This window comes from Doryrhamphus excisus, chromosome 3 (assembly GCF_030265055.1).
Source record: "Doryrhamphus excisus isolate RoL2022-K1 chromosome 3, RoL_Dexc_1.0, whole genome shotgun sequence".
Classification (NCBI taxonomy): Eukaryota; Metazoa; Chordata; class Actinopteri; order Syngnathiformes; family Syngnathidae; genus Doryrhamphus; species Doryrhamphus excisus.
The window spans coordinates 29,298,295-29,429,203 of record NC_080468.1 but is presented as its reverse complement, the minus strand read 5'-3'; the positions used below and the strand labels follow the sequence as shown (position 1 = coordinate 29,429,203).

Below are 130,909 nucleotides of genomic sequence, written 5' to 3'. Positions count from 1 at the left end.
TCAGCATGCGCTGCCATTGAATGCCTCATGCACGACAGCAGAGCGCGCCGTGGCGCCTGTAGGCCCTCCGAGCACCTCTTTTTTTTTAATGGCGGAGATTCGCAATCAATCTGCTCTCCTTTTATTCGCAGCACGGTCCGTCTTTCGCTTTTGTAAGCGTTAACGATTTGTGTGGAGTCCGAGAATGTTCAGCAATGGACTTTTCTCCAGGAGGTGATGGATGCAACCATCTTTGTGACGCCTCAGATCAATGAAAATCAAAAGATGCTTCCTCAGCTAAGGCAACATGAAGCGCTTTGTTACTGCGAAGAACCCCAGCGTGTTTGTGTTTAGACCCAAATTTCCTTGGGTGGCCTGCACTCACATGCATCCTGCAGTTGGGAGAGGACATTGACCCCCCCCCAAACACCACCCCCTCACCCGCAGATGTTTTCCTTTCAGGTCCAGCACACTTATCATGTGACCTGAAAAGGCAAATAAAACAAATCTTCCCTCCTACATGAGTGATCCAACATTTCAGATGCTGAGTGACGCTTGTATAAGTGCGTACATACTGAGACGTAGGGTAAAATGCAGTGTTATCGACCCATATTGTGATTTACATCATAAATATTCACCCTACCTTTATTTTGGCTACCTATTTAGATTCGTTGACCATCAAAACATTCATTCATTCATTCATTTTCTACCGCTCGCGGGGGTGCTGGAGCCTATCCCAGCTGTCTTCGGGCGTACGGCGGGGTACACCCTAGACTGGTCGCCAGCCAATCACAGGGCACATATAGACAAACAACCATTCACACTCACATTCATACCTATGGACAATTTGGAGTGGCCAATTAACCTAGCATGTTTTTGGAATGTGGGAGGAAACCGGAGTACCCGGAGAAAACCCACGCATGCACGGGGAGAACATGCAAACTCCACACAGAGATGCCCGAGGGTGGGATTGAACCCTGGTCTCCTAGCTGTGAGGTCTGCACGCTAACCCCTAGACCACCGTGCCGCCCCCATCAAAACATACCATTAGCAATTGGATTCATAATGATATCAATATTAGTTCAGTAGTTATTCACAAACATGGCTTTTTCCGTCATGGCTGTTTTCTTCTGCCGCAAACTCCATCGCTTCTGATACAATAAAACACTGCAAATGTCTTGGCTACATACGTATATGTAATGGTGTTTGCTGCATGTTTATAGCTTCGTGTTGTCTTCCTACGATGGCAATTCCAAAAGGTACCCTATTTTTTCATAGATCGTAGTATCCGGAATTAGAAACTTAGATTTTTGTAAAATCTGTTGGAAACTTGTCATATTTTTTTTTCTATGTGCTCTGACCATTTATCTTGTGGAGTTCTATGCACAAATGTTGAATCTTATTGTTAAAGATGTTAAAGATGTAATGTTAAAGAATCACTCCGGTTTCTTCCCCAATTCCAAAATCATGCTAGGTTATTTGGCCACTCCAAATTGTCCATAGGTATGAATGTGGGTGGGAATGGTTGTTTGTCTATATGTGCCCTGTGATTGGCTGGCTCGCCCGAAGAATGGTTGTTTGTCTATATGTGTCCTGTGATTGGCTGGCCACCAGTCCAGGGTGTACCCCGCCTCTCGCCCGAAGACAGCTGGGATAGGCTCCAGCACCCCCGCGACCCTCGTTAGGATAAGCGGTAGAAAATAAATGAATGAATGAATGTTAAAGAATCCTTTTTAATAAATCCTAGATCCAGACAGCGACCCCCAAAATTTAAGCAATTCCTCCATATCCTACAATTCCTGAAAATTTCATCCAAATCTATGCAGAAATGTTCAAGTTATTTTGAACACAAACAAACAGATAAACGCCTGCAAAAACACAAAAACATAACCTGGGTGCTGTGTATGCATGTGAATGCTTAAAGCTGAACCAAAATGAAGAATGAATATTGAAATAACCTAGATATGCGTTCATCCCGAAGACAGCTGGGATAGGCTCTAGCACCCCCCGCAACCCTTGTGAGGATAAGCGGTAGAGACACGAATGAATGAAAGTTAGCACGATATCAAATAGTATCAGCATGTTCTACTGCTGATTACTAAAGAATGGAAACCGGTAGAAAGAAAGTTGAAAAGAAAGACGAAATAATGGAATCTAATGTTTCCTTTGGTAGGTTCCTTGGCTGTGTTCGAAACCGTATACTGACTACTACATACTTCCATGCCCATACTATCCACACTCCATACTGCATACCCAATCCATCAGACAGTATGCAAAGCGTTTACACTACAGCGTACTACATGAGAACCCACAATGCATTGCGCTCCTACCCGAGCCTAAATCGACAGGCATTAAATACATCACTTTGAGATGTTTTTTTTTTTAAATCAGGCGAGAAAGTGGCTGTTTAGATCCCGAGTATGCCATTTATTTGTCCAAATACCAATTTAGTTTGGATGAAGTCTGCAAAATTTAAGCTAGCTAATGAGCAACGCACTTTAAGTGCGAAGCCATAGTAAACCATAGTGATAAATCAGTGCTTTTACTTTGAAAACAAGAAGCGAACCAACTGGCAGTATATCCTGCTTGACACCGCCGTTTGGACCGATGTGGTCCCGGTGACGTCACGCCGTGTTGCATCCTGGGTAATTTGGGTTTGAGTAGTAATCTGATGATACATAGTAAACATTACTGGCGAATGCAGTATGCATCCAGGAACTTCTCGCATGCTCAAAAAATTTGTATGAGTAGTAGGTAAGTATGCGGTTTCGAACACAGCCCGTGTTTCTATAGCCATAGAACACAATATTCTGTGTGCTTCAATCAAAACGGAGTTAAAGTGACCTGTAGTGAAGTGGTTGTCTTTGTCAAAATGTCTGGGATTGAACGAGTTAACGGTGAAGCCGCAAAATAGGTACCAAGATGTGGCGAGGGACAACCGTACACCGTACACGGTTCCCGAATCTATCTTCCAGCTCTAAAATACCATTCTATGGCTGTTAGCGTTGTTGTCGCTCTCCCTGATAAGATGTCACTCACTGACATCTGGGGACGCTGATAGCGCCACCCCCACCTCCCGCCCTGTCCCTTGTGTTTGCGTGCGTCTGACGTATAGCCGCCATGTTTGCCTCTGGTCATCAGTGTCTCTTTGTGATGCTGTGATTAGATGATTGTAGCTGCAGTGGCTACGTGACGCTGTGTTTGGTTGTGGTCATCTGTGTTTGCAAGGCGGCAAACAAAGGAGCGCCCGGGGACGCTTGTGACCTTACACACTCAACCGCCATCACCGACTGAAATGTCCAATGTATGGAGGTCATGACCAAATACCCTGACTTACGTCACAAAGGCTAGTTACATATATGGAAGACCTGGGTTCAAATGCGTGGATTTTCCTCCCACATTTTCCTCCCAAAAACATGCATGTTATGTTCATCGGCGACTCCAAATTATATCATATTATATTCTATCATATTGTATCTTGCCTCTCGCCTGAAGTCAGCTGGGATAGGCTCTAGCATACCCCAACCGAAGCGATGCTAATGAGGATAAGCGGCATAGAAAACGGTTGGATGGCTTTACATTCCTTGACCATGAAAAAAATGGTCCTAACTTGTAATGTTAAGGAATCCTTTCAAAAATTCCTGGATCCGGATAACCCCCAAAATGTAATTAGTTCTTCCATAGTTTATTGCCAACTTTCATCCAAATCCATTCAGGACTTTTCAAGGTACTCTAACGCTAGCAAAAACAGCCTCCACACTGCACCAATCCTACTACTTTTCGGAACCCTTCTTTAGTGGTAGGGTACCGCAAAAGGGGTGGAGCTAGGCCCATTGTTAGGGAATGGGGAAGAGGAAAGCATAGTGGAGCGCTTGGTGGAAAGGTGATTTTTAGGACAGCGTTCATCAGCGTGAAAACGCTTTCTTCCCGTGGAAATGGTCAGCTTCCGATGGGATGTTTGGCCCGGCGACCGTCAAGACGAGCTCGTGTTGGGTTTGTGCAACCTTGACAGAGGCGAGCTGAGAGCCTGCGAGCGCTGTGCTATCTTTAGCTTTTGTTCAAGCTTTTAGCGCTCGCCGGCCTCCTCCTTCTCTTCCTCCTACTCTGCCCACTCACTGCTGCATGCACATGCAAACGTGCACACGTATGCATGCACGCTTGCACAAGACCGACACACACTCTGGCGTACAGACGTACGGAACATGCACGCCGCGTGGCTGTTACCGGGCAGATTACAGCCGGCAACCTACTTCTGGAATGAAAACACGAGCCCCGTGTTTGTTTTGCAGCACTGAGCAAAAAATAGTGACTCCTCCTGTGCCCTCATTCCCGTCTGGAGGAGCAGCCATCACACTGTAGCGCCCATGTTGAAAAACTTACATAACTGCCTTCATGCACCAACACCCCCATGTACAAAACATTTCACAGCAACTAAGCAAACATTCCCCAAATAGCCTAGTCCAGGGATGGCCCACGTCTTCCAACGAGGGCCACATTGTGAAAAATGTGACAAGCAGAGCTGAAAAGCTGACAAATATTTGTCATTTTTGACACTTTTTTAATATAACCAATATGTCAACTTTTTTCTCTTAATGATGACTTTATTCCCCAAATATTGTGAATTTATTCTCATAGCATTATAACTTTCCCCCAACCTAATTTTCCAAAAATGACAACTTTATTGTCATCATATAGCATATTTCTACTTTAATATTTGAACTTTATTAAAGTCAAAAACCTGAACTTTATATATCACCGCAGGCGAGCCCCCGGTGGTCGGGCCTTCACCCGCGGGGCCCCGGCCGGGCCCAGCCCGATGAAGCCACACGGGATCTCCCCCCTGTAGATCCACCACCTGCGGGGGGGAAGCGTTAGGGTACGGTGCATTGCGTTTTGGGTGGCCTTTGAGGGCGGGCGCCCGGGCGACCTGGTCTTTGGCAGCCAAATCTGGTTCTGGGGACATGGAATGGACCCTGGAATATCACTTCTCTGGTGGGGAAGGAGTCCAAACTTGTTTGAGGTTGAGACATTCCAACTAGATACAATCGGACTCACTTCGACCCACAGTTTGGGTTCCGGAACCAAACTCCTCCAGAGGGGCTGGACCTTGTTCTACTCTGGAGTTGCTGCAGGGGAGAGGCGGCGAACTGGTGCGGGCTTATTAATAGCCCCCGGCTTGGTGCCTCAGTGTTAGTTGGGGAAACACCGATGACTGTCGTTTGTGCGTATGCACCAAACCACAGTTCAGAGTACCTGGCCTTCTTGGAGTCTATCACCTGGTGACTGTGTCCTTCCACTGGGAGACTTCAATGCCCAGGTGGCCGATGACAGTGTGACCTGGAGGGGCGTGATGCTGAGGAACGGCCTCCCCTGATCCCCTGATCTGATCTGCCCCATGCAGCCTGATGTTTGGCCATAACTAACACCACGGTCTACCATAGAGATACGTATCCATAAGTGCACTAGACACCAGGTCACAGGTCTTGGTTTTTTTTCTATTTCTTCATTTGATGATTTTTTCCCCCAAACAATTTCAACTTTTTTCTTGGAAATTTCTTTTTGTAAATAATTATGACTTTTTCCCAGTTTGCTCTGCTAATGTTTTAACATTCCCCCGACCTAATTTTCAAAAAATGCCAACTTTTTAGTTGTCAGAATGTTACAGCTTATATATTTGAACATTATACAATGAAAATATTCCTCTTAATACAAGGACTTTATTCTTGTTGGATAACAACTTGAAAAAAAATTCATGTTTTCTCCCAATACTTTTACACCAATGTAATTTTCCTAATTAAATTACAAATTTAATATTTTGACTTTATTCTCTTCAGTCTCTATTGTGACATTTTTCTCATTAGAATGCCGCTTGTTTCTCTTAACATTTTGACTTTATTCTGTGTTTTTTTTTCTTTTTAAATTGAATATTTTCCTATAATATTATAACTATTTCCCCGACCTAATTTTCCAAAAAGTACAAATTTACAAAGTAATATTACATATTTTTTATTAAAAAACATTCAATATTTCAACTTAATGCAACTAAAATGACATTCTTTTTCATAATAATATGACAGTTGTTCTTGTAAAGTTATGACTTTTTCTTGTCTTGTTGGATTATAGTAAATATTTAGACTTTATTCAACCAACTCCCCCCCCCCACACACTTTTTTTTGTTTTCTTGTTACGATGGGTGGGTCCATGGGGCATTTTCCTGCTTTGAGTTTCAGATTCAGTCTGTTCAGTATCGTATAGGCTTAGTCCAGCCACTTTGCTAATGATCATTAATGGCATTAAAGGAGGGTCAGACATCAGCTTCCCAGCGGCCCAAATAATGGGATCACCCTGCTCATTCATTCATTCATTTTCTACCACTTATCCTTACTAAAAGATAGATATGGCAAGAATTCAATAGTGTTGACTTGGTTTGCTGCTTTGATGCTCAGTTGGTGAATATTTCAACACATTTCTAGGATATTTCAGCACTCACTCTACATTTCAGTTGAGCTGAAACGTAGCACTCACACGCAATTTCGACTGAAATTGCTTCATGAGGATAATCCAGCGCTTTGGAGATATTGTCTACTCCTCCTATCCTGTGCTTTTTACCACGTGAAGACCCTTGTTTAAAAACGCAATTTGACCAAAGGCCGATTTGTCCTTTCATCCCAGCCCAGCAGAGTTCTGTGTTCTGTGTTCCGTGTTCCGTGTTCCCTACAAGCACAGTTTTTCTAAAGACTTTGTGTTCTTGGACGAAACAACTTTAATGGTACTTTGTAAGACCTCCTGCACCATCACGTGATATTGCATTAAGACCCTCGCTTAAAACCGCAATTTGACCAAAGGCCTATTTGTCCTTTCATCCCAGCCCAGCAGAGTTCTGTGTTCCATGTTCCGTGTTCTGTGTACCTGTAATTGTTTCTGCCGCCGCTTGCTCCTGCACTGCAGCGTCTGAAGCTGTCAGGGGAGTTCACGTCATGTTTGCCCCGAGCTCCGACTGCCAGGCAACCGCCTCCTGTGTCCTCCCGGGTTCACCTTCCTTCCCGAGCTGCCGTCTCATGACACCGGATGACAGTGATGAGAAACTATTGCTTGTGCTGCACGGCCAAAAGAGATTAGATGCTGCTGCTGCTGCTGCTGCTAAATAATGAAGGCCAGGAGCATCGTTGTCATATTTCCAGCCCGGGCAGGACTTCATCGAGGTTACAATTGAAGCATCATTTCCCCAAAAAGTGTTGCGCGACCTTGATAGAATGACAAAGTCGCTGTAGCCTGAGGCCTTATTTTTTCCCCTTCACACTCTCTGGTTTAATAAGTTCCTAATGAAAGAGTGTTATTGTCACTCTCCTCTGCACAGTCACAGATCATTGGAGGCAACAGAAGGAGGATTTAAATAAGGGCCATGGGGACACAATGCAGGCATCTCCATTTACCTTCCACCCTTCCCCGCTGTTCTTAAAGCATGCAGCTACGCGGTCTGGAATGAGATGCTTTCCTGGAGAGAGCCACTGACTCTTTACAGTACTCCATTCATCTTTGTGTTCTGATAAAAAAAACCTGCCGGCCAAGAACTTCAACAGTACTTGCAGGTCTGAAAACGTTGACAATAAGGTACGCAAAAGGACAGTAATAATAAGGAACAAACCTACCTAACCCTAACCACTACTCATTAGTTCCTCAGTAACTAGTCGAAATCTCTGTGCCAAACATGGTCACTAGGCTGTCATGATAACAAATGTTGCTGAATGACAATTGTCCTACACATTGTCCTAAAGATCAACTGGTCAATCACGATGAAAGGGTTGCCGACCCCTAGTTTATATTGTGGGTGACCCCCATTTGTAGTGTGTTTATTAGAATGAAGCTTTGCCAACTCTCTGTCAGTCGGTTACTGACTGAGCTGTAAGTTGGCTTTGGTTCTCGTCAGCAAATCAACTAACTAGCATGATGTCGTCGCTAAGTAACAGCAATGTTAGCAACAAAGCTAATATTATTTGGTATATGTTTTGTATGAACAGATTCCTTGAGGTTTTGGCACCCAGAATATTTTGTCAACAAATCAGGTGTGAAATCATCTCTGCCGTCGGGGCGAGCACTAAGAGCATATCAGACCTGTCCTCGTCCACTTGGTGGTGCCCGACAATGCCCTCAGTTTATGTGGTCGCTAACAGAATTAGTGACATGCAGCAGGAACATGCTGCACAAACTAGGTCATCATGTTTTTGCAGCCGCAGAGCTTCAACTAATTGAGTGCCAAGGGTACAAATATCACATTTCATCACAAGACCCCTGTGTGAATGTTTCTCTGAGTGCACTCTGCCAGGTGGAAGAGGTGGGCTGAGTCCGCCAAGTCCATAAACTGTGCTATCTTTCATGAAATAAGATAAGAAAAAAAATGACAAAACAAAAGGAATGCTGAGGCAGAGCACAGCTCTGTTTGTGGGGAACAAAAAGGCCAGTATGATCGCCTAAATTGGGTGATCAAGCCCCAAATACCAGATCTGATCCGCATGGGTTCCTCTTCAGAACCTCTCTCAGGACTCCAAACCTCACTGGATGGACTGAAGTTTGACGTTACCGGTTAATCACACTTTTTTTGCTGTAGCCCAGGGGTCGGGAACCTTTTTGGCTAAGAGAGCCATGAAGGCCAGATATTTTAAAATGTGTATCTGTGAGAGCCATATACATTTTTTTAAACATTGAATGCAATAAAATGTGTGCATTTTTATGTAAGACCAACAGTTTTAGATATAATGGGCTCTAATTATGTAGACCAGGCACACTACCCCACGCCAAGGGGGTGTGGCCAGCACACTTTCGTGAACAGCGCAGTGTCTAATAATAAATCAAATACTTGTTGCCATTAATGCAACTTCTGCTGCTGCATGGTTTTGAACCGTATTCAGTACACGTATTTCATTCTTTTGGCCATCTTCACCAGAAGGCTTGGTTCTGCAGCTTTAGTTATTTGACTAAAGGAGGAAAGTTTACACTTACATGTTTTTTTGACATCTCAATGACCGAGGTAGACTACCGCATTACCCAGTAATAATCAAGTTTTGGTGTTTGACCTGGAAAATATCATCAGGAAAGATGGATATGGTTGGCCGTATTGCAGCAGAATATAGATGGACGAATTAAAATGCATAAGAAAGTTGTTGATTTTGAATATTATTTTTAACAGTCATTTCTGTGATGGTTTACTTTAAAATGTTAGCAAAAATGCATTTTTATTGTGGTAAGAAATGCTTGAGAGCCAGATACAGTCATCAAAAGAGCCCTACCTGGCTCCCGAGCCATAGGTTCCCTACCTCTGCTGTAGCCTATAATTACCCCAGTTTTAGTGGACTTGTTTCACTCAGAAAAACCTTGCATGGTTGGTGTTATCCCAGCTGACCTCCACCCCCCCCCCCCCCATGCGTTTGATATCCTTCAAAGTGAATCAAATGTGACGGGGTCCAGTGTAGCTGGTCCTGCATCCGGGCGAGATCTGACGCCAGCCTCTCCCCTCAACAAGGCTTTGTGTACTCCCAACAAACTGGGATAGACTCGGGGGGCTCAAGCGTGTCTTAGTTGCGTCCAAAGAAAATACGCGGCCAGATGTTTCGAAACAAGGTGACGTGGGGCATCACTTCATCAGACAAAGCATGAGGTCATCCGTGAAGTCATGTTTCCCCCCCGACAGCAGCAGACACAAGTATAGCACTAAAGTTTTAATCAGGTTTTAATCAAGTTTCAAAGTGGTTCCCCGGGGTGATGAATCATGCCTATTTGGAGTGTTTATGGACATGAATAAATGCATGTCCTGTCTTTGAGGCTAAGATGATCTAAGCCATATGTTTGGGGAGCGGGGGGTCAAGGAGAAGTCATGCTAAGGCTCCTGCAAGGAAAATCCTCACCACCGCAGCCTGAAGAGCCAAAGTCTCTCCCAATCCCTTCCCACCCCCTTCCATCAGGTGGGCTTCACTCTTGAATGGTGGCCAAGTGGCAGCTTTATGACCTGTAAGGGATACTCCCACAAACATTGTTCCTCTTCAAACCTCTGCAGTCTTTTGCTCCTTCACTCCAGCACGGAAGACCTTTACACTGGACCGACACACCACCGCAACAGCCCAAAAGCTCAGGGTGGTTGTGAAATTTGAGCAGCGGCGACACGAGGACAGTGAGCATAAAAGTGAAAGGTCAGCAGCGGAAGGAGAGCTCATGACTCCACTATTGATTGCCGACGCTAATCTCTCCCTGCCCCCCCCGCTAACTTCCGCTACATTGAACACAAAAGCAATCTGACCCCTCATCACCCTTTGGGGACTGATGAAGCCAGGTTGCCATGGTGATAGGACATTATGTTTCAGGGTTAGCTCGGATGCATTGACAGCAACACCGTGTGCTTTTTATCCAGGAAGAACATAGCAGTCGTTTTTACTGGGGACACCTCATTCAGTGACTTTTTTTGATGTTTTATTTGCGGAGGTTGACAGGATTTGTCCTAAGCTACACCTTGAATCAGTGATGAAGCCTTTGGTCTATGACTTCCCAACTTCTGCCTTCAAGATACTCAAAGCGCTTTGACACTGATACCACACTGACCTACTGGAGCAATTGGGGATTCGGTATCTTGGTATCATGGTTATGGGAGGACTGCAAATCGAGTCAGCAACTTTCAGATTGGGATACGATCAGTCTACCAACTTATCAGTGCAGCTCAGGGAGAACTACAAAGGACAGCCAAGACAACGTTGGTGGAACATGGTGGAGTTATGAGATAACTTTAAGGGTTTGTGTGGGAGAAGCATGGTCCTCCCAAAGACTTTGTGTCCTTGAGTGACGTGTTGAACCACCACTGACCATCATGGCGCATTGCAAGACTTAATGCACCATTACACAGTTAACAAGATGACATCATTATGAATGTTGGGGTAACGCGTGCCTATCAGGGTCTATGGTGGAGAAGCACTGAGGTCTTCCAAAGACTTTGTGTCCTTGAACCAAACAACCTTAATGATACCTTGTAAGACTTCCTGGACCATCAGAGAGTTAATGAATAAGGGGATGTCCTTGCTGATATTGTAGTCCCTACAAGTGTCTATGGAGGAGAAGCACAGTTTTTCCAAAGACTTCGTGTCCCTGGACCAAACAACCTTAATGGTACTTTGTAAGACCTCCTGCACCATCAGAGAGTTAATGAATAAGGGGACGTCCTTACGAATATTGGAGTCCCTATAAGGGTCTGTGGTGGAGATGCACGGTTTTTCCAAAGACTTTGTGTCCCTGGACCAAACAACCTTCCTGGTACTTTGTAAGACCTCCTGCACCACCAGAGAGTCAATGAATAAGATGACATCCTTATCAAGTCCCTACAAGGGTCTATGGTGGAGAAGCACGGTTTTTCCAAAGACTTTGTGTCCTTGGACCAAACAACCTTAATGGTACTTTGTAAGACCTCCTGCACCATCAGAGAGTTAATGAATAAGGGGACGTCCTTACGAATATTGGAGTCTCTATAAGGGTCTATGGGGGAGAAGCACGGTTTTCCAAAGACTTTGTGTCCTTGGACCAAACAACCTTCCTGGTACTTTGTAAGACACCCTGCACCCGGCATCAGAGTGTGGATGAACTAGATGTTGGGGGTAACAAATGGCTATAAAGGTTTGTGGTGGAGAACCAGACCACATTGCTTTTAAAGCCCAGAGGTGAGCCTGTCTCTGGTTTATGTCCCATAATTCAAGGGTTGCATCTGACTTTGTGGGACTCCATAGGTCAAACCTCGGCATGTGAACCATCCCCGGTCTCCAGAAAGAGATAAGAAACAATAGGGGGTCTAAAAGAGAAAATATGCAAGCAAAGGAGACAATGTGCATGCAGCTTCCTCCAGTTTGTCCTCCACAGGGGGGGATGATTGCTATGCAGGAAGTCAGTCATGTGAGCAATGTGAGGTGAGAACACACTCTCGAACTTAGGCTGCATATCAGTTATAGGCCCTAAATGGGAATTGGGCATGAAGACTTACAGAGGAAATTCTTAGAAAGGTTGACGCCTCCGCACACCCCCGCTGTCTCTCTGCTGCGGCACCACAATGCTAATGAAGCCAGGAGGCCAGCCGGCTGCTGTGCAGGGACAATTTAGCATCCTTGAGGACATTTTTTTTTGCTTTGTTTTAATGAGCTCACAGGTGTGGATGGGGGCGAGGTCACACAAATCCGAGTGATGCTCTGGCGTTTGTTCTCTTGCGCAAGGACGCTAGATCGTTTGAAATCATATGGCCTGACACAGGCCCCGCAGAAGAAGATGGATGGATTTAACTGTTTTATAAATATATATTTTGCATAATTCCACTCATTTTCAACATTAACAGTAAAACACAAAATTTGCACATTTTTTTGATCAGACGAGGTTCTTCAGCTGATCCTTCCATCTGAGTGAATGAGACTGAGTGCACTGTGTTGGGGCTTAACTATACATATTATTAGTGGTCAAATTAACTTTGATGCTTTGTTTATTTAATATTTTTTTGTCAATGGGACCCAAAAGGGGCGGGAAATTTGGGAAATCTGACCATGCAAAAATAATTAAAAAATACATTTTTACTACTAATCTTATCTATAACATTGACTATATTTAAAATAACTAATTATGTATTTTTCTAAGGAAAAACCGTGACATCATTAAATGAATTTAGTCAAATTTAGTAGAAAAAAATATATATCCTTTTTTATAGCAGCTTTTGGGAGTATGTAGACTTTTTGGTCCTCCAGGAACCTGAAAGGGTGGGGAATTTGGCCCAGAGGTCTGGTTGACCTAGGAACAAATCCTAAATTTGAAGTGTATGATTTTTCATGAAAAAAAAAATCTTAGGAAAAATCATGCCATATGGAGTAATAATATAACCAAACTATGAGCAAAAAAAACAAGTAAAAGTGCACTAAATATGCTTCTTCCCATTTATTCCTATTTGAAACAGATGCACTCGATCCTTCAGGAGAAGCTATGATAGACGTCTGATCACCTTCTGGTAAGCTTGGATGTTCAGACTAGGGGTGTGAATCTCAGCACTGAGGACGATTCGATACACATCTCAATGCACTGCCAGCGATACCATACTTTAACCATACATGGAATTTTCTGGCGATACGTTGCGATACGATGTACGATAATCATTTAGTTCAAATCAGTGCAATCCAATATGATATGGTGCAATTTCTTGCGATATGATGCAATTCAACATGATGCAAATAAGCAAAGGGAAAATGGAATTCAGTATGGTCCTACAAAAAGGATTTGGCTTTAATCCTTCTCGGCACTTGGCAGTAAATTCAACTAAACTTTGTCTTTTTTACTATGCACCACTTCTTGCCAATTCTTTTTGCCATCTTAAAACAGCAACAACTTTTCAAAAACAACTTTCCTCACACTTTCACATCGGCGATGCAATCACAATAGCAGTGGTTCAGTGGTGGAGTAAAACAATTAAACAATAATTACTGCTGAAAAAAAAATACAGTACAGCAACAATAAAGTTAATAATAATAATAATAATAATACATTTTATTTAAAAGCGCCTTTCAGGACACCCAAGGTCGCTGTACAGGAGATAAAAACACCAATATAAAATACAAGATAAAAGACAACAAACAATAAATAAGAGCATACAATAAATCGGGAGAGGGGGGACCATGTGAAGCTGTTAAAGGGAATAGGCAAGTTTGAACAGATGGGTTTTGAGTTTAGATTTGAAGATGGGAAGGGTGGCAGAGTTACGGAGGTCTGGTGGCAGAGAGTTCCAGAGTTGGGGAGCAGAGCGGCTGAAAGCTCTGCTCCCCATAGTGCTAAGACGTGCAGAGGGAACAGTGAGATGGAGGGACGCGGAAGATCTGAGGGAACGGGATGGCTTAAGAATGTGGATGAGGTCAGAGAGGTAAGGGGGAGGGGGGGCAAGGTTATGGATGGACTTGTAGGTGTACAGAAGGATTTTGTAATTAATTCTTAATAGTGACATTCAACAGTGCAATCAATGTCTGTTTATATTCCTGTCTGTAAACCATACTGCTAATATGAATGAGCTAGCAGCTAGGCTAATACAGGAGTGAGGAGCAGAAAGTGGAAAACAACTTATACCCTTTTAAAATTGTTTCCAAATTCAGGAAGAAGACAACTGCGCTGCTGTTCTAATGTCACCTGCTGTGCTGAACACTCCTTCAGGGTAGAGGCGGGGGGGACACTTGTTGCAGGGACGGACAAATAGCTGGACAATTCGGAAAGCAGCGTAAGATTCACTGACCTGATTTGCTTGGTTCTTCCCCGGTGTCAGACCACGAAGTAGACGGGGAGGTGGCCCCTTTTTAACGGGGGTCTGCGTGTTTGTCTTGCGGCTTCTTAACGCGGCATTCTTTGCAAATGACGTTGCGGGGGGGTTAAATATAGAAACTTCCATGCTGTTTTACTTACTAGCCAAACAATGACGGTGCATTCATTGCGCCTGGGGAACAGCATATGGTCGAAGTTTAACCTTAATAAAACGGCGCTTGCATTGTATTTTACCGATACCCTCAAACGCATCACGATTCATCTAGATTTCACCAGTCAATTGCATCCATACCAGGTGAATGAGCCAATGCGCTCGCATCAATCGATTGATAGATGATATTCCACACCCTTAGTACAGTACATAATCCTCCATCTTGGCAGTCAACTTCATTCATTTGCTGGATTTTCCTCTTTCAGCTCCCACGCGGCCCCACCCCTTCAGGAAGAAGAGAATACTGCAATTTATGATACAAACACCACTGCACACCGAAGACGTCAGACCGTGTAGTGCTTTGATTTATTCATTCACCCTTGTTACAAAAAGATACAATTTCTAGTACTAGTACTAGTACTAGTAGTAGTGGTACTAGTAGTGTGCGGCCATGTACGTGTCAATTGATTAGTTTCAAAAAATAGTGTGACCCACAACAAGACAAAGCGTATCCAGGCATTCTTGCAGCTCCGAGCTCGACTTGTTTGGTCTGTGCGAGCCAACAATGGTCTGTTGCGTTTCCTGCCACGTGAACATCATACATGTATGACTGCCAGGTTCAATGACGGCAGACGTTGAGTGTTATCGGACCGTGCAGGGATTAGCAGGGATGTAGGAGGAAAAAGTACTTATGGAAGACTAAAGATTAGCTTTATTTGTCAACACTGCTTGGGACTTTCCTGTGATCCTTCATTGTGCCGAGCCTGGGACTTTGGAGGCCAGGTGGGATTGTGCTTCCTTAAGGTGGACCGGGCGGGTCTTCATCTCCTCCTGCTCCTGCTGTGCTTGACCAGCTTCTTCCTCTTCAGGATCATGTCATAGAGTTTCTCCAGGCCTTGCTGCACCCCCTGACCGTCCACGGCGCTGCAGCTGTGCACGTGGTGCAGCGTGCACGCGCTCAGTTCGTGCACGGCCAGCAGCTTCTCCACTTGGCCCGCCGGGAGCGCCGCGTCCAGGTCCTGCTTGTTGGCCAGGATCAGCACAGGCACGCCCTGGTTCTCTGAGCTGCGGCTGATCTTGTGTAGTTCAACCTTGGCCTCCTCCATGCGCTCCGTCTCAGAGGCGTCCACCACAAAGACCAGCCCGTCCGTGCGTCGCGTGTACGACTTCCAAAGAGGACGCAGCTTCTCCTGGCCGCCCACATCCCACACCTGGAAGGTGACGGCCCGGGAGCCGCCCACCGCCACCTTGACCTTCTCCGTGTTGAAGCCCTTGGTGGGGATGGTCTCCACAAACTCCTTCAGCTTTAGCCTGTAGAGCAGGGAGGTCTTCCCGGCAGAGTCCAGCCCGATCACCACCACGTGCACGCGCTGGAAGCTGGGCAGGAAGGAGCCGGTGGGCGACATGTCGCTCACCCGGTTACCCATAATTCCACGGCTGAGGCGCTGCTTTAGAAGCTCAGCATTGGGCCGTCAACCTGGGGAGGGGGGACCCACAAACCTTATCAAAACAAACAATGGCTGCTCAAAGGCACACAAACACTTCAAAGTACACACTGAGATCAGATAGTGACGATAAGTGACATTGAATGCATCCAATCAAAGACGTCACATTAGGAGACCAAGGCGCCTTAATGACGTATTCAGGCGCTGCGTCGCTTTACCAAACATAATCCTCCTAAAAGTGTTCAATCTGAGCTGCTTCAGATTAACGGCAGAAATAAATGCATGCAGATGATGCCGATGCTCTAATCCGGTTGTTGACATCGTCATTCCCCATCAAAAGCTGCCTGCTCGCGTACAAACACATTGGCGTGCACAAAGGTGAATTAACGTGCCCGTTATCTCGCTTGAAGCGTTAATTCGGGCTGCAACGGCAACTCCAGCTCCAGCTCACTTGCGTGCATTTCTGAGCGTGAAAATGAAGTGCGAAAAAAGAAGTCTGCCACGACTGCAGCACGTACCTTGGAGGAGGTCGTCTTCAGGCCCGCGAACGCATCACGAAAGCAACCTTACTTCAGAATGGAGTTTGGGTTTCTTTTCCCTCCTAAAAGGCGTCCATGTTCTACGTCGTCGTCAAAAACATGCGCGTCCTCTCTCGGTGCTCGTCCGGCGACACTGAGGCGCAGAAGACCCTCAGAGCCCTGATGACGTCACAGCCAACGAGACCGCCCCCCTTCAATTGTACGCCGTCGACGCGCGCTTTATTGCATCTTTTCTTCTACTGACTGCCTTCCGTGCATCACCAAGCGACAAAGTTGTTCAAACGATTTCGGATTTTACCTTTGACTCGTTTGCAACCTTGACGAGGCAGCGCCTCTGTGTGTCCATTCCCTGGAACTGCAGCTCCAATTTCCTTTACTATCATTATAATAATACCGGTAATGTCTATAACTGCAGACGAATTACATTATACGTCAATGCAACATTGTTGAGACGTCGGAGTCTTTTTAGAAGGCTTTCTAGGCGGAAGTGTGTCCTATCACGTGCAGCCATCTCTTTATTTTATCTTTACGACGAACAGAAAAGAGACTTATGTGTTCATGTTTTGCCAAAGGATTGTACATGACGGTCAAAATGTAATCCCTCTCAATACTTCCGTTAAGTATTTATTATTTATAAATGACATTTTTGCCAAGCTTTTAAAATATGCCTTTTAACATTGCTAGAGCCCACTAGACATGACATAACACCCCTATAGTCACCTTTATGCTTTATGCTCGATATAGTTGACATAAGACAAAACAAGACTATGTAGCCTGTTAGCATGGGGGGGGGGTCCCTTTGTGTTTTTAAACTTCCTGTCCCTTCACTGGAACATTTCTGACACCTAGTGACCAGGGTAAAGTACTACATGTCATCACAAGTCATTTTATGTTTGAAAAAGTTTCATTCAGACAAAAGATACACAAAACTGCAGTACAAACGTTTTCCAGTGAGGGCCACATAGTCATTTGGGAGAATAAAGTAATACATTTAGGAGAATAAAAATGTCCATATGTGGGTGGGAATGGTTGTCTATATGTGCCCTGTGATTGACTGGCGACCAGTCCAGGGTGGACCCCGCCTCTCGCCAGAAGACAGTTGGGATAGGCTCCAGCATACCCCCACCCTCGTGAGAATAAGCGGCATAGAAAACGGATGGATGGAATTTAGGAGAAAGAATACCATCCGTCCATCACATTCATACCTATGGACATTGAAGTGGCCAATGAAGCTAGCCTGTTTTTGGAAACGGGGGCGGGGGACACCCGGAGAAAAGCCACGCACGCACGGGGAGAACATGCCATATTTTCTATGAAAAAAATGAAATATATGGCAGTGCAAATGTAAATATGTATTTTCACGCAAAGTCAATATGATAAATTCTGATACTGCACTTGGTATCGGCGCTGTCGATATTTGGATCGAACCTAGTCCGGGACTGCGTCAACAATCTGTCCGCCGGTGCCGGTTCAGCTTTGCTTTCCAGAACGGCGGCACGGTTTCTGTCCACGCACCGGTCCGGTGAGTTCAACACAAATCTATTCAAACTGCCAGCGAAAACAACCAGCGTGTGAAATTGCTTCCAATGCCCGTCTTGTGATATCGAAGCGCCGGTGCTTGCAGTTTGACAGCTATCTTGCATGCCGTGCATTCAAGTAAGTAATATTTCATGTTGTCATAGTCGTTTTAACAGAACGACGAGGTAGCCGTCTATTGTGCCATTAAATGACCCTCTTGGTCAAACAGTGACAGCTGCTTTTCCTCGCCCACAAGCGAATGGCGAAGAGCGGATGGAATGCTACAGTAATCGGCTAACAGATGTAGTGTTGCTTTTCTGTTTCCTTCGGTTTTTAACGTCACAGTGACACCAGGACGAGTCGATGGTCGTCCACCGAAGCTAATAAGCAGTGTGTTGGGGTTCGCGGCGGTTAGCTTGTGCTCGCGAGGCACCTGTATTGCCGACGTTAGCATGCTAGCCTCTGCTAGCTTGTTTATATTAGCATGTTAGCTCGGGGTTTGCTATCTGAGCCCCGAAGCGCGAAGCAGCTTGAACATGAGCCGGGCCCGTTAGCGTCATGCGAAGCGGGAGTTAGTTTATCGGTTTACCGGCTTCTCAGCCGTGGAGGTTGTTGAATGAACGCAGGGTGGATTAGCGTTTAGTGTCGACTTCGTGTATGAAAAATGGAGTGAGACGACAGCCGTCACGTGTGTACTTAGCAGGGTGATGACATAATCGATCATGCTAGCTGCATGGAGACTTTGACAACGAGCCTTTGTTTGCCTGCAGACGGCTGAGTGATTCGGGTTAAAGCTGTCATCAGGTGAGTAACTGGACCTGCTGTGTCAGGTTACCATGAGGGGTCTCCATGGCGATGGAGGAAGTGCTCCATGTTCTGGTAGTGTTGCATTGTGTGCTGTCAGGTGCTTGTGACATCACTAACACCACATTGTGGCCTTTCAAAGCACCCTGTTGTTTGTCCATAAAATTAGGGACACACCTACTTGGCACACAGGTGCAGAGTGCACAGTCCAAGAAGGTGGGACTGCTGAGTTGTCAATCATGGTGGAGTGTCTTTCTGCTTTGAAGATGCTAAACCTATTCACTTTCTCCACCTGCAGACTGAAGGATGAACAACAGCAGCTGCTATGGCCTGCAGCCGCGGTCCTGCTAACCCCGAGACGCTGGAAGGGTTCCATGAGGTCAACCTGGCCTCGCCCACCACCCCTGACCTGCAGGTAGGTAAAAGGTCAACTCTTGACTGACCATCCAAGTCCAATTCTTCTTCCTTTATTTTGCCGCAGAACCAAGTAGAGCAGCGCCCCACCGCCTGCCACAACACCCCGCCATCCTCCCTCTACCGCACACATGCCTTACGACCGCCCCCCCCTGGCCTCCACTCCTCCCTGCGAGCTGACCAGCTCCCCACACAGCCCGTCTACTCCACGCCGCGACACAGCCACAATGGAAGGTAGGGCATCTGGCGTGAGAGAAGCACTAAGGCATGTTCATGTTGTGTTGGCAGTAATGTAGCGACCGCTTTCGTTTCCACGGTGACGCCGCACAGTGTGCAGGGCTCGGAGGCGGAGGCGGAGGTGGCCGATGGCAACTTCCCGTCTGGGGAGGATGGCGAGGAGTGCGGCCTGTCACACCTCCGCAGCCCGTCAGTCATGGAGGTGCGGGAGAAAGGATATGAGCGTCTGAAGGAGGAGCTGGCCAAGGCCCAGAGGGTAGGATGCTGTCCTGTCAACCTGTCAATCAACCTGCACATGTGTTTGTGTGTGTGTGTGTGTGTGCGCGTGTGCAGGCCTTTTCATTGTTTATTTGATTGTATTATCGGTTTCGTTGTCATTGACAATACGCATCATGATGTTTCTCACTGATTCTTTGGTTTCTTCATGTCTTTGTTGTCATGTTATGATTTGACCATGGTTGGCTTGCGTGTGCGTGTGCAAGGAGCTGCTGTTGAAGGATGAGGAGTGTGAGAGGTTGTCAAAAGTGCGAGATCAGCTCGGCCAGGAGCTGGAGGAACTCACCGCCAGCCTCTTCCAGGTCCGTGCGCACTCCTGCCGTCCCCTCTACTTCCTGTTTGCTCAGAGGCATCGTGTCACTGGTCGACTGACTTGAGTCACATGACCTTGTCGTACACGGATTGTCTCCTACTGCTCCTCCTCATGGTTGCTGGCTGTGTCCTAGTTGCACTTTCTTTTTTCAATATTTGCCCATCGAGTTACCGTGAGCGTGCACATGCGTTTCAGGAGGCCCACAAGATGGTGAGAGAGGCCAACGTGAAACAGGCCAATGCTGAGAAGCAGCTTAAAGAAGCTCTGGGCAAGGTGAGAGCTTCATCGCATTGCATTGCTGAAGTCTTTGAAGACCAGGGGATCACGTGATGAGCTTTGGCGGCTTCTTCCTCAGATTGACGTTCTCCAGGCGGAGGTCCAGGCCCTGAAGACGCTCGTTCTCTCCTCCCCAACGTCGCCTGTCGGCGAGCTGCCGTCTGTGGGCGTGGCTGGGAAGACCCCCTTCAAGAAGGGCCACAGTAGGAACAAGAGCACCTCCTCCGCCATCTTGGGAACTCAACCGGACCCGTCGGCCACACAGCCCATCGTACGAGAGTGTCGAGAGGTCGGCGAGCGAATCCTCAGGTCTGGAAGTTTCTTTAGTCACACGACTCGTCTCTGAGATGGTGGTTGGTGGTGCATGTGCAGGCGGACCATCAGCTTTTCACAGAGTTCAAGGCCTGGAAGGAGGAGCCCACGCTGGACCGCAGCTGCTGCTTTCTGGAGCGAGTGTATCGTGAGGACATATACCCCTGCCTCACCTTCAGCAAGAGCGAGGTGCTGACACACCCGCAAACGTCTTTGATGGTAAAGTCCCTCCTGACCGTCCCTCCCTCTGCTCAGCTGGGCTCGTCCATCCTGGAAGCTGTGGAACTGAACACGCTCAGTGTGGAGCCGGTCGGATTCCAGCCGCTGCCCGTAGTCAAAGCCTCGGCCGTGGAGTGTGGCGGACCAAAGTGAGAGAACACGCACACACACTCGGACCCTCACCTCCTCTCCATAATTCTTTCACTCCATCTTGCCTCACTTTCCTCCCCCAGCGGGCCAAGGTCTGAGCTCATCACGTAAGTGTGACAGTGTCTCTGTAGCTCCTCCCACCGGTTTTATGCCTTGCCCCCTTTTTATGCTCATCCTTCCTTCAGGATTAGTACAGACCATGAAGTTGAACCATCATCCATCTTTCTCCTTCCTGCCACCCAGACCGTTGTACTGCGCTAGAATGTGTAAACAAGCGTGCGTGTGTATCTAACAGGAAGTGCGCCTTGAGTGGTCAGACCAAAACCTGCAAGCACAGAATCAAGTTTGGAGACTCGTCCAACTATTACTTCGTGTCGCCGTACTGCCGATACAGAGTGAGTAATACCACCCCTGCTGGACGAAAGCGGCACTGCATGCTGGATGAATGACATCTGTGTGTCTCCTCAGATCACGGTGGTGTGTAATTTCTTCACCTACATTCGTTACATCCACCAAGGGCTGGTCAAGCAGCAGGACGGTATGTATGAAACGCTCCTCTGCGTATATTTACAGTAACTGCAATCCAAGATGGCGCTGACAGAGGATGATGTTGGGGTGTTCAGCCGAGCAGATGTTCTGGGAGGTGATGCAGCTGCGCAGGGAAATGTCCTTGGCCAAGCTGGGCTACTACAAAGACCAACTGTGACTGACGGACGGCTAACTCCAACACAAAGCCCTGCCTCCTCCGCTGTGGTGTGTACGACACCGAGCCTGTGGGTCGTCATTGTCGCTTCTGACCTTTTGTTCAAAGCCGAAACACTCCTGAATGAAAACCTCAACCACCTTCTCCTGCAAACCTAACAGACACAAAGAATAGCTTCCTCCACCAATTATTCCTACGATATCAGTAAGGGTGGCTGTTGGTCTGTTTACAATCCATTCCCGTCATTCCTATTGTTGTCACACCCAAGTACAAGTTCACGTGTGCAATGACATCGTTTAGCAAAGGTGGGGAATTATGCTCATTGCTTTATTTGCAAGGAAATCAAAGACTACATTCCTCACTAAACACCCAATCCGCTCTGAAGGACATTTGTAGCTTCTTCATCCTTAGTTCAACCCGTGTGTGTGTGTGTGTGTGTGTGTGTGTGTGTGTGTGTGTGTGTGTGTGTGTGTGTGTGTTGCTGTGTAAGCTATTCAACAGCAATGTCACTCTCTCACTTTGTTTTAGTGCCTTTTCTCTCTCTCTCTGAAATAAACAAATAAGAAAAGACAGTGCAGTACAGTACACTAGTACCTTCGGAAAGTGTCCTGCCTCATGCTCCACTGGGATTGGAGCATTTATGGTGTGCATGTGGACTGCTGTGGGAGTCAACGGTAGCACGTACTCGCACCCTAATACTGCAATCACAAATCTAGTGGGTGCTGAGAGCCCCTCACCCTTCTAAAAGCCTCGCAGGTATCTCCGTCTTGTTTAGGACGTGTCCTGCATCTTCCCCGACACCTGCTACCGGTTGGACGTGTCCTGAACGCCTCCCCAGGGAGCCAGCGCTTCTCTTGGATGACAGAGCTCAGTTTCTCTTGCCTTGTTAGCCATAGTTGTCATGAACTAGTTAGTCTGGTGTAACAGACCCACCTCCAGGTCTACAACGGCCTTGTTAGCCATAAGTCCCATACGTTGTTGATACGCAACACTGCTGCTGTTTCTAACCAAGCGTCCTCTCAGCTTGTGATGCTCGGCACCAGCTAGGGATGTCTTTCTGGAGAACATGATGGAACTTGGACCAGTTGAGGAGGAAACACGTCAGAACCTCGTCCGCTCATCACATTTATTTTTAAGACATTTCTTAGCAAGAAGATAAGATATGCATTTATTTGTCCCTCAGTGGGGAAATTTGCAGAAGAAGCACTCCCCCCCCCCCCCCCCACACACTCCTCGTGTGGACTGGAGACATGCTTGCTGCACTCTCCTCCACTAGCCTAGCGAGGCCACACCCCCCACGCCATCCCAGGCAGGATGAGTGCGATAATGACGGAGGAGAAGAGGTTGACTGCGTTATTGTCCAGGATTGTTTTCCCACTTATCCACCGCGTGGTGGGTGACTCATAACTCACCACCTTCCCGATTCTTGAGTCGAAGCCTGAGGAGGAACATGAAGTAACGTCAAGTTAACGTCCCTCTGAGGTGCTGGACTGCTACTGGGCTTTGAACATGCCGGCTACCTGAGTACTGCATGCTGGCCCCCAAGAAGGAGTCCAGGATGGAGCCCAGCAAACCTGCCACACCGGCGTACACCACGAGCGGCCACTGGGGGTCCGCCAGGTGAAGGTCGCTGACGAATATCAGCTGGCTGGCGAAGTAAGCCACACCCACAACCAGCCCACCCAGGAAGCTGGCCACCAGTCCGACATTAGTGACCCCTCCATTCGTTCCTGGAGAGCAGAAGCAGATGTGAAAACCACTTCTGCTGCGATCCAAGACGGGTAGGTTCAAGTCTCACCTGCTGGCACCTCCTGCCAGGTGGTGATAAGTCTCGGCCGAGATTGGCTGAGGATGGGCCCCACCTCCGAGGCCCAGGTGTCCCCTGTGCTACAAGCCAGCGCCCCCAGCAGAGACAAGCACATCCAGGAGGCCGTGTACTGTCGCCCAAAATCAATGGGCATCTCACCTGGACCCGCCTGGAGGGAGACAGTCACATGAACGACTGCGACAGACAATTTTCCATGTCACTGACCTCAATCATGTAGAGCAGCGCCAGCTCTGTGGGAACGCCACCATTACAGAAGACCTGGACCCAGTTCCTCTGCCCCCCTGAGGTGACACAGCATGAGAGGTTTGTACACACATGCACATCCACACGCATCATCTCAGCCACCTTCTTTGTACTCGGCGTCTATTTTCTTCTTCTGCGCTCCCCCCCAGCGGGTCAGTTTGGAGGATGTGAAGAAGAAAACCAGCAGGGAAGAGAAGAAGCTGAAGTTGGCCATGGTCAACACAAAACCGACCAACATGGCTGCCAACACACACAGCAGATGTCACACAACAAGGAGGAGGAGGAGGAGAAGCTGCTTCCTGGTCACACGCACCACCCAGCGCCCCGGATCGGTCCAGGCTGCATCTCTTCAGAGCTCGGATTGTCAGCACCAGGGGGACCAGGATGGAGAACAACCATCGCCATGGTGACACGGGCTGCAACGTCCCTGCACACACACACACACACACACCATGTGACAGTCACTTGACAGAATTGCCATCTTTCATGATGGCATTCATTAAGCACATGATGAGTGGAAAAAGCAAGCAGCACGAAGAAGAGGAAGATATGAGCAGAAAGCTGAGGATCATGTGGTTCAACCGCCACCCATCACGCTCCTTAAGTACTGACTTTCAAACCACACGCTAGTCAATAGGACCACGGGGCTGATCTGGTTGGAACCACACAGGAGAGCCAAACTGGGCCAAATTTGATGATGTAGACAATCTTGGCCAACATTCACCCGAGTAGGCGCTGATGGTGAGCGACAGCATCCAGAAGAAGAGGGACAGGGCCAAAGTGGCACACAGCAGGATCATGTCTGTCATCATCTTCAGACTGCCCGTCATCTTCTCGGCCTCAACTGCAAAGTTCGTGTGCCAAAACAGCTGCAGACAAGACACATTTGATCACTACTGCAAATTAACCTAAGCGCAACTTCCATGCAAATCCCCTTGCTAACGAAGAATGACAGAAAAGTCAACTCACTGGTCTGCTCAGCAGTCATAACAGCAGCCTATAATAGTCCACGTCCTTGATGGTCACCATAAACATGAACTACATACATGACGAAAAACGCCCGGGAGAAATTGAGCTGGCTAACTTTCTTTCTGACTCGTCGACAGAGAACACCTCACCGGAAGTTCAGGGGCGTACTTCCGGCAACAAACTAAGGGACCCACCCAAATGTAATCTTATTCTTCCTTTATTCTCGAGTATCAGACTGCGTCTAGACAGTCACGCTTACGCCTTTAATTGATGAAACGATCAATAAACTGTACTGCAACTGTATAAGAATCTAGCCTGCTGTAGTGTTGGCTGCATAATGTGACTGGGAGCACGTCGGATGTCTGCTATCCTCCTGACACGAAACACAAGGACACCGGATGTGTATGGGACTCCAGCGTCTACAGTGTACATGTAGACATGGTAAGACATACCCCTACCAGCACATAAGTAACAAAGTATTGACACAATGCAACAATGATTTTGGTAATGACATTGTTCGATGGACACCGATCTACATCATCATCACTGCCTTGTTATGAATTCAACTAACACCCAGAGAAACCGATTATGTAGGCATCGCACACAATATAACAGCGGTTATATTGCTCGCCGCCACCATGACGGCCAAACCACCGTCGGGCATAATACGGAAGTCACTGGTGGATCAGCTATCCATTAAGTTTAGTGTCCTTGTGAAGGAGTCATTCAGCTTTTCTTCTACTCGCTCACTCCCTCCAATCCAGCATGCAAGCGTCACTGCCCTCTGCAGGCCACATGATGAATAACAGTTCACGTGGACAGTACTAGTACTAGTACAAAAAGTACTAGTACAAGACTACTTAATGGAATTGAATGATCAAGATTTCCTTTTATGCGCAGTTGTTACACATATTATATAATAACAATTTAAAAATAATTTGAATATTTTCTCACCTTCATGATGTTGTCGAAAATGTAGTACTTTCTCTCTAGAAAAGATGAAGAAAATGTGTTTGTTTTACTTTTCAGGCAGGTCTAGGGCAACACAGAAGGAACAAAAAGTGGAGCTATGAGGATACTCTTCTTGTGGAACCCTCTTCCAGTCCAGGCCAGGAAGGACTGCTCCAGTCTTTGCTGCTCCATTTGTGCGCCATAGGTGTGTGTGTGTGTGTGTGTGTGTGGTGGGGGACCATGTCAACAAGGTCTTGCGCTGACTTTTTATTAAATGTCACTCTGTCTGAAAGCAAAGCAAGCTTTATTTTCAGACACGTCCGTCGATCTGATACGCAAACAACTTGGGGGTGAAATATGGTTTTATGCTAAAGTGCATTTGGAGTGCAGCAACTGTAGCGTGTGATGCACTCCCTCACCACGGCCTTATGCGTGTAACTGTGACACGCACTTATGCTGCATGGCCACAAATTAAATTCCTAAGGAGAAGAACTTCTTCAGTCAGTATTCTTTGAAAAGCAGCACATGGGTGTCAGTTTGACTCCATGAAAGATGAGAACCACATCATCAATTAGCGGCCTTTGCTTATCTTTCTTTTCTTTTGTGGAAAACTTGTTTGTCAAGTTTGTCAGTTGGGCTTTACCATGCGTCAAGTAGAAATACTTTACACAAATGATGTTAATGACAAAAAAAATTGTCTTGGTTGATGCCTGAGATGTGAATTTTTCTTGTAGACGGTCTACTGTATTTGGAGATGATGATGTTTCTAACAGAACGTAATCAGTGACAAGATTAGATTTTCATCTGAGCGGTTCCAGAAAATAAAATTTGTACAGAGACAGAAATGCTGCTATCATATGGATATCAGCTGCTCATTTGTGGCTTAATACATCATGCATGCAGTCACAACAAGTCACGACCAGTCACGACCTGTCACGACAAGTCACCGTCATCTTAATGTTGTCTAGTCTAGTCTTGTCCGGCCAAACACAGCAGAGTGGATGTAAAGTCAGCCTACCTGTTGTTGTTTTAAGGAACAATCATTCAGTGGGGGTACACATTACCCTAGATAAGCAGACATGACACATGTCAGAGCTATGGATGCAACACCTAGTCAATATCCACGACAGGCATTGGATGGATCGTCCAACTTACAGGAAGGATGATGCTGTGGCTAAATCTCTCCTCTCCTCTGTTTCAAGCACGTTGGCATTGTTGCCGACTCCTCAGTAAGGCAAGTAGCTGGCTGTGATAGAAGCTGCTGAGTGACGTCGCCGTTTAATTTACATACCATTTGCATAGAACATTTGTTTAGAATGACAAATAAACTTGATTCTTAGTTTGTTCATTTCAAACTGATCGTCACTTCATAAAAATAGATTTTTTTTTTTAGATTTGAACTCAAATAATTCATAATAGTAATAAATAGAGCCAACCTCGCCTCCACCTTTTATCTTGCAGTGAGGACTAGTTATTGATTATACTCAACATAAATCATATCTCATCCCATCCTTTCAACAGCGGAAACATACAATAATAAATCAACCAACAATAACCAATAACATAATAATAATAATAATGAAGAAGAAATAATAAAGAAATAATGAAGAAATAAATACAAATAGGGGGCCACATCCGGCCCGCCAAGTGTTTGAATACGGCCCGCCCAATCTTTCAAAAGTATTTAATTTAAACTCAACATACAACCTGGCATCATGGCCTGAGCCAACCTTTTGATGGTTGTATCAATTTCGTTGTTTGACATGGTCTGTTGTTTACAAAGTGCTCCTGAAAAAAGACACAAGCACATAATAATAAAAATTAAAATAATAATTATTATATTATTATTATGACTATTATGATTATTATATTTATTATATTAATGCTAATTATTATATTAATTATATATAATAATATTGTTATATTTGCATATTTTACATAATAATAATATAATAATTATTATTTTAATTTTATTTTAATTATTATAATATTTTATTATTTTTAAAATATTTAAATATAAATATAAAATAATAAATAATAATAGCAGATTGCATGACAATTTTACAGATACAATAATACCAGGTGGACTGTTACGTGTAAAATATATAGTCTGCCCCCCTCCCCGGAAATTTTGTTATATCAATGCGGCCCGCGAGTCAAAAAGTTTGCCCACCCCTGGTCTAGCCAAATGCTTTTGTTCCTTTCCGCTTGCCGTACTGTTTACAGCAAGCCAAGCCAATATGGCGGCTGACTGCTCGCCAGATGGCGGTTATTCACTTTAAACTTATTCAGAACGCGAATCAGTATTCCTGTGAATAATTATGTGCTTATATGGTACAAAACTGCGTAAAAGTGTCTTTTTTTTTTTTTTAGAAAAAAACATGGCTAACGAGCTCGTTGTCTGAGCGTGATCCATGGCGGAGGCGGACGAGCTGCGGCCTGTCCCCCGGGAGAGAGCCATCCTGGAGAGCTTCTTCACGCAGCTGGGCATGTTCTCCTTCGACAGGGCCAAGGACTACGTGGACAAAGAGAAGGACAGCAGCAAGAGCTCCGGCACCATCTGGGCCGCGCTACTAGCCGCGCTGGCTCATCTGGTGGCGGCGGAGAAGGCCTATCATAACATGACCTTTCTGGGACAGAAAATTGGTAATGGACTCGGTGGCGCGGCCGATAAAGTTCTTATTGGTTTCAAAGTTGGCTCATCGCTTTCTGTCCACTGTCCCTCTGTGTAGGTGGTCAGTCATTCTTCAGTCGCAAGGACTCGATCCGCACCATCTACACGTCTCTGTACAACGAGCTGAGGAAAGTGGTGACATCAGGACGCCACAGCCAGCAAGGTTCCGCCTCTTACCTGGAGGAGCTGCTGTCTCACCTGTCGGAGCAGCTGTGTTATTTCACGCAGGCCCGTGTGGAGATGGCAGACCTGTACGAGAAGATGCACGTATTGGCCGGCCATAAGAATGTCAACTGCGAGGATCTGGTGACCGCACTTGAGCTCGTCCTGCACAAGTACAGCTCCAAGTGAGTTAGCGAAAAGCAGCACACGCACCTTGAAGATGACATGCAATGCAGCAACATGATGAATGAAGCCAGGAGAAAAGAATATAATGAGGTTGGGGGAAGAAAAGAGCATTATCCTGTTCGTGCACACATGATTAATGACGCTCTCCTCCAGGTTCCACCACCCCATCCTGGGCCGAGTGGAAGAGAGCTTCCAGACGGAGGTGGACGTGGTGACCCAGTTACTGCGCTGCCAGGCCCAAGTGTCGGAGTGGCACTTCTTACCCGCCTTGCTCAATCTGCACGGTGCCACCACCAAACTGGGCACCTGGGGTCAACTGTTCCAGCGGCAGAGGGATACTCGCAAGCATCTGTTTGGAGGTCAGTCCCAAAAGGCCGTGCAGCCGCCGCACCTCTACGCATGGCTGCAGCGCTTTCAGGCGGCGCTGCTCGCCAAGTTCAGCTTCTACTTCCATGAAGCGCTGAGTCGGCAGACGGCACCCGCCGACATGCGCGCCCTGACTGCCCGAACCGCCCCCGACTACCACGGCAAGATTTGCTCCTTTGTGCGCAAACACGATGCCAGCAACGTGTCTCTGGTGTTCGACAACCGCGGCTCTGTGAGCTTCCAGGGTCACGGCTACCACCACCCGCACTCGTACCGAGAGGCGCCCAAGGGCGTCGAGCAGTTCCCCGCCGTCGTTTCGCTTCCGTCAGGCGAGCGGCCGCTCACGCACTGGCCCAACGTTATCATGATGATGGGGGACCGTGCGGCCGAGCTCAACACTTTGGACAAAGTGGTCCACTTCTATGACGACAAGGTCCAAAGCACATACTACCTGACCCGGCCCGAGCCCCATTTCACTCTGGTGGTCATTTTTGACGGCAGGAAGTCCGAGAAAGACATGCACATCGCCACCTTCCTGCACGAGATCTCTGCCTCGCTGAGGAACTCCAAACCCTTCAGCACCCTCAAGCCGGGCACAAAGGGCTGAGCGGACCCCAAAGAAAGTCAAAAGTCAAAAAGCAATGTTTTTTCTCCTGCAAAGACGTTTTATTGTCAATTTTAACAAATCCATGTGTTTTAGTTTCTTGCCTTGTAATAATGTGTATGTACCGTACTGCGTTGTCACATTGGTTCATTCAATCATAAATGGAATAAATGTACTAAAGCAAAGAAAGATGCTGCCGCATGGTTTGCAAATGGTAAATGGACAGCATTTGTATAGCGCTTTTTTTATCCAGAGCGCTTTACAATATATGCCCGTCATTCACCCATTCACACGCTGATTCACACACTAATGGTATGTTCACCAGGAGCCGCCGGTGAGATTGAACATACTCTTCCCTTTTCCATGACTGCACTCATTGGCTGCCTGCTCTGGATCTTTAAGACACACAGAAGAGGAAGATGTCTGCGTAAGTATTATTATTATGTTCCTCTCCACGCAGCACCAGCCAATGCCAGGGTGACCAAAGTGTAGCACAGGAGCCTATCGTGTCCCGTGGCGCCATTTTTTATTGTAGAAATCAAATTAAACAAAGGAAAAAGCAAAAAGTCCCGATGTTGATGAATGCTACTAATACGAAGCAAAGTGGTTAAATGAATTTAGAAATATTTTACAAGATACAGATATGGGTCAAAGTGACCACATTTTGGACACCCCTGGTGCACATGAAAATGGCATCCAGAGGTGATTGTTTTTTTCTGGCGATGAAGAGGTCAGGGTTGTGTTAAAAAGACAGTCTTTGCTCATTCATGAGTGTTTATTGGTAATAAATACGACACATCGATACCATCCATTTGGCTATACGAGCTTGTGTGGAGGAAGCTCAGGTTCAAACATCAACACCAACACACTAAAACTTGTCCTTTCACATTCAAAGAAGACCCCCCACCCCACTCCACCCCCCCCAAGCCGAAATGCACCAACATGTGATGATGCTACATGCCGAGGACACATCCTATACACAAGTGCAAAGGTCACTACAGGTTAATGTGAGAATTCTAACAACGCTTAGGATTGATTTCATTCAGAGTGCTGCAGCGCTTCTTCTGGACATGCGTGTGGATTCACCCCCTCCCAAAAAAAAGTTTCAAAAAGGCACTTTCACATTGGCACACACGCACACACACGCGCACACGCACACCAGCCACATTCACTGTGCTGTTCAAGTGTTTCGGGGCGTTTTCTACACAGACCCCACCCTGTCACCCCCTGTGAGTTTAAGGTTAACTTGTGAGTTTAGTGTAGCGAGCAGGTAAACCTTTCAACATGCGCACACGCACACGCACACGCACACTAAATGGCATGCTTTTCCAACTTGCACTTGCGTGTTGCGGCACTCAAGGCAGGCATGAATAATCTATCGTCTATCGCTATTTTAGTAGCTCTGCACGTACAAGGCAGGCAGGCAGTACACACACGCACGCACAGACCTCTAAAATGTTCCCTCCAAGCGTGGCACCCTGTATGAAGCTCTTCCCCTTGCCCAAACTCTGCAAAAAGGCTGTTAAAGTTTTGTGAGCGGCCATGTCGGCTCGGCTAACATTCATTTGATGAACAGTCGTTAAAACATTCAATCAGTAGCTGGACCTTTGTGTCCCTGAGCGCCCGCTAGGAGGCGCCAGTGAGAATAGCAGCTGAACTGAGTAGAAAATAAAGAAAGTAGCATCGTGGTCCTGGACCTGGTTGTTGCCAGGGCAACAGTCCAACATTCACATGACTAGAACTACATCTTAGGTCTCTTGTCACACGTCAGTCACTTTGCTAAATGCTTCTGTACAAGAGGAAGAAGAGAACACAGCAACCTGACAACACACACATATTATTATTACTATTATTATTAGCATATATTAATTGTAGGACCATGTTTAAACCCTCACTCGTGCTAAAGGCTACCGTCAAACATTCAGCAGTACCCTGATCTCCTCTACTGGCCCACCTTTGGCCCGGGCCGGCCTGATTCGGCCTTTCGGTCGGCCTGGTTTGGCTCACATGGTGCAGGATTTGTCAAGTGGTGGGGGCAGAGGTGGAGTGCTGCTCTTGGGTGGGACTGCAGGTTTGGGCCTCAGAGCAGGAGGCCTCAGTGGGACCCCCATGCGAGCAGCTGCCACAGGCTTGAAGGAACCCAGGGCGTCGGGGGAAGGATTGGATGGCCTGGGTGGTCCGGCCGGAGGTCCTGGGAGTGGGCTGATGGGACTCAGAGGACTGAGGGGGCTCGGGGTTCCGGGCGTCCCTGGAGTGCCAGGGGTTCCCGGTGTGCTGGGGGTGCTATGAGGGCTCGGGGACTCGGATGAGCATGTGGTGACAGGACCATTCTTCACCTGCTCCAGCGTATCCAGAACCACATCCGGTGCCGGTCGGCATCCTTGTCGTTCCAGGTGCCGAAAGTCCCCCAAGGCCACCGTCACAGTCTCCTCGATGTCCTGCAGGATATTCACGAGATCAAAGCGTGCAGTTTTCCCTGTGTGTTGTGAAGTACCCATATCCCACCAGAACCTTACTGAGCCAAAGGGGGTGTACCTGAGCCAGCGTGTTGGGGTCCAGTGCTCGGGATCGATGGGAGTCAGCAAAGCCGTGCTGGCCGCTGCTGGACCGTCGTATGGGCGTGTCCTCGGGCCTCCGCAGCGAGTCGTGGCGGTTCACCGTCACAGTGACAGCAGCTGAGCGGCGCCTGCGTTCGGGGCTGTCGAGGGGTGGAGTCAAGCCCTGGCTCCTCCCTAGCAGCAGCTCTCTGGGACTGAAGTGCCCGGTCACCGGTGGGGAGCTTCTCTCCATGGCCGCCCCGTTACCGTGGCAGTCGTTAGAGCGGCCCAGAGGGCGGCGAAACAAACCATCACTTCGTTTTCTTCTGTGGCTGTGATGAGGAACGTCTTGATTAGCACATCGTTGCTAGTTACATATCTGCTAAGAAGTGCGCACACACCTGTTGTACGACTCTGGCGCTCGTATGTCGGTGGGTGAGCACAAGTCTCGAGTGGATCTCTTGTCGTCGGTGCTGCTGCTTCCGCCATCGCTGTCGGCTTTTTGACTGTGTGTGTCTGACACGGCGTCGCCCCTGTGCATGCATGAGCACACACACGTCAACAGAGATGAAGTCACTGAGCAGCAATCATCAATTAAGTGATCAATATAGAATGATTAGTGAGGGGGAAGTTCATGAAAGGCCAATCTAGACGAGTAAAGGGAATCGGTCAAGATCTGTTGTTCCTGTCTGAAAGTTGGCTTCGTGCAGGTGTGTATATCCCATGATGGTGTCAGCGCGGCGTGCACTCGCCTGTCCTTGACCACGATGTACTGATGCGGCACCAGACCATGGTTGCCATTGTGGCGCCCCTCCCACCAGTCATGCGATGCCCGCTGGTAGAGCTGCAGTGACGCTCCCTTCTTGAAGGACAGCTCCCGGCCAGAGCGACCCACGTAGTCAAACCTCGCCACCGCATCCACAGCCTCGCCCTCTGCAAAGGGGAGGGAGGGGAGAGTCTTTCATTCCCACAAAGAGAAAGGGAGGGATGTCGCCATGGCTGCAGTTGCCACGGCAACAGCGCTCCACCAGCCATCTGAGGTAGTGTTGAGTGGGTGGACCGTGCAAAGGTCAGAGTTCATGTGTACCCTCGTCGCTGGTCTGCGTCTCGGTGCCAGCATCCGGTTCTGTCTCTTCCAGCGCCCCCGGCTCACTGAATGGACTCTCACTGCAGGGAGGAGCAAGGAAAATGTGGGCGGAACAAGAAGCAAAGGAGTCTGTGAGTGACACATGCAGCACCAGTGCAGGTTGCTGTGGTAACAGCACCTACATGCGTCGCACTGCAAAACGTCCTCCACGTTTGGTCTCGGCTACTAGCTGATCTCGAAAGTCAAAGTGGAGTAATCAGACAAGGCCTCACCAGTACTGCTCCCCAGTCATACACGTCTCATAAACTGGTCCCGGCAGCTCCTTGGTGTCCGGAAAGATGTTGTCATGATGCAGGATTACGGTCTTGACCACCTCGTTGACGTGAGCCTGACAGGCCACCTGATCCAGAGTGTCCGGTGTGGGAAGGAGGGTGGGCCCGAACACAATGGCCAAATTCCCAGCATCCATCATGTTCTCGTCACTGTACTTGGACAAGCTAGCGGAGCAAAGGCACTGACGTCAAACATCAATGATGCACATACTTGGATTAACAAGGCAAAAGATGCGAGAACCCTCAGAGGACCAGGATGTGAAAGATTTTCAGCACAATGAAGTCAATGAAGGTGCATGTGCTAATAAACAGCTACTGTAGCTTTGCTCGCCATTTTGTCATCTTGTCACACTTTGCGTGTAGGTCGGTGGGATTGGTGGTTGGTTTGGAGAGTGGATACTATGTTTTTTTTTTTTTGTCCCGTCCAGCCATTGGGGCAGATAGTATTGTTGATCTAAATGCCCTTACATGCTAGACAGATTTGCTCTGTGCCAGGAAAGGTGTTGGCTACAACTTCCCTGTACCATGAAATTTTATTTGCCGTTATTTGATGTCTTTGTTATGCCATTTGGGACGACCGGACCGGAGCAAGAAGAAGAACAGAAAAGAAGAAGAGAGAAGAGAAAGGTGGGGTCGGGGGGGGTGGGGGGGGGCAGTAGAGGGAGAGACAAAAACAGCAGCAACAAGAATTCCCAAAACAACAACAGTGACAAACAGAACAGTTAAATGTCAATGATGGCTAAGGGTCACACTGGAGATGATATCAGTGAAATGAAACAGTCCAACTTACCAGTAGCAATAGTAACAATGAGGACATGACCCATGATAGTAAACACAATTGCAACCATACAGTTACAGTAATTAAAATCTCATTGCTTGACATCATTATTACTGTAATAATAGCATACCAATACTATATAAACATCAGGGATAAGAGAGTAGATTGTATAGAGAAGCACCCAGAGAGTGGATACTAACTGATTGAGGAAGGCAAAGAGATAGCGCATCACCACCAACGTGGCCCTTGGGACGCCCAGCAGGATCTTTTGGATGCACTGGGCTCTCTCGTAGAGGTTGTCCATGCCTGCAAACAAGAGGACGCTCAGGCCATGTCAACACCAACACAACCTTCCAACAAAGGCGACACTCACGGACGCAGGCGATGAGGTCGTTGAACCTGTCGCTGGGGAAGAGCGGGTTTTCCAGACCTCGGAAGTAGAGCTTCAGGACACCAGCTACCGAGTTGATGTCGTGGTTACTTTCCTCATCGATCAGCGGGTCATTACCTGGAGGGGAGAGCAGACTGAGTCAAGAAGATCCAGGTTTGCCTACTACCGCTTGCTGGGCTGCTGCCAACCTCTCTCAAAGGAGTTCTTAATGTCGTTGACCTCCACCTGGGAGCCAGACACCCGGAATATGCCTTGATGCTGAAGACCTGTTGAGACCGGGACAACCATAATCTTCTAATCTTCAGCCTCACCACAGGTGGTCTGTTATGTTGTGATGCAACTCACCGTGCAGGTTGATGTAGCGGATGCAGCTCTCCACCAGCAGAGGTATGGCTTTGGTTGAGTCCTGTCAACACAGTCCGTTAGCCACGTCATTGTGCTATGTTACCACCTTCAGGCTCAACGTTACCTGGTGCTTGCTGTGCGAGTTCTTCCGCCCACGACTGCAAGAAGAAAGGCGAAGTTGAGAGGGTGGTGGGGGGGTGGTGGTCAAATGATGAGGAAGAAGGATCTTACCTGGTGGTGAGCAGCTCTGCTTTGTAGCCTGCCAGACAAAGATATGTTTATTTTGAGTTGAAATGTCAGCAAAAAAAGCCTGCTGTGGTGTAGTGGTTAGTGTTCTGGACTTTGGAGCAGACGCCTCTGGTCCGAATCTCCACTAGTAAGCATCATCGGTATTCGTCAGGGAGGGCATTCGGAATTTAAAGGGCTCAAGCCAAAAATCCTTATGTGGATCAAAATAAGATCCGCTGTGGCGACTCCGTAATCAGGAACAAGCCGAAAGAAACAAACATGTCATCAAAAAAACCCTCCATACCACTTTTGGGAACTCTTTCTCCAAAAGGATGGAGCTTCACACATGACACAACATTCATTTGTGGATAGAGAATGGTCAGTTTCAGAATTAGATTTTTTTTAAGCGTAGGATTCCCACTCTAAAGCGTACCGAAGAGTACTGGAAACAGGCATTTAGAAGAATTTTCTGTAGGTCTCACCTTCTGCTAAGGCTTTCTTTAGGATGTCATGTTTGGCTTGGAGCTTGGAGATCAGGTTGCTCCCCTCGAGGTACTCACGGAATTTCTGAACGACAAAAGCACTGAACCTCAGTTTGTCCAATGGTGGTCTTTGGTTGGGAATGCTGCACTAAACCTCACAGTGAAGTAGAAGAGTTCCGTCTCCTGTTGGTTAGCTCGTCTCTTGGCCAGACTGGGTTTGTTCAGGTAACTGTCCGAGACGCTGGACTTGACAGACTCGGAGGACGGACTGTGGGTGAAACTCTGGGAGACATCATAGTCGTCCAGTACTGTCATGTCCTGCAGGGTGGTCAGCGTGGCTCCCCAGGTCTTCTTCACCTGGAAATAGAACCAAAAACGAATATGTTAATTAGATATAGTACCAGGCCCTGGATCAAATCAGGATCAGTACTCTGACCTCTTCATTCTCTATTTTTAGTGATGCCAGGCGCGTCTGCAGCTGCGTCAGGCGGAGCATCAGCTCCGCCTGGACCTGTGGCTGAGAGGCGATCTGTGTCACCTGACAGGAAGTACCAACACAAACACCGCAATCAGATCCCAGCATCCACTGAAGAAAAAGTAAAGCACTTCTACTGACAGCGTCACCCATGTGGGCCTGGAAGCTGAAGCGGGACGGTGGGCAGAAAGCAGTTGGGTATAGGCCCAACAGACGCTGGCGGTCACGGGCAGGATCAAGACCCTCCACGGCACCCTCTAGCACCTCCAGACCTGCCCTCCTGGAGGCCTCCAGGCTTAGTTCTGCTGACAGGTAGGTCCTCAGAGCCCGGCTCAGACTGGAGTGGTACCCTAGGTCACAGCACTGGGGGCAAAAATAGTACAATGTAACCGTACAAAGTGTACCGGAGTGGTTCTCATTCTACAGCTGGAGATAAGATCAGCTCACGTCAATGATGTCAGGCAGATCGTGGATGTAGTACTTGAACACGGAGGCGTTGGTGGCCTCCAGAGTCAGCAGGTACTCGTTCCTCGCTTTAAGCGTCTTCAGTTTGTTCTCAGAATACTTGGCCTTCCTCTGGGGTGGGGGAGCAAACACACACAAAATATGTCAAAGTGCTTAAAAGTTGCTTGAGGACGTCGGGCCTACCTTCTCTCGCATCTTCTCCATTTTGCGGGCGGCGTTGCGTCGCTGGTGGCGCTCCTCTATACGCAGTCCAAACACAGGCTCCACCCCTCCGCCCGTCCCAGACACGCCCTTCACCCGCCCCTCCTGACGCTCTGCCTCCCGCAGTTTGCTTTCCGCACTGATGGTCTCCACGTGATACATGTGATAGGTCTTCATCACCTAGGCAACCACAGCCAGCAGACACGCTCACACTTTCATGAAGAAGGAGAGATGTGGTGCTAACTATCCTCTCTGCTGGTGTATTGCATGGAAGATGGACTAGAGCTGTCCTATCCAGTCTTTGAGCATGAACTGAGCATGTCAGTCCAGTTGTGATCCGTGCCCTGACAATCCAATGACATTCCTGTAACTTCATGAACTCCCAAGATGGGGGATTTGGCAACCATGCGGTGAGCTCGTACCAAATCTCATCTTTAGATCATTCTTTCTCTTGTGGATGCTTTCACACTTGACTCTCCGCTTCAAACAAACTAAAGTCTGTGCTGGAATGCTTCTTGGGCCGATAAGAAGTTCCAATGAAAGTCGGTATACTCACGGTGTAGAGCTCATTGAGAAGCTTCATGAGATCCTCCTGAAGCTGGAAGATGATCTCCTTGCTCTAAACATGGAGACACACGTGAAAGTGGATTAGGTTAGCACAAAGCTAAAGCTGTGACGAAGACATTGTCACATGGGGTGGAAATCAGGCTGGCACTCCCCCATGGAGGACAAGGGTGGCACGCATGAACATGAGAGAGATGAATAATGAAGAGGCACTCGGCTGTTGAATTAGCAAGAAAGTCAAACTGAGCTCTGGAAAATAGCTTGACTTTTCATGACGACAACATTCTGTCAACATTCTGCTTGCATGAACACACACGGGACGTGCAGTTCCAAGTTTAGCACAGAATTTAAATAAAAGATGCCAAATGTATTTTTAATACAGCGGTGCACTGTTGCCATGACGAGCACTGTGGTCCAGTTTGCAGGTAGGAAGTTAAAAATCTGATGTCTTGCCCCACCACACTCTACGTTGGAGGCGAGCGTACCCTCTTGAGGAGGCGGGCCGAGTCCTCGCTGATGTGTGTGAGGCGACTGATGACATTGTTCACATAGAGGTCACTGAGGGTCGCGTGGTCCTTGCTCTCCCTCCTCACCTGAAGACAGACATGACATTTACATGTTGCATTTGAGGGACGGTAGAAGTAATGCACCACGATTCCCCCCTACTTCCCAGTCTTGAATGCAGCTCACCTGGTTGAGTAGCAGGTACCAGCAGTTGACCGGTGACAGAAGGTTTTGGTCCTTTCTGCAAGAGGCACACATGATGCATTTTTGCTCCAATCGGAGAGCCAGGCCTGTTGAAGGGGTGGAGTTTCTTAGCACAGGGCCTTACTTGTACTGCTGGTGGTCTTTGGTGCTGCGGGTCTTGGCCATGAACCTCTCAGCGAGCTTCTCCAGGTTTCTGGAGTATTCCGTCTCGATCTCGGCCTTCTTCCTGAAGAAGTCCTGAAGGTCCTGAAGGAGCTGAACGCGCATTTCCGTCTGCTGCTCCAGACAGCGCTGCTGCTCCACCAACTGGGCCCGTACATCTGCACGTAGGGGTGCAACGGTACATGTATTCAGGTTTTTACAAATGGGGCCTTGGCTTCCGTTCAATTGGGTACAGATTTTCCACATGGCACACATTATAAGTGAGCGAGAGGACTTGTACATTCAGCGTTACGATGCACCTCTACGAGCCAGGGTAGTGTCCCTTAAATCAGATGAAAATGACAACTCAGACATACGTATGGCACAGAGGCGCAGATGGATGAAAACAGCCTATGGCTAGCAATAACACCAAGAGAATCCAGTCCTTAGTCTCCCATTTTTCAACACTTGGTAAACAGACAAAGACAGATCGTTCAAACTCGGGTCGGGCGACATATCATGAAATACACTTGTCTGAAATGGTACAGCACGTGTATTTATTGGTAAGAACGTGTCTGGGTGCGCTAATTGTTTGGAGTACCTCAGGGCTCTGTTTTGGGTCCGATTTTGTTTTTGTTATATGTTCTCCCTCTAGGAAAGATTATGCAGGATTTTGATGATGTCTCCTACCATCTGTTTGCTGACGACATTCAGCTGTACTGTTCTTTTAAGGCTTCGGAGATACAAAAATTGAACTCTTTAATGAATTGTTTAGTGCAAATAAAACAATGGCTCGGCGCTAATTCCCTTCAACTTAATTCTGATAAAACTGAGGTGCTGGTGATTGCCCCTGATGAAGCTATTCCAGGGATCAAACAGTATTTGAGTGTTCACAGCCTGTCTTGTAAGTCAAGCCTCAGAAATCTTGGAGTAATTTTTGACAAGGAAATGTCATTACAGCACCACTCAAAGCAGCTCACTCGGAATTGTTTCTTTCAGCTAAGAAAAATCTCGAAACTTCGAACAATGGTATCTAAAGGTGAGCTCGAGATGATAATCCATGCCTTTGTGTCTTCTCGTTTAGACTACTGCAATAGTTTGTTTTCTTGTCTAAACAAAAAAGAGTTGTCTCGTCTGCAACAGGTTCAAAATTCTGCTGCGCGGTTATTGACTCGATGCAACAGAAGGGCTCACATCAGGCCGATTCTGAAAGCTCTCCATTGGCTCCCGGTCTCATTCCGTGTGAATTTTAAAATCCTGGTGCTCACTTTTAGAGCCTTGCAAGGCCAGGCCCCTGTCTACATACGAGACTTGTTGCGTCCCTATACCCCCTCTCGGAGGCTGAGATCGTTCAATCAATCGATCGATCAATCAATCGATCGATCAAAATTTACTCATGGTCCCTCGTAGTCGTTTTAGGACCCGAGGAGACCTATCTTTTCAGGTTGTTGCGCCGAGGCTCTGGAATGACCTTCCACCCTCCCTACGTTCGCTTGACTCTGTCGATGCATTTAAGAGTAACCTTAAAACTCACTTGTTTTGCAGGCATACCCAGCTCAGTAGATTTAGGGTACTATGACCATCATATATTTATGTCTATTTTATTGTATACTGTTTTTATGTACTGTTTTATGTCTATTTTTATTGTACATTGTTTTATTGTATTTTTTATGTGTATTTTAACTCTGTGTTTTGCCTTTTGTGAAGCACTTTGTGACTTCTGTCTGAGAAAGGTGCTATATAAATAAAACTTACTTACTTACTTACTTACTTACTAATGGATGTCAGCCTCTGCACACATTGCTACTGCATCTCCACCCAACTGCCATGCCTGTGCTTGTCATGAAGGAAGATGTAGCCACCCATGCCATCCCAACTGGACAGTATATGGAGATGGTTTGAAAACATGGAAGTCATGGAAGTCTGTTCCGTGTGTGTGGAGTATGTGTATTTACGGCAAAATAAATAGAGGTGCTTCTGGAATTATTTCACTCAGAACCTGCACGTGGTCACGGACAGTGTAAAGCCTTCCTAAAACACAACCTGGTAAAAATATAGTCAACCAGCCTGAGTCACCCATGCAAACACACAAGCTAACCCTGCTAGCTTCCACTCATGCTCTGACAGAGGAGATTCAGACATATACTTCCACACACCAATGTTCCTTGTCCACATCTTATATATCTTATGGCATCTTGCATCTTGTCAACCACTCTTGTTTACGATCATTTATACGTGTAGAAGTCATTTTCTTATCATTGGAAGAGTCGATACCGCTAAAAATATCGCTAGTTTTGATTGAGGAGCGCCATGTCAATAAAACATGGCTGACGTAGTTTCACCACCCTCAGGAAACCAGCACAGCACCTTCATCGTCTTAATCCCTTCTAATTCCTGACCAAGCCCGTCCATCTTCCCTTAAAGAGTCACCTTGTAACACACCTCATTACCACACGCACACACACACACAGCAGTCCTCCAGTTGGCGCTGTAATGTTGGCAACACGCTTGGCTGGTCGAGCTACATCCGTCTCCAGCAGCAGGGAGGGGAAGAGAGCGAGGACAGAATACACAATCAGCCCATGTTTCACACACACACACACACACACACACACACACACACACACACACACACACTCCTGGGGGAGCCTCTCTGATACCTGTTGTCTAGGCAACCACTCAGTGTGTGTGCCATGTGAAGGTGAAGGCGAGGGATTGCGATCTGCCGCATCGACACTCGCACAGTGAGGACGCCCAACGACACTCTGACCTCTAAACCCCCCCCCCAGTGTCAGTGTCCTGACGTGAGGACGGTCCTGGGCAGGTCCCCCGTCACTACACAGTCCTCTTGAGGACGGCTAAACAAACACACTCTGCAATCTCATTTCCATTTCACGGATGCGCCAACAATCTGCCACACTTTCCTTTTAATGAGCGTCTGACGAGCGCGATGCCGAGCAGCAGAACACTGGCCTCTGATTGGCTGTCAGGTGTCCTAAACAGTCCTCCACGTCCCGGTGGCTGGGACTTGAATCGCACCACAAAGTTGGTGTGAAGCCTCTGCTGGGCGCCAAGTAACCATAGCAACAGGAGGGATGCTGCGTGGAGGCCAGTGCTTGTCAAATATTTTCTGTCATGCCCCCATTGGGGGACAGAAATGTTTTCACGCCCCGATTTGAAATACTATTGAAAAACTGATGATATCCATTTGTTTCTCTGTACTGGAAAGACTGAAAGAATGCAGGAAAATGGAGAGCAGTGATGAGTACCACAAATTCTTATGTGTTGGCAGGTCTACACTAATATATCCTGCCAGCCTCTCACCCCCCCCCATTTGATGTAGGTACAGTCCACGGCCTGGCAATGAAATACGCACACAATACTCTGTGTGGATAGATAGAACATTCTACTATCGAGAAGCGTTCTCCTCCCGGAGGAGTCTCTCCAACGTCTCTGGCTCTTCTGCGAAACCTCCCAGGGGAGGCGTTCAGGTGGCGTCCTGACCAGATGCCCGAGCCACCTTATCTGGTTCCTCTCACTGTGGAGCAGCAGCCTTCCACCCCAACTTTCTCCAAAGGACAGAGCTTCTCACCCTATCTGTAAGGGAGAGCCCAGCCACCCTACAAAGAAAGCTCATTTGGGCCGCTCGTACCCGCCATCTTGTCCTGTTAGTCACGACCCAAAGCTCATGAGCACAGGTGAGGGCTACCACCTCGCGTTCCATCTTTCCCTCACTCGTGGACAACACCCCAAGGTGCTTCAACCTCTCCACTTGGGGCAGGATGTCATCCCTGACCCAGACATGACACTCCAGAAATGTAAAAATCTAGGAAATGAAATGAGAGAAATTTGATCTGTTCTTTATTAGAAAAATCCCGTAAGAAAATAACAGCTCTCTTTTCAAGTATTATTGGACAAATAAATATCTACAAAATGGGAAATTTAATGGCACAATAGAAACCAAAACATTTTCATCACTTCACAAAATAAAGAAAACAAGGACAGCAAGGCCAGGACAGGACATAGGACATGTCCTGGTGAAACAAGATGTTTGGTCACACAAGTTATCGTCCTTCATCACCTAGTTAGTTTATCATAGTAGCACTTTGCAGCCATTCCGTTCCTCATGTCTTTATGCTCTCGCTATGTTTGATTGGGTGAAAATGTCCATCTTCCCGCTGGGACGTCCATCAGAGAAAGTTTGTGTGTGAAGACAATCAAGTGGAACTCCACAGAAAACGATAACGATAGCACGTGTTTGATGTCACAAATAAAAACCTGGAAGCTAAAGGCTCCCCAGAGCTTGTTAAGCCGCTAATGCTGGCTAATGTTTGGCTCCGTCCACTTTCCACCTGGGAAGCTGGAGGAGAGGTGACGAGAGGAATACCTCTGTTACCGTGGCAACCAGGTCCAAGGACACAGGGACGCGGTACTGCTGGGTCATCAAGACCAGACACTGATGCTGATGTCGATATTCTACCATTCTGGCAGCTTCGCTTATAGCCGTCAAACACCAGAGAGATTGGTGCCGTCGGAACAGCACTCAGAGGGGTCAAAGTTCAAGAGCATTCCTGCCTTTAGATGCAGGAAGCACTAACTTGAGCGACTTGAGTGAGTTAATGTTAGACTGGCTAAGATGGATCCAGAATGAGACACAAAGGCGCATGATGGCGCTGCTGGTGCCAGAGAGGCGTGTGAAGTCAACATGGCGGCCATCTGTGGCGTTATGTTCATGATCATACATCACATTCTGGACCCCCAAAGGTGTCCGCTCAGCACTCTGCTTCATCTCTTGTCCACCTTCTCAGGAACGCCTCACCTCAGCTGGCTGGCCCCGCCCCCCCATTGCTGTGTGTATACATTACATGCCACCACGGGCCTCCACCAATCAGCAGCAGGGAGAGGGAGGCAGACTTGAGAGGCACATAGTTACAAGAGCTTTATGGGGGGGGGGTAGGTTATGCGAGCGGTCATTTCAATGCAGGGCATCCCCGCCCAGTGTGGCACGTGCGTGCACACACACATTCACACCAGTCTGTCCATGCATTGTGCTCGTGTGTGGGGGGGCGGGGGATGATGGCGGTTGTGTTAAGAGTTGTGAATGAAGCTCCAAAGAAGATGAAGATGATGATGGCAGCATGGGGGGGGGGGTGAACATGTAAGATGTCAGGTCTGATTTTATTGAGTGAAAGATCTCATGTTGCAGGGGGGGTGCTAAGCATGGTGTTCCTCATGACCCTGAACCCTAGACACCCCCCCCCCCCCACCACCACCACCACCATACCTTCCTGCAGCACTCGGGTGTGCATGCGTGTGTGTGTGTGTGTGTGCGTGTGATGCAGCTTACCTTTGACTTGACTCTCGTAGTCAGCGAGGATCTCTTTGTCCTTCTTGTTCTTGTTGGAGTTGGACATCTCGCCTCAGATCACGTGACCACCCTGGACCGTCCAAACACTTTTAAAGGTTCCAGGCTGCTTCTTCTCCCTCCAGCATGCTCGCTACATCCGCCACTGCCGCAGCAGACCCTCGCTGTGGACCCCCCCGCACCTCCACGCTGACGAGGAGGAGGAGGTAGTTGAGGGCAGGGGAGGGGGAGCAATTAGCCGCGACGACGTGTGACGTCACGATTAGCACAAATGAGCAAAATCGCGTGAACGCGCCAACCTGCCGGCAAGCCCACAGGCAGCCGTGCACACGCACATATGCATGATGTGCACGCTACCTCTGCCTTGGTCACCTTCAAGGCGGGAAATGAGGGCGGGGCAGACCCACGTCTCACTGACAGCTCAGGTGACCAATCAGCGGAACTTGGAACGGTGTCGTCTATAGGCTAACTACTGCGGATAAAAAGCACCCGTTTCTTTATTTATCACGTTTAAATGTATCTAGAAACGATTTATTGCTAATATCTAAGTCAAATGAATGCTAGTTCACCAACATACAAGTCAATCGATGGTTGTTTGTCTCCATCTAGCGGTCAAGTGCGTTAGCTGACGTCCGCACGTGTACATGTATATTTGAAGAGCTTGCAACCATTCATTCATTCATTCATTTTCTACCGCTTTTTCCTCACGAGGGTCGCGGGGGGTGCTGGAGCCTATCCCAGCTGTCTTCGGGCGTAAGGCGGGGTACACCCTGGACTGGTGGCCAGCCAATCACAGGGCACATATAGACAAACAACCATTCACACTCACATTCATACCTATGGACAATTTGGAGTCACCAATTAACCTAGCATGTTTTTGGAATGTGGGAGGAAACCGGAGTACCCGGAGAAAACCCACGCACGCATGCACGGGTAGAACATGCAAACTCCACACAGAGATGCCCGAGGGTGGAATTGAACCCTGGTCTCCTAGCTGTGAGGTCTGCGCGCTAACCCCTAGACCACCGTGCCGCCCAGCTTGCAACCAAAAGGCGCTAAATCCAATTTTCACGAAGTTGCATGTTTTTCATGAGTTTAATAGACCTCTGTCATGTGTATCCAAATCACATATTTTGGTCTTGAAATCATTTTTAAAAATATGAAAAAAAGTGATATGAAATTTATGCTTTCAACCAAAAGGCGCTATTTCCATTTCAGATTTCAACCAAAAGGAGCTAAGTCCCTTTCTTTATTCTTTATTCTGATTGGCCCAAGTTTCCCATCTATTGATAATCTGACCAATCAGAGAGAACAATACAATTGGCACTGCACATACAGAAAGCCAGTATCAGTGCGCATCCTGTTTTGTTTGTGTACATTAAGTACACGTATGATAGTTACAGTATGTTATGCAATTCAGGAGAACACAAATTGTGTTTTTACAGTATTCTGTAACATGGAAGTTTTTTTTTTACGCCATAAAAGGCATGTCTCTACCTTGACACCTCCAACTTTCATGAGAAACATTATTTTACTTGTACTAAAAAACATACAATGTAAAGAGTTTGTAATGAGATGATTTTTGTCACTGTCACCTTCATGGTGCAGTCAAATATGAGCACCGCTTTTAATAAAATGTTTATTATTGTCTGCAAATTGTTATTTTTCATGTGTCGCTCTACTGCAGCCTACAGGTTGAATGCACCTGCAATGTATGACATGTCTTGTACCATTGTCTTGTATAATTGGGTATGTTGAGTTGTGTTAAAGCTGATCATCATGGAATGTGGATGATGTTAACGTGTGCTATAATATCTTAACAACATTTTATCAGTAACAGTGTACTAGTGGTAGGTTATAACATTTTGTTTCTGTAATGTGTGAAGGTGAACGAGTGCATGCGTGTGTGTGTGGGGGGGGGGGCGTATTGTATGTTGAGAATGGCTTCTGTGTTGTAATTATTTTATTAGCATAGCACATTAAAGCACCTTACATTCTTTTACAACAATGCCATAGAAGAAGTTAAAGGTGACTTCAAATTTATTTCAGCCAAAAGGCGCTAAATCCATCATTTCAGCCAAAAGGCGCTAAATCCGAAAAAAAATAATTAAAAAAATATATAAAATACATGGTGTGTGCAGGATTTTTATAGCATGCATTTTTATGACCTATATTGATAGCTCTTTCATTTGCAATATAGACTTGATGACCAAATAGATTGATATGTACGTAATTAAAAATCATTGATTTTCTCGAAATCAGTCAAAATGGATTTAGCGCCTTTTGGTTGCAAGCTCTTCATTTGTACATGTTTGTGAGCGTGCATGTGTGCTCAAGCGAAACACACTGCTGTATTTGCACGACGCAGCCTCCATCCATTTTCTGTACCGCTTATCCTCCATACAAATATATCTGCGGTGTACACAGCATATGTATATTTGTCAAAGAAATGTCAGCATTTTCATCATTTCAATGCACACAAGTGTTGCATACTGTATTTATTTCCTTATGAAATCATCGTTGATATTTATTGTGAGAAATGATTAACATGATCAGTGTATGGTTAATTATTAAAGGGGACCTATTTATGCTCATTTTGGCCCTTTGCGTTGAGTTGTGGACTCTTCGAGCAGTTCCACACCATGGCCAGCACACAAAGCTTTCTGGTTCTTCCAGAATATGCACCTATTCAGCTGGATTTCTTTTATTGCACGACGACCCGCCTCCAGGCATGCCCACTCTGCTGTGGTTGGTCACACCCCCAAGTGCTCAGAAGGACTTGTGCCGGAAGTTGTATCATTTGTGGGCTTTAAACATCCAGCCATACGTATGTGTTAGATCCCAATCCCATCCGGAAGTTTCTCAAGAAAAGAGGGGACTTCAACATGTCTCCCAATGGTAAATAGCTTTGACATTTTAGCGTTAGGTTTAGGGTTAGTAGAAAAACATCATGGGTCCCCTTTAACTGTATAGTCAAAGGTAAATTGAGCAAGAAGGGTGTTTCAAACTGGTAGCCGTTTGTAATTAGTGTAGGTCTCGTTTCAAACGAGTTGGTGACGGCTGGGGGTTGACACCTTATAGCAGGGGTGCTCACACTTTTTCAGCATGCGAGCTACTTTTAAAATGACCGAGTCAAAATGATCTACCCACTACAAAAATGCAAAACATCTATTTATTTTCAAATGTATTGAGGATTATTTGTACGTACAATGTATGTTGATGTACCTTACATAACCAAATGAGCCAATATTGCAAAACACACATAATTAACTATTAACATTTTTTGTAATTACCTGAGTTTACTTTGATGACTTGCACTGAATTGAACCAGCCAGGGATGCATAGTCCGGACAGTAGCTGCTGATAGCCAGCCTCAAGCACACTTCCAAATGTTTATCAGTCATGGATAATATCCGTATCATAATATCCGTATAATATTCCATATCCGTATGGAAGTGATATGTTTTTTGCCTTTTTACTTGGTCCAGTTTTTGCCTTTTTACTTGGTCCAGCTCCTTCACTCATTTTAGTGGCCATAAACTTTAGCGAGGGCTTAAAATCTGACGCTTTTGTCTGACTGGTTGTCCTGTATGTCAATCAAGTAACGGGGATGGATGATAGGCTGACATCGTAAGTTCTGCTGCACTTAGAGACGTTGTTTGATTTGATTGGTCGCCCGAAGGGCAACATTCAGTTGTCATCTGAATGGCTGCCCTGTATATCAATCAAGTGACGGCATTGACGCTGGGATGATATTTTTTTAATGTCACGCCGCGATCGACCAGCGATCGACCAGTACCACCTCCGTGATCGACCGGTAGATTGCGATCGATTTGACGTTAATTGAGTACCCGATTTATTTTACTGAGTGACTCATAAGAAATCAAGTCAGTCAACTGAATGGAGTTTCCCCAACACTACGCTCGAGGGCCACGTTTGACGTCATCACTAAGCGTCCCACTTGTGGCTGTATTTGTGTGCGGCATGAACTTTGCTAACTTGTCTTTTGGTGCTATTTAAACAGCGGGAGAAGCCATCCCTTTAGCTGCTAGTTTAAGCTAATTTTATCGACGTTAACGTCCTCGAGCCCGGGACAAGAAAAGAAAGAAGCAATGGTATAAAGATTAGTTGTGTTATTTTATTACCCTTACGAGTTCAGTGCCGTGGAGTCATGTGATTTAATGCAAGAAATCAGTGACTGTCATGAGTGGCGTTGCCCAATGATACAGCTAACAGGAAGACGCTGCCAATGCGCCACCGCTATCTTGACTGGGAGCATGAGATGAGAAAGAGCTTTGTATTCGTGTGAATTGAACAAAACTCGCCAGGCCGAGGCTGACTTGGACTCTGTATTGGTATTGGCCTGACTGAGGTAGCCCCCCTGCAGCCAGCGTGAACTTCTTTTCTTTCGTCAATCAGGCCCACTTCCCGCTATTGGTCCCCCCCCTCACAGTTTGGAATGATGATTGTTGAACATTTCATGAATTTGCCTACTTTGTGTAGTATATAGTTCCTATAGAATGGCCATTCAGTTATTCAAACCTTATTGGTGTAATGGTGTAAATACTAACCAACATATGTTCTTCAGCAAAATCCAGTGCATTTTCTGTTCTTCCTCCCCCCTGGACCTAACCTTCTGTATATCTCCTAGTCCAATTCTTCCATTGCTTACACAAGGCTTAAAGTTTGGACTTTGACCTTTGGGGACTGTTGACATCACCACCACCAACTAAAGGAGGCGCTAAACCGAAGGAAAATTCTGCCAAGGTCCAAAATCCACCACAGAAGTCTTATGCACGTGTTCCTGTGCCAAGGTGTGTGCGGTCCCTCTAAAGAGACAACTTCCAAAGCTGCTATGTAAGTGTCAATAACAACCTGACTTACATCCTTAATCACTACAATGTCCCACAGGTGACCTCATGACCTCCCTCAGGACATGTTGGAGTACAAATGAAAGTGACTGCTGCCTTGTAGTACCCTGTCATATCAACACGAACGATGACTAGCTTGATTTTCCCCTGGAACTGCTGTATTTTAAAACTTAGCTTGACAATTGGACTGATTGACAAAAATGAACGCCGTATTTTAATTTAAGTGTTATAGCAACACGTTTATGGAGGTTTTGTCTGCAGTTTTAAACCGTTGAAAGCACGAGAGCCATCTTTGACACAAGCACCGCTAACTTGGTGACATCATCCCAACGTGTCACATGACTGCATGTGGTTGGTGTGCGGGGGGAGAAGTAGGGTAAATAATTAACCTTTGCTTAGACTTGGACTTCATTTGTCGTCGTTGCACAAAAAACACAGCAGGGAAATTTGGCAACGAAATGTCGTGGCTTCTGGATTACACTAAAGACAGAAAAAACCCGAGCTAAATAATGTGTAGTCGAGGATCTTCGTCTTTCTCTTTGGGCTTTTCCATTCAGCGGGTCGCCGTAGCAAACCAATCTCCTCTATCCAACCCTATCTGCAGCTGTCTCTCTCACACCAACTACCCTCATGTCCTCCTTCACTACATCCATAAACCTCCCAGGGCTTGACAATAACGTTGTACCGATGGCCCGGGGAAAGTTAAAACAAAATTGGGGCAAATAAATCCAATCAGTGATATTCCCGTCGGGCAAGTGCACTTTGTCATGCCGTACTGCCAAGAGTTTTTTTAAAGCGGTTCTTGTTGGGTGTTGGTAAAACACGGACTGCGTAATTCCGCTGGTAATTTGCAAACCAATCCTTGCAAATCTTGAAATGGACCAATCAGAATCGTTTATTTAGTCCGCGGTCCGTAGTCCACAGTCCGCGTTTTACCCACACCCGTTCTTGTTCGCGATCAACCAATCAGCGATCGTTTGACTACGAAAACATCTATCATGGCGTCCCTGCCAACATGGGACGCCTTCAACAACTTATGAAGGAAAAGAGCAAAAAGTGATGAAGCAGTGCCTCCTAAACAAGTATTTTATTAGCGGCAGCAAATCAAATGATGGCAAAGGTGAGTGAATCACGTTGCTGTGACAATTTGAAGTGGTCACAATGAAACACCACCCATTAGATCCAATACCAAGTGCTGATTTTGCACAAGCTACAAAATCTAGCGCTTCCATTTCTCTGTGTATTTTTCTCACCTTTGCTTCACAAATTATTGTTTGACCATTGAGCTTTTTTTTCTGGATTAAAAACACTTTACTAGTACACAAATGTGTCTATTCAATAATGTTTCATTGTGGTGCACAACTTATAAATATCACTGCTTACTACGACTACCATGTGTAAGGTAGTATGGCAAGCCATGTTAACATACATCTCCACAAATTTTCAGACATTCCTCCAAATACAATGCATCAGTACTATTATCTGATGAATTATCAGCATATATTGATATATGATATCATTATGGCAGTCTTTTCATTTTACATGGGGCAAGTTCGGGCAAGTACTTCTCACCTTAAGGATTCCCCATGGGCAAGTCATTTTTGTTTTTAATGTAGAGCCCTGACTCCTCTTTGGTCTTCCTCTACGCCTCCTATCTGGCACCGTCCTTCTATCAATATATTCGCTATCTCTCCTCTGGACATGTCCCAACCATCTCAGTCTGGCCTCTCTGACTTTATCTCCAAGGCTTCTAACATGTAATGTCCCTCTGATGTACTCCTTTCTGATCCTATCCATCCTGGTCACTCCCAATGAGAACCTCAGCATCCTCATCTCTGCTACCTCCAGTTCTTCTTCCTGTCTCTAGACCAAACAACATGGCTGGTCTCACCACAGTTTGTATACCTTTCCTTTCCTTTTAGCTGAAACTCTTCTATCACACCTGACACTTTTTTCCACCCGTTCCATCCTGCCTGCACGCGCTTCTTCACCTCCCTTTCACAGTCTCCATTCTTCTGGACTGTTGACCCCAGGCTCTTAAAATTGTCTACCTTCTTTATCTCTTCTTCCTGTAACCTCACTCTTCCACTTGGGTTCCTCTCATTCACACACATACTATACTCTGTTTTGCTGCGGCTAATCTTCATTCCTCTCCTTTCCTGGGCATACTTCACGACCATATCCAAGTGGATTCAGAAAGGCAAGGGGTACCATCGATCAGGTTAACAGGACGGTCTTCTAGTCCAGTGTTTTGATGTTAAAGCCCACCATATGATGTGGAAGGAGGTCTTATTGATTCATATTTGGAGGTTAGAGGCAGAATGGGGTGTGTGAATGTTGGGTTTTTAGTAAAGAAGATACAGGAGGTGCCATTGAGGGATGGGTTCTTGAGTGGGGATCTCGGTTCTCAGTGGGAAAGACAAAAGTAGTATTCACAGAAAGGATGAGGGGTTCAGGTAACTACGAAAGTGGTCCAGTCATTCAAGTATTTGGGTATCGGGAAACGACTTCCCTTTGCAGTGCTAGTGGATGAAGTAGTTGACAGAGGCAAAAACATCTTGAGACAAGATGTTTCAAGATTCATTGACTTTGGACCTGACTGAGGAAAGTGGATGCAATACAGTTTTAGGCTTTGTTTGGGCTGTAGTGCTTTTAAATCTGCTCTAGTGGCGGCCTTGTTGGTAGAAATGAATGAGATGCTGTTTCATTTAAGAAGGGCTCCGACAGCCTTGGCTTCCCGGGCAAGCCTGAAGGGACACTTGGACAGTCATTCCACAAAAACTGTCAGGAGAGAGGAGAAAAAAAGCAAAGAGGGTTGAGATGTGCAAGTAAAAGGTAGATATTGGAGAGGTGTTAATGTCTCTACAGTTGATTTTCCAGCTCTACCCCCTATGGTGTTTTGAGGAGGCTGAGGTTGGGCTGTGCCTGTAAGTCCAATCAGATGAAGAGGATAGACAAACATGAGGTCCGTCAAAACATACAAGCAAGTCTGTAGGACAGGGGTCGGGAACCTTTTTGGCTAAGAGAGCCATGAAGGCCAGATATTTTAAAATGTGTATCTGTGAGAGCCATATACATTTTTTTAAACATTGAATGCAATAAAATGTGTGCATTTTTATGTAAGACCAACAGTTTTAGATATAATGGGCTCTAATTATGTAGACCAGGCACACTACCCCACTCCAATGGGGTGTGGCCAGCACACTTTCGTGAGCAGCGCAGTGTCCAATAATAAATCAAATACTTGCTGCCATTAATGCAACTTCTGCTGCTGCATGGTTTTGCACCGTACTCCGTACACATATTTCATTCTTTTGGCCATCTTCGTCAGAAGGCTTGGTTCTGCAGCTTTAGCTAGGTGACTATTTGACTAAAGGAGGAAAGTTTGCATTGACATGTTGACATCTCAATGACCGAGGTAGACTACCGCATTACCCAGTAATAATCGAGTTTTGGTGTTTGACCTGGAAAATATCATCAGGAAAGATAGATATGGTTGGCCGTATTGCAGCAGAATATAGATGGACGAATTAAAATGCATAAGAAAGTTGTTGATTATTTTTAACAGTCATTTCTGTGATGTTTACTTTAAAATGTTAGCAAAAATACATTTTTATTGAAGAAACGCTTGAGAGCCAGATACAGTCATCAAAAGAGCCCTACCTGGCTCCCGAGCCATAGGTTCCCTACCTCTGCTGTAGGAGTTGCTTTCTTATTCCAGACTTCAATATTGCAGTCAGCTGTAGAATTGGTGATCATTTGTCCATTATTACAAGTATACATTCAGAGGCCATTCAGAGGCCAGACATCCTCCAAGTTCATCTATGACTTTTTGGAATAAACTTAATAGCTTACACGTACTATACAATACTTTCTTTGATTGACATTGTCAAAAGGATGTTGTTTTCTAAAATCAAATGCAGCCAGGACACACAGTGGACAAGTGGTTAGCATGTAGGCCACACAGTCAGGAGATGGGAAGACATGGGTTGCAGTCTCCTTACTCTTAATTCTTTTTTCTCCTCAATGTGAATGATGCAGACGAGCGTCTGCCATGTCCCAGGCTGCCCCACCGCTACTATCTGTCAGGCCCACCCGGGGCCTCGTGGATGAGGCATTCAAGGTGCTAGTGGAGAATCTGTCACCAGGAGCGCCAGTCACCCTGCACTCCCTCCACCAGTCGGAGGACAAACACTACTGGGAGGCGTACGGCCACTACATCAGCACCTCCACCGGAGTGGTGTCTGGTAACAACTATAATGTGCCCCAATCAAACATGGCTGCCATCCATCAGGGAGCTGACAGCAGTGGTGTTTTTGTCTGTCTAGTCACGGATGACTTGAGCTTAGGAGGAACTTACCGAGGAAAAGAAGCCATGGGTTTGCTGTGGAGCATGCGGCCTGTCCCTGGCAGCCGTACGGGCCTGAGGTATACAATAAAAAATGACTCCCTGTGATGTCATGTCCTGTCCTGCTAAGATTCCAGTGTCTTCCTGACAGGTTGCGCAAGATGAACATCTGCAGCCCCATGCTGGTCTCCATCTCCGTCTACAGCGGCCATGTTAGCCACGACTTCAGCCAGCGACCTCCTCTGGCTGCCGTGCTCACAGAAAGGTGGTACATGGCGCCTGGGGTCCGCAGGCTGGACATCAAGGACAGAGGAGTACGAGGGACTCTCTTCATCCCTTCAGGTCCTCACTGGCCTTGCTCATCAAAGAGGCAGAAAGACTGAAGGAGGAAGTAAGAATTGTGCTGATGCTCTGTGCCTCAGGTCCAGGACCCTTCCCAGGGATGCTGGACATGTTGGGGAGTGGCGAGGGGCTTCTGGAGTATCGCTCGGCCTTGCTGGCCTCGCATGGTTATGCCTCTTTGGCATTAAAGTATTTTGCCCCCAGAGAGCTGGCTTCTGCTGACCTGGAGCTGGACTACTTTGAAGTGAGCGGCCACGGCATGACAGGAACACGTCCACGTCGCCAATCTACGTCTTGTCGTCTTCTTCACAGAAGGCCTTTGAACTGCTCAGGCGCCATCCTGCTGTCATCCCAGGCAGGGTGGGGATATTGGGCCTTTCACTCGGCACCAACGTCGGCATGTATTTGGCATCTGAGAGCAGTGTAAAGGTAACCGGTGCAGTGTTTGTTGCGTAGGAATTGATCATAACGGTGTGATGTTGTGCTGCAGCCTACTTGTGTTTGCATCAGCGGCAGCCACTTTTTCCCATGCGGCAAAACCCTGAGTGCAGTCCACCAAATGGTCTATGGGTAGGCGGTCTCCCTCACGCCTGGCATGTCGTTGCTCTGACATGGACGTGATGTGTTACCCGTAGTGACAGGGATGTTGAAAAGCTCCGCATGGATGACAACCAGAATCTGATCTGGGGAGACACCATGACCATCTCCAGCGACCTCTCCTGGAAATTAGACATAAGTGCATGTTGAAGGCTTTGCCATGGAAGATTGCACTGTACACGAACTTCCTGTTTGGAGTCAAATGAGGTGGCCCATAATGAACAGCGCCCTCTGCAGCTTGCTGCCGTGTAGTGACAAGGTTCCACGATAATGCAGCATAAGATCATCTATTGTTCCTCTACCAGGTGAGGACACTCAATTGTCCTGTCATGTTGGTTAACGGCCTTGATGACCAGAATCAACCTACTGTGGAGTTTGCAGAGGATGTCAGTACACACACACAAATTCTACACAACCAAAGCTGTATTTCTTGTTTTGTTTACTTTGATGACTTTGTGTCAGATTTTCCACATGATGCATTCAGTTGGCAAAGATCACCTGTTGACGCGTCTGGAGTACCCTGACACCGGACACCTGATTGAGCCGCCCTATTTGCCTCACTTCAGAGCCACCAACGTCATATGGTACAACAAAAAGGACAAAGGTGAGTGGAACGGCTCACTCACAGTCTTTGGCCGAATGAAATGATGTCTTAGACTCACTAAGGTGGTGTGCTGCAGTGTCCCTACTGTGGGGCGGACAAACCAAACCACACTCAGATGCGCAGGAGGACTTGTGGACGGAAATCTTGGCCTTTCTGCAGCAACATCTCTACTCCAGACAGAGTCCAAGGGCCAGGATGTGAAGCAGGGCCTCACTTTGTGGGACCACCTTGTGGTGGGACGTTTCCTCCAAGTACACTGATCATGGACACCATCTTCTTCTTGTGTTGGTGTGGACACCAAGGCATCACTGCACTGATGAAATGACATCTACAAATTCATGTTGCGGCTTCTTCTACTTTAGGCTTGTCAGCACAGCGGATCACATCTTTCCGTCCTCTGGAGTACCACCTGCATGTCCTATCGAAGCACATCTAGAAATGTCCTCTTTGGTCTTCCCCACCCTGGCAGCCCCACCTCCAGCATCCTTCTACCAACACCATCGCAATCCCTCTTTCTCACATGGCCGAACCATCTGCTTCCCTGACCATGGCTCCCAGATGTCTCATTCGGGCTGTTCCTCTGATCTGCTCTTTCCAATCCTGTCCACCTTCTTCACTCCCAATGAAGACATCTTCAGCCTCGAGTTTAAAACTCCAAACTCGAGTTTTGTGAGCGCTTCACTTTTTCCACGTTGTGTTATTGTGAAGTGGAATGACTTCATCTTTTTCCTCAGAATTCTACGCACAACACCCCATCAAGTCGACATAAAAAGAAGTTTTGAAAAGTTAGGGCTCCTACTCGTAGGTCCTCACAGCCTTTGGGAATATGATGCCACAAGTTTAGCACGCCTATCTGTAGGAGGATTTGTCCATTCTTCCGAGCAGCACCTCTAAGCTCCCTCAGGTTGGGTGGGAACCTGTGCACCTTCTCCCTTTTGCCACAGATGTTCAGGAGTCAAGTCTGGACTCTGGCTGGGCCACTCAAGGACTTTTTGGGGGATCTTTGATCTTTTATGGGCTGGATGAAGATGAACCAGATTTACAACATATTTCTTTTCATAGTGATCCAACAATGTTTCCATTTTTAAGCGTTCATTATTTGCACAGTACCAGATAGATACCAGTGTACCTGTGCAATACCTCCATGATGTGGGCCCGCAGGTGCTAGGCCAGCTGGAGGCGACAACTTTGGGCTCCTGCAGGTCCGGCACCGCCAGGGCCGCCTGACAGGCCTGGGAGGTGAGAAAGGACTGCTGCAGAGGGATGGGATTTCATGAAGCAGAATAATGGCGGAAGATGCCAAGTGGGATACATTGCAGTCCTCTATGAACATGCATTTCAAGCACAGCTCGGCAACTGCAGACAGGAAAGGACGGTACTACGTGAGGATGGTCCTGCAGGATTTGTGGCGTCCAGTTGACTATAGTGAGACATACGCACACGTACATTTACAAATGGAGTCATCACTCAGCACTTCGATGATGCCATCACAGCTTTTCAATAATATACTCGTATGTATCCTGCTGGTTGCTGGTTGAACACGACCTCTTATTGATCACACGGGAATGTATCGAAGCTCATATTCCACATTTGTACCTGAATGAAACCAGTTGGAGTGTACACGTTCCACTGTCCTCTTTATTTACAACAACCAGTGCGGCTGTTATAAATCTTCATTTATATTTCATAGACCAGGGGTCGGGAACCTTTTTGGCTAAGAGAGCCATGAAGACCAGATATTTTAAAATGTGTATCTGTGAGAGCCATATACATTTTTTTAAACATTGAATGCAATAAAATGTGTGCATTTTTATGTAAGACCAACAGTTTTAGATATAATGGACTCTAATTACGTAGACCAGGCACACTACCCCACGCCAATGGGGTGTGGCCAGCACACTTTCGTGAGCAGCGCAGTGTCTAATAATAAATCAAATACTTGCTGCCATTAATGCAACTTCTGCTGCTGCATAGTTTTGAACCGTATTCAGTACACGTATATTTCATTCTTTTGGCCATCTTCACCAGAAGGCTTGGTTCTGCAGCTTTAGCTATTTGACTAAAGGAGGAAAGTTTACATTTACATGTTTTTTTGACATCTCAATGACCGAGGTAGACTACCGCATTACCCAGTAATAATCAAGTTTTGGTGTTTGACCTGGAAAATATCATCAGGAAAGATAGATATGGTCGGCCGTATTGCAGTAGAATATAGATGGACGAATTAAAATGCATAAGAAAGTTGTTGATTTTGAATATTATTTTTAACAGTCATTTCTGTGATGGTTTACTTTAAAACGTTAGCAAAAATGCATTTTTATTGTGGTAAGAAATGCTTGAGAGCCAGATACAGTCATCAAAAGAGCCCTACCTGGCTCCCGAGCCATAGGTTCCCTACCTCTGTCATAGATGCTTGAAATGGCCACAGGGGGGCGGTAGGATCAGCGCTCACTTCGAACGCTGTGTTACATTGTTACTTTTTGTTGACTAAAGCCTCGAACCACGCAGAGAATGTCCTCTTCATCCTCCCTCGCTGCCTCGTCTTCCTCTGTGCTCCTCACGGACACGCACACACAAACAGCGGTGAAGGGAAGCATTGTGAGGCTGGGGAAATGAAAGCCGACTTGTTTTGAAGAGCAAAAAGGAAAGACACACTCACACATACAGCATGAATGTTGTTTGTCAAGGGGACACTCGGTCTTTTGTGTAACATCTAACACGCATCGTATTCATTATTTGTATGTTAAAAATAGCTTCAAATATGATGTGTGAGGTTGAATGTCAATGTGAAGTTTAAACGCCTCCATCCTCACCTGTCAATCATCCACAAAAAAAAACTGTCAGGTCAGGTGACGCGAGTCACGCCTTTTAAATACGTTGAGAACAATTTGAAGGCTTAGTGTAGAAGCCCAGAAAAAACAGACTTTGTCAATTTGTGTCTTTTTTTCCGTACGACATCGTGACTCGAGACTTCGTGGTCGCCTTCTCGCCGAGCTCCTCCGGAAATGACCGAAGTGAGCCGAAGACACGCCCTCAAACGGCGACTGAGATGTCCAGTAAGTCGAAGTGAGTCGGAGCTTATTTGCAACTGAAGAAGCAAGATGACGGCTCTGAGCAGCTGGGAGCTTTGCGTCAAATACGCCCTTTTCATCTTTAACTTCATCTTCTGGGTGAGTGACAGACATCATCTTCGACACATTCCAAATATAACATCTTCAACTCTTCCACCAGTGAGAACTTCCAATTAACCAGGGATGTCCAAAAGCTGGACGAAGGGCTTATTCGCATTTATGACTTTTATGTATTTATTTTATTAAAAAAACATGATCAGCATACATTTAAAGATGCAACATAAAAACATATTCAATCTTTAGAAAAAGTCACCTGCACATCAAATTCTCCATTGCACTTGTGACGACTCTCCACTGGGCGGCGTCATTTTCACCTAAAGTATATGTTTTCATCACGTCCACTAGAGGGCAATGTTAGACATTTTAGACTTCATTAAGTGTATGATTTAGTCCACAATCAGCGGCCATTACTGGATACATAAACCTCCTTGGACGCCATCTTGTTCATCTTTTCTAACTAGTAATTGATGGTTATTATTTGTATTGATAATAGAAGTGGAGTTTAATCAGACAAACATGATCTGACTGAGAAAACAAAGCAGCTGGTGTTTGTCAATGACACACCATCATCATCGTCATCGTGACCTTCTACCCTCTACTGATATGTAAGCATATTTCCATTGATTGATTGATTGATTGAGAGAGGCAGGCAGGTATGTAGCTGTTGATTACTCTCACCTGGTGTCTGATGGCCTACGCCCCCTCCTGAAACGCCGCCCCCTGACCTCAGGCGAGTAAGGATAGGCCGTTGCTCCCACAAAAGCCTTCCTGCTCCTCCTCTTCCTCTCCTTTACTGTGAAGAGTCAGGTGTTGTTGGGAGCGTCTTGAAGGTTCACCATGGGGGCTCTTCAGTGCATCAAGTATCTGCTGTTTGTCTTCAACTTCCTCTTTTGGGTACGTCCGCTTGACATCTTCTGCGAGGCGCAGGAGAACTTCACTGCTCTTCCTGTCGAGCGAGGAGTTGTGTGCTCTCACCTGTGTGTGTGTGTGTGTGTGTGTGTGTGTGTACTTGAACAAGCATTTGGCAGTCATGGAAGGAAGTCGCTTTTCTTCCAAAGGTGGATGATTTTCATTCCTGATGTTCTCCGCTAAGAGTGTTTAATTGGCGAGGAGGGCGCTGTCATGGGACTTGTGAGACACTGATGGAAACTCTGGTGGTTCCTGTGGCGACGTTGAGTCATTCTGGTGCCGTGCAGCACAACAATTGTCCACTTCCTCGAAAACAACATCTCTGAGTCTCTGACTCTCTGAGTGTCTTTATTAAAGGCACAAGGCCCACCCTGGATCCGGTTCTTCTGGGCAAGCCAGGACCAGGGGCAGCATGTTTTTCTTCATTCCTCAGCAAGCATCTTGGTAGATGTTGATGATTTTGACCTGCGTGTTTACGTCATGCATGTTTCATGTTTAGCTGGCCGGTACTGGCGTCCTGGCTGTGGGTCTTTGGCTGCGATTCGACTCCAGGACCTCCGGACTCTTTGAGGGCGAGGACTCTCCTTCGGTCTTCTTCACTGGTAAGACCTTTTATGGCTCCGCTTGAACAAAGTATTTTCCGATCTTTGTGTTCCACTCTAGTCGTGTAGGTGGCACAGCAAGCTGTGGGGTTGCACATTGTCCGTCCGTCCATCTGTCCTGCTTCAGCTGTAATTTGTGTCAAAGAAAATTTTATTTTGACAATCAGCCTTTCATAAAATCAGCTTAGATTTAATTTTTTTAATCTCAGAGCCTTAGTTAGCAAAGACCTCATCTCATTCACCATAAATTAGAAATGTTGTTTGTCTGATTTTTTTTTTTTTTTTTCCTCAAGTGTTGATTCCGTGTACTTTTTTGGAATTTTCCTCATGTGAGACCTGAACATGTTTACCCGGTTGTGTTCTAAAGATAAAAAGGTCTGAGACGGCTAAGAATGCATGTAATGGGACGCACCTATTGTACCCATAGAGTCTTCTGGGGAAAAAAAAACCCCAAGTGTTCTCTATGGGATGTCAATCAGGGGAACATGCAGGATGGTCCAAAAGAGGGATGTTCTTCTCCCTGAAGTCCTTGGTCAAGACGACATTGTGAACTGCAGCGTTGTCCTGTTGAAGAACCCAGCTGTTACCACACAGACCAGGGCCCTCAGTCATGAGGGATGCCCGGCGCAACAGCCGTTACTGGCCACAGTTTGACAACCCCGCACCACCTGACGCGCTGGTGTTCCAAGGAATGGAAAAAGCACCCTGGCTCATGAAGGACCCCTCCACTGTGTCGGGGAGAAAACCTCTCAGGTGGATCTCCTTGTCATCCCAGTAACGTTGGAAGCCATCTGGACTGTCAAGGTTCCATTTCTTATCAAAGAATCAAACTTTTCCACCCTTCAATGTCCCATGTTTGATGCTCCCTGGCAAAGTTTAAATGGGCAGTTTTGTGGCGTTGGAGACCAGGTGAATTCCTTTTTTAGTTTTTGAAACCTTTTCCGCAGATACTGTCTGGTTGTTGTTGCGCTGCAGTCGGCACCCGTAAGGACCTTCATTCGGGTCCAGGACCGCTCTGTCTTGGTGACCAGCCCATCGGCTCTTCTGGCTCCGGGTAGCGCTTGACTGTTTTTGTTCTGTAATGCTCAGGATCTTTCCAAAAACTAGAACGCCGATAAAGTTGGTGGCACAAACCGTTTTCGCAGAAGCACGAAATACAGATGAATAGGTGCAGATTCTGGAAGGACTATAACGCTTTCTGTGCTGGTTGTGGTGTGAAGCTGCTCTATAGGAGTCCACAACTCGATACAAAGGGCCCGAAAATGAGCATAATGGGGCCCCCTGAGATTTTGATCAGGGCTGTATCTTTGGAAGGCACAGAAGAGACTCGTGTTCATGTCTCATAAGGATTGTGGGCAAAATTCAAAAGCACTTTTTTGTGCCACCAATAAACAATGGCAATTTATAAGGCAAGCATTCCGGATCGAATCTAATTACAAGCGTCACATTTATTGCAAATGTTGATGCAAAATTGGAGCATATCAAGCCAATAACTTTTTTTGGTGAGCGCCAGGAAAAGCGGTTAAATTGAAAAGTAGACATGAGGTGACGGCGTGAGGACACTTTGTGATCACAGCGAGGCGACATGCTCCGTCCGCCACCGCCTCATGCAGACAAAGACATCTTTGTTCCTCTGCAGGAATGCGTCTTTGTGTCCGTCCAACCTCTTCAGTAGGAGGGGTTGTGACCTCGGGACTGATGTCATGGTGGTGGTTGGGGGGGGGGGGAAACAAAACAAACAAAGCTAACGTGTGCTGGTAGGTGTGTACATCCTGATAGCGGCGGGCGCTCTGATGATGGTGGTGGGCTTCCTGGGATGCTGCGGTGCCATCAAGGAGTCTCCGTGCATGCTGGGTTTGGTGAGGCTTTATGTTCAGTTTCATTTCAATGAAGTTTGTTTTAAAGCATTCTTTCTCCTTTTTAGTTCTTCCTCTTCCTGCTCCTCATCTTCGCCGTGGAGGTGGCCGCCGGCATCTGGGGTCTGTCCAACAAGGAGCGTGTGGTGGAGGACGTGAGCGACTTCTACAAGCAGACGTACGCCAACTACAAGGACACCAGGCAGGAGGCGCTGAAGGAGACCTTACGCCTCATTCACTTTGGAGTGAGAACGCGTGCCTTAACGTCAAGAATCAATATTTCAAAAGCAAATATTGCATATTAAAATGACGTAATCCATGTTCAGCTGAACTGTTGTGGACCAACGGGCTCTGTCATTGATGCGGCTAAGGACATCTGCCCCAAGAAGGAGGGCCTGGAGTTCCTGGTAACCACGGTAAATAAAGCAAACACCGACTCATGAAAGCATAAACAAACGTGGTCACTGACGTGTGTTTATGGGGTCAGAGCTGCCCGGCTGCCATCGAGGGGATGTTCAACAACAAGCTGCACATAATCGGTGGCGTGGGCATTGGCATCGGCGCCATCATGGTGAGTGGGAGGAGCCAACAAGACTGCTGAAGGTCATGTGATGATATGTTGTTTGCAGATCTTTGGGATGATCTTCAGCATGATGCTCTGCTGTGCCATCAAGAGGTCCAGAGACTTCGTTTAAACCTTCAAACGCTCACATCTTCGCTTCTGTAACATCCTTTTAACTTGGCGACGCTTGGGTGCACGCAGGACGGCCATCTCGGACGTGTGAGTGTGGTGCCCGAGCTTTTCAACTTTGAGCTTGTTCATGTTGTGCTCTGCTGGGAGCACGAAAGGAGTTTTTAGTTTGAGCGCTAACAATGTGCTAATATTTAGCCTGTTTTAAAAAGCTAATGTATTTTTCTTTTTACGTGTTTGTAAAGTGGCAAATAAATCAATTGAGTGATTTCCGGTTTTTATTTACAAAAATGAAAGTCGAGGTCAGTCCTCAAGGGCAAAGTCGTACGGTTGGAAGTGGTCTCTGAGCCGTGAGCACGCCGCTGTCTCCTCCTCTCGGCTTTGTTTGCACTCCTTCCAGTCGGCTCGGGTGGGAATGTTCAGGACTGCCTCGCTGGCGAGAACCTCCCTGCAAATGAAGATGGAGGCTGTTCATCCGGTGGATGGGTCCTTGAGGCCCAAATGTCACAGCAGCGCTTCTCACCTCCCGAACTGCAGAGGGAAATGTTTGTGGATGCGGTAGAAGAGCTTCTCGCCTGTGTCCAGCTCCACATAAAAGTATGGTGTCCCGGGCGGAGCGATCTGTGCACGTTGATGGTATGACGTCGGAGCGTGTGTCAACATGGGGGCGTGTAAGTTACCTGTTTGAGGTCGCTGTGTTGTGGAATCTCCATCAGCTCCATCTGCTGCTCCTGAGCCTGAACCACGAAGGCCTCCTTGATGTCCTCAGTGGTGCAGCGGTCCAGTGGCACCGGGACCACCTGACACCCAAACTGTCACGTTCCAGAGCGGCGCGTTTTAAAAATGTAGCTCATACCTGAAGCTGCAGGTGCTGACTCCTGTAGTTCCTCTCAAAGATCACACAGCGCTCGCCTCTGCTCTTGTAGAAGCTCCTGAGCGCCGCCTTGTACTTGTCCATCTCCAGCAGGACCTCAGAGGCCAGGTCTACCACAGACTGGTAGTGGCCGACGGGAAGAATGAGCACATGACCCGGGGTCAGGCCGCCTTTGGCCAGCGCCAAGTAGCACTGAGACAGACGTCACATGATACACGGCCAGCTGCTGAGAAGGTTCTGGAAGTGTGTGGTGTACTCACGTGTGTCCCGATGCTGACCACCAGGTGTTTCTCCACCTCAGGACTAGCCAAACAGAACCAGCAGGGCCCAGGGGGAGGGGCTACACAAGCAACAAGTACTATGAGCTGTGGAGGCTGTTAATGCTAACGCTAATCAGAGCGCTGCCTCACGGTGCCTGCGAGGTTGTTTGTGTGCCGTTTCGTCACGTCGTCTTCCATCCCAGTCCGGCCTCTTCCTGCCGCTGCCATGGGCTCGCCCGCTGCTGAGGTCAAAGAAGAACTGAGCGCTAGGCTCCTGGACAAAGGGCAAGGAGGCAAGTCGAGATGTCACCAGAACGTCGGCGAATGTTCATATCAACATACATCATCACACTCTCACCTCTTCCGTTGCGACTCCCAAGCTGCTCTTTATCGCCTCCTTCCTGTCTTTGGTACCGTGCCTGTAGGGGTTCTCCGTCACGTCCTGAGGCTGTTTGACCAGCTCAGACTGGTCCATGGTCTTCATGGGAATAACGTTGAAGGCATACAGGTACTGCAGAAACAAACATGCACCATCTGAGCCACGGACAACAGAGTGAGGTAACTGAAAGTGAAAGTGAGCGCACCTTCTTCTTGGCAGGGTTGTTGACTGTTGCCAAGGCGATGAAGCGAGTGACATGCTGAGCGTTGTCCTGCAGAACGACGTGATTCCTGAGAAAGTGGAAATGTGTTCATGCCAGCCGTGCTGATTTCAAGACTTATCAGTTCACCTGTATGGTAGTCTCTCGTAGTGGGCGCCCTCCAGTGCGGCAAAGTGGTATCTCGGTTTGACTTTGTCTGCCAGGCTGGCGATGGCGACGCTCCCGCAAGACTTTGTGTCTACTTCCTGTGTCAAATGTTTCATTCAAAAATCAGCAGCTGACTGAGGTCTGTTCTGCGTTTTACATCCTTACTGGGTGGTTAGCAAAGTGCCACACCCCCCTGGGCCACTGCGATGTCAGCAGGATGTCCACGCCTCTGAACTTGGAGCTGCTGGTCAGCGGGGCCACCAGCGCCGTCAGATCTTTGGGTGTGAAGCAGTGGCCTGGGGCCAGCTCATGCTGGGCCTCCCTACCGCTAACGTAAGCAATCTGCAGACCCGACACGCCCGTGAACACACCACGGCGACCTGCAGATCACGGGGAGGTACCTTTGAAGGCGCCATGATGAAGATGTGAAGCTTAAAGACGTTCCTCACCCAAATACGTGATGTTGTCCACCAGCTCACAGCCGTCTGCGCTTGGAAAGTTTTTCACCGTTTCCTGGCTTCCTGCGCCCAGGATGTACGTGTGGATGGGAGCTGAGGAAGCCCCACAGTTAGAATGATGCATTTCAAGAAAGCTCGAGTGTTGTTTCAACCTCTCTTTGCTCCACGTTTGTACTGCTGCCACTCTTCCTCGGCTTCCGGTGTCGACCCAAAGAATTCCCCCACACAAAGCAGCAGCTGTGGGAAAGATTCAAGCTCACGGACCTCAGCCAGTCAAGGTATATAGACTTACGCCAAAGAAATCATAACATAGACTTAATGGTAACAACAAATAACTGATGTAGTAGTCGTAGTAGTTCACAGAACAATGAAGTATTGAAGTATGTATGTTCCTTGTACTTTATGAACATCATGGCTCATTTTAGTGCAATGTTTGGGTTCCTTATTACATCTGTTCCACAACCCTCCACAAGTTGAAGTTTTCCCTAAGGTCATATTTTTTCTCTTTTGTTAAGAATTGTTTTACATTATTGTGCAACAGATTATTGATGGGCTCCAACAAACCCCCGCAACCCACCGAGGACACTCAACATAGAAAATGGATGGATTGGTAACAGGTCTTTGCTTGCTTGATGCATCATTTTATCTTTATGGAAATTCACCAAGTCTATTTGTGGTGCTTTTATGACAACACTCACATCAAACTGTCCTATCTTCTTCTGGACGGTCTGGACTCTCTTGAACACAGCATCAAGCCTGCCTTCCACGTCCCCACACACCAAACTGTAAACCAACACTTTCAGTAAACTCTCATGAAAGAAATTACACAGCATCATCTTACACCAAACTGACAAGTACAATGTGCTGATTTAAGGTTCGTAAGTGGAGCATCACAATTCATGTACATTACGTTCAACGCTGTGGTCAGTTGGGAGCATCACAGAAGTGATAACTGTGATAACTAAGTATAACTGTGTAGTTGTCTGACTTACACTCTCACTGGTTTTTCTCCCATATCGAAAGAAATTAAAGGAAAGTCTCTCTTGCGGCAGTTGTGGAGCTTGAATGTTCCGTACGTCTAATGTGCCGGTACAAACAAAACCGGAACCAAACCACAAGATCTTTAAAAGTCTTTCAAGTTGCTTGTATGTGTACATAAAAAATATGTTAAATTGCTTTATATTTTCAAAATGTATGCTAAATAATTTAGAATTATAACATTAATTTTATTTTTGTCTTGCCTTAGTGAGAGACGAACGGAAGTTTGCAGCGGAAGGTGTTTTCAAGCGGACCACGTGGTTGCCAAATGTGACTATCATACAATTGTAAAATGATTTATCCGGCTGTCTGCGTCATTTTTAGATGATGACATAATGCCTTGAATGTATTTATGTAATATTCTAAACATGATTTGAAAGGTGCATTTGTCTCTACTCAGTTTAGTCAATATATCGGTCTGCATGGAGGATACGTTAATTATCTGGCAACCGGCTGGCCCGCAGACCGCCTGACCGTCCTTCATCCTGGTATTTTGCTGCATCCTGGTACCTGCAAGTCCCCGGACCAAAAACAGGAAGTAAGTAACCAATTCGGCGGTAAAAAGCACTTTATGTATTTTCGGTGACACCACGTGAAGCCCCGGGTCACTCAGCCACCCGCAGAATATCGACATTTTAGAAAATACATGCAACACAGCCGCGACACCCCATTAGCTTATCCTTGGCGACTAAAATGGCGCCTATATTTTTCGTCTTTTCAGTCTGCTGAACAACAAACTTTGTGTCCCATACAAAACATTTTAAAGGAACGATTATGATGTTTCTGCAAAGGGATGGGAAAGACACTTGGTAATTTGTGATGGAGGTAAAACTAAACATTGGTTGTATTTGACCACTGAATGGAGTGTTCCAGGCGTGAACAGAAGAGGGCATCAGTAGGCAGTTTGACTAAAGTAATGAATGCGCTTACAAACAAAACCAATGGCAACACACGCCTGTTGACTTTGGAGCACAGGTTGTTAAACTATTGTGAAGAAACGTGTTCAACGTGGGAAAAAGCATTTTTAGTATTTTGTCATGTGGTTTCTATGGATTTTGAAGTGAATTGCTTTGTGGATGAATGTAATAGTAATGATAATAAAAAGTAGTAATTTCTTTTTTAAAGACTTGGATGACAAAGTATTTCTTTCACACACATCACTCGAGTCATGTGACTTGTACTTGCAGGCGTGTGATGAGCGCCGCCGCCGCCGAGAAGCAAGATGGTGACATGCTGGAACCAGCCAAGTCGGTCATGCTGACGCAGGCTAGTGACAATGAAGTAGTACTGCATTGCCCCCCCGACGGTGCGTCACCTCCTCACACTCACCTTTTATGTCTGATGACCACATTGTGTGTGTGTGTGTGTGTGTGTGTGTGTGCGTGCGTGTGTTTAGATGACGACTGTGAGCCACTTGCCAAAAAAGTGTGTGTCGCCCTGGAGGACTCTGACTTGTCCTTTTCTGTCGTCACGCTACCTAGTGAGTGAATGTTATTTATTCTGACATGATGCATGTGGCTGCTAAGTCCATGCTGCCTTTCCACGTCCTCAGTGGCGGATGACAACAAGCGATTGGAGGTCACCATGACAACCACACCGGTGGACGACCTTTCTCAGGAAGGCGTGACTCACATTCAGGTAAGTTCCACCTTTGGTGACTTCAGTTACAGTGCACTCACGTGTGCGTGTGTGCAGGGCCTGCGTGAGGATGACATCACTGTGTCGGCCAATGAGAAGGCAGAGGTGTCAGCCGTCAGTCAGGCTTGGTTCACCACCAAAGAAGACAAAGACACACTGGCCAACAAAGGTCAGGATGGCACCTTGACGTACGCGCGCTGATGAGATGAGCGAGTGTCTTTGCTTTGCCATCAGGTCACAAGTGGAAACAAGGGATGTGGTCCAAAGAGGAGATCGATGTGCTCATGAGCAACATTGATCAGTACGTTAAGGTGGGTGTGATCATTTCATGCACGGCATCCCAGAATCTAACCTGTCTGAGTGTGTGTGCGTGCTCGCATCAGGCTCGAGGCATCGAGGACCCGGCCGAGATCATCTTTGAGATGTCCAAAGAAGAGCGGAAAGACTTCTATCGCTCAGTGGCGCTTGGCCTCAACAGGCCGCTCTTCGCTGTCTACCGCAGAGTTCTGCGAATGTACGACAACCGCAACCATGTTGGCAAGTGAGTGAGGAAGAGGAGGGCGTGATGACGGCGATGAAGGTGTGCACTAACATGAGGTGTGTGCATGTGTCATCAGGTACACCCCAGGAGAGATTGAGAAGTTAAAAGCGTGAGTGCCTTTCTCCTCCACCTCTGCGTTTGGCATAAGCCAATGGTCAACATGACTGTTGTTGTTCAGGCTAAGGGATTGCCATGGCAATGACTGGGCAGCCATTGGCGCCGTGCTCGGTCGCAGCGCCTCCTCAGTCAAGGACCGATGCCGCCTGATGAAGGACACATGCAACACAGGTATGACGCTGTCATCCTGAAATGCTTGCAATCTATTGATTGGTATTTAGCTTCAGCTAGTCATTTGCCTCAAAACAGAACTGAAGCAAACGTATTTTTCTTAATCTGCTGTGTAAGCAGTGCTTTAGTTGATTCATTCCTCTTCCGTGGCTGTGCTCAGGGAAGTGGAGCGAGGAGGAGGAACGCCGTCTGGCTGAGGTGGTGTACGACATGGCGGGCGTGTCTCCGGGCTCTGCGGTCACGAGGGGCGTTTCTTGGGCGTCGGTGGCCAATCAGGTGGGCACACGCTCTGAGAAACAGTGTCGCTCCAAATGGCTTAACTACCTCAACTGGAAGCACAGTGGCGGCACTGAGTGGACCAAAGATGACGACCTCAACCTCACACGAAGGTGAGGAGTACACACACACACACACACACGCATACACACACACTAAACCGTTTGTGTGTGTGTGTGTGTGTGTGTGTGTGTCAGGATTTTGGAGCTAGAAGTGGAAGATGAGAATGACATCAAGTGGGAGGAGCTTGCCGGGGGGTGGAGCAGTGTCCGCTCACCTCAGTGGCTGCGATCCAAATGGTGGAGCATCAAGAGACAAGTAGCCAATCACAAGAAGATCCCCTTCAGTGGTAGGCGCAAGAACACTATTGATGTTTCTCCTCATCAGTGCTGACATTGTGTGTGTGCGTGCATGCAGTCTTACTCAAGGCCCTCCACGAGGTCATGGCGTCCTCGCAAGCGGGGAGCGGCTCGTGCAGCCCCTCCCTCCAGATTCGCCTAAGCCGACTGGAGGAGAGTGGCGCTGGCCCCACCCCTGGTTCTGTGGCGGCCCTGCAGATTCCCATGCAGATTCCACTCCAGATCACACACCTGGGTGAACCTTGCCTTGTTTGCTCTGTCCCCCGCAACCCCATTTGAGCGCTGACCTAAGTCGCTTATTTCTGCTCCTCAGACTCTACAACAGCCAGCAGCGATGGCGACGCCATCACACTGAGTGGTGGTGCTCTGCAGGCCTTTGAGATCCTGCCGGTAAGCGAGGGTGTGCTATTGATGATGATGATGATGATGATGATGATGATGATGGTGATGGTGCCTCTCAGTCTTTCCAGCTGCAGCCCACCAGCACACCGGGTACGTACTTCCTGCAGACCACGTCCAATCAAAGCCTGCCCCTCAGCTTAGCCAATAGCGGCACCGTTACCTTGACGACCAGCTCCTCCTCAACATCCCATGAGCACATCATCCTCCACAGCCTGGCGGTCCGTCTCCATGCTGCTTGCGGATGTTTTCGTGTTTGATGGCATTCTAATGTTTCACGTCGTTTTGTTCAGACCGACGGCCTCTGCTCCGGCGACGGCGTCATCATCCAGACAGTTACCTCTGACTCAGCCCCCTCAGATCCTCTCAGCCAAACAGAGCTGGTTGTGGAGACGGAGGAGCGGATTCAGGAGGCTTCCTGTCTTCTGGAAGGGTCTGTAAAGGCGGTGAGGGGAAGTGAGGGGCCAACGACGGAGGACTTTACCGCCAAGGTGCGAACATAAAACATTATTTGATGAGCTGTGTCACATGTCAACGTCACATCTGTGTGTATCAGGAGCTGGCCGCCTCCTCAGTGGTGCATCCTGGGATGCCAACTGGAGGCACCGTCCTGATTGTGTCTCCTCCCAAGATCAGCAGCACGCTGACAGGTGACACATGCATGACGTGTGATTGACAAGCGATACTCAACTAAAGACAACTTTGCCCTCAGATCCCATCTTGGAGAACCAGGAAAGTTCTGATTAGGACGGGCACGAGGAGCATCACATCTGTCTTGGCGTGAAGGTGCTTTTTAAAAATCTCCAACATTGTGGAGACGCATCCATGTGTACCCTTGGACGTGTTTGGAATTACGTCGACTGTGCCAAACAAACACAAGGAGCAATGCTGACTCAGTTCCATGTATTTATTCTGTAAAATATTAAATAAAAAAGAAAAAAATGGCTTTGACAATCCTAACGTCGTAGTGAGCGTGGTGGTGTGTGGGGGGAATGTTTTTCCACGTGAATGTAAACTTAAATGTACAGCTAGACGAATCCACTTCCTGCATCATGTTCATGGTTTCCTTGGAGAAGTGCTTTGTTCCATTGGGGGGTGTGATGCAGCAAGGTGCAAGTATACAAGTTGCTGTGGAAAACGATATTCTCTCATGAATGACTGTTGTGTGACAGGCTCGTCATGGTCCATCAGTGGTGGTGTGTAAACACATGCACGTCCTTTTCAGTTCGTGGGGAGGATTCATCACAATCCGTCCGCGTGAGCGTGCCCGTGGCCAGGAGGTGTTGGCGACGGCATCGCTGGTCCTCACCTGACGTCATGGAAGTAGAGGTTGGCACACAGACACAGCAACATGATGGATGCCAGCTTGTAGTAGATCAGATTGCGGAATTTGGGCTCCAGGTCGCCTTGGCGATACCAGAAGATCTAAGAACAAAAGGCCAAAGTTGTGTCTTCACAGCCTGATGGTGTGTGTGTGTGAGCGTGTGTGTGTGTGTACCAGCACTATGGTGGAGCCGCAGGCGAGCAGGATGCAAACAGCAAAAAAGATGTTTAGTGGTCGTGGAGGCAATGATGGGAAAACAAATGAGCTGATCACCGTCACCTGCAAGGTAAACACTGCTTTAATTACATCTCAGTCACACAGCTATTCACCGTATGGCCCGCCATCTTTGGCGCTACCCGTTTTCCCTCTTTCATAAACACATGAATACGCTTGGTCTGAATATATATGAATATTATTATGTAGCAGGAGGAATCAGTATTTGTATTCATCAATTGTCATACCATACTTTCCTTTTTGTATATCCACACATCCACATGTGTACTTACCAACACAATGAGTGAGGTAAATCCTCCCACTGCTAGGTTGATGATGCGATCCTGAGAGAAAAGACACATGATCATGGTTTTACATCAGAGCTTTGTAGGAAACATCAGGTTAAGTCTGCGTTTACGTGGCAACACTGAGCATGGTGACCCTTGTTGAGAATGTGTGTCGTCAAATGAGCGTCTTACACGTGCCGACGTCTCCCCAAACAGAGGTCTGTTGTCCAGGCCGCTGGTGCCGTACGTTCTGCTACTGAACTCATCCATAGTGTGCGCACACACGCTCAGCAGCGCCGCCTTCTGGAGGAGACACCGTATTGCATGCTAGCCTGCTACCGATCGCCCCGCATGGTCTCCATGCACAGCGTCAGGGGCCTGATGGGAGTGGGGTGTTGGCCATTTAGTATATCATGTGTTGACTGCAATCCATTTGTGGCAGTGGTGGGTCAGGAGAAGGGAAAAAAACATGACAATCAAAACATATGTTTAGAAATACAAATTGACTTTCTTCAATTGCTTCTTGATGTTGTTCGTTCTGAGAGGAACCCACAGTCACAGAGTTTACATAAGACGACATCATACACAAGATTCGTGTACACCAGCGAGATGAGGTTACCCTTATTTTTAAGAAATGGACCATGAAAAATACTATGTCAATATATTGCAATCTACTGATTTAATTTCCACTACTTCTCTTCTGTGTGTATGCTATGGGCTCTGCCTCCACCCACCGAGACAAAGAGACTAATGAATGACAAAAGGGCTCACTTCATTCATGCCTTTGTTCTATGGAACATACATACACAACTTCTACACAACAAAATATTCCGGCCTGTTTGGGGGCGAGTGATGAGGAAAACTCGCCAGCAAAATTATCTAGTTTGTTTTCATTTCTCATGTGAGGAATTCATTAATGTATTTTTGTCCGAGGCCTAGTGTCCATTTTTTCTGAACAAGAACTCCTATGTTTTAATCTCATGAGATCTTGTGACACCCCTATTTATACACGTCTTTGCATGTGAAAAAGAAAAATGTGAGGCGACAGTTTGAAAAGTGATTTGACTACTTCGCTTCCCCTTTCTTCACAACCACAAGTACCGCGAGGCTGCAAACAGGAAGCAAATCTGGCCTCTGATGCAAATCTAACCTACACAGCTCCAACAGCTAAATGCATACATGCACACACACATACACACTTATTACACACTATTCTCTACACACTACACACACTATTCTCGAGAGTCTTTGTGGGTCACAAGGCAGCAGGAATGAAAGCAAAGCCTGGCAGTGCTTTGAGGGCGCATAACAACAGCCTCATTATGAAAACAGCATCTAATCGGCCTAAAGCTACATTCCTCATCAGACTTGTGATGTACAAGGTTTCTTTTGGACAAAGCGAAGAACCACCACACTTGGTTTGCATGTGAGGTGTTGCTACAAAACATTCCCAGTCTTTAATACAGGGGCTTCATACACAACTACATTCATGATGCAATTAAGGATAGAGTGGAAGAAAAAGACCTGTTTTTGTTTATCACGGTTTCCGAGGAGACCAGCGCCAAACTGACATGACAGTTGAGATGCAGACCCTGTGATGATCATAGTTATCATCTCTGACGATTGATACCGGAAGACCTGAAGTGTCCAATCACAAAACTTAATGCCATGCCTGTAAAGGCCACAGCCAGTAGGGGGCGTGCTTTCTTCGAGCGTTGGATATTGCTGTTATATGCTGCGATGTACCAAGCAGCAATATCGATACTCTCTCAGGAGCATTGACACATGACTATCTCAACGGCCAAACCAAGAAAAGACAAATATTTAGCTGGGCACTGCATGTCTCGAGCTAACCAAGCAAACGCAAACTAAATTAAAACTGAGCGCAAAGCAAACACAAAAACAGCTGCTAGCTTCACATGCTAACCTGGGCTTTGCCAGGCTAACGGGGCGAAGCTGACAACAAGAACCGACTTACCGACATGAGTGACAACGTTTCGAAGGAAATATAGACGTGTTGCTGCAATGTAAGTGTCCCAAGTGAACCGAACACTTACCTTGGAAAGCGTACGTTTACTGTGCTGGCAACAAAGTTTGGAGACACCAAGAGACAGGGTCGATGATAACATAAAGGGGAGGCGCTTGGAGTCCTTAAAGGGAATGCATTTCTTATTGAGCCGACCGTGTCTCCACTGATTTGGAAGTGACTTGTTTGAAACTTGGAGCGACGCTTTACGATCAGACCAATTCAGCAATCATCATAATTCAACATCAACCGTTCATTGAAATTCCAGTTGAATGTATTGTAACGTGGAGGAGACACGGAGTGGCGGATGGACCAAATTCCATTGCACAAAACATTAAACTTTAAACAAAAACACTCGTGGTCACTAAATGTCACATTTTACTTATTCAATACATTAGTATTTATATTTAACTGCTCTTATTTAAAAATATTTTTGTTGAAATATACAATAAATACCGCTGCTACAGTGGGTGGCAAAAGTATTCATAACCATGAGAAACACTCAAATTTCTCGTCACAGAACAAAGGAAAGGTGTGTTTCTGTTTACATGAGAGGGAATATCGCGATTGAAGGCAGATATTCTGTCAGGACGTCAGGGTAAACATTAGACCACGTGACACAACCAGGAAGTGTAAGGAAGGCTAGCCCGTCTGAATTCACCGGGCTGATTCGCGCTTCGTAGACCGGGTAGGCTACTGGCCTAGTCGGATGCAGACCCTGAATTCAAGCACAGACCTCGAATTCAAACACACCCAACAAATGTACACTAGAGGGCGGAAGTCATTTAGAAAAAATACCAGAGAAGAAGAATGCTTTCGATGGGCGGGACAGACAAATAATAAATTGTCAACATAAACAACTTGCTGGTTCTCTATTAAAAGACGTGCTTAAATATGAGCTCATTTGCAGGACGAATGAAAGAATATCCAACCATTTCTTTAGACCGCTTCGACCACGAGAACTTACAAGCGCGTGCGTACTTCCTGTCTCATTGTCACAAAGGTGAGCTAGCCTGTTAGCATGCTGGTTTCACGCTGCTGCTACTTTAAGCATGTAGCCTCCTATCAACAAAACTAATTTATGCTTCTGGCTAGATCACATGCGAGGAATTAAAGCACCAAAGCTGAAGAGAAGGCTGCAGTCTAGGTGACGCCAATTGAGTCAAAATAATACATAATGCAAGAATTGTAGCAATGTTACAAAACCCGTATTTTGGTGATTAAAAAATATTAACACTGAGCGTTCGCGCTTTATAGGAGAGTCCTTGACGACGTCCTTAAAATGCATTCTTTCATATGACATCGGTTGTATTTTTTTTGTTAGGTTTGTTTACGTCCTTATCTTGACCACACCAAGTCAAATTAGTGCTTGGAAAATTAATTACAACTTTTTCATACTTATGGAATGGAGCTGTGGAACACGATAAAATGTATATGGAATATTAGTATACTTTAATATCTAAATGCAGGTATCAAAGTTCAAGTCGTGCTTTAGCAGATACAATTATCGACAGACTTGATTTTACAAATTTTGTAACATTGCTACTCTCTGTAAGAGTTATTACACTAGTGTGTAAATAAAACACTAATTATGTCATTTGTAGTTAAGTCAACATTGTTAGTTTATACTTCAAAGTGTGTGGTTATATCTTGATTTTGTGTTACTTTGCAGCCGCAAAGTTAAACTTTACTGCTCATTTGTGACGAAAGAGCTGCTCTTGAGCAGCCCCAGGTATCATTTCTGGGCAGACTTCATTGTGAGTTGACCTTCACACGTGTCTCAAATGATGAAGGATGATGATCATTTTAGTCAAGTTTGAATGGATGCTGCCTGCTTTCAGGTTGCCTTAGAACTGGACAGCCCAACTCAGATTTCTCTGGTGGATGAGGCTTCGGGAGAGGTGACAGCTGACATTGAGCTCTCTGTCATGTGTTTGATGAAGAATGAATGAATGTGTGTGTGTTAAATGCGTGTTTGCAGAGGGAAGAGATTGTTGTCACACTCCTTCCTGCTGGTCACTGTCCAGGCTCGGTTATGTAAGTTTGGCTCATTGCAGCTCATTGCAGTGATGTGAAATCTTAGATGATGGCAATGTGTACGCAGGTTCTTGTTTGAAGGTTGCAGAGGGAACGTGTTGTACACAGGAGACTTCAGGTTGGGGGTCGGAGACGTGTCACGGATGGAACATCTGCACTCAGGAAGCAGGTAGGTCACAACCCTCCTCCTCACATGTGTATTAGTGGAGCAACATGCAGCAGTCATGTGACTCTTTCCAAAAATCTTTACTGCACAGCGTGAAGGATATTCAGAGTGTGTATGTGGACTCCACCTTCTTTGACCCTCGCTTCTACCAGATTCCTTCTCGGGTATGTTCACAATGAATGCAGCACAGAAATACTGTCAAACCTTGCTTCAGAAACACAATTCGTTCCGAGACCAAGGTATTTTTCCCATTGAAATGTATCAAAATAGAGTAGAGAGATCTCTAGAGTAGAGAGAAGCCAGAAGTCTTAGTGTTAGTCCAAGGAATATAGAGGAATATCTCTGAAATATATCAGCCTGGAGAGATGGTTCCATAGCAGAGGACAAAAGGTATTTGTGAAGTAAACAAAGTAATTTAACTGAAGTCAAATTCCTTGTTTGTGTATAATAAAGCTCATTCTAAAGGTCCTGATGGATGATGACACCAAGTAGGGCTGGTGATGGAAAGCAAGAGGGAAAGTGAGGGAAAGTGCTCTTGCAGGAACACACCCAGCTGCTGTTTTGTATTTATTTATTTTATGTTGATATTTTGATTCACATGTTTTTTGCACAATAGTTTTATTTATTGCACGAAAGTTAAATTTATTATTTTTGTTATAGGATTACATTGTGCACTTTATTGTTGTAAACAGGGAATATGATTTTTTATATGACTTTTACTTGAGTTTCACCGTAAAAAGTTTGGGGTCTTTATGCCGTTGAGACACGCCTGGAGTTTGGCCAGCTGGCTAGTTTGGTTAGCTTTCATTGACAAGTACAGTTGTGTGTCATCTGCATAGCACTGGAAGTGACTGGAGTGTTTTTGTTTTTCCAGTCACACAGTGTTCAGCACACAGACGTTATATGAACTGTGTTTTTAGAACTGTAGCACAATCACAAATACCATTGTCATTTTTAGATATTATTCATTATGTACAGTTGTTAGGGAGGCTCTGATTAGCCAAAAACTGTGGACATAGATAACAATCACATTTGTATATTTTTCAATGTATTTATAATCAGTGATATTGACCAAGGCCTCTCTTAGACATTTTCAAGTGCCGCTGGAAAATAGGTCATTATTAAAAAAATGAACTTTGAGAGGATAGTTTTGTTTGTTTTTTTAAGGGCGGGGTGGTGTTGCCTTTATTTTTGTACTATTTGACACACACCTGATTTTTCTTTTTTGTGGTTCCCAGGGTGTCCACCTTTCATCACTATTTGAGCTGTAAAATATTTGTCTTGGACATTTCAGTTGTACACTACTTTATTTACCAAGCACACCAAACTCTCACAAAATGTACAACCAAACACTAAGGAAAGTAACGCTGGCCTTGGAAAATAAATCCGATGGCAAATTGAATCCAACATTTTTGCTATTGTGACCTTTGGGAAAATCTGGAAAACGTTTAAGCCAAATGACGGAAGAATTGGAAGGCTATTTTTTCTCTCAGGAGGCGTGTCTGAACGCCATTGTGCGTCTGGTGGGCGACTGGATCTCTCAGAGCTGCCATCACGTGGTGTGGTTGAACTGCAAGGCGGCCTACGGCTACGAGTACTTATTCACCAAGTTGGGAGAGGAGTTCAACACACGGGTAAGCACACACACACAGCCTGTACATGTGCCATCTTGTCAGTGCCCTGCCTCACGACCCCCTCAGGTGCACGTCAACAACCTGCGGATGTTTCGGAGGATGCCAGAGATCCTAAGCTACATGACCACCGACCGCAGGACGCAGATTCACGCCTGTCGACCCCTCAAGGTCACAACCCCCTACCTCATACAGTGATCATCTCCTTAGTGTCTTCATGGAGGTGTCGTGTGCGTTTGTGCAGGATGAGATGTATCTCCATGGCAACCGGACACCGTGCAGCAGCACATCCCCGGATGGGACACGTCTTCACGTGATGAGCATCAAACCGTCCACCATGTGGTTTGGAGAGAGGACTCAGAAGACAAACGTCATCGTCAAGTAAGACGGACTGTCTCATTTCTATCTAGCTTAGATCATCAGCTGCTGCTTGATTCCAGATCAGGAAGCAGTTCCTTCCGAGCCTGTTTCAGCTTCCACTCGTCCTACTGCGAGGTGTGTTTACTTCTTGATGTGGGTTCCTTCACACAAATGTCACATCTTTGGAACCACTGTGCTCCATCTTTCAGATCAAAGACTTCCTGTCCCACCTCAAGCCTGTGCACGTCTATCCCAACGTCATCCCGCTGGGCCGCACGCTCAGTGAGGTCACACAGATGTAAGTGGCTGTCAGGAGTGAACATGTCTCCCACAGCCTGCTGTTTCATTGGGGGGGGGGTATTACATCATCATCTAATTGCCATGAACCATCTAATTGCCATGGACAGGCAAACATTTTGTGCCATGTTTCTCAAGCTTTTTAACCAATAGAAAGTGTATTGTAGTTCCTGCCGGAGCACCCAGCATGCCTTTCGGGCACTTAGTAAATAAGTAACAGTTAAAGTTACTGGTTTGTGTTATTGCTTATGAATTGTTACCCAATGGTATTCATTGTTTTGTGTTGACATACCTGTTACGCGTCGTCATGTTTGATGATTGTTGTTTCCACTGGGTTGTAAATGGGCATGGGCTGGTTAACGGTTTCAAGGTATACCATGCTACTAAGATTGCGAATCATACTATTTTTACAATATGAGATAGCGGAGGTCCAGCGGAGCCACTACCTGAAATACTTTGTCACAATCGGTGTTGGTTTTGATATTTTCAAACCACAGGTGTGTGCTTTCCTATTAGCATTGAGCGGCAGCAGTACAGTCGTGCCTATGTCGCTGTTGTGGGTGGACATTCATTCATTCATTCATTCATTTTCTACCGCTTTTTTCCTCACAAGGGTCGCGGGGGGTGCTGGAGCCTATCCCAGCTGTCTTCGGGCGAGAGGCGGGGTACACCCTGGACTGGTCGCCAGCCAATCACAGGGCACATATAGACAAACAACCATTCACACTCGCATTCATACCTATGGACAATTTGGAGTGGCCAATTAACCTAGCATGTTTTTGGAATGTGGGAGGAAACCGGAGTACCCGGAGAAAACCCACGCATGCACGTGGAGAACATGCAAACTCCACACAGAGATGGCTGAGGGCGGGGACCGAACCCTGGTCTCCTAGCTGTGAGGTCTGCGCACTAACCACCAGACCGCCGTGCCGCCGTGGGTGGACATATTAACATAAATAAGCATTTAATCTCCACTAACAACAAGCAACAACCACTTGGCAACATCACAGTTGCTAACAATCACATGACCTTGTGGAAAAGTCTGTCCTGCCACTTTGAAATAACATAGCATTTTGAGTTTTTTTTTTTTTTACATAATTTATATTATTTATGTCATTTATGTTATGGCCAGTAACACTTTACAATCAGGTGCACAAAATTACAGTTTAATGAGGAACAAACTTACCTAACCCTAACTACTACTTATTAGTTCCTCATTAGTTCTTCTTTAGTTCCTCAGTAATTACTCTGCTCATTAGGTCTTCCTCAGTCCCTCAGTAACTACTCTCTTACTCTGCTCATTAGGTTTCCATAGTTCCTCAATAACTATTCTATTCTTTAGTTCTTCCTTAGTTCCTCAGTAACTACTATATTCATTAGGTCTTAGTTCCTCTAACTACTCAATTAGTTTTTTAGTTCCTCAGTAACTACCCTACTCGTTGTCTGCTTTAGTCTCTCAGTAACTACTCTACTCATTAGGTCTTCCATAGTCCCTCAATAACTATTCTACTCATTAGTTCTTCCCAAGTTCCTCAGTAACTACTCTACTCATTGTGTGCTTTGGTCACCCAGTACCTACTCTACTCATTAGGTCTTCCTGAGTTCCTCAGTTACTACTTGTTGTCTTCCTTAGTTCCTCAGTAACTACTGTACTCATTGTCTTCCTTATTAACTACTTAGTCTTCCTTAGTTCCTCAGTAACTACTCTACTCATTGTCTTACTTAGTTCCTCAGTAACTATTTGTTGTCTTCCTGAGTTCCTCTGTAGCTACTCAGTCTTCCTTAGTTCCTCAGTAACTACTCGTTGTCTTCCTTAGTTCCTCTGTAACTACTCTCTACTCATTGTCTTCCTTGGTTCCTCAGTAACTACTCGTTGTCTTCCTTAGTTCCTCTGTAACTACTCGTTGTCTTCCTTAGTTCCTCTGTAACTACTCGTTGTCTTCCTTAGTTCCTCTGTAGCTACTCAGTCTTCCTTAGTTCCTCAGTAACTACTCGTTGTCTTCCTTAGTTCCTCTGTAACTACTCTCTACTCATTGTCTTCCTTGGTTCCTCAGTAACTACTCGTTGTCTTCCTTAGTTCCTCAGTAACTAGTGTATTTTAGTGTACCTCACTGTAAAGTGAGACTGTTGTGAAATTCTCGAGCCACTAGATTGCATTTATTTGCATTTTGTTTTTGTGTGATTTTACTAAGACAATATTTGTGCTGTGACTAGCCACGGTAGAGTGCACTGACAATTACATTTTATTTAATGTTTTCTCCTTTCAGTAAAGATATTTCAAATTAGAACATTTTAGCTGTAATTATAATTCAGTGAAACCATGAAACTGTGATATTTTTGCCCAAGGTTATTATATGGTCATAATCATGTAGGCTCATGTCTGGTTGTCAAGGAAGTCTCCATTAGGTGGAGACAGCTCATTCTATTGTGAAAGTGAGAAAGGGTGCGCTAACTGCAAGTATATGTGTTCGTGCATGTTTATTTGTGGCGGCTTGCGACTGATAAATGAATGTATGGGAAACTTTGACTCAGCATCAAGGTTGACGGTGTCTTGCCTTCCAACAGGCTCCAGCTCATGTGCAGGAAGCCGTCAGAGGAGGCCTTGACATACAAACCACTAGGGGTGCTCAAGCGCAGCGTGGCCATGACACCACCTCGTGGTGAGGCTTTAACCACCAGTCGGTCAACGCAGGACAACATGTCTTTCACCGGAGTGAATGTGGTCCCTGACACTCGTATCTTTGTCCAATCAGATTCCGACAGTGATGATGGGCTCTTTGATGGGATGGATACGGCGCCAGTGAGGAAAAAGCCGGCACTGAGCAGCCACATCAAAAACGGTACATCTGTGTTTTAGGTTCTTGTAAGCACGCACATGTTAATCACTGTTTACAATTTGACAGCTCCTAGTGCACGTGCCACAGCTTCTCCTGCCTCTAAGGGGGACTCACTGCACCTGTCACACCAGCCGCCCAGCACACACAATTACACAAACAACTATATGGACTGCACAGAGTCCAATGATGAAAATGATGAAGACGAGTCGAGCGACGAGGAGGCGAGCACTCAGGCAGAACGTGGCTTAGAACGGCCCCCCAAGTGGGATGACTTCTTCACTGTTGAGACACTACTTGACAGCCAGAGCAGTCTCGACAGCCATTCACAGCCCGGCTCCGTCCCAGGCTCCTCCCCCTCCAGGATGACAGGATTGCAGACACCTGAAGCGTTCAGCCAACAGGAAGAGAACCTGGCTGACAACTTTAGTCTGGCTCTGTCCGCCTCATTGTCCGATCATTCCTCCCAGACCCAGGACTCTAATCCCCTCCACAGCGGCATCCCATCTGAGCCGGAGGAGCTGCTGGAGTCTCAGGCATCATCAGACTTTGACATTCCCTGCACCCCAGAGTCCAAGAGGCCATCCCCTGACAAACTGTCTCAGCTGTACAGGAAGTTGGCGTCAGGAGAGGATGTGCTGGTGGAGACAGGACATCGAGGTTCTGTGTGACAGGAAGTTACAGAATCTTTACTTCCTGTTGTCATTCCTGCTGAGTTGTGATGAATTACTAATGCCTGTCTCGGAATAAAAGGTTCAGATATGAAATGTAAATAATGCAATCATCTTTCCTGTAAAGATCTTAAGTCTTTTAAATGATTTTTTGTGCATGAAAGTCAACATAACACATTTTGCTTTCATGTATCAACTGATCAGGGAGTTGAGCACGAGAGCCAACCCCAGCCTGGTAACCATCCTTGTCCACGTAGGCGTATCCGGGGGCCCCGCTGCCTCTACTTGGACCCATTTTGTGGGCGGGGAGGAGGGGCTGCCAGTTGTCATGGTGATGCGACGCAGCAGAAAGTCATGTTTGAGAGCAGAGTAGTGGTCCGGACCATACGGGACGTAAAGGGTCTCCGTCAACACGTGGTGACCCGGATACGTCACCTGGCAAACGCAGAGGGTGAGACCTTGAAAACAGTTGACAATGGCCACCACTAGAGGTCACTGTTACCCTGAAGGAGTGGTTTCCTGGCAGCAGCAGTCGGTAGTATTCTCCATGTTGGTTCGTCAGGAAGGGGCGCATGTTGCTCCGACCTTTCACCTCCACCACAGCATTCTGCACCGGCGCTCCTGAGCCATCAAACACACGGCCTTTGACCCCTAAAAGCATATTTCATGATGCTTAACGGAGCTTTCTAGTGTCTGATAGCTGAGCCTCGCTACTGACCCAGGTGGACTTGTTGGATGAAAGCCAGCAGGCTCTTCCTGTTGTCCATCCACAGAGCAGGAAGTTGTTTGGCTGGCGGGAACTTGCAGCACGACACTTCCAAAGTCAGTTCCAAACACTGTGCCCACACATAGTTGTAGTCCTGCATCCCACCTGGGAAACAGCTCAACATCAGGGGACAGGGCTAATTCCTGAAAGGCTTTCATGTTAGCCATGGCTAACACAAAGCTAACTGCGTGAGGTATCGTGACGTGTTCACCTGATAGAGGGTACCACCGGTAGCCGTTGGTGATGCCGTCTGGAAAGGACACGGGTTCGCCACAGCTCCATCCCTGGTGCATGGAGGCGTGGTTGTGGGAGTATACCTTAGCCAGGTGGACAAACACATCATTGTCAGGCGTGAGGCTAGCCCGACCCACCAACTCGCTGCCTGTGCACAGTATGGACACATCTCAACTCAATGTGACACCAGGGGCGGCCACGTGCGTTTACCGCCATTGCTGTTGTCGTAAGGGTAGCTGGCAACCAGAGCGCCGCCGTGAAGGTTTGCAGAGAGGACAAACGTCTCCATCTTCAACCAGCCAATTACAGCTTGGACCTGCAAGGACGTGCACATTAGCATGCGTCAGTAGTAGGGAGATCATCACTCACCTCCGCCTCTCTCCTCCACACATCCACTGGCTGACCCTCTCGCAGGGCAGCGAAGGCGTCAGGGAAATTCCTGTTCAGGTCGACGCCGTTACGATTGAACCTGACCAAGAGTCACATGATGTGAGGACGTTATCTCAGCCGAACCAGCCGAATATGGTTTTTCAACGCAACTGCCTCTCACATACACATGCACATAGATATGTGAACAAATACTGCCGTACATTACGGTACAAAAGACTCCTTGTTATACCTCTTCCGTTTTGGTTTATTTCAAGTTGACACGTGTGCGGCCGTGACTCGGAATTACGACGCTGGTCTGGTACGTGAATGTGTCACAGTCGCTGCTAGTTTCGGGGTTGATGCTATGAATAGCTGTGTGCGTCTATAAACGTCACTTATTTTAACGTTCGACGCCGCCGATCCATGTCACTTTTGTATAGTGTTTTGTGCCGTTACAACCAATCACTAGGCTTGTTGCTAACTGCCTGGTTAATTAGTCTCGTTAGCATCGCTACTGTGTTGTGTTGCGGTTCAATTGTGCACATATTGCTAACTCGTGTATATTGTGGTGGGCTTTGTGCTTATGCTTGGTTCCATTGTAGTCACTTTATAGACTCATAAGTTTGCGCTCACTAGCATTGTTTGTGTGCTTGTTCCCACGCAGAAAACACACACGCACATACACACGCCCCCATGCGCACCCACCTACCTATGATGTGTCACGTGATCAAAATTAAATAAAGCAAGCCATCAATCTGGATGTGGACTTCCCTCATTGCTACTGCGCTCACCTGAACAGTATTGCTGTCCGGACCCGACGCCCTGGAGTGATTGCTGACCATTACTGCACCCAATGAAACCCCCTTATTATAATTTCACACACTAGTGTCTTGGTCATGAGTGTGTGCGTAACAAATGTGTGTAATCAGATGTTTTAAACATCTGGAGTTTTATTGTGGGAGCTGCAGCAATGTCCAACGAGCAGCAGAGGGCAGAACACACAACAAGAGGACACGGCACTGAACTATGTGCGTGCATGTACCTGCCCTGGCTCAGCTGACAGTGAGTGTCAGAGTCATCAAAGCCGTCAGGATTCATGGTGGGCAGGATGTGGATGCGGGTGCTCTTCAGTAGCTGCAATGACCAGGACTCATTGCCACGGTAACCGCGCACCAGCTCATCCACCAGCTGTAGAAGCAGCTCTCGACCTAGGACCTGGACCGCAAACACACGTCATATAGTTTTTACTGGACAGCATCTCAAAAAGAAATGACTTTGGAGTTTTGGGAAAATGTTCCTAAACGCCGGTGGGAGTGCTTTTATTGAGAAACCCTTTTTTCAAGGAAAAGTGCACTTTTGGGGGAATTTTGCCCATCATCCACAATCCTTATGTGAGACATGAAGATACATCTTTCGCATATTTGTGCATTCTAAAAGACAGAAAAACTGATAAAAAGATGTGTCCCATACATGCATCCTTTGCTGCCTCTTGTTCGCTGTTTTTATATCTTTAGAACACACAGAAAAGAGAAACACAGGTGTGTTCATGCCTCACATATGGACTGGGGATGATGGAGAAAATACAAAAAAAAAGCGCACTTTCCTTTAAGTGTTTAAAAGGAGAGGAGCACTGTCAAGTGTGCTACAGCGAGGGAGGAGGCAGGACAGGATGTGATGTTATTGTCACGCCATTGCGTGACACCATCTTACTGCTCCTGGAGCAGCCTACTGGTTTTGTCACCATTTACACTTGCCTGCCACTCATGCTCTCTCTCTCCCCTCAGGCCCCAGTTCGCCCTGATGGGAGGAGCTACCCGGCCAGCCACAGGTGTTCTCAATCACCACCTTCCATTTAGGCACACCTGTGGCAGCAGGAAGGCGTCGTAGTATTGTTCCACATGGACGCACGCCACTTGCCTGTTTGGACCTGAGCCTTTTGCCGTCTTTTCCACCACCACATAGTGGTGCCAAGTCTCCTGCCCGACGCCTTCCTGCCAGCCAGGTAGCTGCTCCCTACCGGCACTAAGAAGTTAGTTTTGTATAGCCTTGCTAGCCTTTTTCGTGGTGCCTTTTCTGTTTGCTCTCCATTTTTTGCACCATAGTTTTTTGTTGTCACTATCCTGCTTTTTGAGGAGGCAATAAAGACCTTTTATTGCAAACTACTCCTGCCTGCGTGCTTCTCTTGGGTCTTACCCTCTCCTCGGCGTGACAGAATACTACGACCAAATGAAGCATGGACCCCGCAGAGCAGGAGAAGATTTTTTTGCCCTCAAAGCTCACGGTGAGTCCATCAGCCGTCACGAGCAGATGCTTGAAGGCATGGCTAGCCTTATTAAGGAGATCCAGGCCCGTATTCCTGCCCCCTCCTCCGACGAGCCTCCGACAGTCATGCCTCCTCTCCCGCCACTTGGCGCCTCTTCCCGCGAACCCAGCATTCCCCACCCGGCCCGGTATGGAGGAGACTTCGGCCAGTGCGGGTTGTTTGTTCACCAGTGTTCCCTCACCTTCGCCCAGCAGCCCGCCACGTACACCACGGACGCAGCCAGGGTGGCCTATATGCTCAGCCTCCTCTCTGGCCGCGCGGCTCGCTGGTCCATGGCCATCTCCGAGAAGAGACCGGAGCTACTGGTCAATTTAACCTTGTTCGTGGCTGAGATGAGGAGGGTGTTTGATCACCCCATGCGAGAGCGGGAGGCTGGAATGCGCCTGCTGTCTATTCGCCAGGGCGGCGCCTCCGTCGCGGACCATTCCGTCACCTTCCGCATTCTGGCAACCGAGAGCGATTGGAATGAGAAGGCGCTCCGCTGCAGTTTCCTGGGGAGCCTCAGCCCTCACCTGCAAGATGAACTGGCCGCGCGGGACGAGACAAACACGTTGGAGGAGCTCATCGCCCTCTCCATTCGGATGGATGGCCGCCTGCGGGAGCGCGCTCTCCAACGTAGGCCAGGACGGATCGTCGTCCCACGCCTGGCGCTGCCAGCCCCTCCAGACAACCTCCCGGACCCCCTCACCCCCCCCTCGGACATCAGCGGACCCCCGTTGGAGGCTCTTGGCGGGACCGAACCCATGCAGCTGGGGGCCAGCCGCCTGTCATCGGCAGAGAGGGCCCGACGGCTGCGACTTAGTCTTTGCCTGTATTGCGGAGAGGCGGGGCATTCCGTCACCAGGTGCCCCGTGCGTCCCAGGAGCCGACGCCGCTCCCCCTCCAGCGAGGGATCACAGAGGACCTCACCAGTCATCGGACGCCTCCAGATTGAAGGTACGCTGTCGTGGCGGGGGGAGGCGGTACCTGTCCAGGCACTCATTGACTCTGGAGCTGATGATAATTTTATTGACTGTAACTTAGTTTCACGCTTCAAATTACCCACTGTCAAGTTACATCCTCCCAAGTCCGTTCGCTCTCTCGACGGGGGTCACCTCGCTAGTATCACTCACCAGACTTGTATGTGCGCTCTGAGTCTCACTGGTAACCATCTAGAGACTATTAGCTTCTTTGTCATCCCTTCTCGTTCGGCGCCGGTGGTCCTTGGTCTTACTTGGCTCAGACAGCATAACCCTGTCATTGACTGGTCTGTATTTAAAATTACCAATTGGAGTGATTTCTGCCACTCCAATTGTCTGCGTTCCGCCTCGTCTCCCAGTTCTCACCCTGTCGTGTCACCACCGGTTCCTCCCGACCTCTCCTTTGTGCCCGAGCAATATCACTCCCTTCACCAGGTTTTTTGTAAGGATCGTGCCATGTCACTTCCACCCCACCGTCCTTATGATTGCGCTATCGATTTGTTGCCAGGAGCGCCACTCCCCTCTTCGCGCCTTTATAATATCTCTCTGCCTGAGCAAAAGGCGTTGGAGGATTACATTTCTTCTTCGCTCGCGGCTGGCCACATACGTCCCTCCTCCTCACCCCTGGCGGCAGGGTTCTTCTTTGTTAAGAAGAAGGACGGCTCCTTGCGACCCTGCATCGATTTCCGCGCCCTTAACAAAATCACGATAAAGAACAAATATCCTCTGCCCCTGCTCGACGCTGCCTTCACCCCCCTCCATAGTGCTGTCATGTTTACGAAACTGGATTTACGCAACGCTTACCACCTTGTGCGCATCCGTGAGGGCGATGAATGGAAAACTGCTTTCAACACCCCGCTGGGACATTTCGAGTACCGCGTCATGCCGTTCGGCCTCACTAATGCACCCGCCGTTTTTCAAGCCCTCATTAATGACGTATTACGTGACATGATTGGACGTTTCGTGTTCGTCTACCTCGACGACATCCTCATTTTCTCCCCCTCTGCCTCCGCTCACTTCCAACACGTTCGCCTGGTGCTCCAGAGGCTCTTAGCCAACCGTCTGTTCGTTAAGGCTCAAAAGTGTTCTTTCCACTCCTCCTCCGTGCCATTTTTAGGGTTTATCGTGGAGAGGGGCCAACTCAGACCCGACCCCGCCAAGATCCAGGCGGTGGCCGAATGGCCTACTCCTACATCAAGGAAGCTTTTACAGAGGTTCCTGGGATTCGCTAATTTCTATAGGCGCTTTATCCAAGACTTTAGCAAGGTCGCGGAACCTCTGAACAAGCTCACATCCTCCAAGACACCCTTTTTATGGTCCCCTGCGGCCGACGCGGCCTTTAACCACCTCAAATCATGTTTCATTACCGCTCCTTTACTTGTTCACCCTAACCCTTCTCGTCCCTTTCTTGTTGAGGTGGACGCGTCAGATACGGGGGTCGGGGCCGTGCTCTCCCAGCGCACTAGCACGGACCAGAGATGGCACCCTTGTGCATTCTTTTCCAGACGTCTGTCCCCCGCCGAGCGTAATTATGACATTGGCAATCGTGAACTCCTGGCAGTCATCCTCGCCCTGCAGGAGTGGAGGCACTGGTTGGAGGGGGCGGCTCACCCTTTTGTCATTGTCACGGACCACAGGAACCTGTCCTACATCCGCTCCGCCCAACGGCTGAACCCCCGCCAGGCACGCTGGGCCCTCTTCCTCACTCGTTTTGATTTCACCCTCACTTACCGCCCAGGCTCCCAGAATGGAAAACCCGATGCCCTGTCCAGGATGTTCGCACCTCCGGTGGAGCCCCGCCCTCGGGAGACCATCCTACCCGAGTCCCGCATCCTGGGATCGCTCCAATGGAAGGTGGAGAGGCGGGTGAAAGAAGCAAACAGTCAAGCACCTCCGGTCCCTGGCTGCCCACCCAACCGTCTGTTTGTTCCCCAAGACCTTCGCTCGGAAGTCCTGGTTTGGGCTCACTGTTCCAAACTCGCCTGCCATCCGGGGGCTAGACGCACCGCCTTTTTGCTTGCTCAGAGGTTCTGGTGGCCATCCCTGCACTCCGACATCAGGCGGTTCGTAGCGGCCTGCACCACCTGCGCTCGGAACAAGTCTTCTAGTCTGGCATCGGCGGGGTTGTTGCGGCCCCTTCCCATTCCCTCCCGCCCGTGGTCTCACGTGGCCATGGACTTCGTCACTGGACTACCAGCTTCGAAGGGCTTCACCGTCATTCTCACATTCGTCGACAGATTCTCGAAATCCGCTCACTTCATTCCGCTCCGCAAGCTGCCATCGTCCATGCAGACAGCCCAACTCTTGGTCCAACATGTGGTGCGTATCCATGGCATTCCACTGGACGTGGTATCGGACAGGGGTCCGCAATTTGCAGCAGCCACTTGGAGGGCATTCTGCAAGTCTCTGGGAGCCACAGCGAGCCTCTCCTCTGGATACCACCCACAGACCAATGGCCAGACGGAGCGAGCAAACCAGGACTTGGAGGCGGCCCTGCGGTGTGTATGCCACCAGCACCCCACTTCCTGGTCCCTCCACCTGCCGTGGGTGGAGTACGCCCACAACACCCTCGTTTGCTCCTCTACGGGCCGCTCTCCTTTTCACGTCGCCCAAGGATTCCAGCCACCCCTGTTTCCCACCCAAGAGGCAGAGTCCTCCGTGTCCTCTGTGGCCTCCCTGCTACGCCGTGTTCACCGGGTATGGCGAGACACTCGGGCAGCACTTGTGCGGTCATCCAGACGTAACCAGAGGTTGGCCGATCGTCACCGCAGACCAGCTCCTGACTACAGGCCCGGTCAGAGGGTTTGGTTGTCGTCTCGGGACCTCCCGTTGGCTGGTGGATCCAGGAAGCTGTCCCCTCGGTTCATTGGTCCCTTCGAGGTGGTGCGCATGATCAACCCTGTGTCCGCCAGGCTCAAACTCCCTCCGTCCATCAAGAGATACCCAGTGTTTCACGTGTCCCTCCTGAAGCCAGTTGCCTCCTGCGAGCTTAGCCCTCCACCCGTGCCTCCACCACCCCCCCGGCTCCTAGACGGCCATCCGGCATTTGCTGTTAAGTCCATCCTCGACGCCAGGAGGCGTGGCAGAGGGGTGCAATTTCTCATAGACTGGGAGGGTTACGGCCCCGAGGAGCGTTCGTGGGTTTCGCGCGCCCTTATCCTCGACCCGTCCCTCATCTCCGACTTTTATCAGAGATTTCCCGACAAACCAGGTAACCCGGTAGGCCCGCCCGGTTAGTTGGGAGGGGGGAATACTGTCACGCCATTGCGTGACACCATCTTACTGCTCCTGGAGCAGCCTACTGGTTTTGTCACCATTTACACTTGCCTGCCACTCATGCTCTCTCTCTCCCCTCAGGCCCCAGTTCGCCCTGATGGGAGGAGCTACCCGGCCAGCCACAGGTGTTCTCAATCACCACCTTCCATTTAGGCACACCTGTGGCAGCAGGAAGGCGTCGTAGTATTGTTCCACATGGACGCACGCCACTTGCCTGTTTGGACCTGAGCCTTTTGCCGTCTTTTCCACCACCACATAGTGGTGCCAAGTCTCCTGCCCGACGCCTTCCTGCCAGCCAGGTAGCTGCTCCCTACCGGCACTAAGAAGTTAGTTTTGTATAGCCTTGCTAGCCTTTTTCGTGGTGCCTTTTCTGTTTGCTCTCCATTTTTTGCACCATAGTTTTTTGTTGTCACTATCCTGCTTTTTGAGGAGGCAATAAAGACCTTTTATTGCAAACTACTCCTGCCTGCGTGCTTCTCTTGGGTCTTACCCTCTCCTCGGCGTGACAGTTATGAGGAGAGAATGAATGGATGACGATGTGCTGAAAGCAGGAGGAAGAGGAGAAGGGTGGGAAAAGTACAAACGTATCAACGCACGTTACGACAAGCTCACCCTCTGACCATCCGGCTGGCTGCCAAGGAAACCGTCTAACACACACACAGTGGGTGCTACTGTACGTGTGTCTGTGTACATGCTGTGTAGGCATTGCACACAAAGACTGAAACATGAAGTACACACAGGAAGTGGTTTGTGTTGACATGGACTAATGCAGATGAAGCTAAAGACATAACACTCTTGTTGACCTAGCCAAACAGGAAGCCGCCATCAGTGGCTGTTCTTCCTGCTGTCATCTGGTCCAAACATCAGGGACATTTGTCGTCAGGAGGAATCTGGGCGGCCTCAGTAAGAGGAGCAGCAGCTCAACAACATTCTGTCCTGCCGGTACCATTACCCAGTGGCGTGCAAGGAATTGTTGAGCAGTGGTGTCCCCCATCAGGCACCAACCTACTGATGCAGTCTCATTTCGCAGCACACACACACACAATTACAGCAGACACAAAGGTAAACTTTTTAGTCTCCATCTTCGTCAGGCGATGGTGCCTATACACTGTAAACAGTTACTGTTAACAGTATTTGATCAGAAAAGCAAATGGCCTTTTCTTTTCATTCTCAGGTACATATCTACGCCCATTTTGAGTTGCTTACAGACACCAATGTGGTTCGTTTTTTGATTGTTTATTATTTTCCATAATATGGTTGTCTTTGTTCCTTTCGGGTGTCTGCCTCTGTAGCTGACATTGAAACAATCTTCACTCCTCCTGCAAGCCCTCATCTGATACTGCTTGGTAAGCATTTCATTTTCATTGTTTCATATGTTACATTGGTCATTATTTTGAGACTATAGATGTGTACATCAAGTAAATGATGTTGATGACGTGAAGTTTCAGGTGGAACAGAGAATGTCAATATTGGATGCTGGATGATCACTCTGGAGGGGCGTGTAATGTTATCTCTCTGTGGAGTTTGCATGTTGCATGTTAGAATAGTTCCAAGATATAGTTTTCCTTTCAGTCTCTAATCATAGACTATTCTGATTTCAGTTGCTTCATTGGTATCAATCCAGAGACAGGATGGAAGACCACCTGAGGAAAGCATGTCTCCAAGAAGACTGATGGTCCAGAAGAAGTCTGCCACAGTGAATACACATGTCTCCACATTACTGAAGAACCTCGTGGACTTTGAATAGGACTTCATATAGGTCAGTGAGCTCTCTCGTCTCATGCTCTTAACTCCATATGTTGTTCTGACTGACATTGTCACATTAAACCATGAAAGACTCTGATATGATCAGCTTTATAAGCATGTCATGTTATTGTACGTCTCTGAGTTATTTTGATTATTTTGTTTGCTGTTGTTTTAGAGCATCGACACTGCAAGCCAGTGAGATGAACAACGGCCGGGAACGTGATGATCATCTCTCACTGACTAAGTTGGAAAAACACCAGCATACCTACAGTTTTCTTCAGAAATTATGCAATTGATGAATATTTTCATATTCATATTCAGTTCTTACTGATGTGTATTTTCACAATGGTCTTGGAAAAGTGTGTTCTTACTGTTCTTACTGATACATGGTTGCAAACAGCAGAGAATATATTGGAGTACATTTAGATACGGTAAGCATTCATAAGCATTTTTCACACAATTTGTTAGTCACTTACTGTATTTGCCGTGTATTAGTTGCTTCGGTATTCAGCCCAATTGTTTGCTCTAAGGTAAAGTTCAATATGGTAAGATAAGACACTATGTAAAAGAATAGTATGGAAACAGTTTTGTTGTGTTTTCATGTCTGGTAAGGTCTCTTGCATGCATTTGAAGAATTTATTTAGTTTGTTTATCTGACGGTTTTTAGTTTCTTTGATTATTCTTATTGTATTTTACAGTAGCAATATTCATGTTGACCCTGCCGTTTAAATAAACATTTGTGTGATTTATATTCTTTGTAAATTCTCTGTAATTTAACAGGAAAATTGTTAGTGTAATTTTACAGTAGTAAGTTGTTAATTGAGAACTGTAAAATAACAGTACATTACTGTAATGTTTATCTTCTCTACAGCACAGTACTGTAATACTTTAATATACTGTAATATACTGTTGTTGTCGATCACAGTGGCGCACCGTAAAATAACAGTTTGAAGCTGGCGATCCTTGCTGCCAGCAGTGGACTGTAATTTAACAGTAAAAATTTTTATAGTGTAGGTACGTGCGTTAAAAGTCAATGTTTGCAGTTTGACCTGGGTCACATGACCTGCACACCGTACATTCAACTTTACTCTTTGGAACTCAACATTCCCGCTGCTAATGTGTGTGTGTGCGTTTTAAATAATTGGATTTGAAGCTGCAAGACAATATTTTTTTGTTGTATCATAACAATGACAATAAAGATATTCTATTCTATTCTATTCTAAAACAGGGGTGCTCATTAAGTCGATCGCGATCTACCGGTCGATCGCGGAGGTGGTACTGGTCGATCGCTGGTCGATCGCGGCGTGACATTAAAAAAATATCATCCTCGCATCAATGCCGTCACTTGATTGATATACAGGGCAGCCATTCAGATGACAACTGAATGTTGCCCTTCGGGTGACCAATCAAATCAAACAACGTCTCTAAGTGCAGCAGAACTTACGATGTCAGCCTATCATCCATCCCCGTTACTTGATTGACATACAGGACAACCAATCATATGACAACTGAATTTTGACCTTTAGGTCACCGCTCATGCGTAAACAACGATGCAAAGTGCTAAGCTAGTCGGCGAATTGCGTTAGATTTTAAGCCCTCGCTAAAGTTTATGGTCACTAAAATGAGTGAAGGAGCTGGACCAAGTAAAAAGGCAAAAACATATCACTTCCATACGGAATGGGAGGTGGACTTTTTTTTCACAATGTCTTTTTCGAAGTGCGTTTGCCTGGCTAACCTGGCTATCAGCAGCTACTGTCCGGACTATGCATCCCTGGCTGATTCAATTCAGTGCAAGTCATCAAAGTAAACTCAGGTAATTACAAAAAATGTTAATAGTTAATTATGTGTGTTTTGCAATATTGGCTCATTTGGTTATGTAAGGTACATCAACATACATTGTACGTACAAATAATCCTCAATACATTTGAAAATAAATAGATGTTTTGCATTTTTGTAGTGGGTAGATCATTTTGACTCGGTCATTTTAAAAGTAGCTCGCATGCTGAAAAAGTGTGAGCACCCCTGTTCTAAAACATGCAAGTTAGGTTCATTGGAGACTCTCAATAGTCCATAAGAATGTGAATGTCTATATGTGCCCTGCCATTGAAGATGCAGGCATGGCTGGACAAAAAGCCTAAGCTATCTGATAATAGTAGCACCATCTTGCCAGGAGAAGAAACATTTCAATGTTAATGAACACACGGCGTGTCTGGTTGCCATGGCAACCACACAGCACCAGCGTGAACGTATTCTTTAACAGATGAGTCATGGCTGGACATACACATACACAAGCACACACACACACAGTCAGCAATCAGGGTCAGTGGAGTGTGTCGGTTCAAAGGAAACTTCAGAGGACCTGTTCAAATGGTCCATGCACATGCCATGCCGTACACACACACGCACACACGCACGCGCACATGCACACATAATGAATAGAGCAGTGTGCACGGAGCATGTTTGCCTGTGAATGGCTTTTGTTGATCTCCTTTTAGACCCACTTCCTGTAAGCAGGGAGGGTCCCTGAGTGAGTGTGTGTGTGTGTGTGTGTGTATCTGTTGCCTCACCTCATTTCCATGCATGTTGGCCACATATTTGAACTCGGGGATGCCAACAGTGTGAAGGCGGGGGCTCAAACCCAAAACCAACACCCACAGCTGCTGACCTGTTACACAAACACTCTTCACTTTTCTACACATCCATGTTGTCCTAATGCTTTTTGTCACACACGCAAACACACACTCACAGACAGCTAATCTGAGTTAATCCAGGACACCAACTGGCATGTCTCCAGTGTGTGTGCGTTGATTGACCAGATTAGGACGTACTGCATTAGATTATCCAGAGTTTACAGTCACATTATACGATCACACAAACCACACAGTCGGTGTCATGGTCGCCGTGGTGACAGCCACTTGAGATCGGACCCTTGTGTGTGTGTGTTTACCTGTGACTGAGCGGCCAATGGTGTACAGGTGAGCGATGTCGGGGTTAGAGGCGTTGATTTGGTGGAAGTAACGCTCAATATCATCGTTGCTGTGGTAACGATACTCCAGCATCATGGCGGCGGGCGTGAGAATGAGGATAAGGATAAGTGTTGACATGCCTACAAAGCAGAATAAAACCATCAAGGGTTCATAAATTGTCAACATTCAAGTGTCAACTTGGTGATGATCTGAAAAAGAGAGAAGAGGTGAGAAGAGGTTATAATTAAGAGCTAATAATTCATGACAATAACTTCTATTCTGTATTCTATTCACTTTCAAAGAATATTTGATCTTTTACTGTCCTTGACTTTAAACGCACACGCACTATTCAAGAACTTCCAAGTGGAACAGAAAAAGCCAATCAATCAATCAGTTAATCAACTGACAACTTTGAGTGACGTCACGACGTGACCGTTACCTGCGCGTGTCCCCAGCCTCGATGTGACGGCAGCGCGTGCCGACGAGCCTCTGGTGAGCGCTCCTTCTTTACTTCGGTCAGGCCGGTTGGGGCGGAGCTTAGACGAGCCCCACATTCACAACAACAGGTTGTTGAAGCGATGATTCAGCGCAAACACTCAAACGCAGCACACAGACGCACACATAGTTAGCTCAGTCAACTAGCTATTTGGCGCCACAATGTGTTACCTAACGCCCCCTGGTGGTAGAATGATTCCCAACAGGTAGCGGCCTTTGGAATGTTTGGGCTTTTATAAGACGTAGTTTTGTTGTGAAAACAAGGACCGTCAACCAGTCAGGCAAGCAAAACAATAAATGACGTGGATCTTATGCCAGCAATGAAGCAGCAAACTAATGATACTTTATACTATGAATACGGTCGCCAATTCAAATATCCAACTAGCTAATGCCGTGCACTTTACCTGACGTTAATGCTAGCTTTAACCAGGAAGTGGCCCAGACCGCGCGTTACTTGGCCAAATATTTTGACTCATGGGCCGCATTGAGTTAACAAAATTGGCCGGGGGGCAGAACATATATTTAACAGACACACACACCATTTGATGCTTATAATTTTCCTTGTATTATTTGTCTAATATCTGTTAAAGTGTTATACTATCAGCTGTATGTTCTCATGTCCCTTTTTTCAGGAGCACTTTAAACACCAGTCCACATCAAACTATGTCATTTAGTTTTACAATTTTTAACTTACATTTTTTTTTACATTTTGTTGCCAGTTTGTATGTTGAAAGTTGAAATACTTAGAAAGCAACTGGTGGCCTTGGTGGGCCGCATGTGGCCCCCGGGCCGTAGTTTGCCCATCACTGCTCTATTCACTTTACTAGTTTACCATGGTGAAGTTAGTTTTTCACGTTGGGCGTTGGATATTCATCTCGGTGGCTGTTCATTTCAAGTTGGAAATTAGATATACAGCGGGGAAAATAAGTATTGAACACGTCAACATTTCTCTCAAAAAACATATTTCTAATCAAGCTATTGACATGAAATTTTCACCAGATGTCGGCATCAACCCAAGTAATGCACACATACAAAGAAATCCAAACATTTATGTTCATAAATTAAGTTATGTGTAATAAAGTGAAATGGCACAGGGAATAAGTATTGAACACATGAAGAAAAGGAGGGGTAAAAAGATCTGGAAAGCCAAGAAAGCAGCTGGAGTTTGTCAGTATTTAGAAGGTTAACCTGTCCCCTAGTAGTGCAAAGTAATATCAGCTGGTTTAGTCCTGATTAATGCCTTTTAAAAAGGTTTCTCACCAGCAAGGTGTTAGACAAGAAGCATTGCATGATGGGTAAAAGCAAAGAGCTGTCCAAAGACCTACGCAGCCTTATTGTTGCAAAACACACTGAAGGCATTGGTTACAGGCGCATTTCTAAACTTCTGAAAGTTCCAGTGAGTACCATTGGGGCCATCATCCGGAAGTGGAAAGAACACGGCATTACCATAAACCAGCCACGGCCAGGTGCTCCTCGCAAGATTTCAGACAGAGGAGTCAAAACAATCATCAGAAGGGTTCTCCAACAGCGCAGGACCACTCGTGGAGAGCTTCAGAAAGACCTGGAATCAGCAGGTGCCGTTGTTTCAAAGAAAACAATAAGTAATGCACTCAACCGCCATGGCCTCCATGCACGCACACCACGCAAGACTCCATTTTTGAAGAGGAAGCATGTTGAAGCTCGTTTGGAGTTTGCGACACAACATTTGGATAAACCCATGACATTCTGGGAGAACATACTCTGGTCAGATGAGACCAAAATTGAACTCTTCGGATGTCATAAGACACAACATGTTTGGAGGAAAAATGGCACTGCACATCACCCCCAAAACACCATACCAACAGTCAAGTTTGGAGGTGGGAGCATCATGGCGTGGGGCTGTTTTTCAGCATGTGGTACTGGTAGACTTCATATCATTGAAGGAATAATGACTGGAGAAAAGTATCGAGACATTCTTGATCAGAATCTGCTGTCATCTGCCAGGCTGCTGAAGATGAAAAGAGGGTGGATCTTTCAGCAAGACAACGATCCCAACCAACTGGTTGAAGAAAAAGAAAATAAAGCTGCTAGAATGGCCCAGTCAATCACCAGACTTGAATCCAATTGAAAATCTTTGGAAAGAACTGAAGATCCGGGTTCACAGAAGAGACCCCCGGAACCTTGAAGATTTGAAGGCAGTTTGTGTGGACGAATGGGCCAAAATCACACCTGAGCAATGTATTCGACTGGTTTCTCCATACAGGAGGCGTCTTGTAATCACCAACAAAGGTTTTTGCACTAAGTATTAAATAAATTTCAGTACGCGTGTTCAATACTTATTCCCTGTGCCATTTCACTTTATTACACATAACTTAATTTATGGACATAAATGTTTGGATTTCTTTGTATGTGTGCATTATTTGGGTTGATGCCGACATCTGGTGAAAATTTCATGTCAATAGCTCGATTAGAAATATTTTTTTTGAGAGAAATGTTGACGTGTTCAATACTTATTTTCCCCGCTGTATATCGCTGCCTAGCAACAGTGATAGCGCTGTTGCTATGTACTAGGTCCCACTCATACTTGGGTCAGTCAGTAAATGACTATTGTATTGAAGTGCGTTTGTTTAAAAAAAAAAAAAACAGCCATATATTCCAAATCAAACCATTGACTTCCTCCAGGTAGTTTAGTAGGAACTAACATGGTTAAATTACACATTGTCTATTCTGCATCTCCAATATATAAACAACAGAATATGTGCCATTGTTTTTTTTATAAGCTCTTTAAAAATACAAAACATTTGTGAACGTGTACTCTGTATAAAATGTATATTTAAGTTCATGTTCAATGGTTTGATACTTGGTTATTTATAACCCTGTGAGAAATATGTGATAATTAATAAGTAATTAATAAAAAGGTTATATTAAAATAAACATGTGAGGCAGACATATCATCCGAGAACTTTGGTTAGTGCCCTCATTTCTTTTTATGACGGAATTGAAACGAGGAATCGGAACCGGAAACGTTCAAATTCAAAGGCCCAATCTTACCCCTGCAACCCTTCACTAAAATATCTGTTTTACATACATTCAGTTTAGCAATGACACAATTTGTTGATGGGTCATGTTCGTGTCCACGTGTACGGTGCTGTTTCACTCATCAGCCTCACACACACACGCACACGCACACGCACACGTACACACGTCACAATGTCACGCTAGCAAGGACTTTGTAACATAGTGGAAGTTGACACACTGCATGAGAGCAGCCAAGAGAAGAAGATTTTGCGTAAGTTGACTTTCTATTTTTGACACACTCTTTATCATGAGAATCATTTCATTCATTTCTTTCATTCACTTGTAAAAGATAAAAAAAACAGGAGAATGTAAATACAAACATTCTTCCACTCTAGAATGAAAGAGAGCAGAAGGAAGACAAGTCTTATTTTATCTGCCTCTTTTCTCCTCGCAATTCAGTTTCATTCATTCATTCATTCATTCATTTTCTACGAGGGTCGAGGGGGGAGCTGGAGCCTATCCCAGTTGTCTTCGGGCAAAAGGCAGGGTACACCCTGGAATGGTCACTAGCTAATCACAGGGCACATATAGACAAGATATGTATAGACAAACAACCATTCACACTCACAATTCAGTTTCAAAGAAAGTAATTTAAAAACAATAACATGAACAAAAAATATTGATATAGCAGCCAGCCACACAGACATAACCTTTTAGTTCCCCAGTTACAAAATGACACATGGTATGACAATCAAACATCATTTCCTCAACACACTGGCTTTAATTATTCTTTGAAATGGGATGTTTGATTTGGATTCTTTGGTTTCTTTGTTTGGATTGCTCTGTAAGGTGACTCCTTTTCTCTCGGTTTAGTCCTGAATCTTGCTTTCTTTTAAAGATCTCTCTTCCTTCCTTTCTTCTGCTTCACTTTTCTGAATGTTTTTTTTAAGCTTTCAACATAGTTTGCTAAATATTTTAACAGAAAAATGTGAAAGATTTGTTGGATCTGTGTTGGATTTTGTGTTGAAGTGAAACCGTAATTTAGTTGTCCTGTCACATGATCAGAGGAGCAGGAAGTAGCCATGTCATTTTGCTATATGCGGGAAATGGTGGCTCATAAAAGGTGCTGCCAGTAAATTGGTTGTAAACATTTACAACCAATGGCCTTTGCTCGCACTAAAGGAAATGTGTACCATATAGTCTGTTCACAACTCTTAGAAACGTTTTTGTGTTGTTGTATGAGTTGATATGCAAAGATCTTGTAAGTCCATTAATGTCACCACCACTAAGAATGACAGTATGAAGATGTTTTCCATGTTGGAAGGATGGCTCTGGAGAAGGAGAGCAAAGAGCTGCTGTGGGAAACATTCATGGGACTGAAGCAGGTCGACTTCAAGGCCTTCAAGTTTCACATGCACCTGCAGAAGAGCATCGAGGAGGAGGCAGACCTGATGGATGTGATCCACGAATTGGACAAGAGGCATGGCAACCAGGCCGTGGAGGAGGCCATCAAGATTCTAGAGAAAATCAAAATATTAAATTTGGCAGAAAAGCTACGCACAGACTTCCAGGTGCTAAGAGGTGAGGCGTGTGCTCCACGTCAGAGGAACATGCATACACTAACCCAGTAGCCTGGGTGCGGCGCGGGGAGGTGGAACACAAGAGGCTTTCATTTCAATGCTGACCTACCAACATGTACAAATTTATATTATTCTACATGCAATTTGCGTCTTGAATATGCTTGCATGCTCTCCATTTTGTTGTATTTTCTTGGTTTCAAGTTAAGTCTGTACAGTACAGGTAAATGAATAAATATTCATATCAGTTTCTGTAGTATTTCAAATGGGGGGGGGGGCACGAAAAAATGTCTTTTCCTTGGGGGGAATGACAGAAAATAACTGAGAAGCACTGCACCATCCTAGCGTATGTATGTGTTTTTGTTCCAAAGCTTCTGCCTCTGAGACCAAAAAAGCCAACCGGCCACAAACAAAGGGGAAGGGGCGCCTCAAGCGTCAAAGCAGTGAGTTGAGCACCTAGCAAGAGAAGAACTAGCTTAGCACATGTGTGTAAACAGCATTTGCTTCTTCACAGGTACCATATTCTCTGTATCTGCTGACGATATTGCACAATACAAGTGGGAGTACCAAGACAACCTGCGAAGCGACTACATCAACGCTCCGGAGGGTGAGACTGAGCGCAGCCATCAGCAGCCGCTAGCGGACGTCTACATGGACCTCAACATCACCTACGGTGGGGTTGCGAGTCCCGACACGCAGCATGAGGCTCTTTACATGGAGATGTGTGCCGCGGTTGACAAATCTATTGAGCCACGGAATATTTTCAAAAGCTCAAGCGGAAAGCCACAACCCATACGCATGCTGTTGACTGTGGGCATCGCAGGGATTGGCAAGACCTTCCTGGTGCGCAAGTTTGTGCTGGACTGGGCTCACCGAAAAACAAACAAAGATGTGCAATTTATATTTCCCTTCACATTCCGTGAGTTGAACTTGGAGAAGGGAAAAAAGTTTTCACTGGCGGGGCTGATCAGACACTCGATCTACCAGGCCGAGCCCTTCAGTGTGGAAATGCTCAACGCCATCTTTGTGCGACTGCAGGTATCAGGGAAGCGAGACTACGAGAGCGCCCCCATTAAGATTGTCTTTGTGTTTGATGGATTGGACGAGTGCCGCCTCAAGCTGGACCTGACGGAGAAGAAGCCGGTGAACTTGGATGTGACCAAGGCCTACCCGGTGGAGGTTCTGCTGGCACATCTCATCAAAAGGAACCTGCTTCCCTGCGCTCGCGTGTGGATCACCACACGTCCGGTGACAGTCCGTCAGATCCCTCCGAAGCTCATTGACAGCACAACGGAGGTGAAAGGATTTAATGATTTCCAGAAGATTGAATATTTCAGGAGGAGGTTCTCAAATCAGGAACATATTGTCTCCTACATCCAGAAATCTCGCACCATTTTTGTGATGTGCAGTATGCCCATCTTCTGCTGGTTAACAGCAACAGTTCTGCAGGATTTTTTGGACACTGGGAAGGAGGGAGAGTTGCCCGAAACACTGACTGACATGTACACAGAGTTCCTGCTTTACCACCTGAATAAAGGACAGAAGAGACACAAAAAGAAGGTTATCCAGAATGTCCAGGCCTTAGCAAAACTGGCTTTTCACCACCTGATGAAAAACAATCAGATCTTCTACGAGAACGACCTGCGGGACGGTGGCTTCGATTTCCTCAAAGCTGCAAAGGACTCTGGAATATTCACAGAAGTTTTTAAGCCGATTCGGCCACTGCAAAAAAATCAACAGTGCAAGATGTTTGAGTTCATTCACCAGAGCATACAGGAATACCTGGCTGCTCTGTATGTGATGATGTCCCTCCTGAATGACAACAAGAACATTCTAGCAGAGTCCGATCTGTCAGTGGAAGGCATTCTTACACTTTGCAAGCAAAAATCCATCACAAAGCTCCATGAGATGGCTATTCACAAAGCGTCCAAGAGTGAGGGACTCCTGGACTTGTTCCTCCGCTTCCTGTTGGGCCTTTCTTTGCAGTCCAACCAGAATCTCCTTAAGGGCCTATTGAAGATTCCTAAGGGCTCTTGGCAAAGCAACGCAGACACCATCAAGTTTATCAAGAAAAAGATAGAGGAGAACTCTCCGGAGAAGAACATCAACTTGTTCTACTGCCTTAACGAGCTGAAGGATGATTCCTTGCTGGAGCAGATCCAACAGTACGTGAGTTCCGAAGGTTTGTCCACAGATAACTTGCCTCCCTCTATGTGGTCAGCCCTGGTATTCTTCCTACGCTCCTCTGACCACGCTATGAAGTCCTTTGAACTAAAGAGGTACTCGGCTTCGCCAATGGGCCTTCTGATGTTGCTGCCAGTGGTCAAAGCTTCACACAAATCACTGTGAGGGCATTAATGTCAGCACACAGCATATTCAGCGAGTTGGGATATCACATTCCTGATTTGTCTTCAGGCTCAACGACTGCAACCTGACGAAGAGCAGCTGTCAGCTTGTGGCCTCGGTTCTCAGCTCACAGTCCAACCTGAGAGAGCTGGATCTCAGTGACAACAACTTGCACGATGCAGGCATCAAGCTCCTCTCTGCTGGACTGGAGACACCGCAGTGCACTTTGCAGGTTCTCAGGTTAGAACACGTTACAGCAGGGGTCGGGAACCTTTTTGGCTAAGAGAGCCATGAAGGCCAGATATTTTAAAATGTGTATCTGTGAGAGCCATATACATTTTTTTAAACATTGAATGCAATAAAATGTGTGCATTTTTATGTAAGACCAACAGTTTTAGATATAATGGGCTCTAATTACGTAGACCAGGCACACTACCCCACGCCAATGGGGTGTGGCCAGCACACTTTCGTGAGCAGCGCAGTGTCTAATAATAAATCAAATACTTGCTGCCATTAATACAACTTTTGCTGCTGCATGGTTTTGCACCATACTCCGTACACATATTTCATTCTTTTGGCCATCTTCACCAGAAGGCTTGGTTCTGCAGCTTTAGTTATTTGACTAAAGGAGGAAAGTTTACATTTACATGTTTTTTTGACATCTCAATGACCGAGGTAGACTACCGCATTACCCAGTAATAATCAAGTTTTGGTGTTTGACCTGGAAAATATCATCAGGAAAGATAGATATGGTTGGCCGTATTGCAGTAGAAAATAAATGGACGGATTAAAATGCATAAGAAAGTTGTTGATTTTGAATATTATTTTTAAGTCATTTCCGTGATGTTTACTTTAAAATGTTAGCAAAAATACATTTTTATTGTGGTAAGAAACGCTTGAGAGCCAGATACAGTCATCAAAAGAGCCCTACCTGGCTCCCGAGCCATAGGTTCCCTACCTCTGCGTTACAGGCTAAAGCACATTCCCAAGAGCTTTTGATACGGAAGGTCATGTCTTCCTGTCTTACCATTGGTTTGTTCCAGGCTCTCAGGCTGCATGATCACCAAGATAGGGTGCATGGCACTAGCCAAGGCTCTCAAGTTAAACCCCTCTCACCTGCGAGTGCTGGACCTGAGCTACAATCATCCAGAAGAGCATGGAAGTCAGGTCCTGAGGGAGACTCAGATGGATCCCAGCTCCAGCCTAGAGAGTGTCAAGTAGGATGAGAATATGTGTTGATCTTTAAAGTGTTTGGTCAACCAGTCATGGTCTGTGACTTTCTTCAGTTTGCAGCATGGCGGCAAAGAACGTTTGATTCCCGGCATAAAGAAATGTAAGACAAACTAAACGAAGTTAAAAATAATACATGAAGTAGTTAAGACTTGTCCTCTTCTTCTTGTGTTGTCAGACATCAACAGACCGACTTTGGACCCCAACACGGCCCACAAAAACCTCTGTCTGTCTGACCACTGCAAGAAGGTGACTGTGGTACTGGAGGAGCAGCCATATCCCTCAAACCCACAGAGGTTTAACTGTTGGCGTCAGGTTCTATGTCGCACCGGGCTAACGGACCGCTGCTACTGGGAGGTTGACTGGGAAGGAAAGGTCGACATTGCCGTGACGTACGATGGAATCAGACGGATCGGGGAGGGTGTTGACGGCTGCCTGGGAGCCACAGACATCTCCTGGGCGCTGCTCTGCGATAAGGATGGCATTTACGTGCGACACAAGGACATAACTGTTGACCTGGGCTCCGACCCCTTTCCCACATCCAAAAAGGTGGCTGTGTTTTTGGACTATCCTGCCGGGAAGCTGTCCTTCTACAAAGTGAAGGCAGAGGAGAGAGCGCTGCTGCACACATACGAGCACACTTTCACAGAGCCACTCTATCCTGCCTTTGGCTTTGGCTTTGACTTTGACAATGGTTATTCCGCCTTTGGGAGCTCCGTGACGCTTGGCGGCGACTTTGTCTTCACCCGCTTCTGATCCTCAACCACAACAAGAGGGGGTGGCGCAGTCAACCGTCAGGAGGGCTTGAATATTAGTGCAGACTGGCTAACATGGCATTCTCAGCATGCAGTTTGCTTCACTGTTTGGAGATCACAGTCCTAGAGTCCTTTTTTGGACATCCACAGATTTGAAGCATTTAAAGTCAAGATGCTTAGGATGATGCATGTGTACTTGTGTGGAATAGGGTTGAGTTCTTGTTGTCAAATAAGTTTGTTGTTTTTTTCCACTTTTATTTGCATACAGGAGTGTGCTGTTAATCCCTCCCAGAAACTAAGTCCAGAGAGGAGCCCTCTCAAAATCTTTTGTTGTGTTGCAAGCCAAATAAAATCCAAAATCCAAATGAGGCACTGGAAGCAGGTACCAGGTAGAACCCAAAAAGTTTATTCCAAATAGCCGAGATGCACACACTACAATGAGACAGAGGCCCGTTGAGTCAGCCTTAGTGACTTCACAGCATAAAACCTTTATTTCTACTCAGCACTCCGGCGGCCTCTAGTGGACAAAAATACTAATTGCAATTTCATTTGCAATGTCAGCCTTTCACACATAAAGGTTAATAGTTCAGGTTTATCTATTGGAATCCAATGTTTTAATATATACGATTACACAGTGACACAGGTTATAAGTTATGTAAAATACAACGAAATAGAACAATAGACTCTTTTTTTTTCCTAAAAAGGACACTTCTAGTTGCAGGGCTACCTCTATATAGTGTTTGTTTTGTAGGACCTTGCCATCAAACGTAGGCACATTTGGCCCAGCCTGCTGCTCCGTCGGCGCCCGGTGTTGTGCCCAGGAGGCTCATTCCAAGTGTGCTTGGCGCTGCTTCGCATCCTTTCATACGTGAAGGTGTTTCACGTGGCTGAGATGCACTGCTGTGGAGTTAGAGCGAAAATGACACAAAGTGTTTCACTCGCTGCGATCATGTATTTCAAGCACGCTGGAGGCTGCGTGCTGCAATTCGGCTCCAATAATGTCACACGTGTGCCCCGTGCCAAAAAGCGCCCCACTCGCCTCAACAACTCTTCCCCGTAGTTTGGTCGTTTGGAATGCAGTGAAATTACGTCAGCTGCTGGCCACAAAATGAATATAGGTAATTACTTGCACATTTCATATTTGTCATTTGTTATACAGAAATAAATAAATGGCCGAACAAATGTGTTACAAAGCGCCAAAATTACATTGTGAATGTCTAACCCGCTCCTCTCACCGTATTCCTGGATACGCATGCGTCAAATGCTTGACATACGTAACACATTTTCTTGTCTAAACAAAAAAGAGTTGTCTCGTCTGCAACAGGTTCAAAATTCTGCTGCGCGGTTATTGACTCGATGCAACAGAAGGGCTCACATCAGGCCGATTCTGAAAGCTCTCCATTGGCTCCCGGTCTCATTCCGTGTGAATTTTAAAATCCTGGTGCTCACTTTTAGAGCCTTGCAAGGCCAGGCCCCTGTCTACATACGAGACTTGTTGCGTCCCTATACCCCCTCTCGGAGGCTGAGATCGTTCAATCGATCGATCAATCAATCGATCGATCAAAATTTACTCATGGTCCCTCGTAGTCGTTTTAGGACCCGAGGAGACCTATCTTTTGAGGTTGTTGCGCCGAGGCTCTGGAATGACCTTCCACCCTCCCTACGTTCGCTTGACTCTGTCGATGCATTTAAGAGTAACCTTAAAACTCACTTGTTTTTGCAGGCATACCCAGCTCAGTAGATTTAGGGTACTATGACCATCATATATTTATGTCTATTTTATTGTATACTGTTTTTATGTACTGTTTTATGTCTATTTTTATTGTACATTGTTTTATTGTATTTTTTATGTGTATTTTAACTCTGTGTTTTGCCTTTTGTGAAGCACTTTGTGACTTCTGTCTGAGAAAGGTGCTATATAAATAAAACTTACTTACTTACTTACTTACAAATACCAAGCCAATAAATCCAAGCTTTCATATACTGTCTGCTTTAGGTGTCTCATAGTAACTGATAAAGCAGACAAAAAGTATAATAGCTTCGTCAACCTGAAGTCATTGTAAAAACAACACAAACCACATCACATATTTTCGGTTTTAACTGAGCATGCGTGCTCCGTCGAGGTGGATGTCGATTCACAACTACGGCATCAGTCACAGACGGTCACTTTTTTCCACAAAAAATGAAGCGCCGAGTATTTTTTAGATGGAAATTTGCAAGTCGGCAAGACTCATTAAACTAAAACTGTTGCTGGCTCTGATGAGTTTGAGTCTGAGATTCACTTTGTTTAAGAGAAGTCTTTCGCAGGAAAAAAAAACACTGGCGTGGATTGGACTGAGGACTTGAAACTCTCTTGACCCCTCACGCATTTGGGCACTCTTACTGGTCCCTCATTAATGTCGGCGCCCGTGATTACCGTCGAGCCCATAAATCCTCGCGTGTCTTTAGCGAATCATCTGAAAAGTTCAACAGCGTCTCTATTACGGCCCAGTGGGTAGCGCTGGGCTGGGAGATCAGCCTGTCACCGAGAGTTACGTCTACTTGTGAGAAATTGTATTGATGGGGTAATTGATGATGCCCACATGGCGTTAGGCTCCAAACGACTCCCATCCCCGTTGGTCACCTGCAGACGCAGGCGGAGCGCTGTGTCTGAAAGATCCAGATATTTACTTCCATTACCGAGGATAAAGAATTCAATCGATCCATCGTTCGTCAGGGCGGACAAAGGTAGAATCCCAACATACTGGGTCTGCTCGATGGAGAGCTGAGTCATGGGTGATGAAAACAGATCCAAATTCAGTCACGGTACATTCCTGTGATTTGTGGTGTAACAACACCATCTTTTTTGGGTGATATCCCAAGAAATTTGTTTAAGAGAAAATGTTGGTGTTGCTTCAACGTCTTCCACGTGATACTGATTTCTTTTTTGAAGCGCGTCTGTGTTTTTTTATCATTTATTCATTCATTTATTCATTTGATGCATAATCCAATACGTCCCTCGGTAGCTCTTCTAGCTAAAACCATCACACCTGAGCCTTCTTGCCCCTCCTCTTTTCGATGTATTTTTTTCCATCACACGTCCGGCCACATCGGTTACAATATTTTTAAGTGGGGTTGTGCTAAACCGATGCCTTTCTTAACCAAAGGCATGACAAAGCGAAATCATTTGTCAAAGATTGAAGCCAAACCACGCCCGTATTGCACAGGTGCTCCGTGAAAGCCTGAAATCAAACCCCCGGTTTGGTTTTCATAATAATGGACGAATGGATACAGATCCGGATGAGCCTCGGCCGTCACCATTTTTATTTATTTAGACAGTTTAAAATCTAACGTCACAATCACTTTTCCGTGTCTGAAGTTGACGGGTTGGTTCTGATCGGTCTTGATTTCAACGCCGATGTTTTCAATATGTCTTCTACAAATAGGTATATAGCAGGGGTGCTCATTAAGTCGATCGCGATCTACCGGTCGATCGCGGAGGTGGTACTGGTCGATCGCGGCGTGACATTAAAAAAAATATCATCCTAGCATCAATGCCGTCACTTGATTGATATACAGGGCAGCCATTCAGATGACAACTGAATGTTGCCCTTCGGGCGACCAATCAAATCAAACAACGTCTCTAAGTGCAGCAGAACTTACGATGTCAGCCTATCATCCATCCCCGTTACTTGATTGACATACAGGACAACCAATCAGATGACAACTGAATTTTGACCTTTAGGTCACCGCTCATGCGTAAACAACGATGCAAAGTGCTAAGCTAGTCGGCGAATTGCGTCAGATTTTAAGCCCTCGCTAAAGTTTATGGTCACTAAAATGAGTGAAGGAGCTGGACCAAGTAAAAAGGCAAAAACATATCACTTCCATACGGAATGGGAGGTGGACTTTTTTTTTCACAATGTCTTTTTCGAAGTGCGTTTGCCTGGCTAACCTGGCTATCAGCAGCTACTGTCCGGACTATGCATCCATGGCTGATTCAATTCAGTGCAAGTCATCAAAGTAAACTCAGGTAATTACAAAAAATGTTAATAGTTAATTATGTGTGTTTTGCAATATTGGCTCATTTGGTTATGTAAGGTACATCAACATACATTGTACGTACAAATAATCCTCAATACATTTGAAAATAAATAGATGTTTTGCATTTTTGTAGTGGGTAGATCATTTTGACTCGGTCATTTTAAAAGTAGCTCGCATGCTGAAAAAGTGTGAGCACCCCTGGTATATAGTAGGCGGGGTTAAAAGAGCAAGATATGAAACGGAACCGTCCGTAAAAGCGGAGCAAACGTGTCTCCGTATTTGATGCAAGGCGATGTTGGTATAAATGAATAAATGATAAAACCCCTTGTTTATATTTGCTGTGTGAGGCGAGCAGTCCGCATGTAAACCACTCTCCGGGATTCAAACCGAGTGTGTACGCCGATAGCGGAAAAAATAATAATTTAAAACCACCGCTCCCCTTCCACGAGAATCAGGTCCGGGATGTCTGTTCGGCATGATTTGAGATGACAACTCCCTAAAGGGTTTTACGACCAGGTCCTGGGTCTGCGTGTTGGGGGCGCCCATAGGGTGGAATGACAACCACCCCTAAAGAGTTTTTACAACTCGAACCAAATTGTGCCATTGACGGGCCTGAAAATATAACATATAATAAATATAAACATATAATAGAATATAGAGTCTCTCTGCCAAGGGAGTAATTATCTCGGACCAGGCTCTCAAGGGTCATTTCAAAATATCGAAAAAACCCCAGAATCTGAATCGTATGATTCTAACATGAACTCTGCATCACCTGCCTCACTGCTCGTCTCTCGTCTCAGCTATTTTCATTGATTGTGTACCTTGACTTCCTTCACATCGAAAGGAGTCAGTTGAGGTGGCTCGGGCATCTAGTCCGGATGCCTCCCGGACGCCTCCCTGGGGAGGTGTTCCGGGCATGCCCAGCCGGGAAAAGGCCCCGGGGCAGACCTAGGACACGCTGGAGGGACTATGTCTCACAGCTGGCCTGGGAACGCCTTGGTGTCCTCCCGGTGGAGCTGGAGGAGGTGGCCGGGGACCGGGAAGTCTGGGCTTCCCTTCTAAGACTGCTGCCCCCGCGACCTGGACCCGGATAAGCGGAGCAAAATGGATGGATGGGATGGATGGTGTACCTTGACTCTGAAGAACCAGCGTCCGTTTGCAGAGGTTGGAGACATCCGAACCGCATTCAGATCCAACCTAGCCGCTTGTTGTTGTTGTATGATCAGCGCAATGATGCAATTGAACACACCCCAGTGGTTGGAATTCAAAGTCGGCGGGTCGGAGCAAGTCAGTATTTGATCATCTTCAGTTTGAAAGGACAGCTCACCCAGACCGTAGTGGAACCGCTTCGACTAGATTCCTCCAGACTCCATCTCTCTTCCAGAGGGTAATTTAGGGGTTTTTGGACTCGTTGTAGAAACATGATGGTTTTTACGTGAAGCATTTTAGGCGTCATCCTCCCCGCGATGATAAATAGAGACCGGTGTTTTGTTGATCATCTTGCTGGCTTTTTGAGAGTTTTCATGAACACCGTTGAGGGTTATGATGACGTGAGGGTTGGGGCGAGGTTTTATTTGTTGAGTATTACATTCTACGCCCCCCTGATACGTCATTCGCTTTTTTTTATATTTTTTGCAATAGCTTTTGAATTTGAGCACGTCCCTTAAGACATGTTGAGTTCACCACTGTTTTTTAAACAAAAAACATGTGCCGGTCCGTCGTATATCTTACAGTCCTATGAGACACATCTTGAGCCTGGGGTGGGGGGAGGGGGTCAAACCGCTAATGCCTACAGTTGTTTTTTTTCCAACATGTGTCGGTCATTCATATATCAGGGAGTCCTATGGCACCCCCCCTACAACTGTGTGGACCCTTGACCGGTGGGGGCGTGTTGGTGGGAGGTTCTGGGGTTGAGGGGCGTGTCGGTGGGGCCGCGTAGGTGGGAGGGTCTAAAGGTAAAGGGTGTGTTGGTTGGAGGGTCTGAAGCTAAGGCGCGTGTCGGTGGGCGGCTCTTAGGTTAAGGTGGGGTTCAATAGCTATTCTATCACCCTTTATACCTCGCCCGCTGGATGGACGGACAGCTGGAGGATCTACAAGGTAATGTAGGAATTATTTCGTATTTTTTCATTTTGATATTCATATTCACACACTTTGGCACACTACAATGGCTAAACACGGTGTTGTGTGATTTAGAAAATATTCAACTATATTAAGCTAACTCCAATGTTTCATCTGAATTTGATTTAACAAATATCAGAATCACAATCAGAAATGGTTTTATTGCCAGGTATGATCAAACACATAACCCGCTCCTCTCACCGTATTCCTGGATACGCATGCGTCAAATGCTTGACATACGTAACAAATTTTCTTGTCTAAACAAAAAAGAGTTGTCTCGTCTGCAACAGGTTCAAAATTCTGCTGCGCGGTTATTGACTCGATGCAACAGAAGGGCTCACATCAGGCCGATTCTGAAAGCTCTCCATTGGCTCCCGGTCTCATTCCGTGTGAATTTTAAAATCCTGGTGCTCACTTTTAGAGCCTTGCAAGGCCAGGCCCCTGTCTACATACGAGACTTGTTGCGTCCCTATACCCCCTCTCGGAGGCTGAGATCGTTCAATCAATCGATCGATCAATCAATCGATCGATCAAAATTTACTCATGGTCCCTCGTAGTCGTTTTAGGACCCGAGGAGACCTATCTTTTCAGGTTGTTGCGCCGAGGCTCTGGAATGACGTTCCACCCTCCCTACGTTCGCTTGACTCTGTCGATGCATTTAAGAGTAACCTTAAAACTCACTTGTTTTTGCAGGCATACCCAGCTCAGTAGATTTAGGGTACTATGACCATCATATATTTATGTCTATTTTATTGTATACTGTTTTTATGTACTGTTTTATGTCTATTTTTATTGTACATTGTTTTATTGTATTTTTTATGTGTATTTTAACTCTGTGTTTTGCCTTTTGTGAAGCACTTTGTGACTTCTGTCTGAGAAAGGTGCTGTATAAATAAAACTTACTTACTTACTTACTTACAAATACCAAGCCAATAAATCCAAGCTTTCATATACTGTGTGCTTTAGGTGTCTCATAGTAACCGATAAAGCAGACAAAAAGTATAATAGCTTCGTCAACCTGAAGTCATTGTAAAAACAACACAAACCACATCACATATTTTCGGTTTTAACTGAGCATGCGTGCTCCGTCGAGGTGGATGTCGATTCACAACTACGGCATCAGTCACAGACGGTCACTTTTTTCCACAAAAAATGAAGCGCCGAGTATTTTTTAGATGGAAATTTGCAAGTCGGCAAGACTCATTAAACTAAAACTGTTGCTGGCTCTGATGAGTTTGAGTCTGAGATTCACTTTGTTTAAGAGAAGTCTTTCGCAGGAAAAAAAAACACTGGCGTGGATTGGACTGAGGACTTGAAACTCTCTTGACCTCTCACGCATTTGGGCACTCTTACTGGTCCCTCATTAATGTCGGCGCCCGTGATTACCGTCGAGCCCATAAATCCTCGCGTGTCTTTAGCGAATCATCTGAAAAGTTCAACAGCGTCTCTATTACGGCCCAGTGGGTAGCGCTGGGCTGGGAGATCAGCCTGTCACCGAGAGTTACGTCTACTTGTGAGAAATTGTATTGATGGGGTAATTGATGATGCCCACATGGCGTTAGGCTCCAAACGACTCCCATCCCCGTTGGTCACCTGCAGACGCAGGCGGAGCGCTGTGTCTGAAAGATCCAGATATTTACTTCCATTACCGAGGATAAAGAATTCAATCGATCCATCGTTCGTCAGGGCGGACAAAGGTAGAATCCCAACATACTGGGTCTGCTCGATGGAGAGCTGAGTCATGGGTGATGAAAACAGATCCAAATTCAGTCACGGTACATTCCTGTGATTTGTGGTGTAACAACACCATCTTTTTTGGGTGATATCCCAAGAAATTTGTTTAAGAGAAAATGTTGGTGTTGCTTCAACGTCTTCCACGTGATACTGATTTCTTTTTTGAAGCGCGTCTGTGTTTTTTTTATCATTTATTCATTCATTTATTCATTTGATGCATAATCCAATACATCCCTCGGTAGCTCTTCTAGCTAAAACCATCACACCTGAGCCTTCTTGCCCCTCCTCTTTTCGATGTATTTTTTTCCATCACACGTCCGGCCACATCGGTTACAATATTTTTAAGTGGGGTTGTGCTAAAGCGATGCCTTTCTTAACCAAAGGCATGACAAAGCGAAATCATTTGTCAAAGATTGAACCCAAACCACGCCCGTATTGCACAGGTGCTCCGTGAAAGCCTGAAATCAAACCCCCGGTTTGGTTTTCATAATAATGGACGAATGGATACAGATCCGGATGAGCCTCGGCCGTCACCATTTTTATTTATTTAGACAGTTTAAAATCTAACGTCACAATCACTTTTCCGTGTCTGAAGTTGACGGGTTGGTTCTGATCGGTCTTGATTTCAACGCCGATGTTTTCAATATGTCTTCTACAAATAGGTATATAGTAAGCGGGGTTAAAAGAGCAAGATATGAAACGGAACCGTCTGTAAAAGCGGAGCAAACGTGTCTCCGTATCTGATGCAAGGCGATGTTGGTATAAATGAATGAATGATAAAACCCCTTGTTTATATTTGCTGTGTGAGGCGAGCAGTCCGCATGTAAACCACTCTCCGGGATTCAAACCGAGTGTGTATGCCGATAGCGGAAAAAATATTAATTTAAAACCACCGCTCCCCTTCCACGAGAATCAGGTCCGGGATGTCTGTTCGGCATGATTTGAGATGACAACTCCCTAAAGGGTTTTACGACCAGGTCCTGGGTCTGCGTGTTGGGGGCGCCCATAGGGTGGAATGACAACCACCCCTAAAGAGTTTTTACAACTCGAACCAAATTGTGCCATTGACGGGCCTGAAAATATAACATATAATAAATATAAACATATAATAGAATATAGAGTCTCTCTGCCAAGGGAGTAATTATCTCGGACCAGGCTCTCAAGGGTCATTTCAAAATATCGAAAAAACCCCAGAATCTGAATCGTATGATTCTAACATGAACTCTGCATCACCTGCCTCACTGCTCGTCTCTCGTCTCAGCTATTTTCATTGATTGTGTACCTTGACTTCCTTCACATCGAAAGGAGTCAGTTGAGGTGGCTCGGGCATCTAGTCCGGATGCCTCCCGGACGCCTCCCTAGGGAGGTGTTCCGGGCATGCCCAGCCGGGAAAAGGCCCCGGGGCAGACCTAGGACACGCTGGAGGGACTATGTCTCACAGCTGGCCTGGGAACGCCTTGGTGTCCTCCCGGTGGAGCTGGAGGAGGTGGCCGGGGACCGGGAAGTCTGGGCTTCCCTTCTAAGACTGCTGCCCCCGCGACCTGGACCCGGATAAGCGGAGCAAAATGGATGGATGGGATGGATGGTGTACCTTGACTCTGAAGAACCAGCGTCCGTTTGCAGAGGTTGGAGACATCCGAACCGCATTCAGATCCAACCTAGCCGCTTGTTGTTGTTGTATGATCAGCGCAATGATGCAATTGAACACACCCCAGTGGTTGGAATTCAAAGTCGGCGGGTCGGAGCAAGTCAGTATTTGATCATCTTCAGTTTGAAAGGACAGCTCACCCAGACCGTAGTGGAACCGCTTCGACTAGATTCCTCCAGACTCCATCTCTCTTCCAGAGGGTAATTTAGGGGTTTTTGGACTCGTTGTAGAAACATGATGGTTTTTACGTGAAGCATTTTAGGCGTCATCCTCCCCGCGATGATAAATAGAGACCGGTGTTTTGTTGATCATCTTGCTGGCTTTTTGAGAGTTTTCATGAACACCGTTGAGGGTTATGATGACGTGAGGGTTGGGGCGAGGTTTTATTTGTTGAGTATTACATTCTACGCCCCCCTGATACGTCATTCGCTTTTTTAAATATTTTTTGCAATAGCTTTTGAATTTGAGCACGTCCCTTAAGACATGTTGAGTTCACCACTGTTTTTTAAACAAAAAACATGTGCCGGTCCGTCGTATATCTTACAGTCCTATGAGACACATCTTGAGCCTGGGGTGGGGGGAGGGGGTCAAACCGCTAATGCCTACAGTTGTTTTTTTTCCAACATGTGTCGGTCATTCATATATCAGGGAGTCCTATGGCACCCCCCCTACAACTGTGTGGACCCTTGACCGGTGGGGGCGTGTTGGTGGGAGGTTCTGGGGTTGAGGGGCGTGTCGGTGGGGCCGCGTAGGTGGGAGGGTCTAAAGGTAAAGGGTGTGTTGGTTGGAGGGTCTGAAGCTAAGGCGCGTGTCGGTGGGCGGCTCTTAGGTTAAGGTGGGGTTCAATAGCTATTCTATCACCCTTTATACCTCGCCCGCTGGATGGACGGACAGCTGGAGGATCTACAAGGTAATGTAGGAATTATTTCGTATTTTTTCATTTTGATATTCATATTCACACACTTTGGCACACTACAATGGCTAAACACGGTGTTGTGTGATTTAGAAAATATTCAACTATATTAAGCTAACTCCAATGTTTCATCTGAATTTGATTTAACAAATATCAGAATCACAATCAGAAATGGTTTTATTGCCAGGTATGATCAAACACATACTCGGAATTTGTTTGGCGTTGAGCTCCAGGTTGTTCAGATTGCACCAAATATTCAGATACATTAATCCAACTCCAATGTTTAATCCGAATTATCCTTTCATCTCCGGCGTTTTTGATTCTAGGCCTTAGCCTGCTGATGACATCATATCCTGATACAACAGGATATGGGTTGTAAATCACATTTTACCGGGGTGACACCCAACTTTGATTGGGTCAACAAGGTCACCCATCACATTTTGATAGGGTCAAAAGGTCAACTGGGTTCCAGGGGGAAGGGCCATCAATCAAATTTCAACATATCTCACATCTCTCTCTGTTTGGTGGTCTTATATTGAAAATGATTAATGTGCCTATTCAAGAGTATGCGAACCATTTATTTGTCATGATGATTGAACGGCGCATTTGAAGCAACACCTAAAGTTTGAATTCTAGCACCTTTTTTTTTTTTTACTTCAGCTCGTAGGCCTACTCCAGTTTGAAATAATGTAATGTATTTTTCTTATAAATAATAACCTACCTTACCTTTACAATAATTGCTTCAAGGTATTTTCTTCTCTGTAGTCATCTGTAGCATGAAAAATAAAACTGCACAAATTAGAATGTATAAATGGCTAACGGTCCAAGTGGGGAGAGGACACAGGTGAGGTCATTCTTTCATTTCCGGTATACTTACCCTGTCATGGCCAGAAGGCGCATGAGCCTATCCCAGGAGTAAACTACACGCTGTATGTCCACGATACCATATTTTTTGGCCCGATATTATCGGCCATCCGCATTTACTTGTGTTCCACAGTGGAAGATGTGTCTTTATCACATACACAAAAATGCACAAGTGACAGGGATTCCGCAGGAGACAAATATATTTGTTTATTGAGGAGGCATTTTATAATGCTAATGCTAACTGGATGACGTGACTGACTGAAGGAAGACCTGAATTATTTTAGTTTGAGTTATTTTGGGCCGCACAGATTTTCACACACACACACACACACACACACACACACACACACACACACACACACACTTAAGAAAACAAAAACACTTTGACAAAAGCCCCCCCCCGCATGCACGTGCCAGCAACTAACCTTTAACACGTTTTTTTTTAACACTTCATAGCCACCGTACATTGAAATCAGTATACAGTCACTATGAATGTTCATTTTTATTTTTTTATATCATTTTTATCCCACATGTCCTTCATGTGTGCAGGTCCTGCAGTCATGCCATCCAAAGTCCGCCACCAGGGCAGCTTGTGGTGCTGCAGCCTGGCATTGTGGGCGTCACGGCCCTGAGCAGCCACGGTAACGCAAGGGCTCAGGAAACGCTCGATATCTGCCTCCTTGACATCTGAGAGCGGAAGGCTTTCTGTGAGCAATAAAGACGATACATATCAGCATGAGCCAGAAGGGAGTGACATCACCGCTTGAAAGAATGAATGAAAAGACAAGAACCTTTGAGAAGGTCCAGCTGAGTGTCAGTTTGAGCCAGCAGAGACTCTAATTTCTGATGCTCCCTCATATGTCGCATCCTCTGCTGCAGCAGCGCCCGCAACCGCCACTGCACGTCGACGTGGAGATGTTCACACTGCTCACGACTCACCCCTATCGACTGCGTGCGGGCGCACACACCCACACCCACACCCGCACTAATTAGCACCAACAAAGCACTGTATCTTCACCAGTCATCATTGAACTTACAGGATGCAACCTAATGTATTCTTCCACCCGTGTCTTCCACAGAGACCGCTGGCTGTCCGTCAAACCCTTCTGTCCAATCCAGCAACATCTGCCATCCAAGACATCTGCTGCACAACGCTTTTGAACAAAATGATGCTCCTGCAAGGAGGAACAGAAGAAATGGCATAAAATGTTAGCTGAACAAGGCTTTCCTAGCAGCATACATACACACAACCATGCAAAGAATTACTATATAACAGTATATAGTTGGGGCTATATCGGCATCTCTTGCATAATTAAAATGCAGACCCGGGAACAACTAAGGCTTTTATGCTGTCATTCATGTTAGCATATATGCTGGCTCACAAAGCGTAGCAGGGTATTACGAGCAGCCGTGCCAAGCTACAAAGAGGCTGAATGAGATGAGAGCCAACTATATAACCAATGCACACAGACAGAGTGAACCCTCTTGTCACAGAGATGAACAGATGCAACACACACGCATATACACGTAGTACATGTCAATTTATCCAGAGCTCATAATTATCCACCGACTTTATTTGTTCAATTAATCAGTTGATCTACTAGTGACAGGCCTAGCAGCGGTGGTAATATAGCAATACGAGTAGCACGAGTAGCATGAGTAGCAGTAGAGAGTCTTACAGCTTTCTGCAGTGTCCTGGCAGCTTGTTGCTGAGTTTGCATGCGTGTTGCTGTACGTAGCTGGAAGTCAAGGCGTCGTCTGACCAGAAATCCTCTCCAAGCGCTTTGGATCAACACGGCTGCACGACGCTCGCACTCCTGCAGGTACAACTGCACCTGGTCTGGACATGAAGACGACTCAAGACACGTCACTGTGCATGTGTGAGAGCGTGCACGTCACTGTGCATGTGATTGCATGTGTGTGACTGTACATGTCATTGTGCATGAGCGTACCAGGTGGTAGAAACTGCAGCAGCTGTCTCTGTTTCTGGTGGAACTTGGTTCTTGCCTGCTGACGCTGCATACGCATCTACACACACACACACACACACACACACACACCAATATGGGATTATAGTGGCCTGCATGTAAATGTTTATCTCACAAATATTTTGTTCTGGGCATGAGTGCTGCCTTGATGCATATTTGGGTTACTCAGGTACCATTATTTTTATTTTATTTTTTTTTCATTATTATTATTTTTTTATTTCAATGATTCCATTCCTCGTGTCTCTTTCTAAAAAGACACAGTGACAAATGGAATAATGTGGGTCTTTTTGTACAAGCCTGCTATTTTATGTTTGATTGGGAATGCACAAACAATTTGCTAATTTATTACAGTCCTAAATTGGATTTTTTTTTGGCAAAAATACATTCGGAAAGGACTGTCCAGCTGGTTTTTCATTGTTGTGTTGTTTTGTTTGAGTGAGTGTAAGGCTGAAGCCATCCCTGACCACCACTTTGGGAAAAGGAAACAAATGTATTGCAATACAGAACAAATGCATAGATTTGATTATTAATAGACGCGTGCAACGAACATAGTAGGTTGTTCTGCTCTTTTAGCATCAACAGGCATCAATGAAACCTGCTAAAATGTATAGATAGTATACGTGTGTGAATGAGAGGGACCCAAGTGGAAGAGTGAGGTTACAGGGAGAAGAGATACAGAAGGTGGAGAATTTCAAGTACCTGGGGTCAACAGTCCAGAACAATGGAGATTGTGAAAAGGAGGTGGAGAAGCGTGTGCAGGCAGGATGGAATGGGTGGAGAAAAGTGTCAGGCGTGATGAGTGATAGAAGAGTTTCAGCTAAAATGACCAACAACTCCAAACTAGCCTCCTAAATGAGGGAGCACAGTGTGGGACTGTTCAAAAAGGACAGCAAATGGTCCATTCAAACCCAAATTAACAGCTGCAAGCAAGAACACTACTACAGTGTGACGATGTGTCAGTGTGCCCGTCTTAATGCAAATTCACGCAGAGACCAAACAGTTAATTGGTTTAAATTCAGTGAAACCTTGTATTGTTTGGCAAACACGTCAATGCAGAGCTGGATGTTAAAAGGCAACTTTCAAACACCAGTTAAAATAGGTATTGGTGGCATGGCGACAGAGTGGTTAGCACTGCTGTCTCACAGCAAGAAGGATTCAGAACCAAGCTCACGTGGGCTTTCTCCTGACGATTAGAAAAGAGGGGACCATGGAGAGGATGCGTTGGAGTTCCAGCAGAGGGAAGACTTCACTGTCAGCATGGTCAAATGAGAGACCTGGACACAGATCGGTCACGGCAGAAAGACACTAAACCTAAACCTGCCTAAACACAAGAGGACTACAACTACAACCGGAACAAAAGAAATGTTCATTACGCACTCGACCGTCTCAACTGCATGTTTGGATGGAGCTCACTGGTGCGCACTGCAAGCTCCTGCAGCCTAAGAGGAAGATGATTGGCTGGCTGGCTGACTGACTAAAACACGGGAGAACAACAGCAAAACCATTCAACTGAGGCACAAGGACTCTGCACTCTTGCGGCCATCTTTGCAGGACGACCACGCCCGGAGAGAGTGGCAACTGTCTTGAACTCCCTCCATTTGGAGATGATCTGTCTAACTGTTGAGACATGGACATCAAGGCTTTTAGAGATACTTTTGTATCCCCTACCAGCCTTATGTAGCTCAACAATTCTTGCTTGCGGGTCTTCACAGAGCTCTTTGGTGCCCATCACACAATGCTTCTTCTTTCAAAACTAGTGTGAGTTTTTAAAGGGCAGAGCAGCTTGATACAAGTCCTGCATACTAGTCACACGAATTGAACTCCATGTTGGATGACACCTGACTCAAATGAGCTCTTGGAGAAGTCATTGACCAAGGGGTTCACATATTTTTTCCACCCTGTATTGTGAGATTTCTACATGATGTGTTCAGTGAAAAGATGAAAATATTAAATTTTGTGACGTATTAGTCACAACAGAAGTTGTTTATCTATTGTGGTGAGTTACATGAAGATCAGGCCACATGTTATGCCAAATATACGCAGAAATCCAAGACAACTTGGCTGCGCCTAGAAATTGTGTCCAATTGTGTTACTGCTGGCAATGTGAACCAAGCTACTGCCACGTTTGTACAACGACCGGATGGCACGTAGTAGCGCGCCACCAATCCCGTAATCCTGTACCCCCGGAGCACCCCCCAAAGGGGACATGGTCTCATGCCTTTTCAAAGTCAACAAAGCACATTTTTGACCGGTTGGGCAAACTCCCAAGCACCTCCAGGAGCCTCATGAGGATGTAGAACTGGTCCAGGGGTATGCGACCAGGACAAAAACCGCATTGGACCTCCAGAGGTTTGACCAACGGTCGTACCCTTCTCTCCAGCACCCTGGAATAGACTTTCCCAGGAAGGCTGAGGAGTTTTTTCCTAAACTTTTTAAAAATACAACGTGTACTCCTATATAAAATGTATATTTATGTTTGTGTTCAATGTAAGGCTGCAAGGGTTATTCGGAAAATTTGAATACCTCCTTTTTGCCACGTTTCGAATAGTCGCTGATGGATAGAAGTGTGTCTTTGAATACGCGGGAAAATTGAAGCAGCTACAAAAAGTGGCAAGACAACAAAGGACAAGGAAAATTAAATGTAAAAAAACAGACAGAAAATGTGTCCAAGCAGGAATTGGAACACTGTGACGTGTATCAGGTTTAACGCTGCTGTGGCTTTCACCATTGCCACTCGTCGTATTTGAAGCCGCTATGTTGTGTGGAAAAGTGACTTGTTTGGTTGCGCCGTTCGTGCCATGAACATGTAATACATGTGATCATGTATTTATTATATTTTTCTCATGGACTTGTTAGTTCATTTATTATTGCCTGACTGAGTAACTAGTGGTGTCATTGTCTTACCTTCATTTGGGCTGTTAGGTTTTTTAATAATTGTCTCTGTTTGTTATATCTTTAATGGTTGCTGATCCCTGAACTCAACTAATGAATGATCTTTTACCAAATGATGCCCAACACTATTCAGCATGTCGATCCTCGCTATATTGTTGATAAAAGTATACACAACATGCATCAAGAAATACATCGGTGGAGTTACTGATGCCGACTATTACTCTCTGTTTGAGTAAAGCCACTTGATCAAGCCTTTCCTGACATTCCACACACCTAAACAAGTTTAAATCTGTGCTGATATCTGATTGGATCAATATCTGTATCGGTCAATATTCAGGCAGCAATATCAAAATCGGATTGGAAGTGAACAAGTTTCAGGACATCCAAAATGTTTTCACCTGGAAATTCAACTCCTCCTCCCACTGCTGTGCTGCACTGTGCTGTTGCTGTCGTTTCTTACGAGCTCTGAGACACACACGTGCACACACATAGTTAACATTTGTGTGAAAGTTTGCACTTTTACGTGTGTGACAAACCTAAAGCTTTGCTGCAGCATGGAGACGATACGGTTGAGAATCTTGAGTCTGCGTCTGGTCAGATATGCTCTCCAGGCCGCCTGAATCACACACGCCGCTCTCACACACTCCACAGAAGACTGTCAGGATATCATCATCATCATGAGAAGACATCAGCCAAGATAGACAGGTGGATACACACATTAGGGTTTGGTGATATGGACCTTATTTTTTCGGTGTATCACAATATGACAATATGATGATGAACTGTTCTAATGGATGTCACACATTGCACACATTTCTACCAAACTCTTCAACCAACTGTAATGCCTGTGCTTGTCATGAAGGAAGATGTAGCCACCCATGCCATTCCACCTGCATATGAAGATATTTATCACACTCGTGTTTTGTTTACGGAGACATGGGGCAAACGACGCTCTTATTTTGAAGGATGGTCACGTAAGTGTGTTCCGTATGAAGAATGTGTATTTACGGCAAAGTCAAGCTTCGTTCAAAAATAAACGTGCTTCTCATATTTTTTTCACTCACAATCTGCATATTGTAAAACGTCCCTTCCATTAAAGCCGTAAAACACAACCTGGTAAAATACTCATACTCATCCAGCCTGAGTCACACACACAACCACACAAGCTAACCCTGCTAGCTTCCACTCAGGCTCTGGAAAAGAAGATTCAGCCAATTTTGTCTTATCTTTGATTGATTTCTCACCATTTGAACCTGGTGGAGAGGGAATTGTTCAGTGTTTATAATGATTTGGTGCCACGACTGAGTGGTCTGCCAAGTACATACTTCCACACACAAACCTTCTCGACCCGCCCCGCCCACATACTCACTGTGTTTTCACAGGACTGGATGAGTGTGATCAGCTGATGGACTTCTTGATCAAAGCCACGACCCCGCCAGTCTTTGTCCAGTAGGCTATTCAGACCTGTAAAGACAAGCAGCCATGAATGAACTGAGTTATGAATGCTACAAACTGCCCAGCTTAGGGATTTTCCATATCCAACTTGATAAGCACGCACCGAAGTTGCCAGTCTGCCTTACTGGCACTTGCACATAAATATGGCACACTTGTTTGATGTTTCTTACTATCATGAGAATAAACAACTGTCCGTAAAATGAGTAGTCAATTGATGACAGCGTGTCATGTGCTATCAACGTGTGTGATGGCTCACCTTTCAATCTCATTCCACGTTCTGGCTTTCTTGTTTACATGCCTGGCTGTCATCATCTCGCTAGCTCCCTTTTGTCGAGCTAATATCATCACAACATCCATCCATTTTCTATGCCGTTTATCCTCACTTGGGTCACGGGAATGCTGGAGCCTATCCCAGCTGATTTCAGGCGAGAGGCAGGACACACCCTTGACTGGTAGCCAGCCACAGGGCACATATAGACAAACAACCATTCACACTCACATTCATACATATGGACAATTTGGAGTGACCAATGAAGCTAACATGCTTTTGGAATGTGGGAGGAAACCGGAGTACCCGGAGAAAACCCACGTATGCACGGGGAGAAAATGCAAACTCCACAGAGATGCCAAGTGGAGATTCCAACCCAGGTGTCCCCATCTCCTGACTGTGTGGCCTACATGCTAACTACTCATTCACCGTGCGTCATCACAACTTTTTTAAATTGTCCATTGTGCTCTCCTGGTATCATTATGGCTTGTCTTCAAACATCATGGCTTGTCTTCAAAACACAAGCTGTGTGTGTGTAGAAGTTGTGCAACAGAAAGACTTTGTGTGTCCAGCTTTACGACAGGGATGTTATCACAGCAGTCCCCAACGGGTAGCTCACTAGCTGTTGAGTACTTCACTAAAGAATATTTCATGCAGCCCACTACCACAGCTTCAAAAAAATCAGAGGGGAAACCCCGGATTTTTGTTACAGCCTCTTGAAAAATGCATTTTGCGGAGGACTGTTGTGTGTGTGGGGTTTTTTTGTATTGGGAAAAACTAACTTTCTTCATTCTGTAAAAACAAATCAAATTTAAATTCATTGGTTTTGTTATCACAGTGTACTGACCTTTGAACTTGCAAAGGAGGGTCTGGAGTGGCAGCTGACTGGACATGTGGAGGATCAATCTGACAGAGGCCCCGCCCACTGCTGTGTCTGAGGTGACAGCTAATTGGCTGACAGCCTCATTGAGCAGTAGCTGGATGGAGTCATCACACAACCTGGATAGATAGTCACTGTGCATGTTTAAGCATTAAGAATATGACGGCGATGTTGTTTGGTATGTGCTCATGTGCATGCATACCTGCTAGCTATGCATGTGTCAATCCACATTTGGATGCACAGCAATGCTGTGGTGGCATCACAGCCCTGGATGAGCTCATAGTGGGCAGAGCTGAGAACTGAACATGTCATCAGTAATGATATGCTGTGGAAGCGTACTACGTAAACGTATTACGGAAGCGTACAAATCGGGCACTGACCCTGCATGGTGAGCTGTGTGTGCGCTCGCAGGATCCAGCTGACCGAGTCCATCACCTTCCTGAAGAGAGAGACAGGCTGAAACACACACGACCGTCACACGTCCTAACATCCTGCATGCTCTGGAGTTCAACATGTGGTGCACCATCTCACCTGTGTTCGCCTTGCAAGCTGACTAGCCAATGACAGGAGGCTGTCCACGACTGATGGCAGGAACACCGTATGAAAGGTCTCCGGCAGTCCACTGAGTTCCATCCCCACACAACAGGAACTTGAACCAAATGGAAATGGAAAGTCCACCAGACAAAGTGTGATTACAATTGAAAAGTCAAGCCAAGATTGCAGAAGACAAAATGCCATTAAAGATTTGTCTCGAAGCTACAGGCAACAACCTGGTGAGCGAGGCAAGTGTGGCGGCAGCGCTCCAGTTTCCTTGCAGTGATGGAGGATCCAGGGTGAGAAGGGCAATACAGTGGTCCAGAACACCGCTCTGATACAAGAGAGACTTGACTCTGTTCCTCTGGACCGCCGCCATCTTCACAAAGCCTGTGAAAATGATACCACTGACTTCTTAGACTTCTTCAGAGTGATTTCGATTTCATTGTACATTAGCGGCGTAGCAGTAGAAGATGCCTTCTCAATCAACTACACTAAATGTCTAACGATTAGTCGAGCAGATATCCAACACAACAAAGGAAACATCTCACCGTTTAAAGTGTTGTTCAGCAAGTTGATGGCATCATCAGGAGTCATCCTTTCATCTTCCACTTGTCTCTTCAGCTGCATAACAGCCTCCTCATACTCCTCCTCCATTGTTTCTAGAAGCAAGTTAAATACAACCAGTTCACAGGACAACAGTCTCAAATACAAAGACCAATCTAATGAAAAACATAATGTTGACAGGACAACAGTCTGCTGAACAGCACATGTTCGCAAGACAACTGTAATAAAAAAAAGAGCATGTTCACTGGAGAACATTCAAATCCAGAAAAAGAAGAGTATAATAGAAGGTGTTCACAGAAGAATGGTCTAATACAGGGGTGCTCACACTTTTTCAGCATGCGAGCTACTTTTAAAATGACCGAGTCAAAATGATCTACCCACTACAAAAATGCAAAACATCTATTTATTTTCAAATGTATTGAGGATTATTTGTACGTACAATGTATGTTGATGTACCTTACATAACCAAATGAGCCAATATTGCAAAACACACATAATTAACTATTAACATTTTTTGTAATTACCTGAGTTTACTTTGATGACTTGCACTGAATTGAATCAGCCATGGATGCATAGTCCGGACAGTAGCTGCTGATAGCCAGGTTAGCCAGGCAAACGCACTTCGAAAAAGACATTGTGAAAAAAAAGTCCACCTCCCATTCCGTATGGAAGTGATATGTTTTTGCCTTTTTACTTGGTCCAGCTACTTCACTCATTTTAGTGACCATAAACTTTAGCGAGGGCTTAAAATCTGACGCAATTCGCCGACTAGCTTAGCACTTTGCATCGTTGTTTACGCATGCGCGGTGACCTAAAGGTCAAAATTCAGTTGTCATCTGACTGGTTGTCCTGTATGTCAATCAAGTAACGGGGATGGATGATAGGCTGACATCATAAGTTCTGCTGCACTTAGAGACGTTGTTTGATTTGAGTTATCCCGTGTGTTAAAGGCCAATAATCTAGAGATAAAACACGTACCTGTTTATTTGCAAGTTAACACCTCATTTGTACTCCATTAGACGACACTAGCGCCCAGAAGACACACTTTAGACACTGCGGAGTTTGTCGTTCAAGTTCAGCTCGCTACTCATTAACTATACGATCTGCTCTGCGCATGTGCAAAACGCTTCTACTTCTTCATGTTTTGGGCGGGTCGCAATCAACGTTTTAGGTGTTAACCGCCACCTATTGGAGTGTGTATGTACTCAGGTTACAGACTCATTGGTACATGAACACATTTGTATACGCCTATATGCATGAAGATACGAGATTTCTAACACCCCACAAAAACAAAAAGAGAGGCAACAGAGAATGTGCTCACAGCAGTTGGAGATCGTATGCTGAGTAAAAAAGTAATATCTGTTGTCTTCTTTCCTCTGTCTCATTATTTTAAAATGCTGTCGGTGCTTAGACCTGACACATAAAATAGCCGACCCTAGTAGCGAGATACAGGCTTTTGAAGAAGCTGGGCCTGGCCTATCTCAGCCACCAAACTTAACGTAGTCAAACAGCAGACCTAACAGGACAGAATAGTAGTGCCACAGGTGATGAGACATAATATTGTGCAGCGGATTCATGATGGGCATAAAGGTATAGTAAAATGTCATGTCGTGTCGTGTGTGGTGGCCAAGAATGAGCAGGCAGATTCAGGATGTAGTTGGTACATGTAAACACTGCTAAGAAGCTAAGCCAGCAAAATATTGGGAACCTTTGACTGCTACTCCACTTCCCAGTCGTCTGTGGGAAAGAATAGCAGCTGACATATGTGAGTTAAACAAGTGAACTACTTGGTGGTTGCAGACCAACGCCGTTACTTTTTTCAGTAACGAGTAATCTCACTAAGTACTTTTACTGTCAGCATAACGCCGTTACCATTTTCGACACCCCGTTACTGAAGCCGCCTAAAATTATATCACCGACTTCATAACGAACCTGCAGTGCAGTGAGAGTGCTTGAGAGTAGGCTTGTGTTTAGAGCACATAAGCAACGAGGGTTGGCTAAGGTTTAGTAAGATTGCATTTTCAGCCAATCAGAGAACTTGGGTGGGCGGGTGTTTAGAGCACATAAGCAACAATGATCGGCTAAGGTTTAGTAAGATTGCGTCTTCAGCCAATCAGAGAACTACATTCTTCAATAAAATCATATTTGGCCACAAAAGCACTATATGCTTTGTTATAACATGATATTTTTCCATGAAAAACAATTTGACAATGAAAATAATGTGCAATATTGTAATACACAAACACTACATTTGGCAACACAAACGCTATACTTGGAATGAAAATAAACAACAAATGCCACAAACACAATATTTGCCACAGAAACATTACAATACATTGAAAACAAGCTGCTAAAAGTCATGTTACTACCATGAAGACTTGAAATTGTGAAACAACACAATATTTTGCCTTGCTAGCGCTACAATCTGCAATGAAAGGGGCACATTTTGCCATGAAAACAAGCACTTATATAATCCTAGCATATTTTACCAGGAACAGACTGACTGTGACATTGTGCTGTGCCATTTGAGTGCTAAAGTGTCCAGTCAGACAGGAGAGAAGGAATCTGCCCACAAATTAGCAGCTTCTGGCGCCACGACTGCATTTCCTGGACTTGTGGTATTACCGTGAAATTTGGCCCAGCCCTTCTGCTTATGTGCCATATTTCATCCTTCCATACACGCATGTGAGAGGACATACATCATGATGCTGCCTGGATTCTTCTTCATGCTGCTTTTCACTGGTGGAGCCGTGCTTTCTTCTTTCATTCAGTGGTCACTTGCGTTCCTGCTTGGGTTCAAATTGTTCCTGTTGTTGCTCATTACAGGCGGCGTCCCCACAGAGAAAGTGTGTGCTTACAACGAGGTGTTGGACCACCTCAATTTGACAGCAGACAACAGCCTGTACTCTATGACACGACCTGTCAAAGACCACAGAAAGACAACAGTGGTCTCCTTGGAGGTGATCCTTTATGCCATTCTTGACGTGGTAAGCATACTACACCTGCTCATGTGTCTCTACTGATAATAATAATCATCAACAGTATCAATTTAGATGGAGGATTTTGAAACTATATACAGTACAAATTCAAGTCACTGTACTCATATTGTGGTTCTAAAAAATTAGCTACAAAAAGAAGTTCAAGAAAATCCTCCAAAATATATATACCGTAAATACTTAAAAAAAAAAAAAGAAATCAAATAAACATCCTCAAATAGGGAGAAAACAATACAATAAAATAATGCTACTAAATAGTGCAGCCCGAACCAACTCTTGTAATCCCATGTAAGCCCATGTAATTGGCTTTATAATCAATAAAAATGTCAAATACAATATTAGTTAAAAATATATACATTTAAAATAATCTTGAAATCCTCAAAATCCTGAAATTGGAAAAAATTAAGTCATACATATCCATGGTTGATAGGACGCCATCTTGACGGCGGCCCTGACCTCTGGTGTCCACCATCGGCTTTGGGGCTTGCCGCCACAACTGGCACCGACCACCTTGCGGCCGCAGCGCCAATTGCCGGCTTCAGCAATGGAGGCATGAAATACGGCCTATTCCAACTTGATATCCTCGTCCTCCCCAGGGATGCAGGTGACGCTCTGCCGCAGTGGGAGTTGACAGATATTCTCAGCACACCCTCACTACACGTTTGGGTGTGTAGGGTGTCCTGGTGCACTTGTGGACATCCTTATGTTCTAACATGGTGTTTGCTATAGACAAACAGAAGTGCAACACATGTTCAGATTGGGCAGGTCGATCCTCCCAATCACGCCACTCCAGGTCATACCGTCATTGTCCACCTGGGGGTTGATGTCTCTCAGTAGAACGTAGATACGAGCAGTCCTCTGATGGACTCAAGATGGCCAAGCTGCCGTTTGGCATGTATGCACAAACAGTCAGGACTCTTTCCTGAATCCGAAAGGAAATAACCCTCTCCTTAACCGGGATGACTCCAACACAGAGGCACCCAGCCAGGGGGGGGCTATTACGAAGTGCACCCTAGCTCTTTGCCTGTATCCTGCGGCAACTCCAGAGTAGAAGAAGGCCTCTCCCCTCTTGGGGAGCTTGGTTCCGGAACTCCAACTGTGGGTTGAGGTGAGTCCTGTCAGATTGTCTCAACCACTCACACAGCTTTGGGCTCCTTCCCCGCCAGAGAAGTGACATTTCAAGTCCCAAGAACCAAACAAAAAGAGTACAAAATGTCTCAACTAATTATAGACAGTAGGCAGCGAAAATATGAGTTACTAAGCAGAGATACAAAAGGTCAGGAGAGAAAATGAAGCGTGCGATGGGCAGGCAGGATGAGGCATGACAAGGCAAACAATCTGACAGGGGAATCATGGAAGTGGAGTGGTATAAGAAGGCCTAATGGCTGATGGGCAACAGGTGTGCAGACCAGGAGAGCAAGGCAGGAGTTTGCAGCAGGACAGAAAAGAGACAACAGGGGGCAGCAGACCAAAACAAGTGCAGATCATGACAGATAAAGTGCAAAAGGTCATAAAAACCAGAGATGATATACCCAGGTATCTACATGTCGACCAGGTCACAGGTGTTTTGAACAGTTAAACACAACTAGCTATGCTAACGATGCTTTATGAAACAAAACACCACATTCCGTGTTCCTAAAACTATCACCAGGGCTCGACAATAACGTTGTACCGATGGCCCGGGGCAAGTTAAAACAAAATTCGGGCAAGTAAATCCAATCATTAATATTCCCGTCGGGCAAGCGCACTTTAGCATGCCGTACTGCCAAGAGTTTTTTTAAAGCGGTTCTTGTTGGGTGTTGGTAAAACACGGACTGCGTAATTCCGGTGGTAATTTGCAAACCAATCCTTGCAAATCTTGAAATGGACCAATCAGAATCGTTTATTTAGACCGCGGTCCGTAATCCACAATCCGCGTTTTACCCACACCCGTTCTTGTTCGCGATCAACCAATCAGCGATCGTTTTACTAGGAAAACATCTATCATGGCGTCCCTGCCAACATCGTCTAATTCGTCAACAACTTCTGAAGGAAAACACCAAAAAGTGATGAACCAGTGCCTCCTAAACAAGTATTTTATTAGCGGCAGCAAATCAAATGATGGCACAGGTGAGTGAATCACGTTGCTGTGACAATTTGAAGTGGTCACAATGAAACACCACCCATTAGATCCAATACCAAGTGCTGATTTTGCACAAGCTACAAAACCTAGCGGTTTCATTTCTCTGTGTATTTTTCTCACCTTTGCTTCACAAATTATTGTTTGACCATTGAGCTTTTTTTTCTGGATTAAAAACACTTTACTAGTACACAAATGTGTCAAATGTTTCATTGTGGTGCACAACTTATAAATATCACTGCTTACTACGACTACGATGTGTAAGGTAGCATGGCTTGCCATGTTAACATACATCTCCACAAATTTTCAGACATTCCTCCAAATACAATGCATCAGTACTATTATCTGATGAATTATCAGCATATATTGATATATGATATCATTATGGCAGTCTTTTTATTTTACATGGGGCAAGTTCGGGCAAGTAGTTCTCACCTTAAGGATTCCCCATGGGCAAGTCATTTTTGTTTTTAACGTAGAGCCCTGTATCACTAAAAGTTGGACGTCACTTCCAGACACACAGTCTCTCTGACAGAAGCACGTATAAAATATGAGCCCCATATGAATTGTAAGGCAGGCCAGGATGATGCAATGGAGTTATTAGTTCTTGAATGCGTCAAGATTTTCAAATGAATCATGCGAGTTCACACATTATTCTAATAAAATCTAAATAAATCATATATGAACACATTTTTAAAATGCTCATTTGAAATGAAATAAAAATGCAGAAATAAGTGGAAAAATAATACAATCAAAATAGTGTGGCCCAATCCGACTTGTGGCTGTAAGTGCATTAATAATATACAGTATGAGTACAATTGGAAAAATAAATCAAATAATGAGGAAACACAATCTGAAAAATTCAATCAGGTAATGCAATTAGATAGTGTTATCATATAGCATAGACTTCATATGTTCGCTGGTGTTTTTCAGCACAGCCTTTAACTAAGAAAAGGGGATATTTCAAACGTACAGTACAGTATTGGTTGGTTGGCAAGGCTGATGTAGAAATCTGTCCCTGAGTGTACTTAAGACCACATACTAAATGGGATGGAAAGCCTTTAAATGATTTTGTGGTGAAACTCTCCGGCAGGAGGCTTTCATGAGCAGTGACAGCTCTTATTTATGCTTTGATATCATACTCACGTTCCATCATGTGCAAAAGTCTTGGGTCAGCATATGGTCACTGGCCAGAAATAATGGAGTAAACAAAACACGTTCATGTTTCATTAAATTCACACAGTCAAATCAACAATGGCAAATGTTTTCCATGTTTTCCAGAGAGAGATTGACCAGACCTTCCTTCCTTACGTTTGGATTTTCACGGTCGCCTAAACCATTTTTTACTCTTACTCAAATGTTCCTGTCAAGTTAAAAGATGACGTTTTGACAATTCTTACAGTTGTACTTCCGTCACAGAGCTGGCAGAATGATCACATCGCCTGGCAACCGGAGGACTTTTGTGGAATTCAGAGTGTCCATCTTCCCACTGAGGTTCTATGGAAACCAGATCTCACCATCGAGGAGATGTAAGAGCAAAGGAACACTTTAAGGCTACATTCACTGGAGCACTTTGCTACTCTGTGAAAAAGATACTTGGTGTGCATTTACTTAGTGTTCACACTGGCACTTCTCATGAAAACCCGACAACAGTTGGCAACAACCTACGCTATTTGCTACTGTAACAGAGCAGCCAGCGACCGCGGGGCTAAAGGCCCACTGGTCTGCGAATCCCACAGAGGGCGTCCTATTACACAGTATGCAGGAAAATCTGGCAAAGGAATACGAACGATCAGGGAGTACTAGTTGGCAAATACAATACACTTTCATTTTACAAACTAGAAATTTAAAATACAGTGATTTTATTAGCTACTAAAGATGAAAAAGACTAGACACAATAAAACACTGAACACCACTTGGCCCTAATTGGGAGAGGGGATGGAAATAAAACAAAAACAAAAAAAAAAAAAAACACAACAAACTAATACCAGCAAAAGCAAAACCCCAACAACACAAAACTTTAAATCAAACGCCAACTCCCAATTAGACCAAGTAAAAGTGCATAAGTGCAACGGTTGTTGGTCCTCCACTAAAGTGCATACACTAAGCCTATTGAGACAGCACAACCCTGAAACTAAGCCGAACACGCCTACGGAGGTCCGCGGAAGAAGGTCGTAGTCGTGTGCGCAAAACCGCCTAATATAACGAGCAAAAAACAAACAGGCAAAACAAAGCAACAAAGACAGCAGTGGCTTACTGAAACACAAAATTATAAACAAGTTAACGACTGCAAACAGAATTTAACATGACAAAAACAACAACACTGCCTTCACCGCGCTCGCCACAGCTCAACCGTGGCTGCCCACGATGCGTTTGGGGGAGTGCTGGCCGTAGGACTTTTGGCCTTTCAAACTATAACTCCATGAAACGTACACAACCTATTAGGACATGATGATGCAATCCTTTAAAATGCCATGCCATGATGACAAATAATAGCTTTGTCATGTCAGGAAACATTTTTGACCATAACTTAAACCATAATTAATCACAGTTTTGAAGTAATTAATCATGATTAATCATACTAACAATTGTCTGAAATATGCCCATTTTTACTGTATTTAGTGAATATAAAGATAAATGATGATAGGTATATATCTGCATGTATTAAGAGCTCCAAATGAAGTGAATATGTCAATCAAGCTAAACAATAGTACACACGTCTGAGCAATGAGGGTTGTGCTCACAGACATTTAAGGTAAATTGCATTTTTACTTAAAGGGGACCTATGATGCTTTTCCCCTTTCTGACATAAACGTACATGTAGTTAGAATGTTGTATTCTGGTGTTAAATCATGCCAACATTTCAGACGATGAGGTTTGGACATTTGGAAGTGAGCCCCGAAAAACATTTGGGATGGCTTGAGAATGCTTTCAGAGAGTTTTTTCTAACACTGGCTCTCTGTGACATCACAGTGAACCGGACTACCTTTTATGGGCATGCCCAGGTACAAGCGATAGGCTTGCCCTCCTCCCTGCTCTGCTGTTTTGTCAAAGATTTCACAGTATAAACACGGAGAAAAGGCTTCCAAGAAATGTTCGAGGGAACGCTAACTTGCCTGAAGAGGCAAACATCAGCAGAAGTGGTTGGAGTTTCAGATTCCTGACCAGCAAGAGAAAAATATGAGACATGAGTGAAGATTGACTATCCGCCAGACTGTTACTGAAGCCTGATGCCTTTTCAACGTGACTTGGTCATGTGGGAGAGTCCGAAGAGCAAGCGGTAAATAACAATTTCATTTCTCAGGGTCCTAAGTAGGGATGAGCTGGATACTCGTTAAAAACGAGTCAGAAAAGTAAAGAAAGCATCATAGGTCCCCTTGAAGAAGTCTATTTCCTGCCACGCACTGTTCCACGACTGTCTGTATTTCTGCATTTTTTTTTACATCCCCGCTACTCCCTCAGCTCCAAACTGTGCTGT

At 46.1% G+C, this 130,909-nt stretch overlaps 15 protein-coding genes across 34 annotated transcripts in view; 8 read left to right on the top strand and 7 right to left on the bottom strand.

Annotated features, from left to right (window-relative positions):
• Window positions 1-14,778: 14,778 nt before the first annotated feature.
• On the bottom strand, window positions 14,779-16,857 carry arl4d (ADP-ribosylation factor-like 4D). Its single transcript, XM_058065864.1, has 2 exons — window positions 16,395-16,857; window positions 14,779-15,908 (listed from the first exon to the last, which is right to left on the bottom strand). The coding sequence occupies exon 2, from the start codon at window positions 15,856-15,858 to the stop codon at window positions 15,253-15,255; it is 606 nt and encodes a 201-aa protein (XP_057921847.1). The 5' UTR covers window positions 15,859-15,908; window positions 16,395-16,857; the 3' UTR covers window positions 14,779-15,252.
• Window positions 16,858-17,641: 784 nt separating this feature from the next.
• On the top strand, window positions 17,642-22,216 carry rab3ip (RAB3A interacting protein (rabin3)). 7 transcript variants are annotated; one of them, XM_058065818.1, is made up of 13 exons: window positions 17,652-17,937; window positions 19,036-19,152; window positions 19,219-19,385; window positions 19,482-19,644; window positions 19,871-19,966; window positions 20,173-20,250; window positions 20,333-20,542; window positions 20,626-20,754; window positions 20,821-20,933; window positions 21,018-21,041; window positions 21,230-21,329; window positions 21,403-21,472; window positions 21,558-22,214. In XM_058065818.1, exons 2-13 carry the CDS (start codon window positions 19,063-19,065, stop codon window positions 21,638-21,640), a joined length of 1,323 nt encoding a protein of 440 aa, XP_057921801.1. In that variant the 5' UTR covers window positions 17,652-17,937; window positions 19,036-19,062; the 3' UTR covers window positions 21,641-22,214. The 7 variants fall into 7 exon arrangements, with proteins under 7 accessions (XP_057921807.1, XP_057921801.1, XP_057921806.1 ...); XM_058065819.1 differs by having other exon boundaries at window positions 17,926-18,071; window positions 21,558-22,215; XM_058065821.1 differs by lacking the exon at window positions 17,652-17,937 and adding an exon at window positions 18,100-18,236 and having other exon boundaries at window positions 21,558-22,215.
• A 643-nt stretch (window positions 22,217-22,859) lies between these two features.
• Window positions 22,860-25,076, bottom strand: tmem19 (transmembrane protein 19). Its single transcript, XM_058065847.1, has 8 exons — window positions 24,678-25,076; window positions 24,433-24,577; window positions 24,022-24,135; window positions 23,811-23,948; window positions 23,670-23,746; window positions 23,436-23,613; window positions 23,158-23,367; window positions 22,860-23,075 (listed from the first exon to the last, which is right to left on the bottom strand). The coding sequence occupies exons 2-8, from the start codon at window positions 24,536-24,538 to the stop codon at window positions 22,915-22,917; spliced, it is 984 nt and encodes a 327-aa protein (XP_057921830.1). The 5' UTR covers window positions 24,539-24,577; window positions 24,678-25,076; the 3' UTR covers window positions 22,860-22,914.
• A 2,770-nt stretch (window positions 25,077-27,846) lies between these two features.
• Window positions 27,847-29,908, top strand: kics2 (KICSTOR subunit 2). The gene is made up of 3 exons (XM_058065817.1): window positions 27,847-28,274; window positions 28,361-28,649; window positions 28,804-29,908. Exons 1-3 carry the CDS (start codon window positions 28,043-28,045, stop codon window positions 29,621-29,623), a joined length of 1,341 nt encoding a protein of 446 aa, XP_057921800.1. The 5' UTR covers window positions 27,847-28,042; the 3' UTR covers window positions 29,624-29,908.
• Window positions 29,909-30,376: 468 nt separating this feature from the next.
• Window positions 30,377-44,096, bottom strand: LOC131124855 (SLIT-ROBO Rho GTPase-activating protein 1-like). The gene is made up of 23 exons (XM_058065751.1): window positions 43,702-44,096; window positions 38,338-38,533; window positions 38,196-38,250; window positions 37,991-38,098; window positions 37,498-37,560; window positions 36,924-37,121; window positions 36,723-36,851; window positions 36,417-36,638; window positions 36,237-36,338; window positions 35,960-36,157; window positions 35,801-35,885; window positions 35,322-35,349; window positions 35,215-35,248; window positions 35,091-35,151; window positions 34,934-35,011; window positions 34,728-34,862; window positions 34,555-34,660; window positions 33,517-33,741; window positions 33,245-33,324; window positions 32,910-33,090; window positions 32,559-32,690; window positions 32,156-32,489; window positions 30,377-32,058 (listed from the first exon to the last, which is right to left on the bottom strand). Exons 1-23 carry the CDS (start codon window positions 43,766-43,768, stop codon window positions 31,624-31,626), a joined length of 3,252 nt encoding a protein of 1,083 aa, XP_057921734.1. The 5' UTR covers window positions 43,769-44,096; the 3' UTR covers window positions 30,377-31,623.
• A 3,460-nt stretch (window positions 44,097-47,556) lies between these two features.
• Window positions 47,557-55,282, top strand: LOC131124878 (acyl-coenzyme A thioesterase 3-like). 2 transcript variants are annotated; one of them, XM_058065816.1, is made up of 12 exons: window positions 47,557-48,576; window positions 52,632-52,837; window positions 52,919-53,018; window positions 53,090-53,280; window positions 53,361-53,524; window positions 53,593-53,709; window positions 53,771-53,850; window positions 53,922-54,018; window positions 54,183-54,263; window positions 54,340-54,461; window positions 54,558-54,714; window positions 54,844-55,282. In XM_058065816.1, the coding sequence occupies exons 1-12, from the start codon at window positions 48,512-48,514 to the stop codon at window positions 55,024-55,026; spliced, it is 1,563 nt and encodes a 520-aa protein (XP_057921799.1). In that variant the 5' UTR covers window positions 47,557-48,511; the 3' UTR covers window positions 55,027-55,282. The 2 variants fall into 2 exon arrangements, with proteins under 2 accessions (XP_057921799.1, XP_057921798.1); XM_058065815.1 differs by lacking the exons at window positions 53,771-53,850; window positions 53,922-54,018 and having other exon boundaries at window positions 47,563-48,576; window positions 54,340-54,481; window positions 54,558-54,995.
• A 2,203-nt stretch (window positions 55,283-57,485) lies between these two features.
• LOC131124892 (CD9 antigen-like) lies at window positions 57,486-61,939 on the top strand. Of its 2 annotated transcripts, none has more exons than XM_058065859.1 (7): window positions 57,486-57,651; window positions 59,021-59,123; window positions 60,885-60,982; window positions 61,048-61,224; window positions 61,306-61,395; window positions 61,467-61,550; window positions 61,609-61,939. In XM_058065859.1, the coding sequence occupies exons 1-7, from the start codon at window positions 57,583-57,585 to the stop codon at window positions 61,672-61,674; spliced, it is 687 nt and encodes a 228-aa protein (XP_057921842.1). In that variant the 5' UTR covers window positions 57,486-57,582; the 3' UTR covers window positions 61,675-61,939. The 2 variants fall into 2 exon arrangements, with proteins under 2 accessions (XP_057921842.1, XP_057921843.1); XM_058065860.1 differs by lacking the exon at window positions 57,486-57,651 and adding an exon at window positions 57,736-58,506.
• On the bottom strand, window positions 61,936-65,098 carry cwf19l1 (CWF19 like cell cycle control factor 1). Of its 3 annotated transcripts, none has more exons than XM_058065797.1 (14): window positions 65,001-65,098; window positions 64,707-64,791; window positions 64,161-64,245; window positions 64,000-64,101; window positions 63,716-63,930; window positions 63,533-63,654; window positions 63,389-63,473; window positions 63,163-63,315; window positions 62,955-63,078; window positions 62,805-62,884; window positions 62,527-62,736; window positions 62,351-62,470; window positions 62,194-62,291; window positions 61,936-62,118 (listed from the first exon to the last, which is right to left on the bottom strand). In XM_058065797.1, the coding sequence occupies exons 1-14, from the start codon at window positions 65,021-65,023 to the stop codon at window positions 61,974-61,976; spliced, it is 1,647 nt and encodes a 548-aa protein (XP_057921780.1). In that variant the 5' UTR covers window positions 65,024-65,098; the 3' UTR covers window positions 61,936-61,973. The 3 variants fall into 3 exon arrangements, with proteins under 3 accessions (XP_057921780.1, XP_057921783.1, XP_057921782.1); XM_058065800.1 differs by having other exon boundaries at window positions 62,527-62,664; XM_058065799.1 differs by having other exon boundaries at window positions 63,533-63,648.
• Window positions 65,099-65,452: 354 nt separating this feature from the next.
• Window positions 65,453-69,494, top strand: dmtf1 (cyclin D binding myb-like transcription factor 1). Of its 2 annotated transcripts, none has more exons than XM_058065780.1 (17): window positions 65,453-65,584; window positions 66,234-66,352; window positions 66,443-66,526; window positions 66,599-66,684; window positions 66,742-66,853; window positions 66,919-66,995; window positions 67,068-67,225; window positions 67,302-67,334; window positions 67,404-67,513; window positions 67,674-67,902; window positions 67,987-68,138; window positions 68,207-68,383; window positions 68,462-68,538; window positions 68,610-68,768; window positions 68,841-69,038; window positions 69,104-69,197; window positions 69,260-69,494. In XM_058065780.1, exons 2-17 carry the CDS (start codon window positions 66,241-66,243, stop codon window positions 69,292-69,294), a joined length of 1,893 nt encoding a protein of 630 aa, XP_057921763.1. In that variant the 5' UTR covers window positions 65,453-65,584; window positions 66,234-66,240; the 3' UTR covers window positions 69,295-69,494. The 2 variants fall into 2 exon arrangements, with proteins under 2 accessions (XP_057921763.1, XP_057921764.1); XM_058065781.1 differs by lacking the exon at window positions 65,453-65,584 and adding an exon at window positions 65,648-65,871.
• Window positions 69,441-72,566, bottom strand: tmem243b (transmembrane protein 243, mitochondrial b). 2 transcript variants are annotated; one of them, XM_058065868.1, is made up of 5 exons: window positions 72,429-72,566; window positions 70,564-70,793; window positions 70,378-70,428; window positions 70,046-70,150; window positions 69,441-69,972 (listed from the first exon to the last, which is right to left on the bottom strand). In XM_058065868.1, the coding sequence occupies exons 2-5, from the start codon at window positions 70,639-70,641 to the stop codon at window positions 69,853-69,855; spliced, it is 354 nt and encodes a 117-aa protein (XP_057921851.1). In that variant the 5' UTR covers window positions 70,642-70,793; window positions 72,429-72,566; the 3' UTR covers window positions 69,441-69,852. The 2 variants fall into 2 exon arrangements, with proteins under 2 accessions (XP_057921851.1, XP_057921852.1); XM_058065869.1 differs by having other exon boundaries at window positions 70,564-70,749; window positions 72,429-72,512.
• On the top strand, window positions 72,557-80,495 carry dclre1c (DNA cross-link repair 1C, PSO2 homolog (S. cerevisiae)). 3 transcript variants are annotated; one of them, XM_058065782.1, is made up of 15 exons: window positions 72,557-73,400; window positions 73,493-73,544; window positions 74,070-74,154; window positions 74,239-74,298; window positions 74,379-74,434; window positions 74,502-74,603; window positions 74,692-74,764; window positions 76,094-76,234; window positions 76,301-76,402; window positions 76,476-76,612; window positions 76,672-76,726; window positions 76,801-76,889; window positions 79,454-79,566; window positions 79,642-79,728; window positions 79,792-80,494. In XM_058065782.1, the coding sequence occupies exons 1-15, from the start codon at window positions 73,292-73,294 to the stop codon at window positions 80,391-80,393; spliced, it is 1,863 nt and encodes a 620-aa protein (XP_057921765.1). In that variant the 5' UTR covers window positions 72,557-73,291; the 3' UTR covers window positions 80,394-80,494. The 3 variants fall into 3 exon arrangements, with proteins under 3 accessions (XP_057921765.1, XP_057921766.1, XP_057921767.1); XM_058065783.1 differs by having other exon boundaries at window positions 72,928-73,400; window positions 79,454-79,548; window positions 79,792-80,493; XM_058065784.1 differs by lacking the exon at window positions 73,493-73,544 and having other exon boundaries at window positions 73,126-73,400; window positions 79,792-80,495.
• Window positions 79,214-93,637, bottom strand: cpm (carboxypeptidase M). 2 transcript variants are annotated; one of them, XM_058065812.1, is made up of 10 exons: window positions 93,472-93,637; window positions 93,014-93,172; window positions 92,634-92,731; window positions 82,805-82,977; window positions 81,763-81,862; window positions 81,604-81,709; window positions 81,371-81,541; window positions 81,112-81,264; window positions 80,896-81,044; window positions 79,214-80,828 (listed from the first exon to the last, which is right to left on the bottom strand). In XM_058065812.1, the coding sequence occupies exons 1-10, from the start codon at window positions 93,584-93,586 to the stop codon at window positions 80,586-80,588; spliced, it is 1,467 nt and encodes a 488-aa protein (XP_057921795.1). In that variant the 5' UTR covers window positions 93,587-93,637; the 3' UTR covers window positions 79,214-80,585. The 2 variants fall into 2 exon arrangements, with proteins under 2 accessions (XP_057921795.1, XP_057921796.1); XM_058065813.1 differs by having other exon boundaries at window positions 93,014-93,241; window positions 93,472-93,606.
• On the top strand, window positions 92,943-104,350 carry LOC131124856 (NACHT, LRR and PYD domains-containing protein 3-like). Of its 2 annotated transcripts, none has more exons than XM_058065753.1 (8): window positions 92,943-93,259; window positions 97,849-98,105; window positions 98,473-98,544; window positions 98,616-100,446; window positions 100,517-100,687; window positions 101,491-101,664; window positions 101,734-101,780; window positions 101,856-104,350. In XM_058065753.1, the coding sequence occupies exons 2-8, from the start codon at window positions 97,850-97,852 to the stop codon at window positions 102,431-102,433; spliced, it is 3,129 nt and encodes a 1,042-aa protein (XP_057921736.1). In that variant the 5' UTR covers window positions 92,943-93,259; window position 97,849; the 3' UTR covers window positions 102,434-104,350. The 2 variants fall into 2 exon arrangements, with proteins under 2 accessions (XP_057921736.1, XP_057921735.1); XM_058065752.1 differs by lacking the exon at window positions 92,943-93,259 and adding an exon at window positions 95,898-96,795.
• A 9,336-nt stretch (window positions 104,351-113,686) lies between these two features.
• On the bottom strand, window positions 113,687-123,455 carry LOC131124867 (IQ calmodulin-binding motif-containing protein 1-like). Of its 3 annotated transcripts, none has more exons than XM_058065787.1 (15): window positions 122,841-123,144; window positions 122,301-122,411; window positions 121,986-122,139; window positions 121,747-121,864; window positions 121,596-121,671; window positions 121,418-121,514; window positions 121,183-121,349; window positions 119,982-120,076; window positions 119,149-119,267; window positions 119,011-119,077; window positions 115,685-115,760; window positions 115,412-115,572; window positions 114,770-114,907; window positions 114,524-114,680; window positions 113,687-114,437 (listed from the first exon to the last, which is right to left on the bottom strand). In XM_058065787.1, exons 2-15 carry the CDS (start codon window positions 122,404-122,406, stop codon window positions 114,235-114,237), a joined length of 1,734 nt encoding a protein of 577 aa, XP_057921770.1. In that variant the 5' UTR covers window positions 122,407-122,411; window positions 122,841-123,144; the 3' UTR covers window positions 113,687-114,234. The 3 variants fall into 3 exon arrangements, with proteins under 3 accessions (XP_057921770.1, XP_057921769.1, XP_057921772.1); XM_058065786.1 differs by lacking the exon at window positions 122,841-123,144 and adding an exon at window positions 123,295-123,455 and having other exon boundaries at window positions 113,698-114,437; XM_058065789.1 differs by lacking the exon at window positions 122,841-123,144 and adding an exon at window positions 123,295-123,455 and having other exon boundaries at window positions 113,698-114,437; window positions 121,183-121,334.
• Window positions 123,456-124,850: 1,395 nt separating this feature from the next.
• LOC131125479 (5-hydroxytryptamine receptor 3A-like) overlaps window positions 124,851-130,909 on the top strand; it is a 12,478-nt gene continuing 6,419 nt past the window's right edge. The window contains exons 1-3 of one of the 2 annotated variants that reach the window (XM_058067076.1): window positions 124,851-125,303; window positions 128,713-128,757; window positions 128,851-128,960. In XM_058067076.1, the coding sequence (XP_057923059.1) occupies window positions 125,019-125,303; window positions 128,713-128,757; window positions 128,851-128,960 (440 nt within the window). In that variant the 5' untranslated portion in view covers window positions 124,851-125,018. Of the gene's footprint in view, window positions 125,304-126,933; window positions 127,422-128,712; window positions 128,758-128,850; window positions 128,961-130,909 lie in introns of those variants that run through there. The other variant, XM_058067075.1, reaches the window with a different exon arrangement.

Excerpts from the sequence above, each read along its gene's own strand:
- arl4d (XM_058065864.1), bottom strand. The coding sequence starts at position 15,858 with ATGGGTAACCGGGTGAGCGACATGTCGCCCACCGGCTCCTTCCTGCCC.
- rab3ip (XM_058065819.1), top strand. The coding sequence starts at position 19,063 with ATGGCCTGCAGCCGCGGTCCTGCTAACCCCGAGACGCTGGAAGGGTTC. Across the intron at positions 19,386-19,481 it reads CGACACAGCCACAATGGAAG|TGTGCAGGGCTCGGAGGCGG; the intron begins GTAGGGCATCTG and ends GACGCCGCACAG. Across the intron at positions 21,330-21,402 it reads CGCCGTACTGCCGATACAGA|ATCACGGTGGTGTGTAATTT; the intron begins GTGAGTAATACC and ends GTGTCTCCTCAG.
- tmem19 (XM_058065847.1), bottom strand. The coding sequence starts at position 24,538 with ATGACGGGCAGTCTGAAGATGATGACAGACATGATCCTGCTGTGTGCC. Across the intron at positions 24,136-24,432 it reads CACCATCAGCGCCTACTCGG|GGACGTTGCAGCCCGTGTCA; the intron begins GTGAATGTTGGC and ends GTGTGTGTGCAG. Across the intron at positions 23,614-23,669 it reads CGCTGCTCTACATGATTGAG|GCGGGTCCAGGTGAGATGCC; the intron begins GTCAGTGACATG and ends GTCTCCCTCCAG.
- kics2 (XM_058065817.1), top strand. The coding sequence starts at position 28,043 with ATGGCGGAGGCGGACGAGCTGCGGCCTGTCCCCCGGGAGAGAGCCATC. Across the intron at positions 28,275-28,360 it reads CTTTCTGGGACAGAAAATTG|GTGGTCAGTCATTCTTCAGT; the intron begins GTAATGGACTCG and ends CCCTCTGTGTAG. Across the intron at positions 28,650-28,803 it reads CTGCACAAGTACAGCTCCAA|GTTCCACCACCCCATCCTGG; the intron begins GTGAGTTAGCGA and ends GCTCTCCTCCAG.
- LOC131124855 (XM_058065751.1), bottom strand. The coding sequence starts at position 43,768 with ATGTCCAACTCCAACAAGAACAAGAAGGACAAAGAGATCCTCGCTGAC. Across the intron at positions 38,251-38,337 it reads AAAGACCACCAGCAGTACAA|AAAGGACCAAAACCTTCTGT; the intron begins GTAAGGCCCTGT and ends TGCCTCTTGCAG. Across the intron at positions 38,099-38,195 it reads GGTACCTGCTACTCAACCAG|GTGAGGAGGGAGAGCAAGGA; the intron begins GTGAGCTGCATT and ends GTCTGTCTTCAG.
- LOC131124878 (XM_058065816.1), top strand. The coding sequence starts at position 48,512 with ATGCACGTGTTCCTGTGCCAAGGTGTGTGCGGTCCCTCTAAAGAGACA. Across the intron at positions 53,019-53,089 it reads GGCAGCCGTACGGGCCTGAG|GTTGCGCAAGATGAACATCT; the intron begins GTATACAATAAA and ends TCTTCCTGACAG. Across the intron at positions 54,019-54,182 it reads CCTGGAAATTAGACATAAGT|GTGAGGACACTCAATTGTCC; the intron begins GCATGTTGAAGG and ends TTCCTCTACCAG.
- LOC131124892 (XM_058065859.1), top strand. The coding sequence starts at position 57,583 with ATGACGGCTCTGAGCAGCTGGGAGCTTTGCGTCAAATACGCCCTTTTC. Across the intron at positions 61,225-61,305 it reads TACGCCTCATTCACTTTGGA|CTGAACTGTTGTGGACCAAC; the intron begins GTGAGAACGCGT and ends ATCCATGTTCAG. Across the intron at positions 61,551-61,608 it reads TTGGCATCGGCGCCATCATG|ATCTTTGGGATGATCTTCAG; the intron begins GTGAGTGGGAGG and ends TGTTGTTTGCAG.
- cwf19l1 (XM_058065797.1), bottom strand. The coding sequence starts at position 65,023 with ATGGGAGAAAAACCAGTGAGAGT. Across the intron at positions 63,079-63,162 it reads TGGGAGTCGCAACGGAAGAG|GAGCCTAGCGCTCAGTTCTT; the intron begins GTGAGAGTGTGA and ends CCCTTTGTCCAG. Across the intron at positions 62,119-62,193 it reads TTCCCTCTGCAGTTCGGGAG|GGAGGTTCTCGCCAGCGAGG; the intron begins GTGAGAAGCGCT and ends CTTCATTTGCAG.
- dmtf1 (XM_058065780.1), top strand. The coding sequence starts at position 66,241 with ATGAGCGCCGCCGCCGCCGAGAAGCAAGATGGTGACATGCTGGAACCA. Across the intron at positions 68,384-68,461 it reads ACTCCAGATCACACACCTGG|ACTCTACAACAGCCAGCAGC; the intron begins GTGAACCTTGCC and ends TCTGCTCCTCAG. Across the intron at positions 69,039-69,103 it reads CGGAGGACTTTACCGCCAAG|GAGCTGGCCGCCTCCTCAGT; the intron begins GTGCGAACATAA and ends TGTGTGTATCAG.
- tmem243b (XM_058065868.1), bottom strand. The coding sequence starts at position 70,641 with ATGGATGAGTTCAGTAGCAGAACGTACGGCACCAGCGGCCTGGACAAC. Across the intron at positions 70,429-70,563 it reads TTGGGGAGACGTCGGCACGT|GATCGCATCATCAACCTAGC; the intron begins GTAAGACGCTCA and ends CTTTTCTCTCAG. Across the intron at positions 69,973-70,045 it reads GCGGCTCCACCATAGTGCTG|ATCTTCTGGTATCGCCAAGG; the intron begins GTACACACACAC and ends TTTTGTTCTTAG.
- dclre1c (XM_058065782.1), top strand. The coding sequence starts at position 73,292 with ATGAGCTCATTTGCAGGACGAATGAAAGAATATCCAACCATTTCTTTA. Across the intron at positions 73,401-73,492 it reads CCTGTCTCATTGTCACAAAG|ATCACATGCGAGGAATTAAA; the intron begins GTGAGCTAGCCT and ends GCTTCTGGCTAG. Across the intron at positions 73,545-74,069 it reads AAGAGAAGGCTGCAGTCTAG|CCGCAAAGTTAAACTTTACT; the intron begins GTGACGCCAATT and ends GTTACTTTGCAG.
- cpm (XM_058065812.1), bottom strand. The coding sequence starts at position 93,586 with ATGTGGGGCTCGTCTAAGCTCCGCCCCAACCGGCCTGACCGAAGTAAA. Across the intron at positions 92,732-93,013 it reads CATTGGCCGCTCAGTCACAG|GTCAGCAGCTGTGGGTGTTG; the intron begins GTAAACACACAC and ends TTTGTGTAACAG. Across the intron at positions 81,265-81,370 it reads CCGGTGGTACCCTCTATCAG|GTGGGATGCAGGACTACAAC; the intron begins GTGAACACGTCA and ends GCTGTTTCCCAG.
- LOC131124856 (XM_058065753.1), top strand. The coding sequence starts at position 97,850 with ATGGCTCTGGAGAAGGAGAGCAAAGAGCTGCTGTGGGAAACATTCATG. Across the intron at positions 100,447-100,516 it reads AAAGCTTCACACAAATCACT|GCTCAACGACTGCAACCTGA; the intron begins GTGAGGGCATTA and ends ATTTGTCTTCAG. Across the intron at positions 101,781-101,855 it reads GATTCCCGGCATAAAGAAAT|ACATCAACAGACCGACTTTG; the intron begins GTAAGACAAACT and ends TTGTGTTGTCAG.
- LOC131124867 (XM_058065786.1), bottom strand. The coding sequence starts at position 122,406 with ATGGAGGAGGAGTATGAGGAGGCTGTTATGCAGCTGAAGAGACAAGTG. Across the intron at positions 121,515-121,595 it reads CACACAGCTCACCATGCAGG|TTCTCAGCTCTGCCCACTAT; the intron begins GTCAGTGCCCGA and ends TGACATGTTCAG. Across the intron at positions 120,077-121,182 it reads CCTCCTTTGCAAGTTCAAAG|GTCTGAATAGCCTACTGGAC; the intron begins GTCAGTACACTG and ends TTGTCTTTACAG.